The 103931-nt window shown below is 36.2% G+C and overlaps 5 protein-coding genes, 1 long non-coding RNA gene and 9 gene segments (V, D, J or C); 12 read left to right on the top strand and 3 right to left on the bottom strand.

Annotated features, from left to right (window-relative positions):
* The first annotated feature begins 5094 nt into the window (after positions 1–5094).
* ccnl1b (cyclin L1b) lies at positions 5095–12138 on the top strand. Of its 3 annotated transcripts, none has more exons than XM_058797815.1 (11): positions 5101–5429; positions 5736–5810; positions 5897–6006; positions 6339–6456; positions 6552–6616; positions 7605–7704; positions 7799–7903; positions 8901–9042; positions 9134–9233; positions 11144–11239; positions 11349–12138. In XM_058797815.1, exons 1-11 carry the CDS (start codon positions 5190–5192, stop codon positions 11689–11691), a joined length of 1494 nt encoding a protein of 497 aa, XP_058653798.1. In that variant the 5' UTR covers positions 5101–5189; the 3' UTR covers positions 11692–12138. The 3 variants fall into 3 exon arrangements, with proteins under 3 accessions (XP_058653806.1, XP_058653798.1, XP_058653789.1); XM_058797806.1 differs by having other exon boundaries at positions 5102–5429; positions 11141–11239; XM_058797823.1 differs by lacking the exons at positions 7605–7704; positions 7799–7903; positions 8901–9042; ... (1 more) ...; positions 11144–11239; positions 11349–12138 and adding an exon at positions 7026–7598 and having other exon boundaries at positions 5095–5429.
* Positions 12139–13137: 999 nt separating this feature from the next.
* klhl6 (kelch-like family member 6) lies at positions 13138–18805 on the bottom strand. 2 transcript variants are annotated; one of them, XM_058797778.1, is made up of 7 exons: positions 18211–18805; positions 17882–18047; positions 16480–16944; positions 15465–15702; positions 15123–15325; positions 14056–14269; positions 13138–13953 (listed from the first exon to the last, which is right to left on the bottom strand). In XM_058797778.1, the coding sequence occupies exons 1-7, from the start codon at positions 18480–18482 to the stop codon at positions 13652–13654; spliced, it is 1860 nt and encodes a 619-aa protein (XP_058653761.1). In that variant the 5' UTR covers positions 18483–18805; the 3' UTR covers positions 13138–13651. The 2 variants fall into 2 exon arrangements, with proteins under 2 accessions (XP_058653761.1, XP_058653770.1); XM_058797787.1 differs by having other exon boundaries at positions 16495–16944.
* A 225-nt stretch (positions 18806–19030) lies between these two features.
* pak2a (p21 protein (Cdc42/Rac)-activated kinase 2a) lies at positions 19031–24763 on the bottom strand. The gene is given in 14 exon segments (XM_058797795.1): positions 19031–20131; positions 20942–21079; positions 21224–21420; positions 21503–21602; positions 21689–21806; positions 21927–22039; positions 22537–22585; positions 22682–22745; positions 22874–23006; positions 23110–23147; positions 23150–23230; positions 23314–23458; positions 23711–23814; positions 24583–24763. Coding segments are annotated over 14 exon segments (1548 nt in total). The 3' UTR covers positions 19031–20044.
* ing5b (inhibitor of growth family, member 5b) lies at positions 24582–33987 on the bottom strand. The gene is made up of 9 exons (XM_058797861.1): positions 33815–33987; positions 33422–33493; positions 33153–33319; positions 32953–33064; positions 32736–32829; positions 32494–32629; positions 32264–32325; positions 31244–32150; positions 24582–24809 (listed from the first exon to the last, which is right to left on the bottom strand). The coding sequence occupies exons 1-8, from the start codon at positions 33849–33851 to the stop codon at positions 32111–32113; spliced, it is 720 nt and encodes a 239-aa protein (XP_058653844.1). The 5' UTR covers positions 33852–33987; the 3' UTR covers positions 24582–24809; positions 31244–32110.
* Positions 33889–37920, top strand: LOC131553305 (T cell receptor alpha variable 18-like). The segment is given in 3 exon segments: positions 33889–34135; positions 35936–36240; positions 37890–37920. Coding segments are annotated over 3 exon segments (558 nt in total).
* A 1386-nt stretch (positions 37921–39306) lies between these two features.
* On the top strand, positions 39307–40235 carry LOC131528502 (T cell receptor alpha variable 26-1-like). The segment is given in 2 exon segments: positions 39307–39751; positions 39883–40235. Coding segments are annotated over 2 exon segments (393 nt in total).
* Positions 40236–46181: 5946 nt separating this feature from the next.
* On the top strand, positions 46182–46896 carry LOC131526656 (T cell receptor alpha variable 38-2/delta variable 8-like). The segment is given in 2 exon segments: positions 46182–46398; positions 46486–46896. Coding segments are annotated over 2 exon segments (426 nt in total).
* Positions 46897–47401: 505 nt separating this feature from the next.
* On the top strand, positions 47402–48389 carry LOC131526664 (T cell receptor alpha variable 26-2-like). The segment is given in 2 exon segments: positions 47402–47486; positions 47695–48389. Coding segments are annotated over 2 exon segments (393 nt in total).
* Positions 48390–50089: 1700 nt separating this feature from the next.
* LOC131529945 (T cell receptor alpha variable 12-3-like) lies at positions 50090–50829 on the top strand. The segment is given in 2 exon segments: positions 50090–50342; positions 50443–50829. Coding segments are annotated over 2 exon segments (396 nt in total).
* Positions 50830–51372: 543 nt separating this feature from the next.
* Positions 51373–76168, top strand: LOC131528496 (uncharacterized). The gene is made up of 8 exons (XM_058757684.1): positions 51373–51438; positions 59837–60138; positions 63005–63053; positions 64856–64953; positions 65900–66076; positions 71156–71387; positions 74738–75201; positions 75564–76168. Exons 1-7 carry the CDS (start codon positions 51399–51401, stop codon positions 75091–75093), a joined length of 1254 nt encoding a protein of 417 aa, XP_058613667.1. The 5' UTR covers positions 51373–51398; the 3' UTR covers positions 75094–75201; positions 75564–76168.
* A 5614-nt stretch (positions 76169–81782) lies between these two features.
* LOC131529953 (T-cell receptor alpha chain V region RL-5-like) lies at positions 81783–82401 on the top strand. The segment is given in 2 exon segments: positions 81783–81907; positions 82017–82401. Coding segments are annotated over 2 exon segments (393 nt in total).
* A 2357-nt stretch (positions 82402–84758) lies between these two features.
* On the top strand, positions 84759–85589 carry LOC131552460 (T cell receptor alpha variable 12-3-like). The segment is given in 2 exon segments: positions 84759–84834; positions 84934–85589. Coding segments are annotated over 2 exon segments (390 nt in total).
* A 6352-nt stretch (positions 85590–91941) lies between these two features.
* Positions 91942–94784, top strand: LOC131552494 (uncharacterized). 2 transcript variants are annotated; one of them, XR_009273987.1, is made up of 4 exons: positions 91942–92635; positions 92717–92909; positions 93461–93607; positions 93770–94784. It is a non-coding gene; the product is annotated as an uncharacterized LOC131552494 (long non-coding RNA). The 2 variants fall into 2 exon arrangements; XR_009273984.1 differs by having other exon boundaries at positions 91942–92909.
* Positions 94785–95475: 691 nt separating this feature from the next.
* LOC131552455 (T cell receptor alpha variable 14/delta variable 4-like) lies at positions 95476–96343 on the top strand. The segment is given in 2 exon segments: positions 95476–95643; positions 95725–96343. Coding segments are annotated over 2 exon segments (393 nt in total).
* Positions 96344–98850: 2507 nt separating this feature from the next.
* Positions 98851–99366, top strand: LOC131552467 (T cell receptor alpha variable 12-3-like). The segment is given in 2 exon segments: positions 98851–98928; positions 99028–99366. Coding segments are annotated over 2 exon segments (369 nt in total).
* The last annotated feature ends 4565 nt before the right edge of the window (positions 99367–103931 follow it).

Below are 103931 nucleotides of genomic sequence, written 5' to 3'. Positions count from 1 at the left end.
TGCAAAAAAGTCTTTTTCCAGCGGAAATATTTTTTGTCAGCATAAATTAGACCAGAGCGGATTTAAATGAATGCTCCACCCACTGCTTATGAGCGGAGAGAAATTTTTAGAAGCACAGCCAAATAATTTATTGAGGTGAGGACAAACATCTGTTAAATACTCCTTGTCTGAGGTGTGTCTTCAGTTTCCAATATACTGGCTGTTATGAGAGGGACAGAAATAGCATTGTTTAACTGTAGACTGATTTAGTGTGTGTCTGCTTTTGTGCTGTGCACGTGTGTGAGTGTTTAATCAGTATCACCTTTTACAGTCTGTTCTTAGACTGTAAAATAAGTAACGTAAGTACTTTGTTACAGTAATATAGTTTCTTTGGCACCTGAATTTCAAAATATACTGCTTTTATACATTTTTATACATATCCTGCATGTTTTTTGAGATTATTTGTATAATTTTTGCGATGCCATAAAACAGTTTATTTATTTATTTATTACCTCAGAGACTGCCAATTAATTATTTTGGCATTATTAACATTTTTCTTAGAATATTATCATATTCTGCATTATATAATCTTCATTGTTTGATTGTAGAACTCTGACTCTGACTCACATTTCATGTTTTTTTTCCCTCACACCTTTGGCACACACAGTTGTTGACACTATAATTGTCTGACATATTTGTTTAGAACTCTTTTGGATTGTTTTTGCTTGTAAAGGTTGCTTGATATGTGCATATTTCTCCCCTGATTCAGACGAGACTCCAGCTTTTTCAATGGAGAAAGCAATAGGCCTATTATTAATAGAGGATTCATATTTTAACTGAAAGCAATGGTTTTAAGTTATATTTAAGTTTACATTTGTAAAAGTTAAAAATGCCTTAATGATGAATGTTTTACAACACACAGCTTTTCACAAGACTTTAACTGATGGACTGGAGTCTTGTGGATTATTGTGATGTTTTTATCAGGTTTTTTTTACTCTTATTCTGACGGCACCCATTCACTATAGAAGATCCATAGGTGAGCAACTGATGTGATACTAAATTTCTCTAAATCTGTTCTGATGCAAAAACAAACTCATCTAAGGGTGAGTAAATTTTCAGACAGCTTTATTTGTTTCCATTTTAAAATGATATATTATTTGAACATTGTCTAATTATACTAATAATAATTTTAGCTCTGTTGAGAAATAGATAAAAACATTTGACAGCTGTGCTTTTCATTTATATATAATGTCATTAGCTGTTGTACTTGACCCACAATTCCCAAAAAGTAGCAAATAAAAATGGTATTGAATGGTATTTCTGCACTAATCATTCAACATTTTAAGTAAACTATGCACATATGTATATGATTTTACTAAATATCTGCTCATTAAAATGGGCAGATCTATTTACACCAAGTCAGTCAGAAAACAGTTTTTAAAAAAATTCCAAAAGACAGAAATTCTGAGAAGCATTCATTAATCTGAACGTTTATGAAATCTCTCCTCCAGTGATTTATCATTACTGGCAGATAGTTTCATTCCATTCTCCTTTTTACTATTTGTTTGTGGGGGATTTACAGACATGCCGCATACTGTGTGTCACATAGAAACAGAAAAAAGCGATCACATGTGATTTTGTTCTGCACTTATAGTTCAGCATTCAGTTCACAAAACAGAGCACTCTCAGTCAGAACAAAATTGAGAACATGTGGAGATGGAAATATTTACACTTCTGGGCCTTCTGGGGGGTGAGGTGGGAATTAGACCCAGCGTGAACCAGGCAACACCAGATCTGGCCTGTTTCTATAAATGGGTTTCGGATTGTGAGGTATACATGAACTAAACTTTCTGCAGGTGTCCTGTGACGCTGTTTCTCAATAAAGCAATGCAGCTGGTTTGCGGGCCAGGTCAATGCCCGTACAACAAGGCACCTGTAGTGTATATACCATATACCAGAGGGGATATAATATATTTACACTTGAATAAAAAAAAAAAAAAGCTCGCCTTTACTTCCCTCCGCTGACACACATTCAGCAATGGAAAATGACCTCAGGCCCGGCACGGTCTGAACAGCAGAGAGTTGAGAGGTTGAGAATGTTTCATACAACAGCAGTTTGTATGTTCACCATCGGTTGCCAGGTCTCTGCTGTATGTCACAGCCACAGGCTTTGGGAAATCATTAGCATGTTAAGAAAATATAGCTGATTTCGCTTTCTAAAAGGAACACAGTTAGTCTCACTGGCATACAAGCAGCCAATCAAATTTGCTTGGGGTAATAGTGGACGGAGACGTCTAGAAATGAAAAATTCCTCAGGTGAAAGGAACATGTTCACCATGAAGTTAGACACAGAAACATGCTGATTTACGTCACCCGGCTGTCCATGCCGAGCTCGCTACGGGCAACAACTTTTTTTCCAACCTCGGGGCCTACTTCAGACCTGCCTCATAAAATGCTGTATTGTTCAGTTTTAACTGTGCGGTACTGCTGATGACATTTCCTTCCTGTGGTCTTAAGGGTTTTAGATATTCGATTCACTCAAGAATGTCTTGTTCATAATGATGGTACCTCCCGGGTCTATGAAGCTCCTGCACTGTGAAATAAAGCACTTGTAGAAAATTCAGTGCATCATTTTTGCTTTTAAACATCAAATTTCCACCCCTATCAAAGATGCAGTGTGTGCTTTTCTGAACCTGTGAGGTGAAACATTACAGCTCTCTAACCAGATCCCAGTAGTGCCATTCAAGGAGCCAGCAGATCTGGAGTACATTATGAATCCACCAGTCACTGACAGAAAGGATGAATAATTACCTGATTAAAATGTCTCAGTGAGTGATTTATGCAAGAAGAAGCTGCAAGATGTTCCTCTTCCTCTGGGACATTCGGTTTATTCAGTGCTACTCAGCTGCCAGTAATACATTGTATGTATGAGAGAATATGACACTTTGCACTTGCATGACTGACACGCAATGAAATTTAAATGGCTGTCCAACTGAGCTAATTTTCAGTATTTTGAAGTGAAAGCCACAACATAGTCACAAACATATTGTGTAACAAACTGCATTCTGAAGCAAATGGGATGGGGCTCTCTCTCTTGAGTACACAACTGAAAAAGCAGCTTGTGTGCAAGGTGTTATTTGCATGCCTTATTGATATACTGGCATGCACAGAAACTTCACTGGTGCAAACCTCATGAGGATGTCTCCCAACAGTGAAACATTTGAAAATAATGCATATAATTGTGGTGATATAATTCACATAATATATAATGCAAATATCATTTTTTTTTATTTTTTATTTTTTTATTTGCAATGCCATATTTGTTCAAAGGCATTAATGAGATTTTAATGCATATGCATAAGAAACAGGTTATTTTAAGTAAGTTTCACAGAATATAATGGAGCTGCTACTGCAGCAGGATGTTTTGTCTACAGTCTTGTTTACTCTTTCTCTCAGTAACTTGGGACCTACATTTCTCGGAAACAACCACAGACAAATAAGGGGGGACAACTGTGAAAACACAGATAAAAAAAAAAAATAAAAAAAAAAGATTTACTGTTTGCTGGCAGTGACATCTAAATGTTTTCACTTGGCCTGAGAAAACAGCATTTACACAACTTCTCTATAAAAATGTTTCCTCCTCCTGTAAATTTCTCTGAACTATTATGAAAAGTGAAGTAATAAGAGATCAAATTGGATTTGGATCTTTTACAAAACATTTGTTTATTAAAATCAGTGGTGTTTTTGGGGAAAATAAAATATGACACTAATGAATGTCTTGTGTACTTTAATTCTTTTGGACACATCTCATAAGGATTGAGGTTGAGAGATGAGAGGGGCAAGTGGGTAAATGCAATGAGGTCAAAATGAGTATCAGTGACAGCTGGCTTATCTCCTACTTCCTGCTTGGTGCACAGCAAAGACCAAGGCTATCATTTACCCTCTCAGCAAATGTAGCCAAAGAGTATAATCCGAATAGTGCTGATGAAGACATTAAAGAGGAAAAGTTAATCATAGTTTTCTGTTCACAAACAGTAGCCTACCAGATTATTCTGTATCCATATTTTTAAATCAAACAGTATATTAAATTGAAAATTAATATGTGCAAAAGCCAATGGCAAAGAGAAGTATTGTACTTTATTGCACTGTTGAAAAATAAATAAATAAATGCTATTATATAAGTCCAGAAATCATTTTTTTCCCCCCTCCTGGGCATGTAACTAATAGTGTTGTTGATATGAAGAGGGAAGCACAAGATTTCCTTAGTTAAAAAACTATATTTATGTCTTGTTGACCAGATGTCTAGGCATATCACATCCCCTGTGTAAGCTGTCTCATCAGTTTCAGTGATGAGCCCCTCACTGTGGTGTAGGTCTCAAACATGATGTGATTACTTTGGTACTTGGCAACACAGCACATCCCTGCGGAGACCTGGTGCACAGCACGGCATAGCAAGAAATCTGACCTTGTTCTTTTTTCTATCTATCTATCTATCTATCTATCTATCTATCTATCTATCTATCTATCTATCTATCTATCTATCTATCTATCATGTCGTTCTATGGTGACATAAAGTTGTTTTATTCCATTTGCTTTCATTATTACACAAACGTTTACTAAGCTATCTAAATTAGGACAGAATCTCTATCTATCTATCTATCTATCTATCTATCTATCTATCTATCTATCTATCTATCTATCTATCTATCTATCTATCTATCTATCATGTCGTTCTATGGTGACATAAAGTTGTTTTATTCCATTTGCTTTCATTATTACACAAACGTTTACTAAGCTATCTAAATTAGGACAGAATCTCTATCTATCTATCTATCTATCTATCTATCTATCTATCTATCTATCTATCTATCTATCTATCTATCTATCTGTCTGTCTGTCTGTCTGTCTGTCTGTCTATCTATCTATCATGTCGTAGACTTGTATTGTTTTTATATATTAAAAAAAAATTATAACTACAAAATTTACAATAGAACAGCACCATAAACATAAGAAATATTGTATTATGTCTATGAACAGCATGACCCACACAGCGCACTAACACAATCTCGCGGTATTCTACGGGATTTCACCATTCCAACTGAACCATTGACGTCACGTCCGTTGTTGTATTGCGTCAATTACGAAACGTTGCCATTTCCGCCTGGCAGACGAAAGGTCTACATTTTGTGATACCGATTTACTCCATCACGATGTCTCTGGGTGTTTTATCTCCTCATATAAACACTCCACAAAACAACCAAGGCATACTTATCGGCGATAAAGTGTATTCGGAGGTGTTTCTGGCTATCGATCGTTCGATAATACCCGAGGAGAGGCTCTCTACGACCCCGTCCATGCTTGATGGCCTCGACCATAAGACTGAGACAGACCTGCGGATTCTGGGCTGCGAACTCATCCAGTCCGCCGGGATTCTTCTGCGTCTGCCACAGGTTACCGTCTAAATATGTTAACGTATATGTGAATTAGTCCGTTAGTTTAATTCCTAATGATCTTAAGGTATGAGACGATGCGCTTAACACGGCTAGCTAACGTTAGCCGTAACCGGCACATTGAAAGCGGCGGCCTTTTGTCTTCCTTCAGCTGATGTAAGCCGTGTAATGTATTTTGGAATGTTGTTAAAACAGATTATTTATTGTTCTACATTTAGCTGCCTAACAAGTAGGTGCTGCTTTCTTGTAAGTAAAGTGACATAAACGTTGTTTTTGATGTAATTTATTGTTTGGTATTTTGAATAGGTGGCGATGGCGACCGGACAAGTCCTTTTTCAACGATTCTTTTACTCGAAGTCCTTCATCAAGCACAGCTTTGAGGTAAGTCAGACATACAAAATGAAAAAAGAAAAAAAAAATAACCCCATATTATTAAAATAATTAATATGATTGTCTCTTTAAATCAGATTGTTGCCATGACCTGCGTCAACTTGGCATCAAAGATAGAGGAATCGCCGAGAAGAGTGAGGGATGTGATCAATGTTTTCCATCACCTGAAACAAGGAAAGGGCAAAAAGTAAGACGATTATGGGTTTTTAATGTTGAACATTTAGCTTGAAATCCAGGAAATTTAGTAGATGACACCTGTAGAAGTTCATATCCATCAATTGCTTACTGTGCTTAGCTGAAACTTTGGATTGCACATGTAATGGTGATTTGTTTACCTGAAACCATTTTGAAAATTTGGTTATTTTTTTAATTAGCCTTCTAAACATGTTAGTATCATCTGTGAAGAGAAAATGAAATAAAGCAGAGGACATAGACACCATAGAAATGTGTTTTTTCTAATAATATATCCTGTCCAACGTGTATTTAAATCAGCCGTTTTTGCTTTTTGTGTTGAACCAGGAGCACCCCTCTTGTCCTTGATCAAAACTACATTAACACCAAGAACCAAGTGATCAAAGCGGAGCGCCGTGTCCTTAAGGAGCTGGGCTTCTGTGTTCACGTCAAACATCCACACAAGGTAAGTTTTCATTTCTAAAATTCTGCTGCGATCCAGAATATATTTTGCTGCTGTGATCAATTGTGTATGAAAATCTTGCTTTTCAACTCTTTCAGATTATAGTCATGTACCTACAAGTTCTTGAATGTGAGAAGAATCAGATGCTGGTTCAAACGGCATGGTAAGTGTGTTTGTTTTTGGATCACATGAAAATGCCACATAAATTATGACTTGGAATTTTTTCCCCTTTTATAGGGGAGACATTGCCTCAGGTTTATGGTTGGACTCATGCCGTGTTTCCACTAGTAATATTTGCTGATAAGACCTTGAACTTGTGTGAAAGAGCTTGGTACTTAAGTATCAACAGGACCTAGTGGAAACACTGCATTATAAAGCATGAATTGCATTTATAGCTTGGTATACCTAAAGGTAAGATAGGTACACATCATTCTGGCATCACACGTTCTTTGTAATAAAAATGCAGAAGTGCTCTGTAGGTCACGTGTTTGTTGATTTCTTGCACATCATTGAGGTTATGGCTTATGGAGAGCTCTGTTTAACTTTGTCCTTTCTCTACTCTTTGATTAAAGGGTAGCCCATGGTGGTAAGTGTCACAGAAAACACCCGAACTCCTCAGGCACAAGACCCAGGAACCCCTCCCACCTCATTGGCTGGCCTTTTCGAGACTGCCAGCCAATCCAGTGAGAGCTCTCAGCGGAGGTTCTCTGAATGGAAGGCCTTGGCTTTGCTGGGGGGTCCAGGATTTGCTTTTTTTTCCCCCCTTCCTCAGAGCTTGAGTGCTAGTAATTAGTTGTGCAATTTTTACTCTCTAAATCCAAAAGATTTTTTTAGCAGTGAAAATGGTATGTTACTTTTTTCATATGAATCGTGTTCATGTGAATTTTGTCACAGTAAGTTGTCCCTGATAATCCACCATGAAGTGATTCTTGCCTCTCCTCACAACTTTTTGATATGGGGTTTGAACAATTCCGATTTCGCAAAAGTTAGCTATTTGTTCAAATTTGTTAAGATTATACTATTGCCGTCATCATGGCTACATTTAAAAAGTGAGAGAAAGGACATGAAGTTAAGAGTCTCCAGAAGCCATATGAGAGAGCGAGAGAGAGAGCATGGCAGGTGTTGCATAGGTGTTTCTTCATGTGTTGCAGGAATTATATGAACGATGCCCTCAGAACCAATGTGTTTGTGCGGTTTGAACCTGAGACCATTGCGTGTGCCTGTATTTACCTCGCTGCTCGAGTACTACAGGTACGTGTTTGGATTTATCTGTCTGTCTATATCTATTTCATTCTTTCTTTCTTTCTTTCTTTTTATTTCATTAGGTATTTTTGTATTTCTTCAGATTCCTCTTCCTTCCAAGCCGTACTGGTATCTTGTGTTCGGTGCGACTAAGGAAGACATCAGAGAAATATGTATCAGCACGATGAAGCTTTATTCTAGAGAAAAGGTAGTTTGTTTATTTGTGATGCAATCTAGAAAAACCCACCACATGGTGAAATTTTACCTATTATAGGTTTTGATACCACACAAAATATATTTCCAAAACTTTTTATTTGCTGATCACCATGATTTTCAGGAACAGAATTTTGTAAAAACTGGTTTAAATGAGGCAATGAAAATAAAAGCACAACAGTCAAGTATCAAGTAAAAATCACTCACTTTACTGTGGTAAAAGACTTATTTTAGGCACTGTACATGTTGTAAAAGATACAAAATGACCCCAAGGAACACACAACACTTCCACACATTTGAAAATTAAGTGTATATCTGTTCATAAAACATCACAGATTACAGCATGCAAGCTATCTCCAATTAGTCTCCTGTTCTACTACTCTGGATTTATAATACATAACCAGACACAGTTCAGAACTGTAACTTGTAGTTCTGTGTTTTATTTCACGCTGTCACCGTTTGAACTAAATGAAAGTAATGCATAGTGTTAATATGAAAATGCTGCTTCATTACACAAGCAGACTAGCTAACGTTACCCCGAACTTTGCATGCTATAGTTCACACACGAGTCAAGACTAGCGGAAAATATGCATTAATACACCTTTATTATATACGTTACATAGTTTTTGATAGGTGAACTGTCTTTGTAGTGTTAAGGGAAAGCACCTCCGTAGCAAAAGCTAGCAAACTAGAGAAAGATAGTCTTTTCTGCTTGCCACAATAAATCACTATTTTTCTGCACTAAACAAGTGAATTTTGCCAAGATATTTTCAGAGATGATAGACAAGATGTTTTAGAAGAATAATTTAATGAAAACCCAATTTTGACAAATTACATTCAACCTATTTTTTTATTTTTCCTGAAAACATCCCAGCGTGACATCTGATGGGTTTTACTAGATCGCATCTTGCTTGGCACATTACTTTGACAGTCTCTATTTCTACTAATTGTTGTTACTAGATTCTGTTGTTAATACTCCATCCATCTCTCAGCCTAACAGTGACCAGCTTGAAAAACAGGTGGATAAGAGGAAGGTGGCCCTAGAGGAGGCAAGATTAAAAGCCAAAGGACAGAATCCCAATGGCACGCCAGCTCTCGCTGCCATTGGTGGATTTTCCCCAGCATCAAAACCCTGTAAGTTTTTGTTTCTGTTTGCTTTTTACTAAACAAGCTTTTTGCAAGTACTTGCCAATTCACAGGCAGCTAAAATGTTTTCCTTTTCCAGCTTCTCCAAGAGAAGTGAAGGTTGAAGAAAAATCGCCGAACTCTAAACTAGCGAAGGAGTCTGAGAACAGACAGTTGTTTCCAAAAAGCCCCTTAAATGGGTAAGTTTTAAAATACAGCACCTAAACCAATTTTTTTTTTTTTTTGTCAAATGTTTGGCTGTATTAGTGTTATCAAAAGTCATTTTAAAAACTTCTATTTTCCACTAACATTTTAGCGCTGTTGAGCGGATTCTTAAACAGCGCTGATTGGTTACTGCATGATGATTGAAATCACGCAAATGGCCTTTAAGCAATTAACTAAATAAACTGCGAAAAGATTTTGTAAAACATCATGGACGGAATGGTCCTGAGAGCGCGGCGCCATCTGCAGGACAGTTAAAGTGTTCGAATGATTCAAAGTGCCATCTGAGAGTAGAATCAGCCCTAAAACATTTTACTCAACCCGGTAACTTTTTATGAATGGCTGTGAGAATTTGAGATTTCTTAGTGCTGTCATAAAATTTGCCACGGTTGTGATGTAAATGATATAATAGGCTGTAGTCTGACGCGCTACATGTCTGTTGTTACAGTACTGTTTTTAGTTTCAATTCACTGTTACTGTTAGTGCTAGCTACACTGCGCTTGGTTTGAGTCTTAGTTTGCATTTGGGAACACAACATTCGTCATTTAAAAACGTTTATAAATCTGTTGTTGTTCACAAAGAGAAGTTTCAGTGTCACATAATCCTTCAGAAATCATTCCAATATGCTGATTTGCTGCTGCTCAAGAAACATTTCTCATTATCAATGTGAAAAACAGTTTTGCTGCTTAATATTTTTGTGAAAATGATACTGAGAGAAGACATTAATAATTTTATTCGTCATGCATGAAAGTGATATAAAGTGAGTAAAGACATTTAAAATGATTTCTATTTAATAAATGTATCAACAAATTTAATTAATATATTTGATAAATGCAAATAAATGCTGTTCATTAAACTTTCTATTGATCAAAAAATGTAAGTTTATCACCATTTCCACACAAAATATGTAGCAGCAAAATTGTTTTCAACACTGGTAATAATCAGAAATGATTTATAAAAGATCATGTGACATTGAAAACTGGAGTAATTAAGAAAATTCTGCTTTGCATCACAGGAATAACATTACATTTTATAATATATTAAAATTGAAAACTTGTTTTTTTTTAAATATTTCAAAATATTGCTGTTTCTTTTTTTTATTTTGATCAAATAAATTCAGCATTGATGATCAGATATTTTTCAAAATCATTAATTGTAATGTTTTCAAACTTTTGGCAGGTACTTATACAAGTATAATAATAACAATTATATTAATACTTTATTATATCATGATTATTAAATGCTGCTTTTTATTTTTTACTGGACAATGTATTTTTACAATATAAGATATATCTTTTAATATGCTAAAGTATGTATACATTTAATAAGTGCTGGGGCCGTGGCTTGTGGGCGTGGTCAGATTTTCCTGCTTTTTTGCCTCTAGCTGATCACATGCCTAGGTACTTTTTGAAAACACGACTGTATATACTGTGTGAAATGTGGGTATACCAAACAACAGATTGGTCTTTTGATAAGAGATGATTATCAATTATATACCATAATTTAAAAAAATTCTGAAATTATTCCTGTTTTTAACTGTTGTCCCTTTTCAATGCAAGGTTGCTTATTGCTACAACTTTCTGGTAAATTTCAAACAAAAACAACTATGTTGTGGAATTATTTTATCGCGATGTGATTTTGGTCATAATGCACAACATTTTTTATTAATAGTTCATGTTAAAAAAAATTTAAATAAGATTAAAATGTAAGTTTCTTTAACTTTTAGCAATGTTTTTCACATTTTAATTTAGTACTTCAGCTTAATACTGTTAATTTAGCTATTAAACTATAACATTTTTTTTTGGTTAATAGCAACACTGCTGCCCATCCCTGTTTTGTTGTACTGTACTATATTATTGTTGTTTGTTTTATCTTTCTTGTATAGCAGCATGAAAAAGGAGGACAGCAAAGTGTTTCAGAATGGGAAGAACCACAGCCGGTCTCGCTCACGATCTTGCTCGCCATCTCGTTCTCCACACAGACAGTAAGTTAAAACATACACTTTCACTTCAAGTGATATTTCATTTCCTGTCCTTGATGTTTAAAAAGGATTTGTTTTTTCTGCTGATGACATGATGTTCTCTTATCTGTAGTCGGAGGAGCCACTCAGGAACGTACAGCTCTCAGAGCAGCCACAGCCCATCGCCACGGCAACACAAAGGTCGCAGAGCTTCACCAGTCACGCAGCTCAGGACGGAGCGAGACAGACAGAGCGAGTCTAGTCGGCACAGCAACAAAAGGAGGCGATCACGGAGCCGATCTTGCAGCAATTCCCGCGAACGAGCACGTGACCGTGACTATGTGAAACACAAGCATGATCGCGATCACCACTGGGACCATCGCGAACGAGACCGTGACAGATCACATGATCACGGACGAAGCAAACACCAGAGCAGGTCACATTCTGGACACAGCCACAGCAGACACAGGAGATGAGATGTGCGGCACTGCTGAATGAAACCAAGGGAACTACGATGGCATTGGACAACAGGACTAAATTGTAGATTGGAAAAATGCTTACTTCAATACAATGTTTCTCCAGAGTTAACCTTGTTAAGAAGTGGATGTTCTCTCAATGTTGTTGTTCTTGCATCTGACCGGCTCATATAGAGTTCAGTTAGTTAGGCAAGGTAGTGGTGCCTTTTATGTATTTGACAATTGTGTTTTACGTTAAACTTGAAAGTGAACAACAGACTGCTAAAAAAAAATCTGACTATATATCAGGGATCACATTTGCACAGGAAAGAGCAGACGAGACCTGTGCGTGTTAAATATTTTCCAAATGCACAGCTGTGTTTGTGCACTGTACAAATAAAGCTTATTTTTATGATGACTTTGTATTCGTCTCTCTTCACAAAAAATAAAAATGATGCTATATTCAAATTCTGAGCTCATTTGTTTTACTTCATACGGTATGTGTATTAAAGGTTAGTTCACCCAAAAATGAAAATTCTGTTGTCAAATCATGTTCCAAACCCGTAAGGAGCACAAATTAAGATATTTTTGATGAAATCCGAGTCGTATCTCGTGAATGGCGGCAGACTGACCTGGGGCCTGTTTCATAAAACAAGTTTACCAAATAAGCCAGGTTTATTTCAGTTAGTCTGACTTCTTGTCAATTGATTTGGTTGAAAATAAGTCAGACTAACTGAAATAAGCCTGGCTTGTTTGGTAAACTTGTTTTAGGGGGCTATTTCATAAATCACTGAACAAAGTTGTTATTTTTGTTTCCTTTGCACAAAGTAAGTTTTTTCATAGCTTTATAAAGTTACGGTTGAATCAGTGATGTCCTTACTACGTTTCTGTGCCTTGACTGGTAGTTCTCTTGCTGTCTATGGATTTCATCAAAAATATCTTCGTTTGTGTTCTGAAGATGAACAAAGGATTTACGGGTTTGGAACGACATGAGGGTGAGTAATGATAGAATTTAAATTTTTGGGTGTACTATCCCTTTAAGTTACTTCAAACTAATGAAATAAAACTGCAGAAAACGTTCATTAGATCACAAAACAGTGAGTTTTCAATGGCTGATAGACACTGGTTAAACAGCATGACATTTTATATCTTGTGGTAACTTGGGTAAAGTGAACTACCAATTTTTTTTTTTAAATCTAGTTTGTTAATTTTTTAATAATACTACTGTTATTTGGTAATTCATGTTCATTCATAACTAACATTAAAGTAATGATTTAACGGAAGTAGCGAGATTGAGAAGTTGACATTCGTCTGTATTGAGAAGTATATCCAAGTGAAACTACCGAAACATAATTGTAGGGTGGGAACTTTTATTCATCGGTTGCTGATTGGATTGAGGCAGATCTGAATATGAGCTTGCAATTAAGAAATTGGTGGGGTTTAAGCAGGCTAAATGATTCAAGTATGTCATTTTACCTTAAGATTGAGTTCTATTTTATTAGAAAATTACAAGGTCAAAAATCATTTTAAATTAAACATAAGCAATGAATTGTTCACAATAAAATCAATAACATACATTAAAAAAAGAGAAAATAGTGAATTTTGATTCCAACCTAGATTGAAAAATGTTTTATTGTGTTCACCATACCAGTTGTGTCAAAATTAACGAATGGAATGTTATTGTGAAGTGCTACAGAATAAATATTAATGTTTCCATGTATAAAAGTTGTACTGTAAATGTGCAATTTTTAAAGTGCAAGCATGTCTTTGCATTGTCAAAATTAACACACTGGTTACACTTTGGTACAGTTATGTACCAACAGCATAGTTAAATGTAAAAAGAGAACACTCTCAGTATCAGAGAGTGTAACAGAGGATACTGTTATGGATACTGTTATACTGCTTAAACTTGATCATATGGGCCTGAAACAAGTCATATATAAGGGAAAAAAAATTGCAGTCTCTGAAGCTGCTGAATGTGTCATCCGGTGACTGTTGCAGGCGTTATCCTGCGTATATGTGTGTAGGACTTCCTGAGAGTCACACTGCCATGGTGAGATACTCCACGTGGAAGCACACACTCCTCAGTCAACTTTTTTGTCTCCGGGTTCCAGCAGAGAACGGTAGCAATCACTTCGTTCTTGTCATCGCGGCCACCAGTAATGAAGAGCTTGTTATTGCAGGCAGCAATGCCACAGCTGGCCCTCTCACAACCCAGCTGGATTATTAGCGTCCAGGAGTCTTCCAGAGGACTGTAGGAATACAAGGCCTTCATCGCGCCGCCTTTATTTGAGAGGAAATTACACATTTAATCATTAAAGCAAGGTGGTTATCTCTAGTGAGTAGTTTGTTTTATTTAAGCAAAAGAATGTAAAAGGCACGAACCAACAACAAAAATGGCATCCTTAAAGGTCACTGCGTTTGTGCATTTGGCCTCAGTTGGCATCGAGCATTTTAAACTCCATTTGTTTGATAGGGAATCAAAGCATTGCATGTTGTTTGTGGCTAGCTTGCCATTGGGGCCTCCACCTATCACAAAGATGTATTTGTCATAGCTGGCAGCAGAGAAGGAGCTCACGCTCAGCATGAGCGGTGCTGTCTGGAAGGTGGATAAAAATATTCAAGTGTGAATTGTAATGAAAATAGAGCATAAGATTTACCACCATACTGTAAATACACTGAAAAGTTAAGAAAGGTGATGATTTCTTAAATATTAACCTATCTATCTATACACAAAAAATGTGAATTATTCCAAATTTATGTTTTTGAAAGAAGTCTCTTATGCTCAACAAAGCTGCATTTATTTGTTACAAAATAATCAGGAAAAACAGTAATACTGTGAAATATTTTTATCATTTAAAATAACTTTTTTTAATCAATATATTCTAAAATAGATTTTTTTTCAACAGACTTTTCAGTAGCCATTACTCCAATCTTTAGTGATCCATCAAAAATCATTCATGCTGATTTGGTGCTCAATTATTAATAATTTGTTCTCATTATTATTAATGTCGAAATCTTTTGTAACATTATAAATGTCTTTACTGTCACCTTTGACCTATTTAATGCATCTTTGCTGAATGCTGAATAAATGTATTATTTCCTTTTTTTTTTCTTACCCCAAACTTTTAAATGGTACTGTGTCACAGTTTACACAACAATATTAAGCAGCAAAAGCAGCGTGTTTTTAACATTATTAATAATTATAAACATTTCTTGAGCAAATCAGCATATTAAAATGATTTTTGAAGGATCATGTGACACTGAAGACTGGAGTAATGGCTGCTAAAAATTCAGCTTTACCATCACAGGAATAAATTACATTTTACAAATACATATTTTCACTACACACATTTTTCATACATGGAATATTTTCTGTACTTCATTTTACTGTTGGGACTGCAAAGGGCCCAAAGTTACCATACCGGACACTGGATATTTATAGGGCTCACCTCTGTCCAGCAGTTGTGAAATGGATCGTAGGCTTCAACGCTGTTCAATCTCTGGGTTCCATCAAAGCCACCCAAAACATACACTTTTCCTCCAACAACTGCCATCTTGTGTCTCCAGCGGCCCGTGTTGAGATACTCAATCTGGATCCATTTGTTTAGTGATGCATTATACTTCCACACATCATGCAAAGTTTCTTTGCCACCTGTTTTAAATGTAAAATAATGAGTTTTACACATGTCTTTGATCTTGCGCATCAGCGCCCATGCGAACAAACGAACTACATAGTTACTGTCACTTTATTGCTATCTCAGTGTGTGTCAGTGTGATGTACTGATGCTCACCTGATATGTAGACTTCATTTCTGAAAGTGACACACGCAAACTCCACCCACTTCTTATTTTCATTCTCAGATTCCATGTCTGTGTTCGGGAGTTTTGCGACCTCTAAGCGACTCCTGCGTAGTGGGTCCAGGCAGGTCACCTCAGATACAAACTTCTCGTCCTTTGTACATCCTCCAATGATCATAAACACCTCAGACTGGAACTCCCGCACTCTAGGTTTGGTGCGCTCTGAGATCACCTATGAACCAGTTCACCCAAAAATGAAAATTCTGTCATCATTTACTCACCCTCAAGTTGTTCCAAACATGTATAAATTTCTTTGCTCTGTTGAACACAAAAGAAAATATTTTGAGGAATGTTGGTAACCAAACAGCTGACGGTAGCCATTAACTTCCACAGTTTGGAAAAAAAAATGGCTTTGGTTACCAACATTCAAAATCAGAATTCTTTGTTAAGCTCCCAAAATTCAGATTTGCGAGAAATTAACTCTGAATTGTGAGATATAAGCTACGATTGTGAAAAAAGTCGGAATGACCTTTTAATTTTTTTAAATTTTTATTCCATGCCAGAAATTAGCTCCCATAGTTCAATCACTGAAGTGTTTGTGAATTTCTAATTTTTAAAAACACATTTTGTAAATATTTTTTACACATTGTTATAATATCATCCTTCCAAAATGCTAACTGAACAGTTTTTGGTTAATAAATTGATTATTATACCTAGTGAATAAATATCATAGTTGAACTGCACAGTTTGTGCCCTGTTATTTTTTATTAATAATAATATAATTATATATTTTTTGCATTGTTCAAAGTTAGAAGGTTCTCTGTATAATTTACAGCATTTGCTAACAGACAGTTTCTTTCATATGTAAGCAAAGTGGACGTTATGAATTTCCTACACTTCCTCCAAATAGAAAGCTTGCCATGTCATTATCCTAAGCTTGGATTTCACTTCCTGTATTTGAGTGTCTTGTGACCACTTCAATGTGACATGAAGCATTTAGAGAGGTCACCTTTGTAAAACTGACCTCTTTGCCTGAGAGGTGATAAACCCGGGCCTCCTGCAGCAGTGGGAACACCTCGGCACACTGGCGGATCAGAGGGTCTCCTTCCACCCTTTCTACAAAGTACCATGGGTCCAACAAGGGCAGCCTCACATGTGTGAGGACACGGGGCAGCTGAGCTATTCTTTCATCCTGTCCGGCCCTCAGCCAACGCATAACCACATCAAACACCTGCTCCTCTTCTGTTACCCCCAAGTCATCATGCTGGAGCAGACTGACCAACACATCTGCAGGAAGCTCAAGGATCTCATCATGGTCCACCACTTGAGAGAACTTTTGGATAATGTAGGTGTAGACTTGGGCTTTCAAAGACTCCAGCGAATGCACATCAGCTAGATGCAGGACTCCCACACAGTTTTCCGGGTGAAGGGCTTCTGCTAAGTAACTGGCACAGGCTTCCACTATACGCGGAAACTGCAAACATCGATTAGATTTAAGGTCATAACAGAGCATTAAATTATCGCTTTGCATTTAGACATTTAGGGACTTTTTAAAAAGAAATGCATACTTTTATGCAGCAAAAAATGTATTACATTGATCAAAAGTGACACAGTAATATATTACAAAAAAATTACAATCCTGAAAAACCGTATTATGGTTTCCACAAAAATATTGTGCTTTTAACCTGATTATAATAAATGTTTTTGAGTACCAAATCAGCATATTAAAATAGTTTCTGAAGAATCATGTGACACGGAAGACTGGAGTTCCAAACGAAGGCTCACAGGAATAAATTACACTTTAAAATATATTAGAGAAAGTCATATTAAATTGTAATATTTTACTGTATTTTGATTAAATAAATCAGCCTGGTTGAGCATAAAAGACCGACCCCAAACTTTTAAAAAGCAGTGTTTTTATACAGTGGTATAAGGTGCTATATATGTGCTGTATTAATCTGAAATAACCTGATAACAGATTTGGCCTTTCGCCTTAAAAGTTTATGAATTGATACATAAGCTACATCAACTATATTTAGCAAACACATAACCCCACCCAGCTACAGTACCTTAACCCAGATGCAGCTACTAAACCTAACTGTAGTGGAAAATCTCTCCTCTGTAAATAATGTACAGTTTCACTTCCCTGTTATGTTTGGTACTTTTGAGGTGGTTTTGATGTCTTCACCTCCAACAAAAAGAAACAATACATAGCAAAATACCACAGCACTGGGGAAGTAAAAAGTGAAATATCGGTCATGTGTACCCAGCAAGAACATACTGCTGAACATGTCATACTCGACAGAGATCTTTTACATGTAGGCTATTCTATCATACTAGAAGTGCTGCAGGTAAAAAGTTAAAATATTGTCCACAAAGGAAAAGTTTGATATAAAGCTGATAGTACAAACCTGAAATAGACTGGCTGCCTCAAGCATTCTCTGAACATTGTCCTTGGTTATGATGACTTTGCTGGTGTAAGTGTATTCTAACAGGATTCCCATTGTGTCAGCATCAATGCCTTTAATATTTACGTTTTCTTCATGCTTTTCTCTCAAGTCATTACAAAACATTGCTCTGTAAAATATATATTAATAAAAATTCAACTTACGTGATAACTTAAAATTGTCTATCTGAAGTAGAATCACTGCACTCTTACCATTTCTTTTTGTAATAAAAACAAATGTTACATGAAACAAGCAAACTCATTTCTTCAGATCTGAATGTGCCACTGGCTAACCTGAAGTAATGACTGGCAGCAGCAAGGACCACTCGATGGCACTGGAAGCTCTGACCCTGTACGTGGAGGCTGACGTCGGTTAAGCTGTCCTCCAGCCGGAGACTGTGCAGTCCATCCTGCAAATAACCAGCAAACACAGAGTCTTCGAACACAACCTGCCCATCTTGTCGGTTCTCCTGCATCGAGCTCTCCAGCATGCTCAGACCGCCTGCTGAAGCTTCACTCTTGGCAGATGGAGGGCACTCAGAGTTATTCTCTAAAGTGTCAGCCATGATCTGGAGTCCCAAAAAGTTACAGATTTCTACCCTGAATCAAGTTTAACACCATGTGATGTCTAGATATTGGCGAAACACTAGAGCTGAAAGCTGAACTGCTCTTTCCTAACACTCAAGCTTCCTGTTTTCATAACGGACTATGAAGAGGAAGTGCAGAGGCCTCTCAAATTTGGCTCTGCAACTTCTCAAGTCATTTAATTTGTGGCTGTTCCTCTGTGCTATCTGTAAACTGAAAACTGGATTTTTTAGGGGAAACATAGAATTTCACATGCTCAGGCTATACGTCAGACATCAAAGCAGCTTTAAAATGAAGGAAACAAATGTCTTAATTATACCTTCTGATAAAAAAAAAAAAAAGAAAAAGAAACAATGAAGGGACATCCTTTTCGAGTACAGAGATTATTAAACACCACAGTCTGACCAAATAAGATTCACAGCAGTATTAACATGAATTTCATTTAGATTTCATCAAGTACTGTAGTCAGCTATAACTTTTAAGAGTCACAACACAATGACAGAAAGCTCTAGAAATGTACCAGTCGATGTTACAGGTTCAACCATCTTTGCTCCAAGTCGGTTTTAATAATAATTTACAAAGTATATTTTTAAGATGATTTCATCATTAACAAAAACTTTGTATCTCATAGGAAACAAGACGAAAACAGAGAGAAAGTGTATTTACTCAATTGGAATGTCTGAAAATGTTTCTCATTGAAACGTAATGTTAAAAACAAGTTAGATTTAACATGCAAACAATATAGCTAATTATTCATTTCTATGACAACCTCTGGAGACGCATTAAGGTATGGTATTCTGTCAGATTGTTAGTTAAAAATAAAATACTGTATACATAGACAAATACAAAACATGTAAAAATGTCCTGATTTCTGTTTCCCCCCCCCCCATTTCTGCATGCTAATCAAAATGCATAATATACAAAACGATTTAATAAACTTTAGGTTTTGCAATAAAAATTTAAAAACAGAAATGGTCCATTTAATTTCATACAGCAAAATTGTTCCGTTTTCTTGAGACGGGTGAAGACAAATAGGTAGTAGGCACAAGTGACAGGTCATTAAGAGAGGATGGGATAGTTCAAGTATTATAAAACTTCTCTGGAAGGTAAAAAAAAAGGGGGTGGGGGGGTGGGAGTTCTTTGTTAGGCCAGAGCTCAACAATACCCAAAATACAATAGAATTTTGACAGAAAAGCATGAAATGTTCAGGTACACACTGGCTGATGCAACGGTGTCTGAACCATTTACATTATACTGAACAAATACAATGAGAGACATCAGTAGAAAACAAGAGAGGTCTACAGTCAGTGGCTCCTCTGGTTTTGTAGCCCCTTAAGGCACATTAAAGGAGAGTTTGGTGTGAGGAGGCAAGACATGGTGATTGTGCAAGTTAGTCGCCCAGGTGGAGATCACTAGGGTCCTCAGGGCTGAATAGCAAAGGTCCTTCACGGGACTAGAAGGGGGACTCTGCTGGAGTGATAGAGGTTCTCACAGGAATCGGTCGTGAGAAGGAATTTGGGCATTGGCACATAGTGACAAACGGCTAGCGGTTACTCTTCATTGCCTCCTTGGCAGCAAGTATAAGGGGAGTGAGGCTGGAAAGAGGCTTCGCAAGCTTCAGGAAGGGATGCTGCAAGAGACAGAAGGACATTAGCACATTTTTCCAGAAAATAGTCATCAACACCTCCACAGTCTATTCCAGGGGTTCCCAAACCTTTTTGGTCAGCAAAACCGCTTAGCTGATGATGGTTAACAGTCTCAAGATTTGCAAGTTAGCAAAATATTTCATCTTTCTATTGCCTTTTTTCAATTAAATGTATTAAAATTATTATTTTAAGGAAATATTAATAATAATTATTATTAGTTTTAACTCCATAAAAATGAAGGCAGAAATATATTACCGTTTTAAATTACAATTGTATTTCAAAGTAAAAAAAAAATATATATATATATATATATATTTATAAAAAAACATTTATAATGATTATAATGTAAATTTTACACTACCAGTTTCCGCTACTACTAGTAATGTTTGTGTCTTAAATTCCTCACTTTCAAAACTTCAAACCCTTGAGCATATAACATTTCAAATCCTCAAGCTTTTATTTTGGCAGAATTTTGGTGAAATGCTGTAAACATTTGTCCACAAAACTGTTGGAAATTATGTGAATGTAAATAAAGAGAACCTACTGCACATTGCGGTCCTGAATGCACTAAATAGTGTTCATTACAGTTTTATTTTGATTAAACTGGCAGCCCTATTTATCTATTTGAATTTTACATCCAATCTTATTAATTATTAGCTTTTCATCACCTCACAAAGCCATTGCTAATTCCCTCACAAACCCCCGTTTGGGAAACCCTGACATATTCAAACAGAGTTATGAACTGACAAAACTCATTTGTTGAGGCATTTTTGGGATTCAGTTTTGCCCCTTACCTGCAAGAGTTCTTTTCCTCCACCTCTCTTCTCCACATCCATCTCGAGGCAGCGGTTTAGGAAGTCTCTAAAAATGGGTGACAGCTTCTCTGGGTTCTGGAGCTCTGGGGTGCCATTAGTAGCGATGAGGTACAGCGCCTGGAGATGAACAATAAGCATTAATGCAATAAATCTTTTCTTTAAAGTTAAACAGATCACTTGAACCAATGACATTAATTACAAAAAGACTTAACAAATGAATCAGTGACAGAGTAATAAAAGTATAAGGCAGGAAAGGCTCACCCTCAGAGGGTTCTCGTTGAGATAAGGAGGTTCGCCCTCTACCATCTCAATGGCCATGATACCCAGAGACCATATGTCCACTTTGGGCCCGTAGGCTTTACGTGTGACCACTTCAGGGGCCATCCAGTAGGGTGTTCCTACCATGGTGCTTCTCTTACTTTGCTCAGGCGTGATTTGAGCACAGAAACCAAAATCAGCTGAAAAGAGAAGAGCAAACAATTCATACAAACTGTTCTGATATAATGAAGCCAGGACTTGACAGTGGGATCATGGACTCACTTAGTTTGACAGATCCATCCATTCCTAATAGAACATTGTCACTTTTGATGTCTCGATGAATGACCTGGTTTGAATGCAGGAACTCTAGAGCTTGTAAACACTGTAGAGAAAACAGACCACAATGTTCAGGTGGTGATGGGAAAAACAAACGCTTCAGAGCTCACAACTATGCCAGAAATACTGTACCTCTCTGCAGACAGCAGCGATTTGTGCCTCATCCATGCAGGTTTCTGTAACCACATCGGTCAGAGAGCCTCCAGCAAGATACTCCATTACCACAAAGAGCTCATCTCCTACCAAGAAGCTGCACATACAAAAACCCCCAAAAACGAAAGGTAGATGTTATAGTAGATGGCTGAAAACATATCATGGGACACAATGCACAAAATAATCATGTTTAAATAGCTTTAAGGGATGTAACTACCTGTCTACAAAGTTGACAATGTTTGGGTTCTTCAGCTCCTTCATTACCAGGATCTCATTGATGATCAGCTCCTTCTTGGGCTGCTTCTGTAGGTTAATCTGCTTGATAGCAACCTACAAACACATCACTGTCAGTTAGCTTAGCCAACTAACTATGAAAAGCCCAAATTAAACTCAAACAATTAAATCATGGTGGTCCATTTAATGTTAATTTAGTGTAATTAAAAGTTTGGGGTCTGTAATATTTTTTAAAGAAGTCTTTTATGCTCAGCGAGGCTGAATTTATTTGATCAAAATACAGCAAAAACAGTAATATTATAATTTAAAATTCAGTTTTAATATATTTTAAAATGTGTCACATGATTCTTCAAAAACCATTCTAATTTGCTGATGTGGTGCTCAAGAAACATTTCTTTTTTTTAATGTTGAAAACAGTTGTGCTGCTAGAAAAGTGCACTTATTTGAAATAGAAATCCTATTTATTTATTGCGTGAACAGTAGTGTACATCAAGCAATTGTCCTAGACCCATATGCAATTTCAATTTTTATTCAAGGACTTTTCTCAGGAAACATTGATTCAAATTAGATTAAGAACTGAATAGAGAAAATACCTCTTGGCCAGTAGCAACGTCAATAGCTGTATACACCGTACCAGACGCACTGTAAAGAGACAATATTATAGTTAATATAAATTCAGCTACTGTGATACAGACTGACATATTGAAAAAATAGCCACGAATCATAGAATATATTTACCCTTGTCCAATTTTTTCGTATCTTGTGTATTTTTTCTTGGGGTCTCCAATACTGACAATAGTTCCTGAGATCAATCACAACAACACAGTTAGGATTCTGTCATACAAAATCACTTTCACATGCTGCAGTGCATATAATAATAGTATTGTTATAGTGAGCATCTCTAATGTTTAATAACCACCAAAGACTTACTAAGTTTCTCCATAATCTCCTCATCTGTCATCTTGCCCTTGCCCTTCTTCTGTTTATCTGCAGCTTTGCAACCATCTGTGTCCGCAATGGCAGCAGGTGCCGGAATGGGATCGATGACAGAACGAGTGTATACCTATCCAGACAACAATATGGTGTTCACTCAAGAACCAGTATGAAATGAAAAAATTAAGTATGCCTATTTGACATGATAAATATGACAAGAAATCTTCACTCACAGATATGGTATGCTGTGGACGTGGTGCTACAACAGGGGTGGGGCTTCATCATCGTCATCATCATCAGGATCCTTGGCTGGTGATTGCTCTGAGCCTTTTTTTGCTGGTGGTGCATCTTTATCTGAAATCAAGAGGAGGAACTTAGACATTAGAGGATGAATTCAAATACAGTTGGAGTGGGGGTATGCATGTGTACTCATTTACCTGTAAAGCTGAGGTATTTCTGCCTGCTGTTGCCTGTGGAGTCGTAGAATTTGAGCACATCCAGCACAGCCTGAGGGTTTTTCTTCTGCTCAGATTTCGTGATGTTGGAGGTCTGCAGCAGCCGAGCCCACTGCTCTGGCATGCCCTGAGACACAGATAGAGATAGAGAAATGGGAATGAAAATAAGAAAGTGAGTTAGGGCCCATCTGATAATTTGATTAATTAAACTTCAGCAAATTAAATCAGTGCACTATGACAGACAGGAGACAAATGGTCAGAGAAATCAATCTAGGCAATTGAATTGGCAATTCTTTCTAGCATCTGATGGATTAGGACAGATCAGGGGCAGCCTGGGTAAATTGCACCAGAGGAAAGTAGGAAAGTATGTCTAACTCACAGTGAACTCCCCCGTGACAGAATCGAAGCCCACGTGTATGGTGTGCTCAAAGTCAGAAGGGTTTGAAATCTCTGGGCGCTCCTTATCCTTGTCTTTTTTTCTTCCTTAAACAGAAAGAAGGATTGTGGTTACATGCTTCTGGTCACTGGAAAAATGACAGATTCCAGTGGACAATTTTACAATCAATGATCCCAAGTCTGAGATGAGCCTCTGTGTCCAAAAATGTGATCAATTACCACATACTATAGAAGGGTCAATTAAAGGAATGTGTTGAGCTCAATACAAGTTGAGCCTTGTCGTCACCATTTGTGGTATTATGTGGCAAAAAAAGCACAAATCTGGGTTATAATAAGTCATTAACAATGAAAGTAATCAGGACAACTCAAATGTTGAAAAAAAACACTAATTAAAAAAACAATAGCAACTACAATTGAACATCAAATCTTCTATATTACACTTTTATTCAAGGCGAAAGAGGAGAAAGAATGTTTTTGGGTTTTTTTATAGTGAAGAACATTTAGGGCCATTAATTGATTAAAAAGTGAATCAAATTAAATATTAAGCCAATATTTAATCAAATTAATCACATGAATAATTTTTAACAACAAATTAGCCCCTACAAATCTTTAGAATTGGGAATTTACATACAAAAAATATGGTAATTAAGTAAAAAGCTAAACTGAAACCTCATGACATGCATATGGTTAAACCTTTTCACAGAGAAAAATGAATACACATAAATGATGCTGTTAACAAATTACAAGTTCATCTGCTTAAAACCACAATCCTACTTCAAAAACAATATAATAAAGGAAAACATCATTTAAGTGAAATATTTTGTCAAAAGTGCACCCTGGGCCCTCTGGTCTTACCTTTCTCTGCTGAGAATATGGATATAATCTTGTTGCGCGGTTTGTCCCTCTTCTCCTCTGGGACAGAGGGCAGGGGTTTAGAACTGGGGTTTGTTGACATACTGTCCTTAATGCCAAAGTTGCTGCTCATTCTGACTGGGGGGGCAGGGGGTTTGTCCTCCAGCTCTCCGTTGTCAGACATGACAGGGAAACACACTCAGAAGGGTAATAGGGTTTCAGAGATCAACCTGCAGAGGGAGGCAGAGAAACAAACAAATTAGCTGATAAATGAATTGCTGCACTAAAGACAATTAAGATACAACAAATGAAGAGAATGACAGATAGCAGGCCATTTTAGCAAGAGATTTTATCAGGGCATACCAGATCCATCACTAGAAGAATACAAGCAAAATAAACAAGGTTATTCGTCCAGCAATGCGTTGTTTAAAATGCCCATTAAAAACAATGTAACTATTTCAGTAAAATCTCAGAGGAGCAATTTCAGAATTTTATTGTACAGACCTTTTATGAAAGCTTTCCAACCACCACAACAGCCACACCAAGAGTCTGCTAAAACAGTGCAAAACTTACTAACCACTAGCCAACAGCTGCTACTGTACTACAAAAACAGCCAGTCAACAAGTTAGCATGGACAGAGAGACTCTGTCTCATGTTCTGCTAGCTGCCAACTCTTTTTTGAGTACGCCAACAATGTCGACCCCTGTGCAAAAGCAACTGATACATTTGAGTATTCACTGCCTATCTGCAACACAGAAAGCTGTCAGTTAGCTTAGCATTGCAATCCTCTGAGAGTAACAGTTCTAGCAGGTCATCAATTCAACTGAAAGTGCTGAGGTTTTCAGGTCAGACAGCAAGTCTACACAACAGGATGTCTTGCTAAGGATTGGCTGTGTGACATCAGCACACTTAAACCTAGTGAGCTTTGCTACCTTGCTGTCTATGATAGCATTTTAACCAAAATAGAACCTGATTTGATGCACTCTATATAGGCAGCAACTACAAATAAAACAAAAATAAGGCACATGGAAAAAATGTATTCTTTTCAGTTCTGAATGATATTTTTCTCTGTACATTTTTCTTTGATAAGAATTTTCACTAAGGCTGTCACAATGGACTATGGGATTGCCTTCTTTGTAACAGGTACATGCAATGCTGATTAGATCTTCAGTGGAGCCACAAAAGGGTTCTTAGGGAAAATTTGAGAGTATTGTTTTGTTATTGTTATGTACTTTAAGGGCTGTCATATTTTACTGTAAAACTACATTGGAACAATATTGAACTGTGAAAATGCTATACAAGTATCTCTGAATGGAATTACAAATGATTTTCTTAGTAATGAAACAAAATTTCATCAACGAAAAAAATGAAATTATGGCCGAGATAGTTTTGTAGGGCCAAATGATTCTTCAGTGATGTGTTTTGAATACACAGAGCACGGATAAGCTACAACAGGTAAACATGTCAACAATGTGGACACATTTCACCAAGAGCAAAAATTATGATAGAATAGCAACAAGTTTAGCTGAAATATTGAGAGGCAGAAGAAATTTACCACAACTGGTTCATCATGAGGTCCTCAACAGCATATAGTTCAATTACTTTATTTCAGTTTTGGCTAAAAACTATTTACTGATTGTTTGTTGGAAGCACATTTATAATGCTTTTTTTGATTTTGGAATAGAGGTGAATTTAACAATGTGTCCTCAATTTTTTTCTTTTCAAATTTCTACTAATAAGGAAGAGACATTTATTCAGTAGCTTAATAGAAAATCTCATCAGGTGCATGTGGCCTAAGATGGTACAAAGGTGTTTTCGCAAACAGTCTATCAAGTCTGGTTAGAAATCAGTGCCATCATGCGGCTGTCTGCATCCTCTCCGCCCCTGTCATCAACATGTCCAAATAAGGTAAAATCCTGTCTCACCTTAGTGAGGTCAATTTAGCAAATCATTTGCAACTCAAACTCGATGTGACCACAATCTCTTCCTGTTTGACAGCACAGTTCAACTGTGCATTGTATTCAAACAACAAAGACCTTAGATACCTAATTGATTATAACTACAGAGACAAAAAAATAGTGTGATGGCCAAGAGTTTTTAGGTTTAATGCATCTGAACATGACTCATTTGAATGTTCAAATGAGTAATTGCCTCACACAGCCATAGATTACACACTTTCTAGTTTATTCTTAATCTTTTTTAGAATCAACGGTCTAGCTGAGCAAAATTAGATGATATGAAAATGACAAACGGTGATGCAACATTAGATATTTATCCTAGCTGCATTTCACCACATGATTTAACTTCTATAACAGAGAACTAAAAAAACCCCAAAAAAGTGCTTTCATCATGAAAGCTTTAAAAGATCCTTAAAAACACAAGAAAGTCAAGTTTTACCTGAGCTATATAACAAAGATATTTCTGAGGAGTCGAGAAATGCTCAATAAAAGCCTAAGTATTGCACATGTCTTGCATGATCTTTGACTAACACTTGTGAGCCAGTTCCTGTATCCCTACAGAGAAAAAATAACATGGGCAGAATAAAGATCAGAGGACTTAATGCAAGAACATTCTCAGAAGCTAGTCTGATTAGGAAATAGATAAAACTCCAGTATGTATCACATGCAATCCAACGGAAAAAAAAACTACACAAAACACTTGTATCTTCTTTCATCAAGTAGTCAAACTGCATAAATGAATACATTTAATTTCTTTTGAAGCACAATCGGTTTAAAGAGCTTTTTCCAGCACACTTCAGCTTGTAAAAAAAAAAAGCGCAGTCAACACTAAAGAAATCAAGGAAAAAGGACGCAAACAGATGCCAGTATGACCACTAACGCCACCTCACCCTGAAGAACCCTGATGGAAGATCCAGTTGAGGTCCCTGGCCCAGATCTGCCACACTCCTGGGACATTGAGGGTCTTCGCTATGGTGTGTCCACAGTCTCTTTCTCCCTGTGCTTCCACTGAAGGGAGCCGAGATAAAGGCGTGTTGATGCAGGCATACTTCATTCCACGGCAGGATAAAAAGCTGCGAGTGCAGTCATGCCTTTGTGCTGCGCATTGCTATAGTGATATACCAGCCCTCAGGCTTGATATAAGGCCCTACAGCGGAGGAGACATTAGACTGGACATACCTTTACACATCACTGACTCTCGTTCTGAGAAACCACCACTGTTACACAACAATCGCACTAGTAGGAATGAATCAGGATTATGGGAGATGTTTTAAGAGCTTGATTAGAGAGCACTTTCAGCCCCACAAATCTATAAAAGAGGATCTGAAAATAAACTCTTGTTTAAAGCATGGTTTCATTCAGTATTGAATACCACTACACTGACTGCCAGATCGCATATTTCAGTAAAAAATGTTCCATTTTTCCTTAAGGAATGTTATTTGGGATCATCAAGTCTTAACTTGCTTTCCTGTAATGACAGTGATTTGGAGAGGCGTGGCTCTCTCCAGCACAGTGTTTTATAGGCTCAAACACACTTCTGCACAGTCCATTTCATGAGTTTTTTCCACTCACAGTCAGTGTTTCAGGTTTTCCCTTTAGAAACCGAGCTATCATGAATCTTACAGCCTCAAGCTACTGATTAAACAACCATTTCTGTGAAGCCATGGATAATGTGATCCAGAACTCCAAGGGAAAAAATTTAAACATTTGGGAATCAAATTAGCCAAGTGACTTATTTTGTTGAAAAATTACAGGATCATTGGATAAAGAGCGAGCTTTGTTTAAAAATTACTGAGATCAGTTTTAAAATGTTTTAAGAATGTTTTCATGGAGAACTGGTTTGTCTGCGAATCAGACATAAAGGCTTGTGGTGAGTTCACGGTTGCATGCAAGAAATACTGGTAAAATACAAGTTCTTAACCAATGAGTCGCAAGACAAAATGATGCACACAAAGTCAAGGGTGATCATATTTTAAATACTTGTCACAAATTTATTAGCATATTTGTGACCATTTCAGTTGTAACTTCCAGAGCCCTGCTGAGGAACACTTGTTCGTCAGTCAATCATCCATTGTTCTTAAGCTTTGCTGGTAATGTGGGGATTTAAAACAGGGTTCCTCAAACCAGTGCCCTGCAGATTTTAGCTCCACCCCAAACACACATGAGAAAACTAATCCGGGTCTTTAGAATCACTAGAAAATTACAGGTAGTTGAATTGATCAAGGTTTGAGTTAAACTCAGATGCAAGAAACCCTGCTTTAAAAAAAGGTAACTATTCAGTAGGGCTGGGCAATATAGCCAAAAAATTATCAATATCATGATAACATTTTTCAAATCAGTCAATATCGATATTTATCACAATAAATCTAAAATGTAATTATTCTGACTGTTTGAGTTTTATTAAAATTAATCGCTACAATAAAGGGTCTTCCATAATAGCATATGCATCAAAAGCCTTCTGACTGTATCGTTGCGCACAGTGTTTCTCAGCGCTATTTCATCTGGCTGCAAACTAGTGCTTTTTAGTGCTTGTGTGACCAAGACTCATCAGCGAGTTAACGCATCTGCTCTAGTGACCTGCTGGCGCTACGCTGCCATTTGAACTTTGAGCCAAGTGGCTAAACTGTCTGTGTGGCAAGGCTCAAATGAGTAGCGCTATTTCATTCCAATTTTGGTGCATAAACATTATATCAAGCTCTTGTTATCATCTTATAAAGGAAACTTATATCGCGATAAGTATCATTTTATCATATAAAAAATCTCAATGAAATGCTCATACTTATATAGACCTGATAGAATATCTTCAGGATGCGGACAAAAGTGTTTGGTAAATGAAAAAGTTCAAATAAATAGATGTACTGTATGATCTATGCTTGACAAGAACTACTGGCTTTTCACTTGCCACTGCCGTGACGAGATTAAAATTCATGCATATTTAACAGCAATGGTGAGTCAATTATATATTTTTTATTTTCTCTTTGATTTTACTTTTACTTTTGATTTATGCATTATCAACACACAGTGACAGACTATATCAAGACATGAATTCAAGACTAAAGAAAGAGCATGACACTAGTAAGACCAAATTCATGGATTTGATTTCCAGGGAGCACATGAACCAACAAATAAATAAATAAATAAATAAAATATATGCAAAACTTTAATGCAATATAAGTTCCATTAGATAAAAGCATCTGCCAAATGCATAAATACACAGCGATATCACAGAAAGCTCCACTTGTTACAAATTATAGGATTTTCTCCAGTAACATCATGAAGATATTCTATTTACATTTATTGCATGCGTAAAAAGTAAGTAGGACTTCAGCCAAAGGCTAGAAGCTGTCCTCTCAGTTTGTGTCAACGAACAGGGGAAGTGAGATGAAAATGCCAGAGAAAGCTCATGGGAAGCGGGACTGTGGACATTCCCGTCTGCTCCCCTGAGCCGCTTTGATACAAGCCACGCCAGGCCTAAACTAACCAACATATATTTGTTTTTCACAGTTACAGACTGGCGGGCCAAAAGTAAACATAAGGTGCCAGTGACTATGCATGCAATGTGGGCCCTCCATATGAATGCAAGAACATCACTATTCACTAATCGGCATTCGACCAACATTCATGGTGCACTGACACAAGTCCCGTGGACTGAATCTATCAAACATTTTTGGTCAAAACAGTTCTAGCTATGTTACTTCTAATAGTGCTGATTACAATCTTCAAGCAACCACTAGAGAGACAGTGAAGAAAAAATTAATCAGCAGAGCGCCTCCACTTCCTATTACTCACATCCCCTCCTCTTCTGATTGGTGGACGGATAACTGAAGCATTTCCTAATCCTACCAGCCACGACCACTATAGGTCACACACTTGCACTTATTCTGACCAACTGGACCAAAACAAAGATATCAGAGCACGCCTCTCTTTTACAGATGTGTGGTTGTGTAGAGGAACTGTTTACAGGAAGACAGACCAGGGGCCTTTTGTATTTGCAGCTTCTATAAAAGGAAATACTGAGCAAGGCTTCCTGAACTAAGCCTAGCTTAGGCATGTGCTGGTCCAGCGAAGAAGCAGCCAACTTTCTAACTGCTAAATTCTTGCTTATTGCCAAAGAAATGAAAATGTTGTCATCATTTACTCACCCTCATGACTTCATTTCTTCTGTGGAACACAAAATGAGATGTTAGACAGAATGCTATGAGAACCATCAGACTCAGTCACCATTTATTTACTGCATCTTTTTCATACAATTAAAGTGAATGGTGACTTATATGATTTATGCCAAACATCTACTTTGTTTTCCAGGAAGAAAAGAAAACATAATTGTCACATGACATACCATCAAAAATATGAAAGAAATGCCCATAACGTGGGACTTTGATTTACAGTATTGTTTGTTTCCCACGCAAGTACACTTTAACAAACACTAATATGAAACAACAGTTCATGTAAAAATTCTTAAGCTTAAGATTGACTTCGCCTAGGTCTTGTTGACTACTATCTACCTAAGCTAATGCATGTTCTTTTGCAGAAAATCAACCCAGAAAACAACTCTGCATTTTCAAAACAAGGCTGTCCAAGTATTATAAGATCAAAAGCTCAGTGATTAATCATCAATACACATCACCCTTTCTGAATATCAAGAGATCTGCGCACTGCTGGCCGAGCAGATGTCAGATTAGACCAGTTTTGTATTTTCAACTCACCAGAACTCCCGCAAATCTCTTCAAAGTTTTGGCTCCGCCTTTTTCAGTATCATAAACTGATTTTGCTGCAAGTATAATGAGAATATCTCCCTGGAGATTATGATTTGCGACGCCGTGTAGACGTGCTTGCAAGTTTTTTGAGTTAACTTCTTCTTGGACACAGGATCTGTCTGCTATGGCGGAGGGGAAGCGGAACTGTCGACCCAGCCCAGTGTCTGGACTTCAGTAAACGTAGCTTTTTAGGTTGAACAGTGTTTAATCCAATCTATTATTCATAAAAATCTGAATTAATATTATTGTACTTCGCGAAAAACTAACTATGATAAGCTTTCTGCAACCTCAAACTACTACTGTTTGCAAATGGTTTCCGTCCATGAGTGCTGACGACTCTGTTGCATGACGGGAAATGTAGTCTATATTTGATTGCACTACACTGAGCTGGAGTATTCTAAAAACTACATTTCCCTACACTGATCTGATTCTAACTTTGCTAAATGATTTCATTCTACGATTCACCCAGTATGCCAACGTATGTATTTCAGTCCCATGAGAGCCATGCGGTTAGATGAAACTTAAACTAGAAACTTAATTTATATATTGTACATAGTAAGATGCAAGCTATTTAGACAAGGCATAAAAGTAACAACAACATTTAAAAAAACAACAACTTTATTCCAAGGCAAAATGAAAAGAAAGAGATCTAAGCCCTCTGCTGGCACCAACTGGAAAATACATTTAATATTCTTCCCTGTTGTTACATTCATGGTCGTCTACATAGCAAAGGCACATTTTCAAAAAGTTATTTGATTTCCACTGAATAGGCTGTAATAACTGGACATTTTATTTAGTATGCATTGTAGAAGTAGACTATTTTTTTCTCGTCTCTTGGGTGCATCGTGGGCAGTACCTGTAAATGGAGAACACAATATTTTAAAACGGCAATATTAAGTACATGGAGAGGTCAGTCAGTATGTGAAGTGTGCAAATAAAACACATATGAAGTAAAGGAATTTGGCTCACCATTTTCCTTTTGGTTTGGTTGTTAGGCCAACACAAGCAAAGTGAAACCATTCTATTGGACACTGTTAAAAGAGAAGAAACCTTCCTTTTTATTCTTTTACATATAAATTTTGTTTCCTTATTTTATTATGTTGTAAACAGTACTTGTTTCTGTGTGACAATTGTATTTTCTCAAACAATGGCTTAAAAAAAAACTTAAAAATGATTTATATTGTATAACTATTACTCACATCAGAATTGTCACATCCAATCATTTCTCCATATGATACTTGACTACATAAACAGTATGTGGGTTCATTAGGGTCCACTGGCATATCCAGGACATCTGATGGGTGCATGGTGAGCAGAGAATCACTTACGTTTGCACTAGTGTTTGGGAGACAAAACACACACACAAAAAAAGTTTAATACAAAGCCTTAAAATAATATGCACATGCATCAATCAAATGTGTCCTATTAATATGATAGTTACCCATTTTTCATTTTTTTCTGCTTGGGCGAGTCTTGATCTGATCCTTTCTTGTCTCTTCCATGGGATGCCCTCTTGTCTTTTAAATTCTTATCTTCTGAAACAACAAACGAGTCCGTTTAGGCTCACCCCAAATTACAGCAAAAGGGATATACTGGGCATGGATTGTATTGATACATACATACATACATGAAGACAAGCTCTGAACAATAACACTTACTTCGAGTTTGCTTTTCATCTGAGCTATCCAGGCTACCCGAGTCCAGTTTCTCCTGCAGATCGTTCTCAAAGCGTGCAAGATCAGCATCCAACCGCCGAATGTGTTTATCCACCTGGAAATGCAAGCAGACTTATTTTTGCTTGATGCATCCAGTGTACCACTGTGTACGCAAATATAAAACGGAGGACTCTGCATCTCACCATTTCATAAATCTGCATTGCAAGCTGAACTTTGTCATCGCTGTACTCTTTGCATTTGTTGTAGGCATTTTCAATCTTCTTTAAATGCTGGACACGCTCCTCGGATTCCAGATTTTTAACTTTTGCAATATAATCAGAAGCTAGGTCACTTATCTCTGCTTTTTTCTCTGTGAACAACAGTGAGAATATAATTGTTCATTAGTCACAATTTTTAAAAGTTAACTGTAATGGCCTCTGATACAAAGTGATACTGATCCAAAAATTAATACCTTCAGTTCTATTATCTAAATCCTCCATTAATGAGAAGTTTCTCTGCAACTCGCAGGGAAGTCCCTCGATGCCTGGAGTGAATGATTATAATTAAAAATCGTGCAAACTGTGTTTACATGTTAGGAAACTAAACAACATGGATGCATATGCTACAGGAAGCTAACCTTACATACTGACCAAGGGTATTGCAAAACATTATTCAGGCACTCAGTCGCGTACAGTTCAGCATTCTATCGTAATGTAACACATAAGACTGATACATTTGTAACGCTAAAACACAACAACTTCTCAACTCAAGTGGGCTGCAAGAGGAATTCATCACATTTCATACAACTTGACAGCAATTAAAACGTGGCAAAAAGTTTTTGAAGAATATCGTTTAAAAAACTTACTGTCTAAATAATGCTCTAAGTACATTCCTTTCGCCATTCTTGTTAGTATTGGCTTTGTACTGCAGGCGTGTACGATGGTTTATTTAGCGCGCGCTGAATTTCCCTTTCTGGAGTCGCTGTGTCGCTGTGTAGGTTATGCGATTTTATATAAAATGATCGACTGTACTACTATTAAGCAAACACATAAAACGGTCCACGCGATTTATATATCAGGTATTTTAGCGAAACATCTTCGTCTGCAACTTGCTCTACATCGCCATCTACTGCAGTGGAGTTGCAGTTCGCTCTATGTGAAAGAACAAGATAACACAGGGAATTTCGGTGAGTATTATATAGTTTTAAATATGTCGTATACTCTGTCGTAGGTTTTTTAATATTAGCTGCAACCTTATGCCCTTTTTGATAATGTTTAAAAAGTGAGGGACACGGCAACTTGAAACACAGGCAACTGTATGCTCAGAACAGAACTTACCACAAGGTGACAGTGTCGTCTTAGGTATCAAAGTGACAGGCTGAGCCTCATTATTATGTGAAATACAACAAATGGCTTAACCGATTGGCTGTTGATTTTACTTAGCATTTTCTCTGTATGAACAATGGACATGGACAATGGACATGGTGAAACGGCTGTCTAATGGACTACATACGGAGTTTAAGAAGAGATACAGGCTAACAGAGACCTGAAGTCATCCAGCATCGATGCTCTGAGACCCACTGTGACCAAATCACATTCAATCCTCACGCAAAAACACTAGAGATGTCGGGCTGCAACACCATAGACATAAATACAGACATGTCGCTCCAATATTCGATTGAAAATGTTAAATTAGCGTTAGGTTAAAGGTTAAAATAAAATGAGGGGAAAATATATTGGACTAGACAGCTCCAATATAATATGATAACCTAATATAGCCTAAGTGTAAACCCTGTGAGGCAATGAGGATAGTCTATATGTAAATGACTCCTCCCAGGTTTTGTATTTAGCATTTTGTAAATGATGAAAGCGGTAACAAGACATAGACAGTGAATATCTATTTTATTTTGCATAGCCTATATTGAACACTGCAGTGATGACATTGTGCTACAGTACACTTTTTGTGACATTTATCCTAGGTATGTATTTTGACATTCTTGATTTTTATTTTATTTTTTATCGTTAAGTTCATAGTGTTCAATGATTTATGTTTGATTGAATAGGATGCACAGCACAGGACACTGTAATACAGTCCAAACCATTTATGACAGCTTATGAAGATGGAACAGCCACTCTTGACTGCACTTACAAAGCAACCAGCACTCAATATCCACATCTCTTCTGGTACCAACAGAAGACTAATGGATCCCCAAAATACATGCTGATTACACTTTCTGGATCTAGCAGCAATGCCGAAGAGTTCAAGGAGAGATTTAATGCAGATCTCAACACATCTACATTAACAGTTCCTCTGACAATCAAGAATCTGTGTGTGTCTGACTCTGCTGTGTACTACTGTGCTCTGAAGTCCACAGTGACTGAAACACACTCAATGCCAAGACAATAACCCTTGTTACCTCGTTTAAAGTCCTGTTTGGTGGATATATATTGCAACATTTAAAAGCTACATTTAAATGGATCTATTTTGCAGAAACTCACATGCAAAATATATGTAGTATATTAAGTCAAGTAGTTGAAATTGCATTTAGGATATGAATTCATTTTGGAAAATTATTTATATATGAAACATTAACACATTTTATGATAATATCAGTATTCATAAGGTTGTCAAATGGAGCAAAAACATCTAAAGACTATACTGTAATAACTGCCATTACCAGACAGAATATATCACACAGCGAACCTTGAGAATGGGAGGAGTTACATTATGCGTTATCAAAATCATTCAAAGAGACCAAACTAGATATTGACTCTGTTGGGTGTTTCTTCTCCCATCAGTGGATGGTGATTTCTATTATCCAAACTACTAAGGGAAACCATGGCACAATGGCTAAGGAATTTGTTTCTTGTTTTTGTACTTTATTTAGGTATGGCAATAAAATTCTTACATATCCATGAACATTTTAGTAAGTTGTTCTAGGTGATGTGTCACTTTTTTGTATTTAATTAATTGAATATGTTTGCAGAATGCAGAGGGGAAGAAACAGTCAGCCAGCCAGAAAGACATCAGACTGAATTGGATGGAAAATCAGTGACAATAAAATGCAAATACAGCAGTGCTTCAACAGCTCCAGATCTCTTCTGGTACATCCAGAGAGCAAATGACATTCCTAAATACATCCTGAGAAGGGACAAGTTTGGAACTGGAGAAACTGGCACTGAGTTTCAGGAGAGATTTCACTCTGAAGTGTCATCAGATTCAGTTCCACTGACAATCAAGAATCTGCGTGTGTCTGACTCTGCTGTGTACTACTGTGCTCTGAGGCCCACAGTGAGAAAACTCAAGTCAAACCACATACAGAAACACAGGAGCAGAAATATGCTCTCAGATAGCTGTTTCCTTGATTCAGTGAAGCTACACTCTAAAAAAAAAAAGGGTGCTTTGCGATGCCATAGAGAAGAACCTTTTTGTCTAAATGGCTCCATAAAGATCCTTTAACATCTGAGGAACCTTTCTGTTTCACAAAAAGTTCTTTGTGGCAAAAGTAGGTTCTTCAGATTCTAAAAAGGTAAGAAAGAGACGGTTCTTTAAAGAACCTTTGACTGAATGGTTCTTTCTGGAACCAAAAATGGTTCTTCTATGGCATCGCTGTGAAGAACCTTTTAAGCACCTTTATTTTTAAGAGTGTATGTAAAATGGCCAAATAAATGTTGCTGATAGTCTTGTTGTAGTTATATCATAATCAATAAATTTACATAAAGCAATGATACATTGTTAAGGATTGTGCACAGTAATACCGTTTTGATATGAACAATTAAATAAGAGATGATTATTTGTTGCAAGAAATAATTGCAAGAAACAAATATGTTCAAATAACTTTATATTTATTTTCAAAGCTGACCACTCATTTGTGTGTGTGTGTGTGTTAAGTTTTCAGTTAGATTCTTAAAAGCTTGTCTCATTTAAAATAATTAATGGATATCTGGCGAACATGATTTTTCTCATTTGGATGGAAACATTCCACAGTATCTATCAAATGCAGTGGAAACTGAAAGACAATTTTAGAATTTGTTTCATTTGCAGGGCATAAATATATTTGATCTCTTAAAGTGAAAGTAAAGACTTTTAAATTGTTAAAAAAAGACGGAAATAAATGTTGTTTGAAAAAAATGCATCATGGTTTCCACAAAAAAAAAAAAATCAAGCAGCAGTTTTCAACACTGATACTGATAAGAAAATTATTTAGAGCAACAAAAAAAAATCAGCATATGAGAATGATTTCTGAAGGATCATGTGACACTGAATACTGGAGAGAGACCTATTTAAAACAAAACAAAACAATAAATAACCAACCTCAAAGTTTTGAACAGTAGTGTATATTATGGAACCACACAGATGCATTTAACTCACACAGAAAATATACAAACGTGACCCTGGACCACAAAAAAAGTCACAAGGGTACATTTTTCGAAATTGAGATTTATACATCATCTGAAAGCCGAATAAATAAGCTTTCCAGTGATGTATGGTTTGTTAGAATCTGACAATATTTGGTCGAGATACAACTATCTGAAAATCTGGAATATGAGGGTGCAAAAACATCAAAATATTGAGAAAATCACTTTTAAAGTTGTCCAAATGAAGTTCTTAGCAATGCATATTACTAATCAAAAATTAAGTTTTGATATATTTACAGTAGGAAATTTACAAAATATCTTCATGGAACATGATCTTTACTTAATATCCTAATGATTTTTGACATAAAAGAAAAATCAATCATTTTGACCCATACAATGTATTTTTGGCTATTGCTACAAATATACCCCAGCGACTTAAGACTGGTTTTGTGGTCCAGGGTCACAAATGTTTATTTATTACATGTATACCATAGACTAAATTACAATATAACACACAAAACACATTACAGACACAAGAACATACATTAAAGAGTGTAATTGGCTCTTGTTTTTGTTACCCAGGTGTGAATGACATGGCTGAGAGAGGAGGGACTCAGTGTTTACAGATCTGATATGATCTTAGTGTCTGACAGAGACTGTAGTAGAAATGATTCAGTCTGACTCTTCTCAGAGTGAACACTTGTACAATGGATCTTCATTCAGTTATTCTGTTCTGTGCCTCAGCAGGTGTGTATTTCTATTGAGTGAATGATTGATTTATGTGACTGATTGCATAAAATCTCTCTAAAACGCTACCCATTTCTCTTCTGTTTCAGCTGTTGTCTTTGGAAATACTATCAGTCCAGATACAACAGATGTTGGTGCTGATGAGGGTCAAAAAGCTACACTGTCCTGCAGTTATTCCTCCTCTGGGGTTACAGATAATCTCTTCTGGTACCGTCAGTATGGAAAATCAAAACCAGAATTTCTTGTAGCCACACACAGTGCTGCAAAAGGGACTGAGGTATCTGGAGTAGATTCAAGATTTTCTGTTATAGTAACGAAAATGGAAAAAATCCATGTGGATCTGGAGATCTCCTCTGCTGCTGTATCAGACTCTGCTCTGTACTACTGTGCTCTGAGGCCCACAGTGACAGGAAACACATCAACACTGTACAAAAACCTTTCCTTATTTAATCCAGTTAGAACAAACAATAGATAGAGAGTCAAAGATTAAAAGAGAATCTGTAAACTGCAGATGCAAGTTGAAGTGAATGAAAATAAATAAAGTGAAAAATAAATAAGCTGATCAATCCAAGTGTACTTATGTAAAATAGCAGATAAAAAGATGACATATTTGTGACATAAAAAATCAAATGAAGCATACTAATATTGTCAATTACATTAATCCCATATAAAAATTGACTATTGTTTAAATGTTAATCCATTATCATATGTAACAGATTGTGTAGGTGTGCAGGTATAATGTGCCTCAAGGTGGCAGTGTTCTCAGACATTCACTAGGAACTGCAGCAATGAACAACAGAATTCAGAATATTTATATAACATTTTAATACTATAAGATTAAAAGAAAAGACTGAAAAGCACAGACAATTTTCGTCTCTTTTTCATATATCACACCATTAAACACACTATTAATGAAGGTTCAAAGCTTGCACTGGTTTCACACTCACAGAGATCAGGAGGTTCCTGAATGTCTTGATAACTGAAGAGCAGAAAGCATCAGTAACACAGTCAGAGCACAGAGAGCATTAACACACAACTGATCTGATCATATTCACCATGAACAAATACATGCTGCTGCTTTTCATTATGGCATCAGGTGCATCATTTATGATTACTTCAGATCATTTAGCTACTATTAGCTATTTTATTAGCTATTTTATTTCAAAACACTTGTAATTTATATCTTTAGTGATATACAATGTTTAAAGTAAGATAAAATTAGTTAATATTGTGCTTAATGTTTGCAGGTGTGGCAGCTGTGGACAAAATTGAGCCAAATAAAGGGACGAGCATCAACAAAACAGAAAGAGAGACTGTAACGCTGAGCTGCTCATATGATTCATACAGTGAATATGTACGTCTGTACTGGTACAGACAATATCACAATGGAGAACCTCAATATTTATTATATATATTCAAAAAGGTAAAAATGCTTAAAAGGGTTTAGGGTTGCAACTGTGCGTGCTACAAAAATCAGTATCAGTAATGAGCACAGGCCACTAAGAAAAACTGTTCCTTCAAAATAAAGCTTCTCTTTTGTCTTGAAGTAGGCTATCAAAAGAGGAGGGACCTAGATCTGACATGATGCAGTTATGTCTGACAGAGACTGCAGTAGAAATGATTCAGTCTGACTCTTCTCAGAGTGAACACTTGTACAATGGATCTTCGCTCAGTTATTCTGTTCTGTGTCTCAACCGGTATGTATATTTATTTGGTTGATTATTTGTTTATATATAAATAAACACACACACACACACACACACACACACACACACACACACAAAACAAAAAGCACTACAAAGCTACAAATGTACCTCTTCTTTTTCAGTTGCTGTCTTTGGGAATGTCATTAAACCAAACAAAACAGATGTTTTTGCTGAGGAGGGTTCAAGTGTTACATTGTCCTGTAGTTTTTCTGCATCTGGAGGTAATGATTATCTCCACTGGTACCGTCAGTATGGAAGATCAAAACCTGAATTTCTTGTACTCACCTTCAGCAATGCAAAAGAAGCTCAGCGGTCTGATGTTGATCCAAGATTCACTGTTAAAGTTGAAAAAAGGGAAAATGTGATTCTGGAGATGTCCTCTGCATCTATATCAGACTCTGCTCTGTACTACTGTGCTCTGAGGCCCACAGTCACAGGAAACACATCAACACCGTACAAAAACCTGTTACAATGAGAGACAAGAGAGAAAGACAGAGACAGAGAGAGAAAAAAAGCTAGTATACAAATATTTAAATAATATAATGCAAAAAGCATCAAAACATGAAACAAAGCAATATTCTAAAATGAGTCAAATTATTTTAAATCTGATAATTAGTGAAATTGCGCTGTTTTGTTTATGCAATATTTGCAGTTAACCATAAGATGGCAGTAGGTACTTAATATTACTTTACCTAACATCCCGCTGAGACTGAACAAAGATCAGTGAAAGAGATTCAGAACTGTGAGTTTTATTCTGGTACTTTTGAACAGTCATTTAAAAATTGTGGGAAAAAGAGTTATCAAACACAATTAAATGAAACACAATATACAATACAGCATATGGAAGAAAGTGAACAGCAGCAGGAAGTTCAAAGAGGAGGAAGTTCCTGTGTGTGTTTCTGACTGATCTGCAGTGACTTACAGCTCAGAGCACTGAGAGACTCAACAGAGAACTGAACTGATCTGACTGAACATGGACAGATGCTTCATACTGATTCTCATTGTGGGAACAGGTATATTGTTATTTACAGTAATTACATTGTTTTAAATAATTACATTTTGTTTTAAAATATTTACTTTTGTAAGAAATGCTGTAAAATGGGTCTGCAATAGCCTTTAATCAACATTGCTTTCAGAGTTTAAAAATCAGTTTATTTGTGCTTATTATTCACAGGTTTGGTGGCTGGAGACAGTATTGAACCAGATAAAGAGACAGAAAAAACCTCTGAAGAAGGAGAAACTGTCAAACTGAGCTGCTCATGTAGTACAAGTACCGAATATGTTTATCTTTACTGGTACAGACAGTATTCTAATGGAGGACCACAGTATTTACTATACAAAAATGCACGGTCAGCGAGTGATACAGACACCTCTGATGATCGCTTTCAGTCGACTGCATCACGCACATCCACTGTACTTACTATTTCTGATGCACGTCTGTCAGATTCAGCTCTCTATTATTGTGCTCTAAGAGTAGCACCCCAGTGATACAAAACATGAAACATGTCGTACAAAAACCTGAAGCTCTTTTCACTTTGAACTTATCTAGTAAAACCATAATCACAACCACAATCTATCCAACCTCCTATGTAATAAAAAAAAGTTGTAACACCTGTGTTAAGTCCTGTTATATAACTTGAAAGAAACATTAAGACATCATGTTCTACATGGCTCCTTTTTTGCACAAATAATCTTAAAACACTAATTATAATGTGAAATTAATATGGAAAACATTACAAATACAGGCAGAAGGCCAAATCTGAGGGAGGAGTCAAAGAAACCTCTTCAAGCAAACTCAGTAGCTCGAGTGATCTTGCGCATTACAGTATATACAGTCACTATCAGATCAGGAGTGAGAATAAGATCTGGATTAAGATGATACTTGATTCTTAAAGCAGAAAAAATGCGATACAGTAGCTATAGGGAGCCAGTAGAGGGCGATTAGTATCATTTGCTGATATGTGTCTCTGAAATCTTACTCTCTGTCAGGGACTTATTACATTAAATTATTCTCATAACAAAATATTCTCAGAACCTCAGACACTTTTATCTTCTGAGAAGGAAAATACACACACAGTGCATTAACATACAGACATCTGCTTCTACATCCCACTGAGAGAAAAAGCGGGAAAATGCTCTTTCACATATGCATCAATTCCTTTTCACCCCCTTCCTTCCCTTTACCCATCCTCTCTCCACTTGGTTCACTCGGAATGGTCAATAGTTTAATGCTCTACATGAATGCAAGTAATATTTACAATCAAGTTTAATATCATTTGAATAATCTCAGGGCGAGTCGTACAATGGTCTCAATCCTACAAAAGTAGACTAAAAGATAATACAGATCTTGAGAGTTAAGAGATATTTTGATCAGAGGATGTGTCATTCCATGCAAATTACCATCTGTCCCAAAAGGTGTTAATTCGGCTTGATCGATACAAATTCAAATTGTTAGTTCCTGTCTGCATTTCGGGGGAAATTTCAGGTCTTGGTCTGAAGTAGCCTACTTAAGGAAATGTTGCAAAAGGATCGGGGTGATTCTGTAGCCAGTAGCCCGTAGTGTGGTGTGTCTCTATACTTCACACTATGTATTTCTATAAAGTCAGGTATGCATCTTTTACTCATATCTTTGAGAATTCAATGTTTTGTATTGATATGACTTGATATCTATGAATTGGCTATGTAATTGGTAATACATAATATATATTTACCTGACTGATAATAAATTGTTACATTTGATCTTATTCTGTTTTACTCTGTATTTATTGACTCTATAGATTACGATTTATCCTTGCTAGCGACATGAGCACCCGAATGAACAAGTAAATATAAAGTAAAGAGTTAACTAGAATAATCAAATATCAGAAGAATACTAATTAGAAACAGACAAACAACCAATTTGCATTTCAACGTAAATTCGAGGTCATAATAAAATTGAGTCAGATTTGAATGTAACCTAAATTTAATAACTGCGCGCTAAAAAGACAGAACACGCAAAAAACCTTCAGGCCACCATTGGATACCTTCCTTGGGCCAAGTGCGTGGACCTTACATTCTCATTGTGTTAATATTTATAATAATAATAAATAAACAAATTTAGAGCTAAAAGACATAATTTAATCCATGTCCCTAGTCATTCATTCATGAACTGTGGAGCCAGAATTTATGGCTGCTTATATACACTTGTGTGATGATTGACACGATTATGCACATGTGGCTCTGTCAGTAGCAGCTTTGTCCCTAATTTTTTTCAATGCATTCTTCAAAACTTCTTAGAACGCCACATATGCACTTATGTGACATGAAAAGTGTTCTCAGGTAAACATAGGTGTGTGTTAAACTGTTTTCTCTTTATCTCTCACACATAAAAATTGATTTAAAATGTCTTAAACTTTTTTAAATTACTTTCAATTTTATGGATTTTCATTCAAATGAAAAATGTTGTGGTTAAAATTCAAACTCATGAAATGGAGCAAGTCTTTAAACTCTGACTTTTGCCCAAGGCTGTAGCTACCATGTTTTATTATTTAAAAATAGCACTATGGAATTTGTTTAAATATCATACTGGGGATAAAAAAAAATGTGAATGACATGGTTCAGAGAGGAGGGACTCAGTGTTCACAGATCTGACATGATCTAATTATGTCTGACAGAGACTGTGTTTGAAAAGATTCAGTGTGACTCTGCAGTGACTTACAGCTCAGAGCACTGAGAGACTCAACAGAGAACTGAACTGATCTGACTGAACATGGACAGATGCTTCATACTGATTCTCATACTGGGAACAGGTACATTACTTACTGAACAACTGATGAAATTGAACAGTTTAAAATCATAAAACCCCAAATGCTAAATGGTTTGATTGACTTTTTCATAAAAAAGTACATTATGTTTGCAAAATTATTTAGTTTATTATTTGTTAATTTACTATTATTATTCCTATTATTATTTTTGTCATATGTGCTTATTGTTGACAGGTTTGGTGGCTGGAGACAACATTGAGCCAGATAAAGAGACAGAAAAAACTTATAAGGAAGGAGAAAAAGTCAAGTTGAGCTGCTCATATAGTACAAGTAATCAATTTGTTCGCCTTTACTGGTACAGACAATATTCTAATGGAGGACCACAGTATTTATTATACAAAAATGCACGGTCAGCGAGTGATACAGACACCTCTGATGATCGATTTCAGTTGTCTGCATCAAGCACATCCACTGAACTCACTATTACTGATGCACGTCTGTCAGATTCAGCTCTGTATTATTGTGCTCTAAGAGTAGTAGCCCAGTGATACAAAACATGAGACATGTCGTACAAAAACCTGAAGCTCTTTTCACTTTGAACTTATCTAGTGAAAACCACAATCAAAAGCACATTCTATCCAGCCCTGAATGTAATAAAATATGTGGTCACACCTGTGTAAAATGGAATTAGATCTTTATTGCAAGGCATAAATTGTAAACTAGAAACTTCACAAAAAAAGCATTTAGAGCATTGGTCTCAAACTCAATTCCTGGAGGGCTACAGCTCTGCATAGTTTAGCTCCAACCCTAATCAAACACACCTGATCCAGCTAATCAAGGTCTTCAGGATCACTAGAAACTTCCAAGCAGGTGTGATTTGGAGCTGGTTGGAGCTAAACTGTGCGGAGCTACGACCCTCCAGGAATTGAGTTTGAGACCAATGATTTAGAGCAGTGGTTTTCAAACCCGTCCTACTACAAGCTGAAGAGTGGAGATTACATGGCCATATAAAATGGTTTAACATGTGGAACTAACATCTGGACACACTCTAAATCAGTGATTTTCAAACCTGTCCTGTAAGCACCCCTGTCCTGCACATTTTGTATGTCTCCCTTATCAGACACACCTGATTCAACTCATCAGCTCATTAGTAGAGACTGCAAGACCTGAACTGGGTGTTTCTGACAAGGGAGACATACAAAATGTGCAGGACAGGGGTGCTTACAGGACAGGTTTGAAAACCACTGATTTAGAGTGTGTCCAGATGTTAGATCCACATGTTAAACCATTTTATATGGCCACGTAATCTCCACTCTTGAGCAGAAACAGAACAGCTTACTCTTAATCACTTAAACGTAAAACCATTTTAAATTCATTTTCAAAATGAATAAATTAACTTTCACTATATGGACTGTCATTCCACTTCTTCATATTCCGATTCAAATTCCAGTTCAGCTGCTGGTGAGGTGTGATCAATTTAATTCAAAGTATTGTCGCCCAATATATGATGGAGTTCCTCCTGCAGAATGAGTAAACTGACCACACAGGAGTTATCACCCAGTTCACCCGGGAGGCTCGAGCAGGTGACGGCGATCTGGCGCTGTGGCTTGACCTTGCCAACACCTATGCCTCCGACACCCCATGCCTCCTATTCCAAAAAAAGAGGATCCTTGGAGCACATATTAAGCTGCTGCCCTAAGGCCCTGGGAGAGGGACGTTATCGGTGGCACCACGACCAGGTGCTAAGGGTTATCACTGGAACCAGCACAGGGATCCCTCTCAGCAAGCACCAGCAGCCAGCACAGCGCTCCATTGCATTTGTTAAGGCTGGAGAGAAACCACCACAGAGCAGGAACTCAGCGGCGGGACTTCTGGCAACAGCTCGGGACTGGCAGCTAAAGGTTGACCTGGGAAGGCAGCTCAAATTCACAGAAACCATCACCATGACCACGCATAGACCTGACATGGTCCTATTTTCAGTATCATCAAGTCAAGTGGTTCTACTGGAATTGATTGTTCCCTGGGAAGACCGGATGGAAGAGGCGTTTGAACGGAAAAGGGCCAAGTACGAGGAATTGGCAGGTGAATTCTATAGCAGGGGATGCAAGACACGCTGCCTCCCCATTGAGGTTGGTGGCTGAGGGTTTGCTGGCCAGTCGCTCTGCAGGGCCCTCAAGCTCTTGGGAATCAGTGGGCTGCACAAGAATAAATATTGGACCATACAAGCTCCCTAGACACAAGTCTAGGACTGATCACCCCTGACTGGGTCACCTGGCCGAGGGTGTATGATGATGAAAGACCCAAAACACCCGATGACCCCAGGATACATCACTGATGATGTATCTAGGATGCACCTGTAAGGTGTGTGTCAAAATCAAGGAAGCCAGTTTTTACATTTTTAATTGTGTCCAAAGCTGCTTGATTTAATTTGATTTAAGACAGAAAACCCACTATATCTATATCTAATATCATGTTGGGAATGTAAAATTAAATAACCAGAGAGAAAATTAACATTTCTTTACAAATTTAGTATTTATTTTATTAAATGCAGAGGAAACCGAAAGGTAATTTTTCTAAAAAATATTTTTCAGGCAAAACAAATTGTTCAGCATATACAGAATTTCCTAAAAATATATATTTCAAAGTCCCACTTAAAACACATTAATAGCACAGAGTAAACAACATAAGACCTTAATAAGCCCTTTCATTTGGTACCTGTGTGTTAAATGTAGTCATGTGATGTGGCTCAGGGAGGAGGGACTCGGTGTTCACAGATCTGACATGATCTAATGTGTCTGACAGACTGAGAAGAGACTGAGAAGACAGAGACTCTTCTCAGAGTGAACACTTGTACAATGGATCTTCATTCAGTTATTCTGTTCTGTGCCTCAGCAGGTGTGTATTTCTATTAAGTGAATGATTGATTTATGTGACTGATTGCATAAAATCTCTCTAAAATGCTACCCATTTCTCTTGTTTCAGCTGTTGTCTTTGGAAATACTATCAGTCCAGATACAACAGATGTTGGTGCTGATGAGGGTCAAAAAGCTACACTGTCCTGCAGTTATTCCTCCTCTGGGGGTACAGATTATCTCTTCTGGTACCGTCAGTATGGAAGATCAAAACCTGAGTTTCTTGTAGCCACATACAGTACTGCAAAAGTGCCTGAGGTATCTGGAGTAGATTCAAGATTTTCTGTTAAAGTAACAAAAATGGAAAAAATCCATGTGGATCTGGAGATCTCCTCTGCTGCTGTATCAGACTCTGCTCTGTACTACTGTGCTCTGAGGCCCACAGTGACAGGAAACACATCAACACTGTACAAAAACCTTTCCTTATTTAATCCAGTTAGAACAAGCAATAGATAGAGAGTCAAAGATTAAAAGAGAATCTGCAGATGCAAGAAATAAGTTGAACAATAAGTGAATGAAAAGAAATAACTGATAAAATGCTGATGAATCCAAGTCTACATATATAAAACAGCAGATAAAAAGATGACGCATTTAAAATCAATGTAAAATCAAATGAAGCATCCTAATATTATTAATTACAGTAAACCCGTATAAAATGGCCTGTTGTTTAAGTTTCAATCTATTATCATATGTAACAGATTGTGTAGGTGTGCAGGTATAATGTGCCACAAGGTGGCAGTGTTCTCAGACATTCACTAGGAACTGCAGCAATGAACAACAGAATTCAGAATATTTATATAACATTTTAATATAATAAAAAAAGAGACTGAAAAGCACAGCCATAAGGATTTTTTCTTTTTTTCTCATACCATTAAACACACTATAAATGAAGGTTCAAAGCTTGCACTGGTTTCACACTCACAGAGATCAGGAGGTTCCTGAATGTCTTGATAACTGAAGAGCAGAAAGCATCAGTAACACAGTCAGAGCACAGAGAGCATTAACACACAACTGATCTGATCATATTCACCATGAACAAATACATGCTGCTGCTTTTCATTATGGCATCAGGTGCGTCATTTATGATTACTTCAGATCATTTAGCAACAGCTTTAAAACCCCTATAAAACACTGGATATTTTTATTGATTTTCTTTCAAAACACTTGTAATTTATATCTTTAGCGATATACAAGATAAAATGAGTTAATATTGTGCTAAACTTACAGACTGTCAGAGACTAAAAATAAAATGTTCATAAATGTCCCTCTTCTTTTTCAGCTGCTGTCCTCGGAAATGCCATTAAACCAAACAAAACAGATGTTTTCGCTGATGAGGGTTCAAGTGTTACATTATCCTGTAGTTTTTCTGCATCTGGAGGTTCAGATTATCTCTACTGGTACCGTCAGTATGGAAGATCAAATCCTGAATTTCTTGTACTCACCTTCGGTAGTGCAACGGAAGCTAAGGTGTCTGATGTAGATCCAAGATTCACTGTTAAAGTTCCACAAAGGGAAAATGTGATTCTGGAGATCTCCTCTGCTGCTGTATCAGACTCTGCTCTGTACTACTGTGCTCTGCAGCCCACAGTGACAGGAAACACATCAGCTCTCTACAAAAACCTGTTACTATGAGAGACGAGACAAGAGAGAAAGAAAATGTCAAAAAGAAGCTAGCATACAAATATTTAAGTAATCTAATGCAAAAAGGATCAAATCATGTATTCTAAAATGAGTCAAATTATTTTTAATCTGTTAATTTGTGAAATTTAGCTGTTTTGTTTATGCAATTCTTGCAGTTAACCAGTAGATGGCAGTAGGTACTTAATATTACCTTTGAGAATACAGTAGGTTGGTTATTTATTTATTTTTGGATCATCATTATTATACTAAAAGCTTCCAACCACTGATTTATCTTTAAAGAGCATTCAACATGTCACACTGCTTCTTTTCACACTATTCATTCTTGGTATGGACTTAATATAACTGCATTTTCAATTGTTTACATCATTCTACATTTAACATTTTACATTTCAACCTTTACAGATACAGAGCGCAGATCAGAGGATATGGTTGATCAACCAGACAAACATGTGACTAAAACTGAACGAAGATCAGTAATATATGAAAAATATTTTTATTCTGGTACTTTTGAACAGTCACAATACACAATATACAATACAGCATATGGATGAAAGTGAAAATTAGCAGGAAGTTCAGAGAGGAGGACGTTCCTGTGTGTGTTTGTGACTGATCTGCAGTGACTTACAGCTCAGAGCACTGAGAGACTCAACAGAGAACTGAACTGATCTGATTGAACATGGACAGATGCTTTATACTGATTCTCACTGTGGGAACAGGTACATTGCTACATAATTACAATAGTATTTTGTCAACCTTGCTTTCACAATTCAAAAATCAGTTTATTTGTGCTTACTGTTGACAGGTTTGGTGGCTGGAGACAGTATTCAGCCAGATAAAGGGACAGAAAAAACCTCTAAAGAAACAGAAATGGTCAAGCTGAGTTGCTCATGTAGTACAAGTAGCGATTATACTTATCTTTACTGGTACAGACAGTATCATAATGGAGAACCACAATATCTATTAAACAAAAACGTACGGTCTGCAAGTGATGCACACACCTCTGATCCTCGGTTTCAGTCGACTGCATCACGTACATCCACTGAACTCACTATTACTGATGCACGTCTGTCAGATTCAGCTCTCTATTATTGTGCTCTAAGAGTAGCAGCCCAGTGATACAAAACATGAGACATGTCGTACAAAAACCTGAAGCTCTTTTCACTTTGAACTTATCTAGTAAAACCACAATCACAACCATAATCCAGCCCTGTAATAAAAACATAGTAACACCTGCATTTAGGCCTGTTATAAAATTTCAAAGAAACATTAAGACATCATGTTCTACATAGCTCCTTTTTTGCAAAAATAGTCTTAAAGCACCTTAATTAATTATAATGTGGAATTAATATGGAAACCAGTACAAATACAGGCAGAAAATTAATTTTGAATTTATGGGCACAAAAGATTTGTCTACCCTATAAGACAGATATAATTGTCATTATGCAGTATAGGGAGATCAGTATGATCTGCTGATGTGGTGCTGAAATCTCACTCTGTTAGGGACTCTGACCAGGATTCACAGTAAACGGCATTCAATGGTAAACAGACATCTATGTGTGATGACTGATTGGACAGAATGATCAGGCCCCCCAAAACTTACATTTAGAACTTCATTTGCTCGTGCGTGCTGCTCAGTCAGTCAGAATCAGCTTTGTTATGCGCTCTTCAAAACCTCTTGTGACTTGAAAAGCGTTCTCAGATAAAGTCTAAGAAAGTATCACCCACACGTGAAAATAGATTTAATATTCCTAAGAAAAATAATAGATTACCTTGAATTTTATAATTTTCTCTTAAATTCAAAATTCTGTGGTTAAAATCCAAACTCATGAAATGGAGCCAGTCTTTAAATTCAGATTTTTGACCAAGGCTGTACCATGTTTTATTATTTAAAAACAGTATGGTATAGGTTAGACATCATATTGGGGTAAAAAAAAAATAATAAAAAATTTAATGCAACTAATATTCAGAACAAATGTGTATTTTTATAATATCAAAAAGTGTTCAGATTCATCAAATGCAATGGGAAATGGGGTAAAAAATATGAGATGTATCTAACAGCAGGTAATTTTTATTTCAGGACTTACAGGGTAAGTTACATTAATGAGTGTAATTGGCTCTTTTACCCAGGGTGAATAAAATGGCTCAGAGAGGAGGGACTGTTCACAGATCTGACATGATGTAATGTCTGACAGAGACTGTGGTGGAAACTATTCAGTCTGACTCTTCTCAGAGTGAACACTTGTACAATGGATCTTCATTTAGTTATGCTGTTCTGTGCCTCAGCAGGTGTGTTTAATTATTTATTTTCCCTTGGCAAGAATGACTTTTACTTAAACAAACAAAGAAAATTCACTATAAAAGCTTTTGTGTACTTTTTATTTTTCAGCTGCTGTCTTTGGAAATGTCATCAAACCAAACAAAACAGACATTTTAGAGATGGAAGGTTCAAATATTACATTGTCCTGTATTTATTCCTCTTCAACTACTGATACTCTCCACTGGTACCGTCAGTATGGAAGATCACAACCTGAATTTCTTGTACTCACCTACAGCAATGCAAAAGACGCTAAAGAGTCTGATGTTGATCCAAGATTCTCTGTTAAAGCTGAAAAAAAGGAACAAATCCATGTCTATCTGGAGATCTCCTCTGCTGCTGTATCAGACTCTGCTCTGTACTACTGTGCTCTGGCGCCCACAGTGACAGGAAACACATCAGCTCTCTACAAAAACCTGTTACTATGAGAGACAAGAGAGAAACACACAGAGAAAAGACATTAAGAAAAAGCCGTAACTGTAATATAAAGTGCAGGTATGCCACAGTATGGCAGTGTAACCATACATTCACACAGGGATACATATTATGTAATGATATTATACATTTATATTATATTAAAATAGTATAGCTACATAACTCTAGATAGAACAGAATTTAAATGATCTTAATAGAATTTAAATATCCTTCATATTTTCATTATAGTTTCGAGCTTATGATAAAACTATTGAAAGAGCAATGCACTAAGGAACAGAGGAACAAAAACGAAAATAGTGTAGTTTTTTTTAATACATTAAAATTGAGACGCCACTTACGCAATACTTGTAGTTAACCAGAAGAGGGCAATCGGTGCTCAATATTACATTTGAAAATACAGTAGCTGTGCTCTGAGATCCACTGTGAGAAAAATAAAGTCAAACCACATACAAAGACACATGAGCTGAATCTCAGCAAAGAAAGTTTAACATGTGCTTCTGCTCATATCATCAAATGTTTCTGGCTGATCTGCAGTGACTTACAGCTCAGAGCACTGAGAGACTCAACAGAGAACTGAACTGATCTGACTGAACATGGACAGATGCTTCATACTGATTCTCATTCTGGGAACAGGTGCATTATTTATTGAGTAACTATTGAAACTGAACAGTTTTAAAACATAAAACCCCAAATGCTAAATGATTTAACTGATTGATTGTTTGTTTGTTTGTTTGTTTTTTTCATAAAAAAGTGTATTTGCAATATTATTTTGTTTATATTTATTATTCGTTTATTATTATTTTGGACATATTTGCTTATTGTTGCCATGGCTGGAGACAGTATTCAGCCAGATAAAGGGACAGATAAAAACTCTAAAGAAAGAGAAACTGTCAAGCTGAGCTGCTCATATATGTGACCCTGGACCACAAAACCAGTCTTAAGTGTCAATTTTTCGAAATTGAGATTTACACAGCATCTGAAAGCTGAATAAATACGATTTCCATTGATGTATGGTTTGTTAGGATCGGACAATATTTGACCGAGATACAACTATTTGAAAATCTGGAATCTGAGGGTGCAAAAAAATCAAAATATTGAGAAAATCGCCTTTAAAGTTATCCAAATGAATTCTTAGCAATGCATATTACTAATCAGAAACGACGTTTTGATATATTTACAGTAGTAAATTTACAAAATATCTTCATGGAATATGATCTTTACTTAATCTACTAATTATTTTTGGCATAAAAGAAAAATCTATCATTTTGACCCATACAGTGTATTTTTGGCTATTGCTACAAATATACCCCAGCGACTTAAGACTGGTTTTGTGGTCCAGGGTCACATATTACAAATAGTGAATATGTGTGGCTTTACTGATACAGACAGTATACTGACAGAGAACCATGCACAATTCTTATTATACAAAAATGCACGGTCAGCTCGTGGTGAACACACATTTGATCATCGGTTTCGTTCAGATACAACACACACTTCCACTGAATTCACTATTACTGATGTACGTCTGTCAGATTCAGCTCTCTATTATTGTGCTCTAAGAGTAGTAGCCCAGTGATACAAAAACCTGAAGCTATTTTCACTTTGAAAATATCTAGTGAAAACCACAATCAAACATCTAATCTATACACCCCCAAATGTAATAAAATATGTGGTCACACCTGTGTAAGATGGCATTAGATCTTTGTTGCAAGGCATAAATTGTAAATTAGAAACTTCAGAAAAAAAGCATTAAGAGTATGTCCAGATATTAGTTCTCCAGCAGAAACACAACCGCTTTATCTTAATATCGTAAATGTAAAACCATTTTAAATTCTTTAAAAATGAATAAATTAATTGTCATTCCACATCCTGATATTCCGATTCAAATTCCAGTTCAGCTTGCGGTGCAATTCAAATTCATGAAAAAGGCCAGTTTTTAAATTCTGAATTGTGCCCAAGGCTGCTTGATTTAGTTTGATTTAATACAGAAATATCCACTATATGCCTAATATTATGTTGGGAATGTACCAAGAGTGCAAATTCACATCCCTTGAACTTCTGAAACACAGTTTTTATTTTATTAAATGCAGTGGAAACTGAAAGACAATTTAAGAAAAAATAAATAAATAAAAATGTTTTCAGGAAAAATAGTATTTCCTAAACAAATTATATTTCAAATTCAAACATGAAGCACATTAATATCACAGAGAAAAAAATAAAACATTAATAAGCCCTTTCATTTGGTACCCAGGTGTGAAATATGAATTGGCTGAGAGAGGAGGGACTATCATATGATCTTAGTGTCTGACAGAGACTGTAGTAGAAAGGATTCAGTCTGACTCTTCTCAGAGTGACCACTTGTACAATGGATCTTCATTCAGTTATTCTGTTCTGTGCCTCAGTGAGTATGTACATTAATGTTTATTTATCTCTTTTTAATAATGTTTTATTTGAAAGAAATCTCACTAAAATGCTACATGTACATTTTCTTTTTAGCTGCTGCCTTTGGAAATGTCATCACTCCAGATGAAACAGAGTTATGTGCTGAGGAGAATTCAGATGTTACGATATCTTGTAGTTATGCCTCTGCAAATTATCTCTACTGGTATCGTCAGAATGGAAGATCAAAACCTGAATTTCTTGTACATACCTTCTATGGCACAAAAGAGACACAGAAGTCTAATGTAGATTCAAGACTCTCTATCAGAATCTCCAACAGTGAACAAAACCATGTGATTCTGGAGATCTCCTCTGCTGCTGTATCAGACTCTGCTCCGTACTACTGTGCTCTGCAGCCCACAGTCACAGGAAACACATCAACACTGTACAAAAACCTTTTCTCATTTTACACAGTGAGAGACTAAATGGAAAGATACACAAAAACAAAGACAACTCTATCTGTGAAATCTTAATATGTAAAGCTGAGCAATAAGGGAATTGATAGGCTAAAAAAAACTCACAAAAATGTACATTTTTGGGTAAAAGTAAATTACAGATAAAATGTTAAACATATAAACCAATATAACAAATGAAAAATGAAAGTAGCATCATAATATTATAAATTTTATTAGATTCATACACAAGTAGCCTATGGTTTATGTTTCAATCACAAAGCTCCACAAGGCGGCAGTGTTCTCAAACGTTCATTAGGAGCTGAAGTCATGGACGACATTTTTTTAATACTTCTAAAACATTTTTATATTTTCATGCTCATGAGGACAAAGAGGAACACTTTGATTTGTAGTCATAAAAAGTGATAGTAATAATAATAATAATAAAAAAACCTTCCAGATTAATTCCTCTAAATTTCTCTGATAAAAAAAATTAATATGGTAAAATTGACATGAAAGTAATTTTTGGGTCACCCTATAAAATAAAATGTATAAATATAAATCTTGTTGCTATTGTCTGAAATTATCACACATTACATCATTATTTTATGTAATTTTTGCTAAACAGTTCATTGGTTTCACACTCACAGAGATCAGGAGGTTCCTGAATGTCTTGATAACTGAAGAGCAGAAAGCATCAGTAAAACAGTCAGAGCACAGAGAGCATTAACACACAACTGATCTGATCATATTCACCATGAACAAATACATGCTGCTGCTTTTCATTATGGCATCAGGTGCGTCATTTATGATTACTTCAGATATTTTAGCAACAGCTTTAAAAACACCGTAAAAACGGCACTGTAAAAAAAAAAAAAAGTTGAGCCAACTTAAAATTTTAAGGCAACCAACTTCAGCAGATTTTTGAGTTTGCTCAACTTATTTTTGTGGGAGATTCTCAAATTTTTGTTGTATAAACTTAAAACGACAAGTTGAGAAAACTCAAAAATCTGCTGAAGCTGGTCGCCTTAAAATTTTAAGTTGGCTCAACTTTTTTTTTTTTTTTACAGTGTGGATGGTATTTTACTGGTTTCCTTTTTCAAAACAGAGTAACATTTTTGTTAGAATGTTTAACATGAGAAATAATGAATTAATATTGTGCTTAATGTTTGCAGGTGTGGCAGCTGTGGACAAAATTGAGCCAAACAGAAGGACCAATATCATCAAAACTGAAAGAGAGACTGTAATGCTGAGCTGCTCATATGAGTCAGACAGTGAATATATATATATATATATATATATATATATATGTTTATACTGGTACAGACAATACCACAGTGGAGAACCTCAATATTTATTACATCAAGGTGCTCGATTAAGCATAGCAAGGCACAGCTCCGATCCTCGATTTATGTCAAGTACTTCTCGCCTTTTCACTGAACTCATTATTAGAAGTGTGACTGTCAGATTCAGCTCTCTATTACTGCACTTTAAGAGTTGAAGCCCAGTGATACAAAACATGAAACAAGTCGTACAAAAACGGCATTTTCACTTTGAAGCTCTTATGAAAACCAAATCAAAACCTCAATAAGAGATAATAACTGCAAACACCTGCGTGAGGCTGATGGGAAAAATGTATTGTAAAAGTAATAAAAGGGCAAACAAAGCTTTTGAATAATTTGCAGTTTCAAGGAATATTACCTAATAAGTTGAAGGACTGTAACTGTAACGAGGAGTCAGTGGCGTTAGGATCCATGTGCAGCTTTATTAATACAGAATACCAGACAAACAGGCAAAGTTCAATCACGGGCTTCAAACACAACGTAGACAGGGCAGAATCAAAGTCAGAGTTCAGGCTAAGGATCAGGGCAGGCAGAAAACACTCAGGATAATCAAGTAACGAAGCAGGTTGAATCAAAGTCGGCAGGCAGCAAAGAATCAGAGTCCAGTAACTAGTCCAGGTCATACACGGGGAATCAAACACAGGGTAAACGCTCAGAAATGTTTGCATGGCAAGACAAGACTTCGCAATGAGGTGATAGGGAGAACAGCTTATAAAGGTGAGGGTGATGAGAAACACCTGTGCCCGTAATCAGCCACAGGTACGGAGTATATGGGAAATGGAGTTCGTGATGTTTAATACTCAGGTGATGGTTCCCTCTGGTGGGAAGTTCGTGACAGAGCCCCTCCCCTGTGAGCGGCTCCTGACGCGAGGAGGCAAACGACGCCGGGGTCTTCCTCGAGGTCTTGGGGCAGGTCTGTCCGGGTGGTCTCTATGGAAGTCTGTGGTAAGTGAAGGGTCGAGGATATCATCAGCATTGACCCATGACCGTTCCTCCGGACCATAGCCCTCCCAGTCCACGAGATACTGCAGAAATCTGCCCCGACGACGAGAGTCCAGGATTTCTCGAACCTGGTATGCCTCCTGACCGTCGATGATGATGGGAGGGACTCTCTGGTCACCAGCCTCGTCTAGGACCTCCGCTCCTCTCTGACCACCAGCGGGCTTGAGCAGAGAGACATGAAAAGTGGGTGAGATACGGTAATGAGCAGGTAAGGCTAATCTAAATGACACTGGAGTGATTTGTCTGATGATTTTGAAGGGACCCACGTACCTGGGACTGAGCTTTTTGCAAGGTAATCGGAGCCTTAGATCACGGGTGGACAACCAAACCCATTGCCCTGGCTGATAGTCGGGATTGGGGCGCCGATGACGATTGGCCTGTTCCGTGGTGCGACGAACTGCTCGTTGAAGATGGACGTGAGCTTCGTTCCACGTCTCCTCACTGCGTTGTAACCATGAGTTGATTGCAGGTAGGTCGGAGGGTTCTCCTGACCATGGAAACAGTGGGGGTTGGAAGCCTAGGACACATTGAAAGGGAGTGATACCTGTAGATGGTTTGCGGAGTGAATTTTGGGCATATTCGGCCCATAGCAAGTAGCGACTCCAGTCGAGCTGATTCTTATGACAGTATGAGCGGAGGAAGCGGGTGAGTTCTTGGTTTAGCCGTTCCACCTGTCCGTTGGCTTGAGGATGGTACCCGGAAGTGAGGCTGACATTTATGCTTAGTTGGCGACAGAAGGCTGACCAAACACGGGAGGTGAACGGAGGACCCGGATCAGAAACTATATCCTCTGGTAGTCCGTAGAACCTGAATACATAGTTACAGAGCGTTTCAGCGGTTTCAAGAGCAGTGGGAAGTGGTATCAACCTGCATGCCTTGGAGAAGTGATCAATGACCGTGAGAATGGTAGTGTGACCCTGAGAGGATGGTAAGTCAGTCACAAAATCAATGGCTATGTGTGACCATGGACATTGTGGAAGGGGTAACGGATGAAGAAGCCCAGCAGGTAGTTGATGCGGGGACTTAGATGTATTGCAGATAGAGCAATTCTGGATGAACGTGATAGTGTCGGTTTGTAGAGTAGCCCACCAGAACTTATTGTTGAGGAGTTGTAATGTGGCTGCAATACCCGGATGGCCGGAGCTGGGATTCGAGTGGACCAGTTGCATTACTCGTTGTCTTAAGATCTGCGGGACGTATATGAGGTTGTGTGGGGTTTCAGCCGGAGGTGGATCAATGACCTGAGCCTCTGTGATTTCAGTCATTATGTCCCACTGCACGGGCGCGAGGATGATGGTGGATGGAATAATGGGTTCTTGATCTGGGGATTTGGAGTCAGAGTCATGGAGCCGAGAAAGAGCATCAGCCTTGGTATTTTGGGAACCGGGACGGTAAGTAATTTTGAAGTCGAATCTGGTGAAGAAGAGAGACCATCTTGCTTGTCGGTGATTGAGTCTTTTGGCTGATTTCAGATACTCTAGGTTACGGTGGTCCGTGAGATCAGTGAATGAGTGTTTTGCCCCTTCCAGCCAGTGCCGCCACTCCTCGAATGCTGCCTTCATAGCGAGGAGTTCGCGATTGCCCACGTCATAATTCTGCTCTGTCGGGTTCGGTTTGCGGGAGAAGAATGCACAGGGGTATAATTTGGGAGGATCACCCTGGCGTTGTGAGAGCACTGCTCCTATGCCCGTACCGGAAGCGTCCACTTCCACGATGAATTCGATCTCCGGATCGGGATGATGCAGGATGGGAGCGGTCGTGAACCTCTCCTTCAGTGACCGGAATGCTGCCGAAGACCAGGTGAGACGTTGGACTCCCTTTTTGATCATGGATGTCATGGGGGCCGCGATCGTACTGAAGTTACGGATGAATCGTCGATAAAAGTTAGCAAATTCACATCCCTTGAACTTCTGAAACACAGTTTTTATTTTATTAAATGCAGTGGAAACTGAAAGGCAATTTAAGAAAAAATAAATAAATAAAAATGTTTTCAGGAAAAATAGTATTTCCTAAACAAATTATATTTCAAATTCAAACATGAAACACATTAATATCACTGAGAAAAAATAAAACATTAATAAGCCCTTTCATTTGGTACCCAGGTGTGAAATATGAATTGGCTGAGAGAGGAGGGACTATCATATGATCTTAGTGTCTGACAGAGACTGTAGTAGAAAGGATTCAGTCTGACTCTTCTCAGAGTGACCACTTGTACAATGGATCTTCATTCAGTTATTCTGTTCTGTGCCTCAGTGAGTATGTACATTAATGTTTATTTATCTCTTTTTAATGTTTTATTTGAAAGAAATCTCACTAAAATGCTACATGTACATTTTCTTTTTAGCTGCTGCCTTTGGAAATGTCATCACTCCAGATGAAACAGAGTTATGTGCTGAGGAGAATTCAGATGTTACGATATCTTGTAGTTATGCCTCTGCAAATTATCTCTACTGGTATCGTCAGAATGGAAGATCAAAACCTGAATTTCTTGTACATACCTTCTATGGCACAAAAGAGACACAGAAGTCTAAAGTAGATTCAAGATTCTCTATCAGAATCTCCAACAGTGAACAAAACCATGTGATTCTGGAGATCTCCTCTGCTGCTGTATCAGACTCTGCTCCGTACTACTGTGCTCTGCAGCCCACAGTCACAGGAAACACAGCAACACTGTACAAAAACCTTTTCTCATTTTACACAGTGAGAGACTAAATGGAAAGATACACAAAAACAAAGACAACTCTATCTGTGAAATCTTAATATGTAAAGCTGAGCAATAAGGGAATCGATAGGTTAAAAAAACTCACAAAAATGTAATTTTTTGGGTAAAAGTAAATTACAGATAAAATGTTAAACATATAAACCAATATAACAAATGAAAAATGAAAGCAGAATCATAATATTCTTAATTCCATTAGATTCATTCACAAGTAGCCTATGGTTTATGTTTCAATCACAAAGCTCCACAAGGCGGCAGTGTTCTCAAACTTTCATTAGGAGCTGAAGTCATGGATGACTTTTTTTTAATACTTCTAAAACATTTTTATATTTTCATGCTCATGAGAACTGAGAGGAACACTTTGATTTGTAGTCATAAAAAGTAATAGTAATAAATAAAAAAAAACCCTTCCACATTAATTCCTCTAAATTTCTCTGATCAAAAAAATTCATATGATAAAATCGACATGAAAGTCATTTTTGGGTCACCCAAAATAAAATGTACAAATATAAATCTTGTTCCTATTGTCTGAAATTATCACACATTACATCATTATTTAATGTAATTGAATGGTTTCAATATAATGTAGTAATAGTTTTCTTGATTTAATGCTGTGTGCAGTAGAATTGTCTTTCATTTGTGAGTAAAGGCCAAAATAACATTCTATACGTGACTTTAATGGAAGCTGAATCTCAAGAAATTCTAACAAATTCTAACATGCTTCTGTTAAGAATATGAAATGTTGAATACTCATTTTATACACAAAATTCTAGTATTAAAAAAAGTGTAATTATCTAACAGTTAAATGCAAATATACAGTATATAGCAACCTATGGAAGAAAGTGAACAGCAGCAGGAAGTTCAGTGAGGAGGAAGTTCCTGTGTGTGTTTGTGACTGATCTGCAGTGACTTACAGCTCAGAGCACTGAGAGACTCAACAGAGAACTGAACTGATCTGACTGAACATGGACAGATGCTTCATACTGATTCTCATTGTGGGAACAGGTACTTTATATTAAATAATTAATAAAACTGTAAATAAATAATTTCAGTTTGTTTCAAACCATGTTTTTTTTTTTTTTTTTTGTAAAATTGCTGTGAAATGTGTTTATTATAGTATAGCTTTTTGTTGACAGGTTTGGTGGCTGGAGACAACATTGAGCCAGATAAAGGGACAGAAAAAACCTCTAAAGAAACCGAAACTGTCAAATTGAGCTGTTCATACAGTACCAGTAGTGAATATGTTCGGCTTTACTGGTACAGACAGTATCCTAATGGAGAACCACAGTATTTATTACTCAAAGGTGCTCGATCACGTAGTTCTGATCAACACACCTCTGATCGTCGATTTCAGTCGACTACATCAAGCACATCCACTGAACTCACTATTACTGATGCACGTCTGTCAGATTCAGCTCTCTATTATTGTGCTCTAAGAGTAGCAGCCCAGTGATACAATGTAATAAAATATGTGGTAACACCTGTGTAAGACTGGGCTTTGTTATAAGGCATAAATGAGAATCTTCAGGAAAAAAGCATTAAAATTATGTCCAGATATCATGTATGCGAGTGTTTATTTAAAATAATTCAAAAATAAAATGTAAAATTTAAAAACTGTAATAAAATCATAATGACATAGTCAATAATAAACTGAATGAATGACAATAAACTAAAATGAATGACAATAGTGATCATGCAATCATTATTATACTGATTGCATTATTTAATAATTGAATGATTTCAATATAACTTAGTAATAGTGTTTTCTTGATTTAAGGCTGTGTGAAGTAGAACTGTTTTCCAAAATGGACAATTGGATAACATATCATTTATGCTTAACAGATAAATTGTTTCAAATAATGGCATGCTGTTGTGAGTAAAGTCTAAAATAACATTCAAAATGTGATGGAAAAAAACTAACACAAAATACTCTAATTTAAAACAACATTCATGTTTTGACAAAATATTTTCAGTTAATGATGTTACATCCCCTCAAATGCAGGAACATATCATCACAATAGTCCCATTCTCATATGGACAAATTCTTAAATAAGGATGGCAGATCAAATTTGGTTTATATGTTTGGCAATCATACAGTTGTAATATTAGTTCATGTGACTTGATCTGATGTCAAATTCAGGTATAATGTGGCTCAGAGAGGAGGGACTCAGTGTTCATATGATCTTAGTGTCTGATAGACTGTGGTTGAAATGATTCAGTCTGACTCTTCTCAGAGTGAACACTTGTACAATGGATCTTCATTCAGTTATTCTGTTCTGTGCCTCAGCTGGTATGTTATTTGGTTGATTACTATTATATAAATGTGTTTTTATTGTTAAAAATTAGTTGTATGAAAAACATCTCATAAAAATTACAAATGTCCCTCTTCTTTTTTAGCTGCTGCATTTGGGAATGTCATTAAACCAAACAAAACAGATGTTTTTGCTGAGGAGGGTTCAAGTGTTACATTATCCTGTAGTTTTTCTGCTTCTGGAGGTTCAGATAATCTCCACTGGTACCGTCAGTATGGAAGATCAAAACCAGAATTTCTTGTACTCACCTACAGCAATGCAAAAGAAGCTCAGCGGTCTGTTGAAGATCCAAGATTCTCTGTTAACATTCCAAAAAGAGAACATGTGATTCTGGAGATCTCCTCTGCTGCTGTATCAGACTCTGCTCTGTACTACTGTGCTCTGAGGCCCACAGTGACAGGAAACACATCAACTCTCTACAAAACTAGTTACAGTGAGAGACAAGAGAGAAACACAGAGACAGAGATGAAGACAGAGAGAAATAAACTGTAAGTGTTTTATACTGTGTACTCTATACAGTATTATGTATATCAGAAAAATAATAGAACCAATGAAAATAAACCACAGGTAGCTGCCTTTATAAAGCAGGAAGTTCCTGTGTGTGTTTGTGACTGATCTGCAGTGACTTACAGCTCAGAGCACTGAGAGACTCAACAGAGAACTGAACTGATCCGACTGAACATGGACAGATGCTTCATACTGATTCTCATTCTGGGAACAGGTACATTATTTACTGAGCAACTGATGAAACTGAACAGTTTTAAAACATAAAACCCTAAATGCTAAATTATTTAATAGACTGATTGTTTTTTTGTTTTTTTTCATAAAAAGTAAATGGTATTTGCAAAATTATTTTGTTTATTTTTTTATTGTGTGTTTATTATTATTTTGGTCGTATGTGCTTATTGTTAACAGGTTTGGTGGCTGGAGACAACATTGAGCCAGATAAAGGGATGGAAAAAACCTCTGAAGAAAGAGAAACTGTTGAGCTGAGCTGCTCATATAGTACAAGTAGTGAATATGTTTGGCTTTACTGGTACAGACAGTATCCCAACAGAGAACCACAGTTTTTATTACGCAAAAATGCACGGTCAGCGAGTGGTGAACACACCTCTGATCGTCGATTTCAATCGACTACATCACGTACATCCACTGAACTCACTATTACTGATGCACGTCTGTCAGATTCAGCTCTCTATTATTGTGCTCTAAGAGTAGGAGCCCAGTGATACAAAACATGAGGCATGTCGTACAAAAACCAGAAGCTCTTTTCACTTTGAACCAGTCTAGTGAAAACCACAATCAAAACCACAATCTATCCAGCTCTGAATGTAATAAAATATGTGGTCACACCTGTGTAAGACATAATTAGATCTTTGTAAATTGTAAATTAGAAACTTAAGAAAAGTAGCATTAACATGTCCAGATGACATGTACATGTAAACCACTTTTATATGGTCATATAATCTCCATTCTCCGGCAGAAACAGAATAACTTTTCATTAATCTCTTAAATGTAAAAACACTTTAAATTCTTTAAAAATGAATAACCTAACTTTCATTATATGGATTTTCATTACATTCCTGATATTCTGATTCAAATTCAAATTCAGCTTCCAACGAGTTGTGACCAATTTAATTAAAATTCATGAATGGGAGCCAGTTTTTTAAATTCTGAATTGCTCCAAAAGCTGTTTGATTTAATTTTATTTAATACAGAAAGTCCACTATATGCCTAATATCATGTTAGGAATGTAAAATTAAACAACCAGAGTGCAAATGTACTTTTCTTGAACTTTTCAAACATAGTATTTATTTTATTAAATGCAGTGGAAACTGAAAGGCAATTTAAAAAAAAAAAAAAAAGGGTGCACAGATTTACTAAACAAAATATATTTCAAAATCACACATAAAACATTAATAGCACAGAGAAAACAAGAGAAGACATTAATAAGCCCTCTCATTTGGTACCCAGGTGTGAAATGTGTAACAGATCGGCCAGGCCCAACTCTCCACCAACCACAACGCTCCACATCACCAGAGTACTAATCATGTCCACCTGCACCTCATTCACTCATCAACATCACAGAGGATAAAAACCCCATCACCACAGTCACACACTGTCCGATCTTGTCAACACGACATGGACTCAGCGACAAGCTACCTACTACTAAGAACGATATCCTTTAACTACTTACCTCAAAAGCCTTACCTCCTGTTCCTTCTCCTTGTGTTCTTCTCCTCCTCCTCCTAGATCGTCATCCCCGGACCAGGGTCTCAGTGTGTGCCCCGCTCCTTGTCTCTGGAATCAAGATCAGTGTGTGTGACTTCAGCAGCCTCCACTCCATTTCCATTACGTTGTCATTTACCTCTATCTTAATAAATATCTCTTCACCACTCACATTGAGTCTGGCCTATACTGTGACAAAATGTAGCTATGACATGGCTGAGAGAGGACTCAGTGTTCACAGATCTGATATGATCTTAGTGTCTGACAGAGACTGTGGTTGAAATGATTCAGTCGGACTTCTCAGAGTGAACACTTGTACAATGGATCTTCATGTACTTATTCTGTTCTGTGCCTCAGTCAGTATCTACATTAATTTTTATTCATCAGCTTTTTTATTTTTTTTAAACTCTAAACGTACACTTTCTCTTTCAGCTGCTGTCTTTGGAAATGTCATCACACCAAATGAAACTGAGGTGCTGAGGAGAATTCAAATGTTACGTTCTCTTGTAATTATGCCTCTGCAAATGATATCTGGTATAGTCAGAATGGAAGATCAAAACCTGAATTTCTTGTACTCCCCTACTAGGAAAAAAGAGACACGGAAGTCTAAAGTAGATTCAAGACTCGTTATCAGTCTCCAACAGTGAACAAAACCGTGTGATTCTGGAGATCTCCTCTGCTGCTGTATCAGACTCTGCTCTGTACTACTGCGCTCTGAGGACCACAGTCACAGGAAACTTAACGCAATGTCAAACTCAGTAAATGTCAACTTACACAGTAAGAGATAACATGGAAAGAGACACAATCAAAGACTGACAGCTCTAGCTGTGAAGTCTCTCAAAAATATAAATTTTTGGGTAAAAGTAAATTACAGATAAAATGTTAAACATGTAAATCAATATAACAAATGAAAACTTAAAGCAGAATCATAATATTGTTAATTCTATTCAAAAGTAGAGTATGGTTTATGTTTCAATCACAAAGCTCCACAAGGCGGCAGTGTTCTCAAACTTTCATTAGGAGCTGAAGTCATGGATGACTTTTTTTCTTTTTTTTTTTTGAGAGGAACACTTTGATTTATTAAAAGCTTCCAGAATAATATAATTCCTCTAAATTTCCCTGAGCAAAAAATTCACATGATACAACTGACATTAAAGTCATTTTTGGGTCACTCTATAAAATAAAACATATCAGTATAAATCTTGTTGCTATTTTCTGAAACATTTATCACACATACCATCATTTTATGTAATTTTCCTAAACAGTTATCAATGTTACAAAGCCTTCACTGGTTTCACACTCACAGAGATTAGGAGGTTCCTGAATGTCTTGATAACGGAAGAGCAGAAAGCATCAGTAACACAGTCAGAGCACAGAGAGCATTAACACACAACTGATCTGATCATATTCACCATGAACAAATACATGCTGCTGCTTTTCATTATGGCATCAGGTGCGTCATTTACTTCAGATCTTTTAGTAACAGCTTTAAAGACCCTATAAAATACTGGATAGTGTTTTTTCCTTTTTTTTTTTTTTTTTAAAACAAGTGCAGAGTAACTTTATTGTTAGAATGTTTAACATGAGAGTTAATATTGTGCTTAATGTTTGTAGATGTCACGGCTGTGGACAAAATTGAGCCAAACAGAAGGACCAATATCATCAAAGAGACTGTAACTCTGAGCTGCTCTTATGAGTCAGACAGTGAATATGTACGTCTGTATTGGTACAGACAATATCACAATGGAGAACCTCAATATTTATTACATCAAGGTGCTCGATCAAGCATAGCAAGGCACAGCTCCGTTCCTTGATTTATGTCAAGTACTTCTCGCATTTTCACTGAACTCATTATTAGTAGTGTGACTGTGTCAGATTCAGCTCTCTATTACTGCGCTTTAAGAGTTGAAGCCCAGTGATACAAAACATGAAACAAGTCGTACAAAAACTACAAGCCATTTTCACTTTGAAGCTCTTATTATGAAAACCAAATCAAAACCTCAATAAGAGATAGTAACTGCAAACACCTGTGTGAGGCTGATGGGAAAATGTATTGTGAAAGTAATAAAAGGGCAAACAAAGCTTTTGAGTAATTTGCAATTTCAAGGAATATTACCTAATAAGTTGAAGGACTGTAACTATAATAAGTGTACTTTCACTTGCTTTATGGCTAACACGTTTAACATTATGTGACTTTATTTCAGCTGTGTAACACTTGCAAGAAACCAAAAGAGGGCAATATACAATAAACAGAGTGGTTTCCTTTAGGTTTTCACAAGCTCCTCCTTAAAGTCCTATCATATTATGAAAGCAAACCTGTCTTATTTATTTTGACTTCATTGTTTGAAACAGATCATGAGGTGGTTCAGGAATATATTTCTATTTGCACTATTCAGTCTTGGTATGCATTTCTACACATTTTAAGCAGTTAGATCACTCTTTAAATATTTGTAGAGATTGTTTGTTGATATGGATTTTGTGATATACATCAAAAATCATAACTACATCATATATTCTTAAATCCTTACAGAGTGCAGATCAGAAGACAAAGTTGATCAGCCAGACAGACATGTGAGTGAAGCTGAAGGACAATCAGTGACATTAGATTGTACATATACAACAACCTCAACACAACCATACATCTTCTGGTACATCCAGAGAGCAAATCACCTTCCTAGATACATCCTGAGGAGAGACAAGTTTGGAATTGGAGAAAATGGCACTGAGTTTCACGAGAGATTTCACTCTGAATTTTCATCAGATTCAGTTCCACTGACAATCCATGATGTGCGTGTGTCTGACTCTGCTGTGTACTACTGTGCTCTGAAGCCCACAGTGAGAAAACTCAAGTCAAACCACATACAAAAACACAGAGACATAAACATAAACATGTTTGTGACTGTTTCTTCATGATAAACATATTTGTAGTTTAAAAACTATATTAAAATCAAAATGAATGTAGCAGTCAATCATAAACTACAATGAACTACAATATTGATCATGCAATCATTATTATATTGTTTGCATGATTTAATGTAATTGAATGATTTCAGTATAATTTAGCAATAGTGTTTTCTTGATTTAAGGCTGTGTGAAGTAATTGTCTTCCAACATGAACAACTGGATAACATTATATTTTGTTATCAACATTTTTTATTTTTCATACATAACATCCAAAAAAAAAAAAAAAAAAAAACAAACAAACAAAAAACAACAACAACAGACACATACTCAATATCTCAAAGTCCAGTCAAAGGGAGGGAGAGAGGGAAGGACAAGAAAAACACAAAAGTCACTCCTTTATACAGTCACGTATATCAAAGAGAAAGCACTGCCAAGCATCAATGGTAGAAGGCTTGGCCCCATTGATTCGTGCTGTTGTACATTCACAAGTCACTATTTGCAGGAGGCTACAGATCCAATATGCTTTTCCACACATGTGAGGTGTAAACCAGTTTTGTATTATTGTCTTCTTCGCAGCTGTAAAACCAGCAAACAACATTCTCTTTTGCATTGAAGTTATACAGAGGCCAGAATCATCATTAAGAAGACACAAACTTGGATTAACAGACCAATCAATATGCAGTAAGGATGATAGAACCAGGTTTACATGTGTCCATAGACTGATGACGACAAGACATTCCCAAAACATATGCAGAAAAGTACCTGACGATGTAGTATTACATATATGGCAGTTGAGATTCGGTTGTAGTTACATTTTAAATCTTTTGTAAGGAGTTATGTATGTATGAATGACTTTGAAGTGAATAAGACGATGAGCCAGATTTTTAGATGTTAAACTGAGATTAGACCACACTCTCTCCCAGTCGACAGACAAATTAAGGTCAGATAATTCCCTATTCCAAGTAGTTTTACTAGAAAGAGGTTTTGTAATGCAATCAATAATCTTATTATATATTAAAGAAACAGACGGCCGACCAACAGATGGTGCAATCCAATCTTGCATAGGATGAGAGGAGATGGGAGATGCCCAAGGAACTCCATACGCTTTGAGAACAGAACGTAATTGAAGAAAGACAAAATATGCGGATGCTGGTAGACAAAATTTGGTTCTTAATGTCTGAAATGAACATAAGCCCTGGTTATTATATATATCACCGCATGTGTTTACACCCAAAGAGGACCAAGAGGGTTGGACAAATGGACGATTTCCGCATACAAAATTAAAATTGTGCCATAAAGGTGTACTGTTACAAAATTTGAAGGTTCCTCCTATCCGACGTTCCACCGTTTTCCAGATTTTAATAGAGTTGGCCACAACCGGACCAAATTTATAATTATCCCCTTTTTTTCCTGTGCCAGTAAATAACATATCTTGGAGTCTATTTGGTTTAACCTTGTCAGCTTCAATCACTCTCCAAGAAACTGTAGATTCAGGATCAACCCAATTATGAAGAGCCTTAAGCTGGAACGACCAATAATACAGTTCAAAATTTGGTACAGCCAGTCCTCCTGCGCTATTAGGATGTTGTAATGTGGTAAGTTTAATTCTGGGGCATTTATCATTCCAGATAAATTTAGAAATTATGGAGTTGATCTCCTTAAAGTAACCTGGAGGGAGAAAGTGGTAGCATAGAGAAAAAAAATTAAATCGAGGTAACAAATTCATTTTAACAGTGGAGATTCTTCCTTGAAGAGATACTTTAAGATTCTTCCATCTTTGAATGTCATTTTGACCTTAACTAAAATATTATTAAAATTGTCTCTGGCAATCTTATGAATGTTTTATATATGGTAATGCCCAAATAGATGAAAGATTCCTTAATAGGGATAAATGAGGAATAGAAGAATTAACTTTAACATTGTTAATTGGCATTAAAGCAGATTTGCTCCAATTTATTTTATATCCTGATAAGCTACTGAAATTATCAAATTCCTTAATTATACTAGAGACTGAAACATCAAAGTGGTCTAAATATAGAATAATATCATCAGCGTATAATGAAATACTATGATTATGATCATGAATCTTAATCGATACTTCAGATTTCCTGATGGCTTGTGCTAAGGGTTCAAGAGATAGACAAAACAATAAGGGGAAAGCGGACATCCCTGCCTTGTTCCCCGCTGCAAAGGAACGGGGAAATAATATTACCAGTTATGACTGATGCTGCAGGTGAGTGGTATAATGTCTTAATCATAGAAATTAAGTGTTCACGAAGCGAAACATTGCAGAACTGCCCACATATAATTCCACTCTAGCCTGTCAAAGGCTTTTTCTGCATCAAGTGAAAAGACTGCACAAGGGTCGGTGGGAGTCTGCAAAGTCCAGAATATGAAGGAGTCGACGCATATTGTCAGATGCATTGCGCCCCTTGATGAAACCAGTTTGGTCAAACTATGAATTACCTTCTCCATACGAAAAGCAAAAACTTTAGCATAGATTTTAAGATCACATGGGAAAAGCGAAATCGGTCTGTAGCTGGAACAATCTAATGGGTCTTTCCTTTTTAAGAAGTAATGAAATCAGTGATGTTTTTGATCTCTATGAAATACCCCATGTTCAATTGCAAAATTAAATGAATTAAGCATAAGTGTCCCTACCAAATCCCAAATTTCTAAATATAATTCAGGGGAGACCATCTAGACCTGGCGATTTGCCCTTTTGAAGGCTTTTAGAGGCGTGCAGCTCCTCCAAACTTAATGGGGCCTCCAAAGATTCTTTATCCATCTGTGAGATTCGAGGCAGTTCAATTTATCTAAATACTGCTTACAAATTGGTTCATCAAAATCTGTTTCGACTTTATACAGATTCATGTAAAAACCTTTAAATATGTCATTAATTGCCGAGGGTTCGTGGTGACCTGATCATCCGATGATTTTATTGCGCCAATATATGCCTTAGACTCGCATTCTTTCAACCTAAGGGCCAATAAATGACTAGGTCTCTCTGATTCAAAATAATATTTTGCCTAGTCCTATGTAAAATAAATTCCGCCTTTGAGTGTTAAAGTAAATCATATTCTTCTTTTAAAGAGGACAACTGTGTAGCCTGTTGATCAGTAAAATGTTGTTTTTGTAGGTTTTGCAATGATTGGATTTTATTTTCTAATTGTGTAAACTGGTGAGTTTTCGCTTTGGCAAGAGTAGAAGAGAAAGATATACAGAATCCTCATATGGCACACTTAATCGATTCCCACATTATTTGAGGATCCACATCAGAGGGCATATTGATTTCAAGAAATTCCTTAATATATTCTTTTAGTGAAGTAATGAAAGTCTGATTACTTAATAATGATATGTTAAAGCGCCATCTAGGGACTTGGCTTTAACATCGGAGAGAGAACACTGCACAACACAGCAGAATGATCAGATAATAAAATTGGTAATATAGAAATGGAGGAATTGACGAAATTAAAGATGGGCTGAGAAATATGTAGTCTATCCTAGAGAAAGTCTTATGTCTATTAGAAAAAAAAGTGAAGTCCTTAGCTTTAGTATTCTGAATTCTCCAAAGATCGATTAAGTTGAGCTCCGTGATAAATTTATTCAGTAATTTAGAAGATGGATTGGCTGTTGTATTAGATTGAGATTTATCTAAAGCAGGATTTATGACAGCATTAAAATCACCACCCACAACTAATGGGCAGTCAGTCTGCTCAAGTAATGTTTTGGAAATCTGTGTAAGGAACGCACTGTCTGTCTCATTCGGACTGTAAATAGAGACCAATACTATTATATATTTTGCATCGGATAAAAACAAATCTACCCTTCTCATCACTACCAAGGTGTTCAATTGTTAAATTTAACTTTCGATTAACAAGGATAAGCACCCCCTTAGTTTTATTTTGAGCGCAGGAAAAAGCCGCTAATTTATAATATTTATTCTGAAAACGTGCCACGTCAGATTGTTTTAAATGCGTCTCTTGAATTAGGACACAGGAAATAGACTTACGGTGTAAATATTCTAACACACGGGTTCGTTTAACAGCAGAATTTAAACCATTCACATTAAAATATTGATAAAATATTTAGAGTATGCATTGAATATTCATAATCCCAAAATTGTAATCAATAAATGAAAAAAAAAACAGAAGCACTTCCATTCTGTAAATAGCATGTAAACGCTGACGTGCATTTTAGATACCAAACCTCCTAGATGAAAAATCACTTTAGAAATAAGATAAAATAAATAACAGTATAAATGTCTGTTGTAAAAAGTAAAAACAACATAAAAACCTGAACAACCAACAACCATAAACAAGGAACAACTCAGACCGCACATTACCGAGAACATAGGTCTGAATGAGCGACAAAAATAGTGATGGTTCGTGACCGATCCACTCCAACGCAAGACATGTCTCCCGAAAGGCCCACACAGCCAAAAAATATTTTTAATTAAACCTACTCTCAATTAGTCCCCTCCAAAAAAGGGGATGTCAGTCTTACCAGCAACGAGATCGTTGTACCGGATATATAGGGACAATATCTCGGTAGTAGAGAGGAGAGAAGAAAAAGCAAAAAATAGAGTTAGCAAGCGTCCATGTCCATCCTACCATCATCCCCTACTGGGCAGCTAGGACCATGTCCATCCCGGCCATAAAGTTCCTCCCGCTGGACCGGAGAGACAGCGGCCGCTGTTCCCCCGTCGCCGCCCCGCAGAGCCGCGGCATATGTCTTCTGCTGAGACAGGGAGCTGATAAAATCCTCCGCTTTCTGAGGGGAATCTAAGCTTTTCTGTTCCCCTTTGTGCCGTAGTTTAAGTACCGCCGGATAGATGAGGAAGGGCTGGAGGCCAAGCGCTGTCATCTTCTTCAAAACCGGACCAAATGCCTTTCTCCTGATCGCTGTAGCTGGACTAAAGTCGGGAAAAAATAATAGTGTGACATTGTTCTGTGCGCATTTCACCGGATAGGCCTGCCGAGCACCCTTCAGGATATCTGATCTGTCATGCTATCTCAGTACACGGAAGATGAGAGTGCGCGGCCGATCGGAGCCTCTCCCTCCGTCATACACGCGGTGCGCCCGGTCAATCTCAATGTCACGGCCCCTCAAGGAAGGAATCCACTTGGGAAGATGAACTCTGAGGAAACCAGCCGCGTCGGATCCCTCAGCCCCCTCTGGCAGCCCCACCAGTTGTACTTTGTTCCTCCTGCACCTGTCCTCCATATCTGTCATCTTCTCTGTGAGTCGCTCCAGCTGATTTCTTACGTCCGTGACTGCCCTCCTATCCTCACGTGCATCTGCTTGCACAGAATCAACGCGGTCACGTGTCTGCTTCGCCGCGGTAGTTATGGCCTCAAACTCCTCTCTTAGCTCTTTAACAGACTTGTTGGTCGCTTGTATGTCCTCACGCAGTTCGCGCAATGCTGGAATCAGTACAGAGTCCATCGCATCTCTTACTGCCGAATTCACAACCGAATTCAAAGTGCTTTGCTGCTCTTTAAATGCTAGTTCAATACGGCTAGCGATAGCATCGTCGAGGTCTTCTCTGGAGATGGCGGAATCTCTGAATTTTTTCTTCATTGGCGATTGCTCAATCTCTCTTTTCCGATCCCCTTTGTCTGCCTTAGCACTCATGATGGGTCCAATGCAGAGTGGTTCAAATTTTACTGACAGGATCTTACAATATGTGGCAAAGTGAGCAGAGCGAAAGACTAAGCTTGCATCGCCGTCGAAGGGTCACGTGATCCCCTGGATAACATATTATTTATGCTTATAACATATAAATTCGTTTCAAATGATGGTACGCTGTCATGTGTCAAGCCCAAAATAACATTCAAAATGTGATGCCCTATTAAATTGTTATCACATTTGTGGTAGTTTTTGTAATTTTATAAAGAAATGTTTGTTCTTAATTTTGTTCAGGGGTAATTAACCTGTGTCTACCATTCATTTGCACTAATATATTTTATATAGCGGGCAGGAGTAATTGTGGAGTTCGTCAGCAGGGGGCAGTGTGGCGCGTATTGTGCTTTCGGGGCGCTACGTCAGTTTGTCCCGTTTTGCGGTCTTTCTCTTTCTGCTGAGCGAGATGAGAAACGGACGCAGACTTTGCCTCTTCTCACTTATTTCTCCTGTTTCAGGTTGGTAGACTAGTAAATTAAGTTAAATAACTGAAATATAGTATGTTTATATGTCGCTGAATGTTTCAAGGTTCGTGTGAGAAGGCTGTTTTATGAAAATGTGGATATATCATAGACTAAAAAAAAATGGACGTAGTGTCCGTGACGTCACCCGTAGGTTTCTGTAAAGCGTTTTTGAAGCCTAAAGCCGACCGCCGCCATCTTAGCGCGTCACTCCCGGATAATCGAAAATGGGCAAAAAGGCGGGACGTGGGTGAAGCTGAGCTGAAACCACGCCCCTCTATAGTGACAGCAGTGCTGCCGTGCAAAGACAAAACACCATAACTTCATTTTTGGTCGAAAATGAGTTATTGATCATTTTGGGACATTAATGACCTCCTTTATCATGTGCTTAAGTATCATGGAGAAAAGCCCCGGAGAAACCAAGGCAGAACACAGTATAACATCAGTTACCGCGGTTTGACTTTGTTTTGGAAAGCTCAGATAAATTACGGTGCTCTGCATATGTTTGCATTCGTTCGTCAATACTGTGCTAGCCTGGAGTTACACGGTATTCTGCCTTTGTTTTACTGTCCATTAAAGTCTACCGCGTTTATTGTGTACTTCTATATCTGTTGGCACTTCATTAGACAAACAAATGAGAGAGATCACGATCTAACAAACTGCTCCATATAACAAAGCACTGTAAGCAATAACGATTTAAAAACATCTAATTGCTAGATTCCCAGTGTCCTACCTATAGTTAATTTTTTTCTGTACAAATACAAATCATTAAAGCCAGTTTTCTAAGTTTCGCACTAGAGAGTTTCACACTCTGGAGCAGAGCTCGCGGCAGTCCACCTGTCACTCAAGTGGCCACGCCCTTAATTATGCAGAACTTTAAGGCTTAATATAATTTAAACGGATGAATTATAAAAAAATTCACCCCCCTCACAGTTGTCACGAAGGGCAAAATTAGCTATATAGACCAAAATAATTTTTTGTACCAGGCTGTAAACATGTTTTTCTGCTGTAAAGTTGGGCATTTTAACATGGGGAGTCAATGTGATTGACTCCCTTTTGGGCTCAACCTCAGCGGCCAGTCGATGGTGCAGTTTTAGTCACTTCCGTGTTGGTTTCACTAGAGGAGCGGGAGGTTGCCGCTTGGGATATATGTATATATAACAACAGTTGTATGTTCGCGCCCGGTGACGTCATCTATTACTACCAAGGTCACGTGGAACGGAGTTTTATTTCTAGTTTTTTGAACATTTTTGTAAAGTTAAATAGTTTTGAAATGTATGATATTGTGTAATATGTGAAAAGCTAGTGTTAAAACCAAACGTTTTATATTCTAAAAGTGGTATAAAAACATGTTACATTTACATTTACATTTAGTCATTTTGCAGACGCTTTTAAGCGACTTACAATTTGGGGAACACATGAAGCGATTCATCTTGAAGAGGCAATTCGACAAAGGAAGTGCTTGTAACACCAAGTCTCAAGCATTGTTTAAATAAGTACAAGCTAGCAAGGGAAGGAATAAGTAAGGAGAAAGATTTTATTTTTTATTTTTTATTTTTTATGTGTAGGTTGAAGTCAAGTAGTGTCGAAAGAGATGATGTTAGAAGTCTGTCAGCTCATGCATTGTGTAAGAGTAGAAAATGATGCTAGTTGAAAACGGAAAATGCATTTAAGAACTATATGCAAGCGAAAACATAAACTATGTTTTATATTAAGTTGAAAAAGAGACAACTTACAAGATAACAGTGGTTATTGTCATTGTGATTTATTTGATCATACACAGTTTATATCTCAGTAATTGCTGAAAGATAAAAAAAGACAAATTGTATTTTATTTTTGAAACTGTCTATTTCATGAGAAAACATTGTGTGTTTATAACCAAGTAGGATTTTAATTGTGATTGTGTAATAAATCCTCTTGGCTCTCTTTCTGCTGAGCGAGATGAGAAACGGACGCAGACTTTGCCTCTTCTCACTTATTTCTCCTGTTTCAGAGCGAGAGCATATAAGCCGTTTACACGATACCAGCCGGTACTTGTAACAAAAACGTGACTGTAATGGGAGAAATGCAGGAACATATTACAATAATTACATTCTCATAAGGTCATATTCTTAAATAAGGATGACAGATCAAATTTGGTTAATTCATTTATTTATTTATTGGTAATCATACACTTTTAACATTAGTTCATGTGACTTGATCTGATATCAAATTCGAGCAAAGGTATAATGTGACTCAGAGAGGAGTGACTCTGTAATCGAATCTGACAGAGACTGTGATAGAAACAGTCTGACTCTTCTCAGAGTGAACACTTGTACAATGGATCTTCATTCAGTTATTCTGTTCTGTGCCTCAATTGGTGTGAAATTATTTTGTTAATTATACTTTTTTTATATATCTCACTAAAAATTAACAAATTTACTCTTACAAATGCTTTCTTTTTCAGCTGCTGTCTTTGGAAATGTAATTAAACCAAACAAAACCGATATTGTTTATGAGGAGGATTCAAATGTTACATTGACCTGTAGTCATTCCCCTGGAGCTTCAGATACTCTCTACTGGTACCGTCAGTATGGAAGATCAAAACCTGAATTTCTTGTACTCACCTACGGTAGTGCAAAAGAAGCTCAGCGGTCTGATGTAGATCCAAGATTTTCTGTTAAACTTGAAAAAAGGGAAAAAAAACACGTGGATCTGGAGATCTCTTCTGCTGCTGTATCAGACTCTGCTCTGTACTACTGTGCTCTGCAGCCCACAGTGACAGGAAACACATCAGCTCTCTACAAAAACCTGTTACAGTGAGAGACAAGAGAGAAACACAGAGACAGAGATGAAGACGGAGAGAAAGAAGCTGTAACTGATCATTACAATATTATGTGTCAGAAAAATAATAGAATAGAAAAATCACAGGTATTTACCTAAATCAAAAGGTATTTAATCAGTGTATTGGAAAAACAAAATATAATCACAATGTAACATTCTGTGAGCCAACATTTGGCAATATACAGATGAAGTAATAAATTTAGAATATCTTGTAATATTCTTAAAAAAAAAATCAAATGTAACAAATGTTAAAATATCTTGAATGATTCTCATGTGTAATATATAGCGCATACAATCACATGGTGCTCTTGCTTGTTAAAGCAGTGTATTTAAATGATAACAGTATGTTTTTTTTTTTTTGGAAGTGCTGTGAAATGTGTTTGTATTTATTTTGTCAACCTTGGTTTCACAAATCAAAAATCTTTTTTATTTGTGCTTACTGTTGACAGGTTTGGTGGCTGGAGACAACACTGAACCAGATAAAGGGACAGAAAAAGCCTCTAAAGAAACAAACTGTCAAGCTGAGCTGCTCATATAGTACAAATAGTGAATATGTTTATCTTTACTGGTACAGACACTATCAGAGAACTGCAACTGTATTTATCACGCAAAGGTGCACGATCATAATACACCTCTGCTCTTCAGTTTCAGTCGACTACATCACAAACATCCACTGAACTCACTATTACTGAATACTGATGCACGTCTGTCAGATTCAGCTCTCTATTATTGTGCTCTAAGAGTAGGAGCCCAGTGATACAAAACATGAGACATGTCGTACAAAAATGAAGCTCTTTTCACTTTGAATATATCTAGTGAAAACCACAATCAAAACCAGAATCTGTTATAATAATATATGTGGTTACACCTGTCAGAGGTTAAATTTGGCCTTTTATAAAACTTAAAAATACGTACAGAATATCATGTTCCATGTGGTTACTTCAGTGCACAAATGCATGTCTTGAAAAAAGTCAAATGTTTGTCATCATTTACTCACCCTCATGTCGTTCCAAACCTGTATGAATTACTTTTTATGTTGAACATTAAAGATGATGTTTTGGGTGAACTATTCCTTTATTTTCTACCTTAACTATATATATATATATATATATATTTTTTTTTTTTTTTTTTACTACAAGAAAATGATATGTAGGTCAATATTTAAACTAATCTATAAAATATTCTGCTTTTGTAAATCTAAAATAATTTCATAAAATAGTATAAAAAAACAAACAAAAAAAAAACCCCACCACAGATTGCAACCAAATCTCATCAGGATCATAAATAAAATAAAATAAAATTACATGCATGTTGAAATTCAATATGACTGATATATATATGTATATATGTCAAATATAATCCAAACTTCTCACCAAATGCAAAAGCACATGTGTTTGCAACATTCATATGTGGCCATCCCTTGTAATTAAATGGTGTTGATATTCCAGTAATTTCTGTGAGGACAAATCAAAGCCATAGAATGACATTTTTAGAGAGTTTGGGAATGGTTCATTCTATTCCAGTATCACAATGCCCCTGTAATTTCAGATGTTGGCCACTGTGTGGCATAATCTATGATGTTGGCGGCAACTGTTTATTTAAGATCCTGCTGTGTGTAACTTCTGAAACAATTGTGATTGAAAAACTTATTAGACTAATATTGCCTGCTGTACATAAACTGTTAATTTGAATAAAACATGTACTTTTAATGGCTGAATTCCTTGTTAGATAAATGTTAAATGTAACAAATTTGTATTATAGTTAAAATTGAGTTTATTTTATAATTTTATCTGTGACTATGAATATCCATGACAACATACAGAACAAGAAGAACACTGCAACAATGCAATAGTAATATTAATACTGAAGTCATCTGAGATCATTTTCAAGATGTCATGATAGTGTTAGTTGCCGTTGTTTCAAACAAGAAAGTCCACTCTGGTTTCAGTTAACTACTGCAATGTGCGGACCGATAGCACTGTACAGCATTGCTATGGAAATATTAGGAAATATAAGACTGGCACATTTGACCAATCAATCAAATAATTCACAGCAGTCTAATAAGAGACTGTACAGTGTGTTTCAGTGAATAAAGTGATATAATCATTGCACATATAAACACAATTAAGTCATATGGTTATATATATATATATATATATACAATATTACAGTCTTCATTGACACTGACTGTAGCACAGGCTCCTCCCAGCAGTCAGAAAGTGATTTGAATTTATTGCTGCTTTAACAGATGCAGAAAGAGGAAGAGGATCACAACACCTCTGCATAAGAGTTGGTGATTTCAATTGTATATAATGGCACTGTGGAAAAGTGCCATTGTGATCATAGTTTTATATATATGGGGTGAGTAGAACATTTAAATAATGGTTATTTTTAAATATATTTAAAATGAATCTTCATTATGTATGAATGTGCATTTTTTTTTTTTTTTGCAGCCAATGAGAACATTTTTTATTCATAATGTTTTTATTCAATTTCAGGCTGTAATTCCCAAGACAAAGTTGATCAGCATTCAAGGATTCATTCTGCTTTTGAAGGCGATACTGTAACGATCGACTGTACATATCAGACTACTTCTACAACCCCGACTCTCTTCTGGTACCAGCAGAAAGGCAATGGAATCCCCAAGCATATGCTAAATAAATTCTCTAAATCTGGAAACAGTGAGGAAGAATTCAAGGAAAGATTTAGTGCATCTCTCAACAAAACTGCAGCTCCACTGACAATCCAGGATGTGTGTGTGTCTGACTCTGCTGTGTACTACTGTGCTCTGCAGCCCACAGTGACTGAAACACGCTCAACACTCATACAAAAACTCAGACAATGCAACAGCATACATTACATCATGAAATTTAACTTTTTCCACTTAGTCTATTTAATTTAGAAAACCTCTTTCATCCATAAATATATTCTATTTTAGTAGGTTTCTTTCATTTAAAGTTTACATTCAGTTTACATGATATAACTTTTCTTAAATTTATATTTTTATTAATTTTACCTTACTGTTGGTTTCGGGTGATTTTATATTGTTTATGCCACTAAAATAATCACCGTAAGTATGGCTAATGCTATTAAAATCTATCTTGTAAATATATACTAAGCATGTGCCAAAAGGTGATTGTAGTGTGATTTACTGAGGTTTGCAGTAGTCAATTTACTGGTATTTCAACCATTAAAGCCCCCCAAAAAACATGTCTTTAACAATTTTGAATTTGTCATGGCTACGATAACTGCTAGTTTATGCTTCTCTTGGTTGCATAGGCCATTATGGAAATGCACTGGCTGCGTCTGTGATCTTCAGTTTGCACACTGTCAGTAGATCACCCGCTGAACTCAACACCCATCTGTGCTTTTATGGGATTTCAGTCTCATGCCCTGTTTAGTATATCTGACCCAAAATATTCCTCATATTTGCATTATATTTCCATGCTTATGGTAAAACTGTTTAAAGATAAATGCAAAGGAATGATGAGAGTCAGAAACAAATTTGGCACATAAACTATCAGACAAAAAAATGAATAAAAATAAACAGTGCAGATCTTTTTATTACATTAAAAGACATGTTTACATTTACATACACTACAGTATCTATTATGTGTCTGTGACTTTATGTTACTCTCTCCATTTGCACTGTTTGTCCTAAATATCTCTTTTTGCACTGTCCTTCTATACCACTGTGTTATGTATATGTTGTATTTGTTTAAAGTATATGTAAAGTATATGTATTTTTTCTTTTAACAGTTGAGCTATGTGTAGGTTTATGTATATGTTTTTATATCTAGCACCATGGTCCTGTGAGACACAACATTTTGCTCCTGGGGAATTACTGTACAATAAACTTGACTTGACTTAAACTTGAGATGCCAGTTATGCAATATACTTGTAGTTAACCAGAAGAGGGCAGTAGGTGCTCAATATTAAATTTGACAAAACAGCAGCTTTTATAGGTCTCCACAAGCTCCTCCTTGGATCATCATTATAATACCAAAAGCAAAACTCTCATCACTGATTCTTCTATACTTTAAGGTGTATTCAGCACAGACAGTCATGTCACACCGGTTGAGGAATATATTTCTCTTCGCACTATTCATTCTTGGTATGAGTTTTCATTTAACGCAACTGTATATTCATCTAAGTTGATTATATGTTGTATTGTACATTAAATATTCTTAACCTTTACAGAGTGCAGATCAGAGGATGAAGTTAATCAGCCAGACAAACATGTGACTGAAGTTGAAGGAAGATCAGTAACATTACAGTGTAACTATAAAACAGATTCAGCACAAGAAAATTTATTCTGGTACATCCAGAGAGTGAATGACTTTCCTAAATACATCCTGAGGAGAAGCAAATATGGAGGAGATAATGGCACTGAGTTCCAGGAGAGATTTCACTCTGAACTATTATCATCTTCAGTTCCTCTGACAATCCATGATGTGTGTGTGTCTGACTCTGCTGTGTACTACTGTGCTCTGAGGCCCACAGTGAGAAAACTCAAGTCAAACCACATACAAAAACACAGAGACATAAACACACATGTGATTATTTCTTCACAATACACATTTCTGAAATGTAAAAGGTATGTTACAGTCTTACTGAAGGTAATATACTCAAATGAACTACAATAATAATCATGCAATCAATTTTAAATTATCCACCCATCCATTCTTCAAAATGCATATCCTCTGTAAGGTCACAGAAATTTAATATAACTATACTGATTTTAATTTAATCAATTCCATGATTTCAATGTAATTTTAACTACGCAATAGTGGTTTCTTGATCTAAAGGCTGTACATATTTGAATTGTCTTGCAAACACATGAACAACTGGATTTTGATTCAAGATGCAAACTTTAGTGTGTTTCATCTGTATTTGTTTTAAAGAATTATCAAATTAAAATGTATCTGTAATTTAACACTGATGGACAGATAAATGTGTTTCACATGATGCTAAGCTGTTGTGAGCTCTAATAAAAGTGTGTAGTTATTCAAACAATCATAAACAGCAGCAGGAAGTTCAGTGAGGAGGAAGTTCCTGTGTGTGTTTGTGACTGATCTGCAGTGACTTACAGCTCAGAGCACTGAGAGACTCAACAGAGAACTGAACTGATCTGACTGAACATGGACAGATGCTTCATACTGATTCTCATTGTGGGAACAGGTACATTATTTATTAATTAATGAAATTCTGTATAAATTTTAATGATGTTTTAAAATCTCAAACCACAAAGGCTATTGATAGTCATTTGTATTTTTGTAAAACATATTTGCTTTCACAAATCAAAAATAAGTCTACATGTGCATTGTATTGTTGACAGGTTTGGTGGCTGGAGACAACACTGAGCCAGATAAAGGGACAGAAAAAACTTCTAAAGAAGGAGAAACTGTCAAGCTGAGCTGCTCATATAGTACAAGTAGTGATTATGTTCGGCTTTACTGGTACAGACAGTATCCCAACAGAGAACCACAGTATTTATTACTCAAAAATGCACGGTCAGCGACTGATTACAAACACACCTCTGATGATCACTTTCAGTCAACTGCATCACAAACATCCACTGAACTCACTATTTCTGATGTACATCTGTCAGATTCAGCTCTCTATTATTGTGCTCTATTAGTAGGAGCCCAGTGATACAAAACATGACACGTCGTACAAAAACCTCTTTTCACTTTGCACCAGTCTAGTGAAAACCACAATCAAATCCACAATCTATTCAGCCCTGAATGTAATAAAATATGTGGTAACACCTACAGTATGTAAGACTGAATTAGAGCTTTGTTATAAGGCATAAATGAGAATCTTCAGGAAAAAAGCATTAACATTATGTCCAGATATCATGTATGTGTATTTATTTAAAATAATTCAAAAATAAAATTTAAAATGTAAAAACTGTAATAAAATCATAATGACACAGTCAATAATAAACTGAATGAATGATATTAAATTAAAATGAATGACAATAGTGATCATGCAATCATTATTATATTGATTGCATGATTTAATAATTGAATGATTTCAATATAATTTAGTAATAGTGTTTTCTTGATTTAAGGCTGTGTGAAGTGGAATTGTCTTCCAACATAACAGATAAATTGTTTCAAATAATGGTATGCTGTTGTGAGTAAAGTTTAAAATAACATTCAAAATGTGATGGAAGAAAAACTAACACAAAACACTCTAATTTAAAACAACATTCATGTTTTGACTAAATCTTTTCAGTTAATGATGTTACATCCCCTCAAATGCAGGAACATATCATCACAATTATAGTCCCATTCTCATATGGACAAATTCTTAAATAAGGATGGCAGATCAAATTTGGTTTATTTGTTTGGCAATCATACAGTTGTAATATTAGTTCATGTGACTGGATGTGATGTCAAATTCAGGTATAATGTGGCTCAGAGAGGAGGGACTCAGTGTTCATATGATCTTCTGAAACATACTATTTATTTTATTAAATGCAGTGGAAACTGAAAGGCAATTTATGAAACAATTAAACAGTATTTCCTAAACAAAATATATTTCAAAATCAAACATAAAACACATTAATATCACAGAGAAAAAAAGAAAACATTAATAAGTCCTTTCATTTGGTACACAGGTGTGAAATGTAGCTATGACATGGCTCAGAGAGGAGGGACTCAGTGTTCATATGATCTTAGTGTCTGACAGAGACTGTGGTTGAAATTATTCAGTCTGACTCTTCTCAGAGTGAACACTTGTACAATGGATCTTCATTCAGTTATTCTGTTCTGTGCCTCAGCTGGTATGTTATTTGGTTGATTACTATTATATAAATGTGTATTTTTATTGTTAAAAATTAGTTGTATGAAAAACATCTCACAAAAATTACAAATGTCCCTCTTCTTTTTTAGCTGCTGCATTTGGGAATGTCATTAAACCAAACCAAATAGATGTTTTTGCTGAGGAGGGTTCAAGTGTTACATTATCCTGTAGTTTTTCTGCTTCTGGAGGTACAGATTATCTCTACTGGTACCGTCAGTATGGAAGATCAAAACCTGAATTTCTTGTACTCACCTTCAGCAGTGCAACGGAAGCTCAGCGGTCTGTTGAAGATCCAATATTCTCTGTTAATATTCCAAAAAGTGAACATGTGGATCTGGAGATCTCCTCTGCTGCTGTATCAGACTCTGCTCTGTACTACTGTGCTCTGCAGCCCACAGTGACAGGAAACACATCAGCTCTCTACAAAAACCTGTTACAGTGAGAGACAAGAGAGAAACACAGAGATAAAGATGAAGACAGAGGAAAGAAGCTGTAAATGGCAATTACGGTATTGTGAACCAATGAAAAAAAAAAAAAAAAGAAATCACAGGCTGTACCAAAATCATATGTGGCAATGTGAAAGGTTTACATGAAATTACAGTTACATTAAATCCCGGTGAAGCTGTTCTTTAATGCCTGTAATTCAGAAAACTGTCAAACAATAAAAATATCAAATGATTCTCATGTGCAATAAATAGTGCAGGTTAATGTCTGCCACAGGATGGCAGTGTTCACATACTTTCACATGGAGATACTGCTATGTTTTAAAGGGATAGTTCACCCAAAAATGAAAATTAGCCTACGGTTTACTCAACCTCAAGGCATCCTGGTTGTATATGACTTTCCTCTTTCAGATGAATACAGTTGGAAATCCAATGTCCTGGCTCTTTCAAGCTTTATAATGGTAGTGGGCAGGTGTTTTGATTCAACAGTCCAAAAGAAGACCAATAAAGCGCATCCATCCCAAATAAAAAGTGCCTCACATGGTTCAGGGGGTGAATAAAGGTCTCCTGTAGTGAATCGATGCATGTTTGTAAGAAAAATATCCATATTTAAACGTTATGAACACTTTTCTCTAACTTCCACTAACTGTTGTGTGTGTGCAAGCTGTTCCGGGCGGATGACGTGGGACGTATGTGTAGCGCATGCACTGGTGAGAAGTGACGAACGTGGAAGTGCAGAGGACAGAGCAAAACAAAACACTGGTCACGAATTAGAAGTACAAAACAAGGATTGGTAAAGAAAAATGCCAGAGGATTTCGATACAAGCCAAGAGGAAACTGGTTTTCCTTTGCTAAAGTAAGGAAACTTTGCTTCCTTTGCTCCTGTAAACAAACATTGGTTCTCGCAAGACTAGCATATTCTCATGCGCTACGCATACGTCCTACGTCTTCCGCCTGGAACGGCTTGAGTGCATAACAGTAAGCGGAAGTTAGCGAAAAGTGTTTCTAACGTTTCAAATGTGGATATTTTTCTTACAAAAACTACAGGATACCTTTATTCACCCCCCGGAGCTATGTGAGGATATTTATTATGGATGGATGCGCTTTATTGGATTTCTTTTGGACTGTTCAACAAAAACACCCACCCACTGCCACTAACTGTTGTTATTGTGATCTATTAGTAGTAGCCCAGTGACACAAAACATGAGACAAGTCATACAAAAACCTGAAGCTCTTTTCACTTTGAAAATATCTAGTGAAAACCAGAATCTATCCAGCTCTAATTGTAATAAAATATGTGGTCACACCTGTGTGAGGTTGAAGCATGCCCTGATTTTGCTGAATTAGATGTGTTCCTAGGTCAACATATTTTGTTGACCCTGGAACAACATTTTAATCCAAAAATTTAGTCTTGACACCTAAACCTAACCTTAACCATGAGTTATCATTAAATCAGAGGAAATGATGGATGAATGACATTGATGTACAAGCACCGAACATTGATCGTAAGCCTAAACATCACAAAAATTATAAACTGGATCTTCAAATCTGATTTGTTAATCACAATGTTGTTCCAGGGTCAGGAAAGATGTTGATCCAGAAACATGTCGCTCTTGGTAAAATCAGGTTCTGCAAGGTTGAATCAGGCCTGTAAAAACATTTCAAAGAAGCATTAAGTGATACGTGTACAAATATCATGGTTCCTTTTACATACAAATACATTCTCAATACAGTTTCCTAATTGCTTGTGATAATGCATTAAAAACAGGGCGATCAGATAAGTATGGTTTGTTGAATGGGTGCTGAGATCTCACGCTCTTTTAATATTAAGACTTTTTGTAGTTCTTCAAATGACTGTTTTTCAGTGCCACTCCTGTTGAGTTCATGGCTTTGCTGACTCACCAACAGCATTCAATGTATTTGATATTATCGCTGAGTCCTCTGGGTTTATTTTCATGGCTTTGCCAGTGAGTTTTGAGCTTATTTTTACATCTCAAATCAAGTCCTCAGAAAAGAAAGATACACAGAGACAAAGACTAAGAGAGCAACTGTAAACTGTAGCTGTAATTCATATTTATAGCAGATTTAATATTTAAATAATCTGATAAAAAGCTACTGAATCTATGTGTGCAAAACTGTAAATTAATAATTTAAATAAATATGAAAAAATTCAAAAGGGTATTAAGAGAGCCAGTATTGTTAATTACATCAAATCCATAAAAAAGTAGTCTATAGTTTAAATTCTAATGCATTATCATGTGGAACACATAGTGCAGGTATATAATGTGCCACAAGATGACAGTGTTCTCAGAGATTCTACTGCAGCAATGAACAACAGAACTGAACTTGGGTATAATGTGGCTGATCTAACCGTGTCTCAAAGAGACTTTCAGTCTGACTCTTCTCAGAGTGAACACTTGTACAATGGATCTTCATTCAGTTATTCTGTTCTGTGCTTCAGCAGGTGTGTATTTATTTGGTTAATTATTATTTTTCAAAGTTACAAAGTTTTAAACATTTTTAAACAAAAGTTACAAACTTTTAAAAATGTTCATTTTTTCAGCTGCTGTCTTTGGAAATGTCATCAAACCAAACAAAACCAATGTTGAGGAGGGTTCGAATGTTATATTGTCCTGCAGTCATTCACCTGCAGCTTCAGATACTCTCTACTGGTACCGTCAGTATGGAAGATCAAAACCTGAATTTCTTGTACTCACCTTCGCTAGTGCAAAAGAAGCTGAGGTGTCTGATGTAGATTCAAGATTCTCTGTTAAAGTTGAAAAAAGGGAACAAATCCATGTGGATCTGGAGATCTCCTCTGCTGCTGTATCAGACTCTGCTCTGTACTACTGTGCTCTGAGGCCCACAGTGACAGGAAACACATCAGCTCTCTACAAAAACCTATTCCATTGAGAGACAGGGAAAAAGACAGCAAGAAATAAAGCAAATAAACGTTAAATTATCTCAAATTATTCTCGTGTACAGTGTATAGTACATACTATACATCCACATGGAGTTCCTGCTTGTTCCAAATTCTGATTACATTTTATATAAAAATAGCTAGACTATAAATACTAAATATTCTTCATTCTTTTCATCAGTCAAAAATGAAAATGATAAATGCAAAGACATCAAGTATTTGAGCAATGCCTTTATAAAGCAGGAAGTTCCTGTGTGTGTTTGTGACGATCTGCAGTGACTTACAGCTCAGAGCACTGAGAGACTCAACAGAGAACTGAACTGATCTGACTGAACATGGACAGATGCTTTATACTGATTCTCATTCTGGGAACAGGTACATTATTTATGTAGTGGAAACAATTGAAAGTGTATTTACATGATGTGAAACCACAACATTTGGGGGCTTGATAGGTTGTTACCTCGTTTAAAGTGCTGTTTGGTGGATATATATTGCAACATTTAAAAGCTACATTTAAATGGATCTATTTTGCAGAAATTCACATGCAAATTATACGTAGTATATTAAGTCAAGTAGTTGAAAATGCATTTAGGATATGAATTCATTTCGGAAAATTACTTATATATGAAACATTAATACATTTTATGATAATATCAGTATTCATAAGGTTGTCAAATGGAGCAAAAACATCTAGAGACTGTACTATAATAACTGCCATTACCAGACAGAATATATCACACAGCCAACCTTGAGAATGGGAGGAGTTACATTATGCGTTATCAAAATCATTCAAAGAGACCAAACTAGATATTGACTCTGTTGGGTGTTTCTTCTCGCATCAGTGGATGGTGATTTCTATTATCCAAACTACTAAGGGAAACCATGGCACAATGGCTAAGGAATTTGTTCCTTGTTTTTGTACTTTATTTAGGTATGGCAATAAAATTCTTACATATCCATGAACATTTTAGTAAGTTGTTCTAGGTGATGTGTCACTTTTTTGTATTTAATTAATTGAATATGTTTGCAGAATGCAGAGGGGAAGAAACAGTAAGCCAGCCAGAAAGACATCAGACTGAATTGGACGGAAAATCAGTGACAATAAAATGCAAATACAGCAGTGCTTCAACAGCTCCAGATCTCTTCTGGTACATCCAGAGAGCAAATGACATTCCTAAATACATCCTGAGAAGGGACAAGTTTGGAACTGGAGAAACTGGCACTGAGTTTCAGGAGAGATTTCACTCTGAAGTGTCATCAGATTCAGTTCCACTGACAATCAAGAATCTGCGTGTGTCTGACTCTGCTGTGTACTACTGTGCTCTGAGGCCCACAGTGAGAAAACTCAAGGCAAACCACATACAGAAACACAGAAATATGTTCTCAGATAGCTGTTTCCTTGATTCAGTGAAGCTACACTCTTAAAAATAAAGGTGCTTCACGATGCCATAGAGAAGAACCTTTTTGTCTAAATGGCTCCATAAAGATCCTTTAACATCTGAAGAACCTTTCTGTTTCACAAAAAGTTCTTTGTGGTAAAAGAAGGTTCTTCAGATTATAGAAAGGTAAGAAAGAGACGGTTCTTTAAATAACCTTTGACTGAATGGTTCTTTCTGGAACCAAAAATGGTTTTTCTATGGCATCGCTGTGAAGAACCTTTAAGCACCTTTATTTTTAAGAGTGTATGTAAAATGCCCAAATAAATGTTGCTGATAGTCTTGTTGTAGTTATATCATAATCAATAAATTTACATAAGCAATGATACATTGTTAAGGATTGTGCACAGTAATACCGTTTTGATATGAACAATTAAATAAGAGATGATTATTTGTTGCAAGAAATAATTGCAAGAAACAAATATGTTCAAATAACTTTATATTTATTTTCAAAGCTGACCACTCATTTGTGTGTGTGTGTGTTAAGTTTTCAGTTAGATTCTTAAAAGCTTGTCTCATTTAAAATAATTAATGGATATCTGGCGAACATGATTTTTCTCATTTGGATGGAAACATTCCACAGTATCTATCAAATGCAGTGGAAACTGAAAGACAATTTTAGAATTTGTTTCATTTGCAGGGCATAAATATATTTGATTTCTTAAAGTGAAAGTAAAGACTTTTAAATTGTTAAAAAAAGACGAAAATAAATGTTGTTTGAATCCCGAAAAAAAATGCATCATGGTTTCCACAAAAAAATCAAGCAGCACAACTGTTTTCAACACTGATAGTAATAAGAAAATTATTTAGAGCAAAAAAATAAATAAAAATCAGCATATGAGAATGATTTCTGAAGGATCATGTGACACTGAATACTGGAGAGAAACCTATTTAAAACAAAACAAAACAATAAATAACCAACCTCAAACTTTTGAACAGTAGTGTATATTATGGAACCACACAGATGGATTGAGCTCACACAGAAAATATACAAATGTGACCCTGGACCACAAAACCAGTCACAATTTTTGTACAATCATGTACAATTTTTCGAAATTGAGATTTATACATCATCTGAAAGCCGAATAAATAAGCTTTCCATTGATGTATGGTTTGTTAGAATCTGACAATATTTGGTCGAGATACAACTATCTGAAAATCTGGAATCTGAGGTTGCAAAAAATCTAAATATTGAGAAAATCGCCTTTAAAGTTGTCCAAATTAAGTTCTTAGCAATGCATATTACTAATCAAAAATTAAGTTTTGATATATTTACAGTAGGAAATTTACAAAATATCTTCATGGAACATGATCTTTACTTAATATCCCAATGATTTTTGGCATAAAAGAAAAACTAATCATTTTGACCCATACAATGTATTTTTGGCTATTGCTACAAATATACCCCAGCGACTTAAGACTGGTTTTGTGGTCCAGGGTCACAAATGTTTATTTATTACATGTATACCATAGACTAAATTACAATATAACACACAAAACACATTACAGACACAAGAACATACATTAAAGAGTGTAATTGGCTCTTGTTTTTGTTACCCAGGTGTGAATGACATGGCTGAGAGAGGAGGGACTCAGTGTTTACAGATCTGATATGATCTTAGTGTCTGACAGAGACTGTAGTAGAAATGATTCAGTCTGACTCTTCTCAGAGTGAACACTTGTACAATGGATCTTCATTCAGTTATTCTGTTCTGTGCCTCAGCAGGTGTGTATTTCTATTGAGTGAATGATTGATTTATGTGACTGATTGCATAAAATCTCTCTAAAATGCTACCCATTTCTCTTGTTTCAGCTGTTGTCTTTGGAAATACTATCAGTCCAGATACAACAGATGTTGGTGCTGATGAGGGTCAAAAAGCTACACTGTCCTGCAGTTATTCCTCCTCTGGGGTTACAGATTATCTCTTCTGGTACCGTCAGTATGGAAAATCAAAACCAGAATTTATTGTAGCCACACACAGTACTGCAAAATAAACTGAGGTATCTGGAGTAGATTCAAGATTTTCTGTTAAAGTAACAAAAATGGAAAAAATCCATGTGGATCTGGAGATCTCCTCTGCTGCTGTATCAGACTCTGCTCTGTACTACTGTGCTCTGAGGCCCACAGTGACAGGAAACACATCAACACTGTACAAAAACCTTTCCTTATTTAATCCAGTTAGAACAAACAATAGATAGAGAGTCAAAGATTAAAAGAGAATCTGTAAACTGCAGATGCAAGTTGAAGTGAATGAAAATAAATAAAGTGAAAATAAATAAGCTGATCAATCCAAGTGTACTTATGTAAAATAGCAGATAAAAGATGACATATTTGTGACATAAAAAATCAAATGAAGCATACTAATATTGTCAATTACATTAATCCCATATAAAAATTGACTATTGTTTAAATGTTAATCCATTATCATATGTAACAGATTGTGTAGGTGTGCAGGTATAATGTGCCTCAAGGTGGCAGTGTTCTCAGACATTCACTAGGAACTGCAGCAATGAACAACAGAATTCAGAATATTTATATAACATTTTAATACTATAAGATTAAAAGAAAAGACTGAAAAGCACAGACAATTTTCGTCTCTTTTTCATATATCACACCATTAAACACACTATTAATGAAGGTTCAAAGCTTGCACTGGTTTCACACTCACAGAGATCAGGAGGTTCCTGAATGTCTTGATAACTGAAGAGCAGAAAGCATCAGTAACACAGTCAGAGCACAGAGAGCATTAACACACAACTGATCTGATCATATTCACTATGAACAAATACATGCTGCTGCTTTTCATTATGGCATCAGGTGCATCATTTATGATTACTTCAGATCATTTAGCTACTATTAGCTATTTTATTAGCTATTTTCTTTCAAAACACTTGTAATTTATATCTTTAGCGATATACAATGTTTAAAGTAAGATAAAATTAGTTAATATTGTGCTTAATGTTTGCAGGTGTGGCAGCTGTGGACAAAATTGAGCCAAATAAAGGGACGAGCATCAACAAAACAGAAGGAGAGACTGTAACGCTGAGCTGCTCATATGATTCAGACAGTGAATATGTACGTCTGTACTGGTACAGACAATATCACAATGGAGAACCTCAATATTTATTATATATATTCAAAAGGTAAAAATGCTTAAAAGGGTTTAGGGTTGCAACTGTGTGTGCTACAAAAATCAGTATCAGTAATGAGCACAGGCCACTAAGAAAAACTGTTCCTTCAAAATAAAGCTTCTCTTTTGCCTTGAAGTATCAAAAGAGGAGGGACCTAGATCTGACATGATGCAGTTATGTCTGACAGAGACTGCAGTAGAAATAATTCAGTCCGGCTCTTCTCAGAGTGAACACTTGTACAATGGATCTTCGCTCAGTTATTCTGTTCTGTGTCTCAACCGGTATGTATATTTATTTGGTTGATTATTTGTTTATATATAAACACACACACACACACACAAAACAAAAAGCACTACAAAGCTACAAATGTACGTCTTCTTTTTCAGTTGCTGTTTTTGGGAATGTCATTAAACCAAACAAAACAGATGTTTTTGCTGAGGAGGGTTCAAGTGTTACATTGTCCTGTAGTTTTTCTGCTTCTGGAGCTAATGATTATCTCCACTGGTACCGTCAGTATGGAAGATCAAAACCTGAATTTCTTGTACTCACCTTCAGCAATGCAAAAGAAGCTAAGCGGTCTGATGTTGATCCAAGATTCACTGTTAAAGTTGAAAAAAGGGAAAATGTGGATCTGGAGATCTCCTCTGCTGCTGTATCAGACTCTGCTCTGTACTACTGTGCTCTGAGGCCCACAGTGACAGGAAACACATCAGCTCTCTACAAAAACCTGTTACAATGAGAGACAAGAGAGAAACACAGAGACAGAGAGAGAAAAAAGCTAAATATTTAAATAATATAATGCAAAAAGCATCAAAACATGAAACAAAGCAATATTCTAAAATGAGTCAAATTATTTTTAATCTGATAATTAGTGAAATTGCACTGTTTTGTTTATGCAATACTTGCAGTTAACCATAAGATGGCAGTAGGTACTTAATATTACCTTAACTAACATCCGGCTGAGACTGAACAAAGATCAGTGAAAGAGATTCAGAACTGTGAGTTTTATTCTGGTACTTTTGAACAGTCATTTAAAAACGGTGGGAAAAAGAGTTATCAAACAATTAAATGAAACACAATATACAATACAGCATATGGAAGAAAGTGAACAGCAGCAGGAAGTTCAAAGAGGAGGAAGTTCCTGTGTGTGTTTGTGACTGATCTGCAGTGACTTACAGCTCAGAGCACTGAGAGACTCAACAGAGAACTGAACTGATCTGACTGAACATGGACAGATGCTTCATACTGATTCTCATTGTGGGAACAGGTACATTATTTACTGAGCAACTGATGAAACTGAACAGTTTTAAAGCTTAATACCTCAAATGCTAAATTTTTAATAGACTGATTGTTTTTTTTTTTTTTTCATAAAAAGTAAATTGTATTTGCAAAATTATTTTGTTTATCTTTTTATTGTGTGTTTATTATTATTTTGGTTTTATGTGCTTATTGTTGACAGGTTTGGTGGCTGGAGACAACATTGAGCCAAATAAAGGGATGGAAAAACTTGTAAAGAAACAGAAACTGTCAAGCTGAGCTGCTCATATTCTACAAGTAGTGAATATGTTTGGCTTTACTGGTACAGACAGTATCCCAACAGAGAACCACAATTCTTATTATACAAAAATGCACGGTCAGCGGGTGGTGAACACACCTCTGATCGTCGATTTCAGTCGACTACATCACGTACATCCACTGAACTCACTATTACTGATGCACGTCTGTCAGATTCAGCTCTCTATTATTGTGCTCTAAGAGTAGCAGCCCAGTGATACAAAACATGAGACATGTCGTACAAAAACCAGAAGCTCTTTTCACTTTGAACCAGTCTAGTGAAAACCACAATCAAAACCACAATATATCCAGCTCTGAATGTAATAAAATATGTGGTCACACCTGTGTAAGACATAATTAGATCTTTGTAAATTGTAAATTAGAAACTTAAGAAAAGTAGCATTAACATGTCCAGATGACATGTACATGTAAACCACTTTTATATGGTCATATAATCTCCATTCTCCGGCAGAAACAGAATAACTTTTCATTAATCTCTTAAATGTAAAAACACTTTAAATTCTTTAAAAATGAATAAACTAACTTTCATTATATGGATTTTCATTACATTCCTGATATTCTGATTCAAATTCAAATTCAGCTACCAACGAGTTGTGACCAATTTAATTAATATTCATGAATGGGAGCCAGTTTTTTAAATTCTGAATTGCTCCAAAAGCTGTTTGATTTAATTTTATTTAATACAGAAAGTCCACTATATACCTAATATCATGTTAGGATTATTTTATTAAATGCAGTGGAAACTGAAAGACAATTAAAAAAAAAAAAGGTGAACAGATTTACTAAACAAAATATATTTCAAAATCACACATAAAACATTAATAGCACAGAGAAAACAAGAGAAGACATTAATAAGCCCTCTCGTTTGGTACCCAGGTGTGAAATGTAGCTATGAATTGGCTGAGAGAGGAGGGACTCAGTGTTCATATGATCTTAGTGTCTGACAGAGACTGTGGTTGAAAGGATTCAGTCCGACTCTTCTCAGAGTGAACACTTGTACAATGGATCTTCATGTACTTATTCTGTTCTGTGCCTCAGTCAGTATCTACATTCATTTTTATTGATCAGTTTTTTGTTTTAAAGAAAACTCACTAAAACACTAAATGTACATTTTCTCTTTCAGCTGCTGTCTTTGAAAATGTCATCACACCAAATAAAACAGAGTTATGTGCTGAGGAGAATTCAGATGTTATCGTTATCTTGTAATTATGCCTCTGCAAATTATATCTGGTATAGTCAGAATGGAAGATCAAAACCTGATTTTTTTTGTACTCCCCTACTAGGACAAAAGAGACACGGATGTCTAAAGTAGATTCAAGACTGTCTATCAGAATCTCCAACAGTGAACAAAACCATGTGATTCTGGAGATCTCCTCTGCTGCTGTATCAGACTCTGCTCTGTACTACTGCGCTCTGAGGACCACAGTCACAGGAAACTCAACGCAATGTCAAACTCAGTAAATGTCAACTTACACAGTAAGAGATAACATGGAAAGAGACACAATCAAAGACTGACAGCTCTAGCTGTGAAGTCTCACAAAAATGTAAATTTTTGGGTAAAAGTAAATTACAGATAAAATGTTAAACATGTAAATCAATATAACAAATGAAAACTTAAAGCAGAATCATAATATTCTTAATTCCATTAGATTCATTCAAAAGTAGCCTATGGTTTATGTTTCAATCACAAAGCTCCACAAGGCGGCAGTGTTCTCAAACTTTCATTAGGAGCTGAAGTCATGGATGACATTTTTAATACTTTTTCAACATTTTAACATTTTTTTTTTAGAGAGGAACACTTCGATTTATTAAAAAAGCTTCCAGAATAATATAATTCCTCTAAAGCAAAAAATTCACATGATAAAACTGACATTAAAGTCATTTTTGGGTCACCCTATAAAATAAAACATATCAGTATAAATCTTGTTGCTATTGTCTGAAACTTTTATCACACATACCATCATTTTATGTAATTTTCCTAAACAGTTATCAATGTTACAAAGCCTTCACTGGTTTCACACTCACAGAGATCAGGAGGTTCCTGAATGTCTTGATAACTGAAGAGCAGAAAGCATCAGTAACACAGTCAGAGCACAGAGAGCATTAACACACAACTGATCTGATCATATTCACCATGAACAAATACATGCTGCTGCTTTTCATTATGGCATCAGGTGCGTCATTTACTTCAGATCTTTTAGTAACAGCTTTAAAGACCCTATAAAACACTGAATGGTATTTTTCCTTTTTTTTTTTTTTTTTTTTAAACAAGTGCAGAGTAACTTTATTGTTAGAATGTTTAACATGAGAGTTAATATTGTGCTTAATGTTTGCAGATGTAATGGCTGTGGACAAAATTGAGCCAAACAGAAGGACCAATATCATCAAAACTGAAAGAGAGACTGTAATGCTGAGCTGCTCTTATGAGTCAGACAGTGAATATGTACGTCTGTATTGGTACAGACAATATCACAATGGAGAACCTCAATATTTATTACATCAAGGTTCTCGATCAAGCATAACAAGGCACAGCTCCGATCCTCGATTTATGTCAAGTATTTCTCGCATTTTCACTGAACTCATTATTAGTAGTGTGACTGTGTCAGATTCAGCTCTCTATTACTGCACTTTAAGAGTTGAAGCCCAGTGATACAAACCATGAAACAAGTCGTACAAAAACTACAAGCCATTTTCACTTTGAAGCTCTTATTATGAAAACCAAATCAAAACCTCAATGTTAGATAATAACTGCAAACACCTGCGTGAGGTTGAGGCAAGAAATGTTTTACAAAAGGAATAAAAAGGAGGTAGAAGGATTGTAAGTGTAATGAATGTACTTTCACTTGCTTTATGCCTAACAAGTTTAACATCTGACTTAATTTCAGCTGTGTAACACTGAAACAAACCAAAAGAGGGCAACATCTCTCATCACACTAACAGAGTGGTTTCCTTTAACTTTTCACAAGCTCCTCCTTAAAGTCCTATCATATTATGAAAGCAAACCTGTCTTATTTATTTTGACTTCATTGTCTGTTTGAAACAGATCATGAGGTGGTTCATGAATATATTTCTATTTGCACTATTCAGTCTTGGTATGTATTTCTACACATTTTAAGCAGTTAGACCACTCTTTAAAAATTGTATAGATTGTTTGTTGATATGGATTTTGTGATATACATCAAAAATCATAACTACATCAAATATTCTTAAATCCTTACAGAGTGCAGATCAGAAGACAAAGTTGATCAGCCAGACAAACATGTGACTGAAGCTGAAGGACAATCAGTGACATTAGATTGTACATATACAACAACCTCAACACAACCATACATCTTCTGGTACATCCAGAGAACAAATGACCTTCCTAGATACATCCTGAGGAGGGACAAATATGGAGCAGATAATGATGCTCAGTTCCAGAAGAGATTTCACTCTAAATTTTCATCAGATTCAGTTCCTCTGACAATCCAGGATGTGCGTGTGTCTGACTCTGCTGTGTACTACTGTGCTCTGAGGCCCACAGTGAGAAAACTCAAGTCAAACCACATACAAAAACACAGAGACATAAACATGTTTGTGACTGTTTCTTCATGATAAACATATTTGTAGTTTAAAAACTATATTAAAATCAAAATGAATGTAGCAGTCAATCATAACTACAATGAACTACAATATTGATCATGCAATCATTATTATATTGTTTGCATGATTTAATGTAATTGAATGATTTCAGTATAATTTAGCAATAGTGTTTTCTTGATTTAAGGCTGTGTGAAGTAGAACTGTCTTCCAACATGAACAACTGGATAACATATTATTTATGCTTAGGCGGATAAATTGTTTCAAATGATGGTACGCTGTCGTGTGTGAAGCCCAAAATAACATTCAAAACGTGACTGTAATGGGAGAAATGCAGGAACATATTACAATAATTACATTCTCATAAGGTCATATTCTTAAATAAGGATGACAGATCAAATTTTGTTAATTCATTTATTTATTTATTGGTAATCATACACTTTTAACATTAGTTCATGTGACTTGATCTGATATCAAATTCGAGCAAAGGTATAATGTGGCTCAGAGAGGAGGGACTCAGTGTTCATATGATCTTAGTGTCTGACAGACTGTGGTTGAAAGGATTCAGTCTGACTCTTCTCAGAGTGAACAATGGATCTTCATTCAGTTATTCTGTTCTGTGCCTCAGCTGGTATGTTATTAAATACATTTTTGTTGTTGAAAACGAATTATATTAAAAACATCTCACAAAAATTCACAACTTCTTTTTCAGCTGCTGTTTTTGGGAATGTCATTAAACCAAACAAAACAGATGTTTTTGCTGAGGAGGGTTCAAGTGTTACATTATCCTGTAGTTTTACTGACTCTGGAGGTTCAGATAATCTCCACTGGTACCGTCAGTATGGAAGATCAAAACCTGAATTTCTTGTACTCATCTACAGCAAATCAAAAGAAGCTCAGCGGTCTGATGTTGATCCAAGATTCACTGTTAATATTCCAAAAAGTGAACATGTGGATCTGGAGATCTCCTCTGCTGCTGTATCAGACTCTGCTCTGTACTACTGTGCTCTGGCGTCCACAGTGACAGGAAACACATCAGCTCTCTACAAAAACCTGTTACAGTGAGAGACAAGAGAGAAACACAGAGACAGAGATGAATGGAATTTTGTGCAATATGAAAGGTTTTCATTACATTAAATTACAGTTACATTAAATCACTACGAAGCTGCTCTTTAATACCTGTAATTCAGAAAACTGTCAAACAATAAAACATCTCAAATGATTCTTATGTGCAATAAATAGTGAAGGTTCATGTATGCCACAGGATGGCAGTGCTCACATATTTTCACACAGAGTTACTGCTATGTTTCTAATCCTATATAATAAGAGAACACATCATACTACGACATTATGTTATACATTTATATTGTGAAAATTAAAACTTATACATTAAAAAATGATATAACAAAAAACTTAACTCTACAAAGAAAAATGACATATTCAGATTTTCATTACTTACTGTTTTTCTCAATTGCTAACACACAGTTCATGAAACAATTCACCATTTTCTCACAACTATAAACACAATCTCAAAATTACACACCAACTTGTGCAAACTTCAAACTTCCAGGTCAAAATCAAATAGTTTAATCAAAAACATATTCTCTTTTGTCAGACTCAAACTTTGGCCTCAGATGACACACAAAGCTGTCAAATACTCAGACTATGTTCCTGTCTAGAGAACACTAGTGAGATCAATTCAAAACACTGTTACAAAAACCTCCTTTTGGGAAATAGGAATCCTTTTGCTAGTTAATGTCTGTTACAGTATACAGCATAAATAAAGGGGTGCAGATACAGTAAAATTCAGCAATAAACTTTAAGAAAAGTTTACTTTCATTACACGACTGTAAAGATATCTTACAGTAGATGAAAAGCACTAGAAGAGAAAAGTTCAAAAACCAAACAACTGAATATACAGTAAACACACACTGGACTATACTGTCAGTTACTGTGAATAAATAAATAAATATTCATTCATTCATTCAGCATCCTCAGCCAAATTGCATTACAGTATTGGTAGTATCCTTATTTGTTATAGCGGTTTCTTAGTCTTCTGAAAAAAGACTTCTCTGTCTTCCCTGGACAGTCGTCTCTCAGTTCTGCAAAAATAGAGTAGATGTAAGGACTACTTGGCTACAAATCATTTCAACAGTACTGTAATGAGTTTGAGGGTGTACAACATGTGCTACATTATTTACTGTACATAGAATGATGAAAGTTGTCTCATCTGAAGTACTGCTGCTATGTACTGTCATTATATTGTATGTGTCAGTACTATTGAAACCTTGTAGATGAGCCTGTAGGCCATCTTCCCTCATGGTCAGTCCATGCAGAAGAACATGGTCAACTATAGTGTTTTGTATTTCATCAGGAACAAACGACCTTTGACCTCATCCCCTTAATTTTTTCTTATCTCCTCCTATTCCTCTTTGTCTCCCACTACCAGTATTCATTTTCCAAAACACATAATCACTTGTGCTCCTGTGCATATCATCCTGAGATTCTGACCTGTGTGTCATCAGTTGTGCTACTGAATGTTCACACATGGATAAACATGTGCTGTTTGTGTTCATTTTTTGATGCTTGAGTTAATTATATTGTGTGTTTGAGTTTTCTAAATGAGAACATGGTTAAACCTGCAAAATGATGGCGTTTTTGTGTAGAGTTTTGCAGAAAACACTGAGCAAATTAGAACGTGTGTGCAAACAGGTGAAATGTGTTAAAAGTTTTGAGAAACATGTCTTTGTTTTGAGAACTGTATGAATGGTTTGGAAAAATGGGCCAAATGAATCAGTTATAGTGTGTTAGCAATCGAGAAAAACTGTAATATTTCCATGCTCATAATAAAGTGAAAAATATAGGCATCAAATATTTATATAGAACTTGTAGACACTCAAGTTCTATATACGACTATAGCCTTAATTAAATTAATTAATTGAAATTATAAATAAAATAACAATTAAAACTTGGTGCTAAAGGTCAATGTAAGGTGTGCAGTATATTTCTGATAACTGACTTTATACTGGCACTTATTGATCAGATTTTTTTTTGTAGAAATACTACATGGCCTATGCACCATCATCACCACTGTAATGTTTTGAGAATGTATTTGTTTTATATACAAATACATTCTCAATACAATTTATTAATGCTAGTGATAATGCATTAAAAGAGAGATCAGTTAAGTATGACTTGTTGAATGGTGCTGAGATTCTCACTCTTATTCAATATTAGCACTCTTTGTAGTTCTTCAAATGAAGTGTCTCTCAGCACCACTCCTGTTGAGTTCACAGCTCTTCTGACTCTCCAGCAGTATCCAACCTATATTATTGATATTGATATTATTGCTCAGTCTTCTGGGTTTATTTTCATGGCTTTGCCAGTGACTTTTGAGTTTCTTTTTACATCTCAAATCAAGTCCTTAAAAAGAAAGATACACAGAGACAAAGACTAAGAAAGCAACTATAAACTGTAGTTGTGATTAATATTTATAGTAGATTTAATAGGTAAACAATCTTATAAAAAGCTACTGAATCCAAGTCTACATGTGCAAAACTGTAAATAAGTAAACATTCAAATAAATATGAAATTCAAAAGTGTATTAAGAAAGCCAGTATTGTTAATTACATCAAATCCATACAAAAGCAGCCTATAGTTTGAGTTCTAAAGCATTATCATGTGTAACACATAGTGCAGGTATAATGTGCCACAAGATGACAGTGTTCTCAGAGATTCAACTGCAGCAATGAACAACAGAATTGAACTTATGCAGGTATATGTGGCTCAGAGAGGAGGGACACATGATCTAATGTGTCTGACAGAGACTGCGGTTGAAAGGATTCAGTCTGACTCTTCTCAGAGCGAACACAATCAATGGATCTTCATTCAGTTATTCTGTTCTGTGTCTCAGCAGGTGTGTATTTATTTGGTTAATTATGTTTTTTTTAAAACAAGTTTTCTTTAAATCTCTAAAAAGTTACAAATATACTTTTAAAAATGTTTATTTTTTCAGCTGCTGTCTTTGGAAATGTTTATGAGGAGGGTTTGAATGTTATATTGTCCTGCAGTCATTCACCTGCAGCTTCAGATACACTCTACTGGTACCGTCAGTATGAAAGATCAAAACCTGAATTTCTTGTACTCACCTACGGCAGTGCAAAAGAAGTTAAGGTGTCTGATGTAGATCCAAGATTCTCTGTTAAAGTTGAAAAAAGGGAACAAATCCATGTCTATCTGGAGATCTCCTCTGCTGCTGTATCAGACTCTGCTCTGTACTACTGTGCTCTGCAGCCCACAGTGACAGGAAACACATCAGCTCTCTACAAAAACCTGTTAAAGTGAGAGACAAGCGAAAAACCCCCCAAAAAACAAGAAATAAAGCAAATAAAAATTTAATTATCTTAAATAATTCTCATGTGTAATAGAAGTATATAGCACATACAGTACATTCACTTGGAATTCCTGCTTGTTCCAAATTTTCATTACATTTTATATAAAATTAGTTAGACTATAAACAATAAATATTCTTCGAATTTTTATCAGTCAAAAATGAAAATGATAAATGCAAGTATTTAAGCCATGCCTTTATAAAGCAGAATGTTTCTATGTATGTTTTTGACTGATCTGCAGTGACTTACTGCTCAGAGCCTCAACAGATATTTATTTATTTATTTACTATTCTTCTTATTATTATTTTGTAAAAAGTGCAGAAATAATGGGAGAAAGGGAAATAGTCAAATTGATCTGCTCATATAGTGCAATTATATGGCTTTTCTGGTACATGCAGAATCTGAAAAGTATTTAGTACAAAAAGGTGTATTTATTACAAAAAGGTGCACAATCATATAGTTATGAACACACCGCTGATCCATGGTTTCAGTCAACCACATCACGCACATCCACTGAGCTCACTATTAAAAATGTAGCTCTTTCAGATTCAGCTCTCTATTATTGTACTCTATTAGTAGAAGCCCAGTGATACAAAACATGAGAACCTGAAGCTCTTTTTACTTTCAATATATCTAGTTAAAAACTCCAATCAAAACCACAATCTATCCAGCCCCCAATGTAATAAAATATGTGGTCACACGTGTGCCAATTTGAGTCAGGCCTGCTGCTAAAAAACAAAAAATACAAAAAGTATTGACAAAGCGTTTAGATATCACAAAGTGCTACTGCTATCATTTTAGCTTTTGTCTCCAAGGAGAACACTTTTTAATCTATTGAAAACAATGTAAGATTGCATAATCTATATGTTAAACTATTCAGTTAAGATCCTACTGTGTGTAACGTCTGCAAATAGTTGTGCACTTCAAAACAGAAAAGACTAACATCGCCTGCTGTACATAAACTAGTCAAGTTTACTTCGGGTCTCTGTACACATTTTGTTCCATTGTATGTCTCAACATATAGCAAAATGACAGTAAAAACTTGAGATGCCACTTATGCAATATACTTGCAGTTAACCAGAAGAGGGCAGTAGGTGCTCAATATTACATTTGATGATACAGCAGCTTTTAGAAGTCTCCGCAAGCTCCTCCTTGGATCATCTTAAGAATACCAAAAACAAAACTGTCATATTCACTGATTTATCTGGACTTCAAGATACAGTCATGTCACACAGGTTGATGAATATGTTTCTCTTCACACTACTCATTCTTGGTATGAATTTTCATTTAATACAGCTGCATATTCATGTAAGTTGATTATATGAGTCAATATCACCATAGAGTGCCTTTCAACCCTCGCAATACACCCAAAATTTGGTTTTTAATTTCACACACCATTCGCTTTATGTCATGTCATAAATAGTAGACACTCAAGTTCTATATATTAGCTGAGCTCCCACACATTTTTTTAGATAATTATGGGTCATTATTTGAAGCATAAACCATGTCCACCCTGTCGTGGACATATATATATATTACTGTTAAATACGTTTTCATTGCAAAATTAAGATGCAAATCATATTTTCTGAAAGGTATGATGTCCCTTTCCTACACAGGGTTATTTGTTTGCTTTCAAATTATAATTACATAATATATATATATTTTTGTAAACCATGTGTATTTAAAGAAACTCATTCAATTTTCACATGTATTTTTTCTTATTTTGACAAAACTGTGATATTTGGATGCCTTTTTTTGTTTGCATGTTATTGCCCCCAAACCTATTGAACACACTGGATTATATAGATATGATTGAATTATTATTTAAAATATTATTGTAAAATATCAAGATGACAGGGTGGACACATAAAGCAGAACACAAAAAACTTGACAAAATATGACAATGAAACTTTTTACACTCATTTTTTTCGGTGGCCGAGAGAGCTCAACGCGCTGCAAATAGAAAAAAAACACCTGCAAATTAAGAAAACAACTTTGTCAATTTTACAACACAAGCAACTGCAAATGCTCACAACACAAACAAATAAAGAAACGCACTGCAAATACTCACAACACAACCAAACAAAGAAACACGCTGGAAATAAAATTCTTTATTGTGAGCATTTGCAGCACCTGCTGTCAACTTGATGAAGATGTTTTCTTGATTTGCAGGTGCTTTTTTTATTTGCATGTGTTTTCTGAAGTTGGAGCGCGTTGAGCTCTCTCGGCCACCGTACAACAGGGATCCCAAAAGTGATAATTTCTTCACAATAAGCATATCTGAAATGTAAAATATATTAAAGTCATACTGAAGGTAAAATGAACTACAATAATAATAAATCAATTTTAAATTATCCACCCATCCATTCCAAATTCTGATTATATATTATAACATAATTGTCTTTAAGGGTCTTTATAATTTCTGTCATAAAATAACTTTATAGGGAACTGTGTGCTTATACTAAGATTGCCTGCTGCACATACTGTAAACTATGTTAATCTGGTCGAGGAATTTACTTCTAATGGCTGTAGTTCTTGGTAAGTAACTTAACTGTTAAATGTAACAAATTTGTATTATCCTTAGATAAGAACATATATGGAAATTATTTCTTTCATACACCAGATTCTGTCAATCAGCCAACAAGAGTTCAAACAGCTTCTGAACATGAGATGGTTAAACTTCACTGCACTTACAGTACCAGTGACCAATACCCTTATCTTTACTGGTACCAACATGAAACCAATGGATTCCCAGTTTACATGCTCCGTAAACTCTCATCTGGATTGAGCAGCAGTGAAAAAGAATTTGAGGAGAGATTTCGTGCAGATCTCAACAAATCCTCAAACTCAGTTTCTCTGACAATCAGGGATGTGTGTGTCTGACTCTGCTGTTTACTACTGTGCTCTGCAGCCCACTGTGACTGAAACACAAGAGCTGAAAAACAAGAGCTCTGAAATTTTACTTATAATAAACACACATTTAACTATAATAAACACACTCCAGCAGTGGGTGGAGCTTAATGTTGCGAGTGTGAGACAGAGCGAAACAGCTACAGTTATTCAGATTATATTGTTGTCATCACTGTCTCTGAAAAGACATCATGTTTCTCTTCACCTGTATACTAATCCAGTTTTGCATGGGTAAGAGATATTCATTCAATCAATATGCTTATTATGAAAAAAAAAAAAATTCTTAAAAATTAAATCAATTTAGCTATTGTGTTTTAGTTTAATTGGGGTCCTTTTCTTTTTCACAGGAAATTCTTTTGGTGACACAATACAACCATAGTTTCCAGAAGAACATGGTTCTGAGGGTGAAAATGTGACTCTGTCCTGTAACTAAAGTCTCACTAGTGGCACTAGTGTTACTATCCAGTGGTATCGCCAGAGTTTTTACTTCTTGTCACTGAATATTCAAGCAAATCTGAGTCTGAACTACATCTATTTTCAGAAGCTAAAAAAGAAATCAAACGTGTGGACCTTCCCTTTTATCTAGTAAAATTAACACACATATACATTTACAGTCATGGCCAAAAATATCGGCACCCTTGGTAAATATTATCAAAGAAGGCTGTGAAAATTAATCTGCATTGTTAATCCTTCTGATCTTTTATTTTAAAAAATCACAACAATCTAACCTTTCATTGGATAATAAGAATTTAAAATGGGGAGAAATATCATTATGAAATAAAAAAACAAAATTTCTCAAATACATGTTGAACACAATTATTGGCACCCCTAGAAATTCTTATGAGTAAAATATCTCTGAAGTATATATTCCCATTCATATTCACAATTTGTTTGGGAGTGTCACGAATCTGGTCTGCACTCCCGTTCATTTACCACTAGAGGACACCACACATCACATGGACTGCATTTCCCATCAGCCATCTCACCAATCACACGCACACAACTGTCACCAATCACTCATTGCTCTAATCACATGCACACCTGATCACACAGCATCACTAATCACACACACTATTTCAACCCTGGACATTCTCTCCCTCGTTGCCGAGTATTGTATGCATTGTTGTTGCCCTACAGAGCCCCGTTAGTTTGCCTTGCCTTGCCTTGCCTTGCCTTGCCTTGCCTTGCCTTGCCTTGCCTTGCCTTGCCTTGCCTTGCCTTGCCTTGCCTTGCCTTGCCTTGCCTTGCCTTGCCTTGCCTTGCCTTGCCTTTGTTGTTTTATCGTGTTTTCCCCTGCCTGGACTATCGCTGACGTTTTGGACTACCTCTCCGGTCTCGCCCCTTTGGATACTGTTCGCTGATCATCGACCCACGCTTGTCTCTGTTTACTCTTTGTCTCGCCCCTGTTATACCTGTTTGCCACTGTTTGACCCTGCCTGTTATGACCACGTCTCTGCCTAATAAAAGTCTGCAAATGGATCCGCACGCCTCTCGTCTCGTCAGCCCTGTAACAGGGAGGGTTTCAAGAGAAATTCTCCCAGCTCATCCAAAAACAAACTCCAGCATATTCAGTTATCAGACACAACTGGAACTTCAAATGGGACTGGCTTCTATGGTC

The sequence above is a fragment of the Onychostoma macrolepis genome, chromosome 02, assembly GCF_012432095.1.
Source record: "Onychostoma macrolepis isolate SWU-2019 chromosome 02, ASM1243209v1, whole genome shotgun sequence".
NCBI lineage: Eukaryota > Metazoa > Chordata > Actinopteri > Cypriniformes > Cyprinidae > Onychostoma > Onychostoma macrolepis.
This window is presented reverse-complemented; position numbering and strand designations above follow the sequence as displayed.

Coding starts and splice junctions, on each gene's coding strand:
- ccnl1b (XM_058797806.1), top strand. CDS start 5,190: ATGTCTCTGGGTGTTTTATCTCCTCATATAAACACTCCACAAAACAAC. Junction 5,430..5,735: donor TTCTTCTGCGTCTGCCACAG/GTTACCGTCTAA, acceptor TATTTTGAATAG/GTGGCGATGGCGACCGGACA. Junction 7,904..8,900: donor AGCTTTATTCTAGAGAAAAG/GTAGTTTGTTTA, acceptor TCCATCTCTCAG/CCTAACAGTGACCAGCTTGA.
- klhl6 (XM_058797778.1), bottom strand. CDS start 18,482: ATGGCTGACACTTTAGAGAATAACTCTGAGTGCCCTCCATCTGCCAAG. Junction 18,048..18,210: donor GCTGCCAGTCATTACTTCAG/GTTAGCCAGTGG, acceptor TATATTTTACAG/AGCAATGTTTTGTAATGACT. Junction 15,703..16,479: donor AAGAGGTCAGTTTTACAAAG/GTGACCTCTCTA, acceptor ACTGGTTCATAG/GTGATCTCAGAGCGCACCAA.
- ing5b (XM_058797861.1), bottom strand. CDS start 33,851: ATGGCGAAAGGAATGTACTTAGAGCATTATTTAGACA. Junction 32,630..32,735: donor CAGAAAAAAATGAAAAATGG/GTAACTATCATA, acceptor CCCAAACACTAG/TGCAAACGTAAGTGATTCTC. Junction 32,151..32,263: donor ACCAAACCAAAAGGAAAATG/GTGAGCCAAATT, acceptor CTCCATTTACAG/GTACTGCCCACGATGCACCC.
- LOC131528496 (XM_058757684.1), top strand. CDS start 51,399: ATGGACAGATGCTTCATACTGATTCTCATTCTGGGAACAG. Junction 66,077..71,155: donor ACTGTGCTCTGAAGCCCACA/GTGAGAAAACTC, acceptor TGATCTGTCATG/CTATCTCAGTACACGGAAGA. Junction 71,388..74,737: donor CCATATCTGTCATCTTCTCT/GTGAGTCGCTCC, acceptor TTTCTTTTTCAG/CTGCTGTCTTTGGAAATGTA.